This window comes from Emys orbicularis, chromosome 3 (assembly GCF_028017835.1).
Source record: "Emys orbicularis isolate rEmyOrb1 chromosome 3, rEmyOrb1.hap1, whole genome shotgun sequence".
Lineage (NCBI taxonomy): Eukaryota > Metazoa > Chordata > Testudines > Emydidae > Emys > Emys orbicularis.
This window is the reverse complement of record NC_088685.1, coordinates 166,869,221-167,000,462: the sequence shown is the minus strand read 5'-3', so window position 1 is coordinate 167,000,462 and position 131,242 is coordinate 166,869,221. Positions and strand designations below refer to the sequence as shown.

The window sequence follows — 131,242 nt, the reverse complement described above, 5'->3', positions numbered from 1 at the left end:
AAAGTTCTATTTTCAGCATTTCTATTGATTGTAAAATTGCTAAATAGGTTTGCATCCTGCAAAAACTTACACCGGAGAGGTCTCATTCTGTAAATTGCATACATAAGTCTTTGCAGGCTTACAGCTCTAATAACTTTAAAGGAGAGGTGCACTGGTTGCATTTGATATTAAGATTCCATTTATAAATGGTTAATACATGATCAATAGATGTTATAACCATGTTACAAACATGAGTAGTGTGTGTCATAGATGGTTACAAGCACGTCAGTAGAAGGTGTTGTCGATGATTGTATACCATGGTTGTAAACATCATCTTGACCTAACCGAATCTGTAAAATGCATTAAAAACATCTGTTAACCCGTTATAAACTATCTTATAAATGTCATTTTAATATTACGTGTGACTGATGTAGTTAGTTGGGTGAGTGAGTTTATCTCCTTGTCAACTGCAATTCTGTTATCCCCATCTGAAGAAAGACAGTGCAGTTCTTAATTTGAAGGTTTCTGAAGTATTTCCTTTGCCATAATCTTGCCTGGGATGGGCAGGAGATAGTGTCATTAATTAAATTAATGTTACTGACTATTGCCTGGCATATCCGTGCCTGTAACCACATAATGAATTTTAGTTAGCATCTGTCTTATAAAGTCATTTCTTTACATGAGAGAAGTAATTCCTTTTTTTTGTATGCGATGTAGATGTTAAATACATGTAAAACATGTATATGTCACATAATCTAATAGAAAAGTGCAAACTAGGTTTTAGAACAAGGTATGAGGATCCAGGAATTCTAGCTTTTATTCACAACTCTGCCACTGATTAAGTGACCTTCCCAAACACCTCCAAGGAATTTTTAGAGACACGAGATTTCCCCATTCTGTTATCAGGACCATGTGAGCAGATCCCTGCACCTGTGCAGAGCTTTTCCATGATCAGAGCCTTAATAAATATTTCTAAAGTGCTTTTAGATTCAAGGATAAAAGACACTGTAACAGCAAGATGTTAATAACATTCAGAAAGTGTGCCTGGTATGCTTTGTATAATACATTTTTTTAAAGACAATGAAAAATTCAGTAACACCCTGTTAATCTCTGTGCTACTTTTTATTTTGCAGGCACATGACTGAATATTTCTTTATAAAACATGTGGTTTCAGAAAATTCCTTTAGGCTAGTAGCTTGCAAGTGGTGCTATTGATTAGCATCGTATCACAGTAGGACCATGCTAATGCTAGTGACTTAAGACCATAGGGTCTGATTCTTAGATACATTCAGGTCTCTTAACAGTGCCAGTACAGTGTGTCAGACCCACAGAGTGTAAGCACACACATCAAATAATATTTAAAGACAGACAACGGTGAAGTAATACATGGAAATTCAGTCTTGGAGCTTTGGGTAGCGAAGGTCTCAGTTCTTGCAAGGTACCCTTCTCTCCCATTGCAGCACCTTGCAGGATCATGTGTGAACCTGCCAACTCCACACCTGTTTGTCATCTCCACATCAGCTCAACAGAATTATAGTCTTTACTACACGGTTAGTTTTCTGTGATATTATTTAATTGCCTGGGGATTTTTTTGTTTTTGGTGCCAAAATGAAGGATTAAAAAATAAATTAAGTGAAATGTATTTAGTATGTGAAGAACATTCCTCACTGGATTGTAACAGTTTTTAAGTAGATCAAATAGGAAATTCAACCTACTGGCTGTGTCCTTTTAAATTCAAGTTCCTTTAAAGTTTGCTTTTTGTGAGGTAAAAGATGATCGGATGTCCGTATGACATACATAAGGCTAAAGGCTTGATGCTGGTAGATACACGGCACCCGGAGACTTATTGGTTTGAGTGGGTGTTGAAACATTCTGCAGGATTGGGTACAACACACATAATCTAGACTTGGTCCAGGAGACATTGTTTTCCTTTATAGGGTCACAGACTCAATTTTTGGCCTCCCATACAGTGCCATACCAAATCCAAAGGATGATTTGTATCCTTCCTACGTCATGCTAGCATATAGTACTGATAGATGGGCTCCAAGGCTTGTGGGAGGGGTGGCCAATATTATCAAGGGGGCAATTAGTCAAGGTAAATAGATAGCAAGACTGACTTTGGGAACTTCTTTGTGCCTGTATATAGCACTCTCCTTCCTGCAGGTTGAATTTTGGCAGCTGGGTGTATGATTCTGGCTAGCTACTTGAGAATAAAAACCATAGACTGGCCTCTTGAGACTTGAACACACACAACCCGTTTGAGCTGCTGATGATTCAGTAGGGCAAGCGTAGGGCCAAACCACGATACAGCCTGCAGGTGATCTACACTGGCGAATAGAGCTTTATGGGACAGATGAGCTGTGACCCGAGCTCTGGAAATGACACCCAAGGTGACACAGGCAAAGTCACTTCACCTCTCTGCCTTAATTTCCCCCAGCTGTAGCATGCAGTTAATACTTGGCCCTGTTTGTAAAGCAGTAAGGAATTACACGGATCTACAGCAGCTGAGGCCCAAAACATTTATTAAAAATTAAAATATAATGAAGAGGTTTTTTAAATTGCTGATTCCAGCTCTGTTTTAGAGTGAAGGAGGACAGGTGTCTGAAAGGGAAAGGATTTAGCTCGTGAAAGATGCTAGAGCAGAAGGTCTGTTGACGGAAGTCTGTTCATTGACACCCACAGGGCCAGAGGAGGTTTCTGCCACGCTGCCTTGCCATTTGATCTCCATGCCGCATTCAATCCTTGGCTGCTCTGCTCAGACAACTAACACGTGTGTACGTATGATAGGTAGCTCTGTGAGGTGGAGATCTGTGCACTCAGACCAGTAAGCTTATTACACCCAGGATGTTCAAACAACTATTAGCAGTTAATAATACTAGCAATACGTGTGTTGCACTTAATCCAGGTGGCTAAAAATCCATCTTAACTAGCTACCCAATATTTTCAAACATGATGAAAAAATACTTGGAAGCATACACATTGATGCAATATAAGATATCAATTCCAACTGATGTCCTCCTAATTAATCTTTTTTCATCACCGTAACAAAGTTATCCAACCTGCTGCATACATATAATTCAGTTCCATCTGTTTCTCACTTTAATACATGTTTTATAATTAAGTTTTAGACAGATTTTCCAGCAAGATAATAAAAATCTACCAGTCAGCACTAGGGGGAAAAGGAAGGAAAAAACAATTGAACAGAGTTTGGGCCAAGATTTGAATGAAATGAACAAAATTAAAAGAAAACACTCTGTGCCGCTTCAGTCTGGCAGCTGTGTACAATGTTGAATGGCCCAATAGGAAAAATGCAAAAAGGAAAGGGAAAGCTACAACGGGGAAATGTCTGTACAAGGAGGTCTGTCAGACAAATTCCTCTTAAGTCTAAACTTTCCATAAATTGGATCAGGAATGCTCAAGATAGTTAGGAGATAAGTTCCTATAATTAGATAATGGCCAAAGGGCAGATAATTTAATATTTATTAGCACAAAGAGAGGGTCCTTTTCATGGTATTCTAAGTCCTGGATCCCAGTGGTCTAGAAATCCAGGTTACACAGAACTCCTATTTGACTCCATATAATTCTTTTTTTTTTTTTTTTTTTTGCAATAGGTGCTGAGAAATGTAGGCTTCAAAGATTTGTAAAATATGCTGCAATTATTTTGGTCTTCCTTATGGATGTAAAGACCTGGGGGGTCTCTAATCCACAGCCTGGTTGGCAGGAAGAGGGGCCTGGCTGAAGCTGGAGCTCCCAAGGGCATTTTATCTGACTCGGTTTCAGTGCCCTTGGGGCAGAGTGTGTATATGCTCTGCTGTGGGAACTCCACCATCTTTTTACAGGGTGCTGTATGTACTCTCCCCCATGCTTGTTCCCCTCCACTGGGGGTGGGAGGGTGGACAGCCGAGCAAAATCGTCATGGTCTCAGGGACAGATTGTGGCTGACAGGTGTGCAAGCAGTAGTGACTTCCTAGTGCCCTGTTTTCTTCCCTCTATACCCCAATTGTGGGCACCCATGTAAGAATGGCCACCATCTTGCCCTATGAGTGCTCTTCATTTAAATTAATGGACTCCTAGGGTGCTGGACTAGGAAGTGCTCTGTGACCAGACAGCCTAATTGCTATGTAGGTCTCCTGAGCTGCCAGCTTCTGCAGGCCTCAAAAACTGGAAGAAAGCTCCATGTTATTGTCTCCACCTGCTGCAACACCAAAATAGAATATAATGAAGGACACAGAGAAGGCAAGGCGCAAGCAATAGGTGGGACGGTCCTGCTCTTATTGAAGTCAATGGGAGATGGAATAACTAGACCTTGGAGGCCCTTAAAGTTTGCATTGATGAGGAATTACCTACTTTAATGGCAATAACATTTTCTGTAACCTCTGTTCCTTGATTCTGCATTTATGATGGAATAGATTTACTGTAATAAAAGAGGCGGCACCAAATTTGCATGGGAGTGGGGCAAATGTGAGTTTAGAAACAAGGGCAGCTGAGAGTTACATCCCTGTGTGTGTGTGTGGCCTTTGCAGCTGCTAATCCATCCTACATCGAGCTTCATTTGGAATGCTATAGAATTGCCTTTATAGACCTTACAGGGTCAAGGGATTGGCTCTAAGTGAATAAATGGAACAGCTGACTGGAAGTGCTTTATAGGAAGCCTCCAAAACTGCATACTAAAGGAATCCAGTTTGAGAGAGTTTATAGAAATGCAAGCAGGATCATCTATGCATGACTGGAAAAGGCCTCCAATCTCAGAGTCTATCCCCACCCCACGCACGTGTAAGGTATAGTCCAGGTTGAGGGTACATCTGGCATTGAGATACTAGGCCTCAGCTAAAAGACCCATGGATCAATCAGCTCCAAAGCTGCTGTCTGAGACTGTTTGTGGTGGAGGTCCTACAGCCCTTACTAAATGTAGTAATACTACTGCAGATTCTGAAGGATGCATACTGGATGTGAGCAGGGAGCCTGGATGGCTCAGGAGACTAGTGATCAGAGCCCTGTACCTCTAGGTCACTAGCGCAGGTGGAGTAGTGACCAAAAGTGGCTATCTAGTAGCCGATGTGAAATCAGTTTGGACACAGACTGGTTTGTAGTGGGAATGTACAGTTCAAAGATATGAACACCAGAGTTACGGACTTACCGGTCAACCAGACACCCTGTGGAACTGGAAGTCCTCAATGAGGCAGCAGCGCAGACAAAAAAAAAAAAAAAAGCCACCAGCAAATACTGTACTGCCTCAAGGCTTTAGGCCCGAGGCTCAGGGCTTCAGCCACGATGGGTTAGGGCGGCAGCCACAGGGTAGGGGGGCTCGGAGCTTCTGATCCTCAGGAGCACTGGGGCGCAGGGCTTTAGACCGGGGGGAGCGCTGGGGCTCGGGACTTTAGCTAAGAGGGGTGTGCTGGTTTCAGCCCCAATGCTCCCCCCATAGCTAAAGCCCCGAGCCCTAATGCAACCTCCCTCCCCCTCCCCACTCCCGAAGCCAGGAGTGGAGCCCTGGGGAGCTCTGAGCCTCGGCGCCTCCCCCCCAGGGCTGAAGCCCTGAGTCCTGGTGCCCCCTGCAAGGCTGAAACTGGGAGCAGAGCCATGGGGCTGAAGCCCCAAGCTCCAGTGCTCCCCCCATGTCTAAAGCACTGAGCGCCGGTGCTTCCGTGGGACAGAAGCCCCGACTCTCCCCTCCCCCCAACCTGGATCCAGCTGCAATCCCAATGCCCCACCCCCACCCCCGAAGTTCGTAACCTCTTCTTCAGAGTTACGGAACATTTCAGAGTTACGGACAACCTCCATTCCCAAGGTGTCCGTAACTCTGAGGTGCCACTGTACCCACAGCAGAAAAATGCCAGCATGGTTGACGCTCTTGATGGCAATATCAGCTGAGAGACCAATGAAGGAGTATAGATATTGAGCTGCCCTCTGACCTGTTCTAGTCAGGGGATGAGCTGTGTTAGCAGTATCATGCTGTAGACAAATGCAGGATTCCAGCTTCCAAGGATGTCAATTCCTCTCACTGCATTGACTAAAACAATCAAACAAAACCCATACCAAAGCAAACTAGAATGACTTATGTATGAATGAAATAATCCAATGAAGCCTGGGTTATGACATGATAGACCAAGGATGCCCATTGTCACAGTGAAAGCCAGGAAAAATAGTGAGACACAAAGTTTATTACACTTTATTATGGATACATTTGCTCACCGGGGTGAAATTCACTCCTGTGCAGAGCAACCACACAAGGCTTACATAACACTTAAAAGCACTAAGGATGGCTAAATGCATAGGCTTTTTGTAGGCACTCTGTACAGTGGCAAATCTGATCCTACTTGGTCTAGGGCTGTCTCTTCAGTTTGACAAATGACTGCAGTTTCCTCATTTACATCAGCTCATTCTAAAGGGACCCAATCCTGCAAGCCCTTCTTGTGCAGAGCTCCAGTTGATTTCAGTGGTCCATGGACAGTGGACTTGAAAATGTGTTTGTTTTATAAATTTGAAGAGGATATCAATCTCTGGCCAGGGGAAAAAAACTAGAAGTTGTTCCACCTCTCTCCCCCCTTCCTACTTCCCGAAGTAGATCAGCATGGACTTTCTACTGGGACAGTCTGAAATAGTAAATTGAAATCTAACTGTCTAGAGTTTTTCTTCCCCACTGCCCTTGAAAATGAGCCACTTCGAAGATGTTACACTCTTAAGAATCCACTTTGTTTTATTTAAGGCTTTTCTTTGTGTAAGCTGCACCAACGGGCTGCCAGAGAAACAAGAACCCTACAGTCTTTGTGAACTAAAGAATAACTCTGTTCCTGTGCAGCTGCAATACATGGCTTAAGATATTACATTACTAAAGGCCCATTTTTGAGGCTGCCGCCACTTACTTAATATTGCTTTATAAACAATCCTCTTCTTAAAAAACCACCACAAGTACCGCTTGGACGCATGTTTTCACTGAAGTTGTACAATTGAATTTCCTGAATATTGTCATATAGATGTTCTGCTAGAACTACTAACAATTTCTACGATTATCATTTGTCTTATTTATTGGCGCATAACCAACACTGTCTCTATGCAATTCTAAAATAACATGCAATAACCTTTCAGGCCTTGAAATATTATGAAAGAAATACATACACACTCCATATAAAGGAGTGGTCTATGAATTTATAATAGTTTAGATTAGAGGTCCTGACCACTGTATTCCCTGACAATTTTCATAAGACTAGTGCTCCCGATTTTCTGCAGCATCCAGTCTCCACTGAGTAGTGGAGGGTTGTGCCCCAAAGGTGCTGTTGTGGCTTCCAGATTGTCAGGGTCTAATCCATGTCAGCTAGTAACGGTTCCTAAACTAGAGTATTGTGCAATCTGGCCATACCCCCATAATTCCTCCAACAGCTGGAGCTGCCGGGAGGAGTGGTCCAAGAGATAGCTATGTCAGCTCAGCACCTACTGGGGACTGCATGCTCCTCCAGTTAGGGAAATCTGTGGTTGATCTGGCCTTAGGTGTCTTAATGTTGGTATCCTGGTCATAATCCATGCTAAATTTGCACTATAGCTTCAGTTGCTTATGGTATTGTTCTTTGTTTCCTGCCTTAAATTGTTGTGTAGTGGTGTTGTGCACTGGAGAACAGTTCCCACCTTTACTCAGAGGTGCTGGCACTGTATAAGTGGAAAAAGTTATTCGGACCAAATTCTGTTGTTCTTTCTCACATGAACACTCCTAATGAAGCCAAGAGGTCTGTTTGCATGAGCTGGAACTACTCGTGAGGAAAGGTTGCAGAATCAGACCTTCACTTTATAAAGTTTGCAAAGAACTTTGGGCCTCTAAAACGAAAATCACTATGTTAACATAAGATCATTTTAATTTTATGTTAAACAGCCAGAGATACAAATTAGTCAATGTCTTTGAAACGTAAGGGCTGCAGGACAGAGTCCTGTATGAAATAAGAGACACATCCTGGTGGCCACTTGCATAATAAGTAAGCTCAGTAGGATGTGTCAAGTACACATAGGAATCACTATGCTCACTAATGAAAAGTATGATACAGAAGTGTAGAGGACTGATGCTTCCAGCTACACCAAAGGTATTAAATGGTAAAATCAAGCGTTTTATTGCTGTACAATTTTCCTCTATTTGTCATCTCATCTCACCATTATAAGGTGCCACCTCTGCTCTAGAAATTGAATGATTGTGTGTGCTTGTTTTTATAGAAAGGAGAATTCGAAAGTTTCTTGACTGGCAGACTGCATCAGAACAGCTAAGATTCAACATGAGCAGAGTAACTGCTGCAAAGTTCTGTGTATGCCACAAAGAATTAATTGTGCAATTGTCAGACGCTCGTCATCAATGTGAAGCTTATGAAATGTGCCTCTTAAATTTTAAAAGTTATTCCTTCTCCAACAATGTTCTCTACTTCATGAAATGTGGCCAACCACCTTACTTAATGACCTGGTCGTCAGCAGTTTGAGAAAGATTATTGCCATTGTATTTTGCACAGCACATTTGTGTATAACCAAAACAATCTAAAAAAGAAACCACAAATTGTAAAATCCTGACCACATAATTTTTAAGTTAACAGGAAACATGAAAGCCTTAAGTTCAGTAAGTGAAGTAACTTTCCAGGTGTCCCTGTTTTTGTAATAAACAGTTACTGTTTATTAAAAAAAATCAACATATAAAAAGACAGCATTGTACTGAATTGAAAGCGCAAGAACAGATAAGTCCTGTTCTTTCTATGTGCTTTCTTTACTCACATTTGGGTGCACAAGGAATGCAGGATGGGGTCCATTTTAAAAAAAATGTATATAGATCAAATCAAGTTTAACTGCATTTGTATTTAGTAAATGTTTTCCACAGTAGTTTTTCACTCTAATTCACTCTTTAGAATTTAATAAATACAACGGATACCTTCCCAAAATAAAATGCAAGGGGTTAATTATGATAGTTTAGCCTATTAGATATGTGCAGAGTGAAAATAAAGTTATAACTCAAAAACTGAATTACCTGTACTGAAAGGCATGTGGTTGTTTAATTCTGAAAGTATGTTTAGTTTATGGCACTTTATCCAGCAGAATTGCATTGGACCATGCACATAAAATGGCAAAAGTTACAGGGCCAAATTTTGATTGCCTTACTCAATGCAATTGCTCACGTGTCCATGATAAACAGAGGTTGGGCCATAATTTCTTTGGGGTCCAATTCTGCATTGCTTGTATATCCACAAGAACATTTGTGGGAGCAAGAGTTTTGGGTGCACATAGAAAGTAAGCTCAGGCAATGTGTCATGAGAAAGAGAATGCCATACTTCAAAATGGAAACCTGGTGCTTGTGTATTTTGGTATATATTGTAATGAACTGGCTAGTATGTATGTGTGCCATTGTCCTCTACTAAGGAGAATCAAAATGGCTGAGCTGTGTGTATCAGGCCCTATGTTACAGGTGGTAGGGACTTAGCTCAAGTGGTAGGGATTGGTCTATGCTTTTGGAACAGGAGTCTACATGCTATCCCTGCTGCTCCTGAGAGCTTCTGAATGGCAATAATTTGCACCATAGTGATACCAAGAAGCCTTAGGTAGCAACAGATTTGTTACACTGATGTCAAACTGAGAGCTGAACTATAGTGAATGCCAGACGCTTGAAGTTGAGATTTGTCAAACTAAGAAAGTGTGTAATGAACTGGTAGTGTGTATGTGTACTATTATTGGCCTCTCTACTGGACAGCATAAGAACTGCTCTGCTGTAGGTTATAAGACTTATAACGAGAGTTGATCGGAAAAGTTCCGGCACAACATTTTTCTTTTGGAATTTGCTGATTTGGCAAAATCAAAATGTTTCCTGGAGACCATTTGATTTCGCTGACATTTAGCAGAAAACCAGCCAGGTTTTGAAACCAGCCCGGTTTCCTGCCAGCTCATTTGCCTCACTCCCCAGCTCACCTGGAAGGGTCTACAGCTCTGGAGCAGCCCCCCGGACAGATTGCCTCAGAGTCCGAGACCCTAGGGATTCCAGGGTCCACAGAGAATTTTGAAATTTTTGGTTTTTATTCCTAACTGCAACAAAAGCAAGTTTCAAAATATCAAAATCCTGAAGGAGAATTACCTTTCTCTGCCCAGCTCTACTTATCACTGCCGACCGCTAGTGAAGAGTTTCTAAATGCTCACATGGTATGGGCTAGTGCTTGAGTAGGAGGATCTGAGTTCTAGCCGTGTTGTTGCTGTGAAGTTCCGGATCGGCATGAGGTACAGCCTAGTAACAATTGTAAATTCTTACGTGGCTATGGATGTATTACAGTATATTTCTTCATGGTTTCAGGTAAAGTTTTGGGAGGAAATACATTAATTTCACAAACTTATGTTCAGAAACATTCACATCTTAGGTACAACCGGTGGCAGGGCCAGATCTTTAGCTGGTCAGTGAAGTCAATGGCGTTATACCAATTTATACTAGCTGAGGAAATGGCGTTTTGTTTTTAAACAGGAATCTTGTACAACCTATCCTGGAAAATGATCCCTCATGCTCACAGACCTTGGGAGGCAGGCCAGTCCTCGCTTACAGACAACCCCCCAACCTGAAGCAAATACTCACCAGCAACTACACACCACACCACAGAAACACCAACCCAGGAACCAATCCCTGTAGCAAACCGCGTTGCCTACTCTGTCCCCATATCTAGCGACACCATCAGAAGACCCAACCACATCAGCCACACCATCAAGGGCTCAGTCACCTGCACGTCTACTAATGTTATATATGCCATCGTGTGCCAGAAATGCCCCTTTGCCATGTACATTGGCCTATTCGGACAGTCCCCACGTAAAAGAATAAATGGACACAAATTGGACATGGTAACATACCATTGGAATGGTAACATACAAAAGACAGTAGGTGAACACTTCAATCTCCCTGGACATTCTATAACAGATTTAAAAGTAACTGTTCTTGAACAAAAAAACTTCAGAAACAGACTTCAAAGAGAAACAGCAGAACTAAAATTCATTTGCAAATTTAACACCATTAATTTGGGCTTGAATAGGGACTGGGAGTAGCTGGCTCATTACAAAAGCATCTTTGCCTCTCCTGGAATTGACACCTCCTCATCTATTATTGGGAGTAGACTACATCCACCCTGATCAAATTAGCCTTGTAAACACTGGTTCTCCACTTGTGAGGTAACTCCCTTCTCTTCATGTGTCATTATATAATGCCTGCATCTGTAACTTTCACTCCATGCATCTGAGGAAGTGAGGTTTTTTACCCATGAAAGCTTATGCCCAAATAAATCTGTTAGTCTTTAAGGTGCCACCAGACTCATTGTTGTTTTCAACTATATAGTGGTGGTCCAGAGACATTTATACGGAACACATCACAGGACACCGTCAATACCGCATTGAGTAACCGAGACCGCCGACCAGGGAAATAACCCACTTCCTTCCCTGAAGGACCAAGGGACGCGCCCCACCCATGTACTTATCCACGACACCGATACTGACTTGGACTCATTCATTCCATGGGTGACGTACCCGAGCCCACTTATCCACTGACACTTTAAAAACCCTTGCACCCCAATCTGGGTCTGTGCAGGTTATGTGATATGTATGTATATTCTCATCCTTGCAAACGATACCTGTAACCCCTCATAACCCAAGCCTGACCCCAGATGTACAGTACCTTGCCTGTTAACTCATGTATATTTCATCTTAAACATTAACTTTAATAAAATTTTTAATTCTCATGTCCTTTATCCAGTAGGAAGGCTCTTCTTTGCTTGTATCCGCAGCAGTGCTGGATTAATTGGCAACACTGCTTTCCCTACAGTGGAGCCCTGCCATTGCGAACAACATGCAATAGTTCAGTACTGCTAAGCCCCTTTATCTCCCCTCCCCGGCCCCCCAATATAACTGCTTTAAGGAAGCTGTTTTCCTTGCAGACATACTGAGAAGTAAAATCTTGCTTTTAATCTAGGGGCTACCACTTTCAAGTGACTAGCAAGTCTTAGAAATCTTTTTAATACTTCCTAGAAACAGTAGATTGTACTTTTAAGGCTAGATCATCAGCTGTTGTAAATTGGTGTAACTCTTTTGACTTCAATGGTTCTGTGTTGATTTATACCATCTAAGGATCTGGGCCTATATCTTTTGGGATATTTGAGCCATCCTATCTGGCTTCCTCTGTACATTTTTTGTAATATAATTAGGAATGGTATAGCTGTGGTCCTAACCCTTTATGCCCCTTATGTCATCATGCTGCAATGAATGCTCCTATACCCCATCTTATACCATAATAGGAGGTTTAGAAACAATCTTGTCACTATGGAAGAGAGTGGGCTAGATGACTTAATAGAGGCTCCAAATGATTCTCTCTCTTAACACATCCAGTGAAAAATTATGACAACTTAATGCTTAAGGGAATTTAGGGATAGAATGGCGGGTGTTAAGGGAACAAAGGCTACTTGATCATTTCATGAAGTTCATGCTGATGTACAGATGTGATAAATGGACTGTGACAGAGAAAGAAAACACATAGGGGATGAAGTTAAGAATGAGATCTATTTGACTGTAGAATAATTTTTCAAGAGCAGGGCCAGAATGCAGTATGGGCACAATGCATTTAGGTCAAACCACTAGCAATTCCCTATGTACAAAAAAGGAATGATCATGCATTGGCACCAAGATGGACAAGGTAAACCCAATAGGTTTTTCTATATATAACATCTAGGAGACTGTGGTGGGTATAAGAAGTAACTGAGAGATCAAATTAGAGAGACAGAAATTAAAAAGCTCCTGGAGTGAGCAATTGAGTGGCCTAGTACAAATGACAATGTGCACAAAGGACACCAAAGAGGAGGCAGGAGAGAATCATCATCACAGTCCTAATGAGTATAATGATAACCAAGTAACACTTCAGAGGGAGATGACAAGGCCACAGAATGTGTATGGAAATCGAACTTAAGTACAGGGGAGTGGACTGAGCAAAGCCAGAATGCCTTCTGCTGACTATTAAAACAATGGGCCAAATTTGCTGCATAATATAATAATGAATCGTAATTATTTGCACATATTCTTCTAACAGAACTACACCTCTACCCCGATATAACGTGACCCGATATAACACGGTAAAGCAGTGCGGGGCTGTGCACTCCGGTGGATCAAAGCAAGTTCGCTATAAGGCGGTTTCACCTATAAGGTGGTAAGATTTTTTGGCTCCTGCGGACAGCATTATATCGAGGTAAAGGTGTATCTCACAGAGCTCCACAAAAGGTGGGGCAGGCATGACAGTGACCCCCTATCGCGGGTGCCAGTCAATTGCCTGCAATAGAGTTGAAAGCAGCGATGTGATTTGGCTCCATGACGGTAATAACAGGCTCAAGAAACAGTAAACCCCAAGCAAGCCTGACAAGAATCCCCCCCGTCTTCCCCTCTCCCGCTTCTCTCCCACCCCGCACGGTGCGGCACCTTGAAGCGTATGCAGTGCTAATGCGGGCTCGCGGGGCCCCCGCCTGCTGCACAGAGGGACTAAGGAGCCGGGGTGAGGGAAAAGCTGGAGGAATCCTCTTCCATGCAATCCCACCACGTCATTTTGTTGGGAGGCAAACACGTGGTGCAGGGAGACCTTATAAATCTCCCTCTCCCTGCAAGAGCGTGATGTTATCTGCTGGCAAAGTTTCCCTCTTCGCAAGGAAAGCAACGGGGCTCAGCGAGGGAGGGAGGCAGGCAGGAGGAGAAAGAGAGAGAGAGACTAACGGGGCTGCAGATAAAGTAAAGCAGGAGCTACGCGTTTCGGGCCGGGGGAAGCCCTGCGGATCGGGCCGTGCGTGGCAAGCACTGAAACCAAGCAAGAGGGGAGAGGTGCCCCCGAGGGAGAAAGGGGCAAAGCACCTTTTGAACGCCCGGGCTCGCGACCCACAGGAGGCTGCAGCAGCAGCAACAGCGCCGGCTTGTTGACTGTGGCTTGGGTTGGCTTTTTTTTTGGAGGAAGAGGAGGGCGCCGGGAAAGCTGCACCGCAAGAGAGGGGGGCTGGTCGGTGCATGCAGCCCGGTGTGCCGGCGGCAGGATCAGCACCGGAGGAAGGAGCGAAGAGCAGAGCTCACCCGCGCACCCCCTGTGCACCCAGCCCCGGGGCGTCCCGGGCTCTCCCCTCGCGCACACACACGCACGTGGGCGCCCTCTCGCCTGCGGGGCGGCTCGCTCTGCTCGCAGTTGTGTGTGTTGTTGCAGCTCCGCAGCGCGGGGCCAGCTGCTCAGCGCGCGCCGCCAGCCAGCCCGCCCCTGACATCGCCCCTCTCCCGTCCCGTCCCGTCCCGTGCGTGGCGCTGGAGGAGCCCAGAGCAGAAGCCCGGAGCTGAGCGCCCGGCTGCCACCCGCTCGCCCTCCGGCTTCAGTCGCGCTGCTCACTGGCCAGCTCCGGCTCGCTAGGGAAACTCCTTTCGTGCCTCGCGCCGCGGTGGGGGCTGGTTGAAATACCCCCTGAGTTTGTTCAGTTTGGAGGCTGATGCAGAGGTAGCGACCTGCTTTCTTTGCAGCTCGCCTGTATAACCCGGGGGCGTTTTCATTTGCACCCCCGTTGCCTTTTCCTGGCAACCCGGTTGCATTTCCAATCGCAGCTGCTTCCCCTCCTTTGCACCCCTCTCGTCCCCTTCTTTTTCAAGTCACTCTTTTTGGGACACTGGGTTTAAACCCGAAAATGCACTGCTATCTCCTGAGCGTGGTGCTCACCCTGGATCTGGCCACGGTGGCGCTCAGCCTGTCTACCTGCAGCACCCTAGACATGGATCAGTTTATGCGCAAGAGGATCGAGGCGATCCGAGGGCAGATCCTGAGCAAGCTGAAGCTCACCAGCCCTCCCGAAGAGTACCCCGAGCCCGAGGAGGTACCTCCGGAGGTCATCTCCATCTACAACAGCACCAGGGACCTGCTGCAGGAGAAAGCCAACCACAGAGCCGCCACTTGCGAAAGGGAGAGGAGCGATGAGGAGTATTATGCCAAAGAGGTTTACAAAATAGACATGCTGCCTGTTTTCCCCGAAAGTAAGTCCTGTGTGTGTGTGTGTGTGATTTCACCCCCAAGCCTTGGCAGTGCCCAGTGCCTTGAAATACCTGCCCCATGTATCGTAACCCCCCCCCCCCTTATCTGTTAATTTAACTCCTTCTTAGTTCGTTTTTCATACTTGTTGGAGGGGGGAAAGGGGTCGGTTGCTTGCAGATCTGCTGTGTTTGATCTCCTCTCACCCTCTCCCTCAAACTCATCACAGAAGTCACCGTGTGTCCCCCTGGGATCTGGGCGACACACTCTCTCTCTCTCTCTCAAACGACCCTATCTCTTTCCACGGCTGTTCTTTCCCTCGACTTGCCTCAGTCTATCCCTGCTAAAAAAGGTATAAAAAAGAATCACAGGCTTCTCCCCCCCCCCAACTCCCCAATCTGCAGAACATCATTCTCAAGATCTCTACTTAAATTGGTACCCTAACAGAGGACAACTGCAGAGACCTCTCCCTTCTGTTTTCAGTTTAATAGCCTCTGTTCCAATGAATGGTGCCTTTAATTTTAGGTACAAAGAAGTTCTCCCTTCTGTTTAGTGTCAGGTTCCTGGAACCCCTCTCATTTTTCTGCCCTTTGCTATTTTTTTTTTTGAATGACACTGATGATACACATCTCATTCTGAACAATAAAAGGGAAAAATGTTCTGTGCTGATATCTCATCAGATCCCACCTATAATGAATACAAATCATCATAACATGCCTCTTTGTTTTGGTGGTGGCAGTTGGTGTGCAGAAAAGCATAAAACTCCTTTAAAAAAAAAGTAAAAGCTAGCTGCTCATGCCAAGGAAGGTTAAATACCAGAGAGAGAGAAAAAAAAACGTCACCATCAGGATATCCAAAACTCCAGTGCCTAATCTTTTCATTTCCCTCCCTGTTCCCCCACCCTCCACTTGATGCCCTATATATTTGCTGTCTGTTTTTGAAAAGTACATACCTCTTGCTTAAATAGATAATGTAGCCATCTTGGTAACATTATCCAAGAGTTTCTAATTGCATTTTCTTTTATTTATTTTTAGTTTAACAAGTTGTAGCTTTAGGGCTTGCTGTGTCTTGCATGTGATAGTCCCATGATGCCAGTCAAAGTGTCTGAACCCCTCTTTTTGCAGCTGCCTTTTTCTTCTTTTACTGTTAAATGACACCATCAGGTACAGGACACCCTTGCAGTCAAAGCCATTTTATTATTGTAATTACAATAACAGCTAGGATAAATATACTCCACCCTTGTTACCCTCGGTGAAGGAAGATTTTTTTTATGTATATTGGTGCCAAGTGGGTATAGGCAAAAGGTTTAATGTAATTTGTAGCAATAACATTCAGACAGAACGTAGAAATCATGGCAATTTTCCTTCAAAACACACACCCACACCCTCATTGCCACGCCACCCTTGCTGGTATTTTGGTCAGAATTTTGTTTTGAGACCCAACACCTCATGCCCTGAGCCTGGTAGCAAGTATTTATTCACAAAGGCCATAGAAAATAGTAGCAACTACTTGATATATGGGTATGAACTTGTAATAGAGGGTTTTTGAAGGCATTGATCCTGACTACAGATTTGCCTCCTTTTCCACCCAAAGAAAATCACACGAAGAGCTACTACTATAAAATCCAGCCGTATACTTGTCAGAACATTAAAATATCTGAAGTGTGTGACATCAAAGTTGACAAAAGAGGGTCTATTTTTAAAATATTGTCAAAAGCCAGAGCGGTACTAAAGTATCAGCAGGGGTTTTGGCAGCGTAAAGAAGACTTCAGGTATCTACCAACAGAGTGCATCAGAAGTTTGGGATCAGAAGGCCATTTAGCAACAGATCCAATACTACTGTGCAAGTGCCGTGGCTAACATCATAGTAAGTAGGTTAACTGTTTTTCCACTGCTCTTTAGTTATACTGGATTGAGTGAACCTTTCCAAAAAAGACAGAAAGGAAGGAATTGCTCCACCATATTTTAAACAAACAAATTGAAAGTGCAGGATTGGCTGCTATATACACTTTCTCCTAGACTTCACTGAATAATTTTCATAACTCTGCAGTTCCTGATCCCGCGGGACAGTGATGAGGAAGGAGAAGGAGATCAATATGAATGCATTGAAGGTCAAAAGCTGCTGAGATGAAGGCATGGGAAAGATCAGTGGTTGAGTTTTTAACCACAAAGTTGTTAGCGTTCAGTAACTGACTACAGCCCAAGTATTACAAATATGCTCTAATTATACTCATAGTCAGCTATATATCACTGCAGATTGCTGATAGGTCTTTGTGAGGCATTTTATACAGTTCAGACTAAATATTTTTAGCAATGAGGAGATGTAAAAGGAAAACTATAAGAGATATTGTATATACCCTAAGGCATATTTTGTCTTAAATATTATCCTTGGCCAACTGTACTATATAAATACAGTAAATATGAATAGAACTGGCGAGATGCCAATCTCCTGGGATGAATTTTAGTCAAGAAGGTATTTATGGGATATAAATAATACTGTGTCAACATTTAAAGAAGGGATCTGATTAGTTTTGAATTTATTCATATTAATCTTTTCACATGCTGTTAGTTTAAGGCTCAAAGTAAAGTTATGCTAAGGTTTACTGATAGTTTGCACTGAGGGAATAAGGGGGCATCTGGCGTCTGCTTGACAGTCCATTTGAGGTTAAAGACACTTGTAGTCAGAATATATGTGGAAATTCAGAGAGTCAAAGAATAATAGACCCATGTAGACAATAGATTGCAAAATTAGTGTCATGAAAATAATATCAAGAAGCTTTGGAAACTCAAAAAGCAGTTGAGCTTTGGTTTGTGCAGGTATCCCTATGTATCTTATTTTGGGTTAGGTAATAAAAGTCCAAACAGTCAGTAATTGAGTTGTTTTACAGAGCTTGAATGTGAAATCTAAAGACAGTAGATGATAGAATGCTTGAAAACTCTATGTCTAGAAACAATTATCTTTTGAGTTCCAAAGTCCTGGTTTTATTAAAATGGGGTCATATTAGAAGATAATTTTGTCTCTGTGATAAAATTGCTGACTAGACAGGTTCTGATATTTAAATTGAATGTTTATTTCAACTTAGTGATGGCAAACATTGCATTGTTAATCTGCAGATATGTAATATCAGTACAGTTACAGATTGCAAATAGTAATATCTGGGACATTTATTATACATACATATAATTAACAAGGCATGTTTTCAGGGACTTGGAAGGCTTATTTGTGGTAAACATATAAAGGCCCAATTCGGTATTCCTTATTCATCTAAAATTCCCATTACAGTCAGTGAGTCAGTAAAAACTGATGGATTGGGCCCTGTGAAAGTAAGTGATCACTTTGAGTATTCTATCATCTTTGGGGCTAAAAATATACAAAACCCTGAAAAATTATGATTTCTTTTCTTGATAGTTGTTTCACATTAATGTTATACTAATATTATACAGACCCCATTCCCCGCCATGAAGCCAAGCTCTTGCCTATACATCAATTTTATGGGAGTTATTGATATGTCTTATCTTTCAATGAACTCCATAGCATGAATATTGCATTACATAGACTGTCATTCTGCTGAATATTTGCCTAATGAAAAAGAAAAAACTATATAAACTGGCTGGGTACAAGGCCATGCTTCTGTTTTATGAACAAGGAGTTGATTTACCAGTGATTATATGCATGTGGACTTCTTGTCTTCAGAATAATTGAGTTACTAGTACAGCGGTGGCTACACTGTATGCCTCCCCTTCACTGATTGCATCATTACCAAATGTTAACAGCTACTGATGTGCAGCTCACGTGTGTTTCGCATTTAGCAGAGCCCAGAACGTAATCTTTCAGGATTTTCTATTTCGTTAAAAATATGGACGCATTCTCAAAAGGAGTATATTATTTTAAACCTCCCAACTGTGTTGACCCAGTGGCCTAGCTGTGGTGCTTAGCACCTCCCTGGAATTTGATTCCCCATAGTCTCTTGTAAGGAATTTGGAGTACTGGTGGAGGCTTCCAGTAGGGTAGAGGGAAGGTGGTGGGAATGATGCCATGTGGCTTACACATGAGTAGCATTCTTGAGTCCTCCTCTGCTCTTTAGAGCCAAGAAGTTGCTGATGGATTTTAAAAGGGGCACGATAATATTATGAACAATGGTATCATTTGTAATTATACATACTGAGTGGGGTAATCAAATGTCTTGCTTCACTGCATAAGCTGATCACCATAGGAGTCAGGAAGGAATCACTCCTCCCACATGTACCCTCATCATACAAATGGCAAAGTGCATTCTGGGTGTTTTTCCCTTTCTTCTGAACCATCAGGTATTGGCCACAGCCAATAGTAGAGTACCAGATTTGGGAGCTCAGTAATCTGATCTGGCATGGTAAATCCTGTTACTATGTGACTTGAGGAGAGGGAGACTAAAGAAAAGAAATATGGAAGGAACACCTTAGGCTCTTAGTGGGGTTCGGAAGACCATCCAGAACAACAACAACAACAAAAAACAACCCTAGGACCAAAATCCTGAATCCCTGTCTCAGTGCCTACTCAAACAAAACTCCCATTGACATCTGTCTTAAAGAGATACCATCATCTTGGAATCTAGTCAAGTTTTTAAAAAAGTAAATTTTCTGGTACTCCACTCAGCCCCTACTCCTCTGCCAGTTTGGTGTTTTACAGTCACAGGTGACAATTTTTAGATGTTTTTCTGTCTTCTGCTTCTGTGTGAAAGACCCACATAAATAAAGGAGGAAACTGACTGACTAAAGTGCCAACTCTGAAAATGACTGTGTAGATGGAACCCTATACCCACATGAAGTTCCTTTGGCTTCAGTCTATTATAGGATCAAGGCACAAATGGCTACAGAGGGAAGAGAGCAGAACTGAGTATTCTCAAAGTGCTGTCAAACACACAATGTAAATAAACTGAAAAAAACGAAGACAAACTATTTGCTTTCACTAACCTCTGTCAGTCCTAGTCATTTTAGGTGTCACTTGTAAGGACAATCGATAAAATATTTTCATAGGCTGATGTTATCACTTTAAATTTAGGACTCTTGCATGTATAAGAACTGAGCAAAAGCTAAACAAGGACGCTAGGATTTGTTCTTCAGTGAGGTCCCTATTCAGCAAGAAACACATGTACAGCTTTAAGGATGTGAATAGTCCTATTAACAATTAAAGCTTAAGTAGCTTGCTGAACTGGGACCTGATTTTGTGGGACATTAGCAGAGATATGAACAGAGTTTTGGAGCCATGCAGCTGAAATCCCTCACAGCGCTTAGAAAATGTATTGCTAAACATCAGGACCAGTAGCAGAGGCAAGACTTGAAAAGTCTTTTTCAGAAAAAAAAAAAAGTTCTCTGTTCATTATCTTTGTTATCCTGAAGAGTCCCTTCTCCTGTTGGACAGCATGTTTTCTTTGCTTATGCAAGTGTCTCTATGCTAGAAATGCTTCCACATTACAGATTAAGAGGAAACTCCCAGCACATCTTGACAAAACAAGTCATTAGTGAAGATGCACAAATGTTTCCATTCCCATTGTGAAACCATATGCTATACATTTAAACAGGCAGTTTTTAGCCTGGGAATTATATGTTCTCCAGGTATTATTTTAATTTAATAAGATGTTATGGATACTGAACAGATTTGTTTAGACTAAAAAGTTTGCTTCAGTCATTTGTACAGAGTATGTTTGCATCCTGCCTACAACCACAAACTGTTGTGTGTTTCTTTTTAAATCTATGATATCCACAAGTAGGTGCCTAACTGCAACATTACTATCAATTTGCTTCCTGGAATGGTCTGGCTAAAGCAGCTACGTTTCCTCTTGAAACAACTCCTCCAAAACCATCTACACCGTCCTTGCTGTTCTATAATAACTGAGGGAAAACCCAGCAGTGCAAAAATACAGCTGAATGGTGAAGAAGGGAGTAAAGGAGAGGGGGAAAGGGTTCAAAGGCCATAACTCTGCATAAGGGGTCAGGGAGCACATTCAACACCAGGCGTCATATCCCCCTTCCTCCCAATGTAAGCTGCAGGCTCTGTGTGAATGAATGAGTGAATGATGGTGCCCTCTAGTGGCTGGCAGAGAGGAAAAGGGACCTACTATTATAATTACTACAGGTTTCAGAGTAGCAGCCGTGTTAGTCTGTATCCGCAAAAATAACAGGAGTACTTGTGGCACCTTAGAGACTAACAAATTTATTAGAGCATAAGCTTTCGTGGGCTACAACCGAAGAAGTGGGTTGTAGCCCACGAAAGCTTATGCTCTAATAAATTTGTTAGTCTCTAAGGTGCCACAAGTACTCCTGTTATTTTTATAATTACTACAGGAGTTCTGCTTTAGCTCATATGACAGCGGGCTGGGCTTTTGGATCTGAACGACTAGGTGTATACCTCTAGGAGGTAATGGTTGAGTTTTTTTGTTACATACAGCAGGAGCTCTGCAAGTTGGTTCTGAAATGGAAAGCACGTTCTCTGTGCGATGGCCTCCAAACCCAGTGGAGTTCCAAGTGGAAATCTGCTTGGGCTTTCTCACTGCTTGTTGAAGTACAGTATTGACTTCCCCCAGGGGAAGAAACCTGTGGCTGTTGCGTGAGCCATATAATGTATCTGAGGAGAAGGATCTGGCAAGCAGTGCAGATGGACTCTCTCATACCCCAAGGCCCAGAGAGACACACCTGGATTTCCCTGTGGATTCCCATGCAGTGTGAAGTTTGCACCCTGAATGCCATCCTGTGGATACTATCCCATGTTCCCACCCTAGGGAAGAAAACCCTGTAGCAATCCTGTGAGTTTGAATTGGTGGGATTTTCAAAATATCTTTTCCCATCATGCACGTTTTCCTGCAGGAGGGGAAGGTATGCCCCTAGAAACAGAAATTTCCTAGGATTGTGGTTGCATGATGCACAGTGAGGTGCATTGAAACTATTCTGGATTTTCACTACAGACCTCATCTTACTCCTATTGAAGTCAATGGAAGTTTTGCCACCAGGCTGAGCTCTTTGGGGCAGGGTCTGTCTCTTTGCTCTGTGTTTGCAGAGCACTTAGCACAGTGGGTCCTGGTCCATGACTGGGCCTCCTAGTCAGTACTGCAGTACAAATAAATAACAATAATAGTTTTAATCTGGACAAGATTGCACCACATATCCAAATTCCCTAAGACCCAAAAGTCATTGAAATCAATAGGAATCGTTCCACTGACTTCAGTGAGCTTTGGATCAGGCCCAATATGTTATATTTTCCTTGTATTATAAAACTATTACTCATTTGTTTATAAATTCATTTGCTTTCCTTGCATGGAGAAGATATTGCTTTTCAGACAAAAATATAGGGCAGGCTGAGTGAAAATATTGACTAGTGCATTATATTTCAGCAAACACTGTAGCAAACAAAACAAAACGGGGGGGGGGGGAAAGGAGAGAGAAAGAAAATGTTGTGACTTTGACCTTGGCTCTGTTTGTTTGGCTCCTTCCCACCATATCTAACCCACACTACTCTGACAAATACTGCATCTGTCTTGACAGGCTAGTTCACAAATAACCATCCATTCATAACTCAGGGCTGTTGTAAGAATCCCTGTTTGTTGCTTAATCTGACGACTGTGAATTCGAACATTGGCTTTGAAAAAAGGACCCTGCAAAATGACCACAAGTCCAGTCTGACTTCGCAAAAACTAAGAGGGAGGTCTTGCTTGAAAGAGGATACTACGCTTTTTAAATATATATATATATATATTTAAGAGCATTAAAACATCTATTGTTGCCAAAGCCCAAATTGGAATGTTCTGGGAAAGATAATTTAATTTTAAACTGCTGGACTCATTTCAGTGATGGTAATTTCAACACTTCCTGGGGAAAGTCTATCAGTGATTATTATATGCACACGAAATGCAGCAGTAGATCTGTCATTCTTTCCATTTCAGTTCTTTACTCGTATAAATTCGTTATTTTTCCTCATTTGGCCGGTGTCAGTGTCTTGTGTTTTCACTGGCTGCATCTCATTCAAACCCCTGCCTTGAATTTTAAAAGGCAAGCTAAGTGCTGCTGAAGCTTCCTTTTCTTATTTGTTTTTGTTTACGTTCAGCCTTTGCAATTCAGTAGCTAGCTCAGCTAAAGCAGAGTGTTGGTTCAATCATAGAGATGATTGAGGAATCAAATATCTTTTTTTTTCCTTTAAAAAAAATTGGGAGTGAACTTTGTGAAGGTGAAAAACTGATAGCCCCGTGTCTTGTTGTTTGTTTGTACAGCTCCTGGCACAGTGGGCCCTGATCCTGCCATATGAGTGTTAAACAATAATAATGAGCCCAACATTCAGTGAGTAGATGCTGTTTTAAGCTCTCCAGCCTGCACATGTCTGCTAATGCATCCCAAACCTGACCTACAATAGCCCTTGTTATTTCAAAGCTTGGCTGCTCCTGAGCAGACACTGCCCAGTGTGCTGTACGGATTGGTGGTTTTGTGCTCTGGAAAAACAGGCACTAAGGACTAGCTGAAATTGCCAAGAGTTCTAATACGAAGAGTAATACATAGCAATTTTATAGCAGTTTAAGTCTTCAAAGTGTCATGTAAATATTAAGGCACAAATTTCCCCTCTTTAGGTACAGAGGAGTTGAAATATTGGCTAGAAGTGGCTGGCAAGCTTGGAATGGTGAGAGAAGGATCTAAGTCACCGCTGGTCATTAGAGAATATAGGAAGCTGCTTGTCCATTTTCAAACCCTACTTGCTCATAAGAATGAGGCAGACCAACAAATCTGAGAAACACTCCTGTGAGCATAGTGAACATAGCACCAGCTATTTCTCTTGGATCTTAATTGCAGACTTCCACGTTTATGAGGTTTTTCATACTGGAGTCAACTCCAGCTAACCCTGCGCAACCTCATATTTAATGAACATATAGTCAATTAAATCTTTAGCGACTAGGAGCTAGTTTCATTCCCACATGTGAAGGAGACAATTTGCACCCCTTGACCACATGTCGGCCGGAGCAGCTTCAACAGGAGGCATTCACCCTTGGGGAAAGAAAGGCAGCTATATTACTGCCATCCTTCATCAGGATGGGTACTTTTAAACTGGGGCTGCATAGGAGCTCTGCCAGTGGCTGTTGCCTAGGAGATGTGTTGGATCAGTGCATATCCTGGGTGCTCTGGTCCCACGCCCTCACCAGCTGATTCTGCCCAGTTTGTGAGCTGCTGTACTGGCTCCAGACTCCTAGCAGAGTAGAGGTATAGGTGGCTTGCACCATTGCTTCCCTTCCCTGAGCTCAAGTTCTCTGCGATGTGCTCTTTAGATACAGAGTAGCCGCATCTCAGCATTAAGATATGCAGAAAGATGCTTGCACATTTTCTTTGTCCCTCCTGTTGCATATTGATGTAATATAGAGCGACAGAATATTTCAACAAACAGCATTTAGAGCACTAGGTATGTCAGCCTGGGAATAAGTGCCACCTTTCTTGAAGAAATCCACTGATCTGGTGGTGTTACCAACCAAGAGGCTTATATTCAGGATCTACATTTTGGGTGGCTGGATATCTAAACTAGCAGTTAGATGTCTTTACAATGGACTTGTACCAAAACCCTGGGTCCGAGCTCTCTCAAAAGTTGAATCTGGATCCAAACATGGCAGGTTGGGTCCATCTTTATGTCTGGGAGTGTCAGTTGGAATTTTCACACACCCTTCCTTTCTTGTGAACAGAAGACCCTAAAAGAATGCAGAAAAAGAGATCTTTAAATAGATGGCCAAGTCACAACAAGTATCACATGTCTAAGGGAACATTACACCCTTCCAAATTGGGGTCCTGTCTTAATCCACTTTATTAGGAAAGTTCTCTTCCTCCTGGTGGTAGGGTATTTGTTATGGTAGGGCTGGAGAGAGTTCTGTCTAATCCACACTTACCACAAGACCAGCTGCACATGTGATGCAGCTAAGTCCCTGAACTTTCTGTTTCTACCTGACTGTTGAGAGTCTGTACTACTGGTTTAGGGCCTGATCCAAAGCCCACTGAAATCAGTGGGACTCTTTCCATTGACTACAAAGGGCTTTGCATCAGGTCTATGATGCTTTACCCTTGGTTTAAAAAAATGACCATATTTTCAAGGTATTTTTGGACATTTTTGTAATGTGGCTTCTTGCCTTTGATGAATTGCCATCCAAGATGTTCTTCTGTATAAGGCTTTGTAAAAAGCTTCAAAAATAAACTACATTGTAGCTTATTGGTAGCAGCATTTGATAGCAGATGTCATCTGGTAGCAGCATATGGCAACAATATGGCAAGAGCAGATGATTATAGAATACAAAGTATTAGGCATGAGTTTCTGTCCTGTACCTCTCAGATATTCCACTCCCCCCCCCTAAAAGAAATGACAATCTGACCATGAAGACCTTGCCAATAAAGATGCTGCAATACCTTACTATCATCCTCTCTAAAGCCACTTTTAGTCTAGAAGCTAAGGACTCCATATCTAAAAGTCTCTCTACAGACAACTGTAAAAATCAAACCTTAATACACATAGCAAGAAAGATTCTAAAGGCTGCAAATAAGAATCTGGTTACCCAGCAAGCAACCCAGAAAGAAAGGCCAGGGTTAAGCCAACAAGGTCCTTTTATGTTATCTGCAAAATCTTAAAGTCAGTCCTGAATAGAGCTGGAACCAGCAGAGCGACTGCTAAAAGCATAAGTTTTTGAGTCAACTAGCTGCAATGATATATGCTGAATTTACAAGCTGGAAAGCAAAGGAGTTTGGGAACAGGAACTGTGCTAATGGGATGGAAGTGAATGTGGTTTTATATAGTGCCTCTTGCTTGATGTGTCACAAAGTGATGAGTTAAATATTTGGAGGTACATTCTGATCTCAGTTACACAGATGAAACTTGGAGTAAATCCATTGAAACCAGTGAAGTTAATCCAGATTTTCACTGGAGTCGTGGAGATCGGAGTTTGTTGAGTGACTGATTCGGCAAATGGAGCAGTCAGGGTGGATGGGATTTTCAAAGGAGCCTAAGGGAATTAGCTATCTAGTTCCCATCAAATTGCAATGAGATTTGGTCCCTTAGGCCCCCTTTGTAAATAGCAGTCCCCTGTTCAGATGATAGATCGACAGAGGAACCTGCTTTACTAAGAGTTTATCCTGCTTTCTTAAAAACACAAACAAAATCAGTGAGAGCTCAGCAGCCTTCAGAGGAAAAAAGAAGGGGGCTTGGTATAACCTCTTGTCCAAAGGAAGCCCCCACTACTGCAATACTCCCCGTGCCTGATCAGGGTCAGCCTGGAGTATGTGCCCAAATACCCTGGAGTAGGAATTAAAGCCAAAGGGCCTGATTCTCATTTACTCCTTTACATTGTCAGAGTGGTGTGCAGGGGCCTTGGTGTACATGACAATCAGACCCACAATCTTCTACTTCAAAGGCTTGCTTACTAATGGAGCCATAATGCCTCCTGATTTGTGCAGGTGCCACTGAGAGGAGCAGAGACAAGAGATTCTGCTCAGAGCATACATTTCCAGATCTGGCTGCATTTTTAACTAATAACTAACTGATAACTTGACTGTGTGGTAGTTGGCGAGTGGCTGTGTGTTAACCTAGGATCCAGTAGGGTTAAATGCATTGACCTAGGTTTAGAGCCTAGCATATATCACAGTAATTATGAATTTATTGGGCTTATACTATTTTCCATGGGTAAAATATTGAAAAGTGTCCAAATGACTTAGGAGCCTAAATCCTGGTTTCAAAAGCGACTTAGGCACTTCAGAGCCTAAGTTCTGTTGGCTTATTATTAGTGGGTATCATTATGGAGGCTAATTTTGAAAATTTGGTTCATTAGCTCATCTTGCTCATCTGCCTGCCAATGTAACATTGTTCCTTACAGAACAGTTGCTAGTGCTGTGTCCAGTGTAATACTATATGGAAGGACCCAATGTTGGTATCCAAAACTGTTGTTAAAGAATAGATGTGATCAGAGACATGCTGCCCTCCAGTATATTTGCAGTACAGAATGAAAGATAAGTGTGGCAGGGTGAATCAAATTTGACTCCTGGTTATGGGCTCAGGGTGCAGTCTGGGAGCAGGGAAAACTTCCATTACCTCCAGTGGGACTTTGGTCTGTATAATGACTGCAGCATCAATTGCTACATAGTTTGAATTCTACAGGTTGGTTTCAAAATCCTGTAGTTAGGGTCTTATTCCTTTTTAATATCTATAGGTTTTCAGAGTATTGTTTATTGCTAGGATTTTCAAAGGTGCCTAAAAGAATGCCTTTAAGATCACAGGCCAGATTGGTTTCACCCCATTCACATTTATAGAACTTGCCAATGAAGGGCAGGTTTGGCCTGAGTCTCACATACTAACAGTGTAAAAAATATTTAACATTGGCTAAAAGTTGGAATTTAGTTTTGTTTCTAGTTACTACGTGTTGGTTCCTCCTCAGGTTTGACCTTAGGCCAAGTAATGCAGGTGACCACATAAGTCACATCCCTATACCTCACCCGGGCTGTACTGTGCTCATTCAGCAGCTTGCAGGCTGGCTCTGTATCTCCCAGTAGCCATTCTACCAGGGTGGAAAGAAACCCACACCCAGAATACTCTCCCCACTCACAGCTGCTTGGACATCACAAATAACCATAAGACCTGTGCTTCATGAATCCTAGCTGCATACTGGTCTGATCTGATCATTATTTGTTCATTATTTGACCTGAAGAAGAGCTCTGATGGACTCAAAAGCTTGTCTCTGTCCAATAAAACGTATTGCCTCACCTACCTTGTCTCTCTTGTATCTGGGGACCAACATGGCTACAACAACGCTACAAACATTTTTTTCACTGACAGATCAAATGGCTGCTTATTACACTAGCATTAAATAATAGACGAGTGCCTACTTGAAATTTTGTGGTTACTAAATTTGTACATGAAGGCATTAAACTTGAAAGGTCTGTTAGTCACAGCTTAGGGCCAGTTCATTCAGATACCTCACTCTGAAATTTTATAAAGAGTAATCTCACCACTCTAGGAGTTAATATCATTAGTATTACCCAGTAGTTTATTCTGAGGTTTCTTCCTGGTTGACAATGCAAAATCATTCTGTGCATTTCCAGTCCTAATTTGCAAGCATTGCTTTCACTTTAATGATTGATGTGAGACAGAAAAGACATCAGAATTCCAATTCAGTTAAAAACTTGCTATTTTTTCTGTCTCTGCCATTCATCTATTATCCATTAGCTGGAGTATCTTTATCTTAACTATTTTAAATTGTATTGGCTGAGATTAGAATCTGTGAATTTCCATTCGATTGCAATACAAATCAAAATGTCCAATTTTCTTTTTACTTTCTTTCCCCTCCCTTCTTTATTGCACTTTTTCTCTCTGTATATTTCCTGTTTTTTTTTTTTTTTTTTTTTTTGTCTCTAGAGCAAAAGGTTGGACTACCCAACCTGCTTTTCTTGAAAATGACTTGCTTTCATTTCCTTCTACAGCCAGGAAATAGTTTAGAAATTCTGTTCTCTGGGCCCCGGGCTAAGTGTCAGAAGCCAGCTTCAGGGCTTGCCAAAGGAGCAGGAGTTGTTCCTGGCAGAGGTGGGGCTAGAGGAACAGGATCTAAACCGTGAGACTCACTTTCATCTCCTCTCTACAGACCAATGCAGAAATTTGCTGACTACTACTTTTAAATCTTCCAGGCAGGATCGATGGGCCATTGGGGCCCTCTGTTTAAAGTAAAACAACCTACTCTGATAGATAGTAATTGAGTAAAAAGATACCGTCATTAGTCTGTGCGGTGGTGGGGGGTGGGGGTGGAAGGGAGGCAACTAGTGTAAGAGTGAGTTACTGCATGCTGATTGTGATTTTGAACACTTGGTAAGGGAAAATGGGCTATTCTAAGCAGCTGGAGCCATCCTCACTGTCATCTTCCATGAACTGCCTCTGTTCTCAGATACACACATGCTCAGAATTGTTCTAGGGAGAATAGGGCCTGTATTTTCCCCTCCATTTCAACATACTGTATTTAGAGGCAGGGACAAGCCCTAAAGCTCAGATTCACATCAGCTTTTTTCCAAAATCAGGGGAAATTTGGATCTGTTGTTTTGGTTTGGCCCATCACTGGTTTGCAGTGTAAAAGTATCAATGCTCAGAGTGAACCCTTCTGCTGGAAATAGTGTATTGGATAGTGATGATGTTTCAAGATTCTTATAGTCCTTTGCAAATTGCAAGCATATTATATCAGTAACAACTTTACAAATATGATATATTTACAGACAACTGATTAATGAGGTACAGAGTAATAAAAGTGTGACTTGCAGGACTGCTGGTAAGAGACAACAGAACTTTGTTTCCTAATGTCACTCACCTGACCTATGTCAGGTTTACATGGGTTAGTCCCCCTGACACAGGACAGGGTCAGTATCAGGTGTTGTGTCCCACCCACTAAACAGGTACACAGTGCAAAAAACCACTACTGTATACCTGCACTGTAGTTGGGACCATTCTGCTGCTAACATAAGTATTGAGAAGGTGGAGGCATCCAGCAGCATCTGTCTTCTGCTAGACTCCTTGATTCATCATAATCAGGTTTCAGATCAGGGCATAATACAAAAATGGCCCTGATGGAGAATCTTCTCCAGGCCTATTATCTGTCTGCTGATACTGCTAGATCTCTGTGTCTCAATAATTGCTCCCTTGCTCTTTAACTTCTTCCTGAGACCACTCAGAGAGATCTTGAGATGCCATAGACTCAGCTGTCACCCAACTCATCTGAATGTCTTCTCCAATGACTCAGCCTCTGCCATCACCAGGGACAGGTGCCCCAATGTCTATATGAAATCAGCAAAAGGATGAAGAGTCATTAGCTTAATCTCAATTTAGGAAGGACAGAACCAGTGCTGGTAGGGAGTGGGAAATACTTTTAAGGAACTAACGAGTACATTAAAATCATCAGTGATCCAGAACATCACAGATCGTCAAGGTGGTGCAAAGCCTCAGGGTCTTGCTAGAAGCCTTACTCTCCCTCGACATGCAGCTTGCCACAGTGCCGAGAAACACCTTCTTTGACCTTCACTTGACCAGTCAGCTGTGTTCACTCCTTTCGAGTGAAGACCTAGCCAAAGTGATCCAGGCTTTAAACTTGCCCAGGTTGGAATATTGCAACTCAGTCTACTTAGGTTGGACACAACTGTTTCAAAAAGGCCAAAGCTGGTAGAGCATGTCTGACTGGTAGAAATACCCAATGCAAACACATCACATTTATGCTTTGCCAATTTCACTGGCTTCCCCCATTTGCTTCAGTGTAAAGCTCAAATGCCTGGTTCTAATCTAGAAGGCACTTAATAGGCTGAAATCTGTTTGTTTTAGAGACTGCCTTACCCTCCAGGAGATCCCAAGACATCTACCCTCACTTTACAGGGACCATGTAACTGGATAGGTCCAGATTCCAACAGTCAGCCAGATAGCAAGAAAGCATTCTTGGTGGCAGGGCTTTGGCTGTAAAACTTTGTGGCAGAAGAGGTCAGACAAAGTACAAACCAGACAGTGTTTAGATCAAGGTACACTTTTTTGATAAGGAATTGCTATTCCTAATAGTGCCCCAGAGAAAATAATCCAAACCTCTACACAAGCAGTAACACTGTGCTCCAGAAAAATGGAGACAAAACCATTTATATTCTGGACTTTTATTCTTCTTAACTTTTTAAAGATACCCCAGTAATAGTGGTTATATAACCTCCCCTCCAAAAAACAAACAAACAGCAGACAGTAATATAGATAGGTGCAGCCTCCCTCTGCAGATTATTTCTATCAGCTATTGCCAGATCAGGGAGTATGTGTAACCCACACATCTCCTGGGTGTGGTGCTCTGTCCCCGCTAGTGTCACCGAGACCACTTAGAGATTAATGAGTCTGCTACAGCCTAAGTTAAGGGCCATGTGGCTTTTAGCTCATGCAGTAGAGGCTCGTGCATCTAGCTCCAGAGGTCCCAGGTTTAATCCTACCCGCCGACGAGGGTCTGTTGGTGTTAAATATGCATCCCCTCCTCCATAGTTCTTGTCACAGAGGCCCTGCAGATTCACTCTTCTTTGATGCTGTGGAGGGGCCAAAATGGGAGGAACCACTTTCCACTCCGTATTGCAGCTGCTGGCTGAGGATTTTCTGGTGCGTGGAACCACATGCCAACCAGAATTTGGCCATGTATTTACAGGGATCATTTCACTCGAAACCTAAATGCAGCCAACTCCTTGGTAGAAATATGCTGCATCCATCTGTTGCTAACAACACTATCCAAGAGAGGCTTTAGGAGGCAAAGTGATGGATACTTTAATATATGCAGTACAGAAGCCCCAACTGAGATCAGGCCTCTGTTGTGCTAGGCACTCTCATATTCATAGTAAGAAACAGTTCCTGCCCTGACAGGCTAGCAGTTTAAATTAATGAGCCAGTGGATGCTCCATGATTTAATCAGTTATGCTGAAGAAGAAACGAGCCTGCTCTAAACTGGAGACTTTCATACCAGCTCAAAGATTTCTTCGTGCTGGCAGTATTCGTCATCCTGCAGCTGTACTAGTCCAATATAATAGTACTTATCTAGAGACCAGTCCTACAGTAGAAACAGGGAATTATGTGTTAGAAATGTCACTTATCATTCAATGTTACTGCTTTTTGCAGGGCCTGCTTTTTACTATTTCTTTAATAGTGGCCAGATAGCTTCTAGTGATTGTTATTTCTTGTCAGCCGAGTGTGAGGTTTGCAAAGAGAATTTAGAATCTAGAGTGTATTTCCTCATCAGACTATAGCAGTTGCAATGTAGGTCAAACTTCTGGCTCAAACTGTTAGACTGTTTCGCTTTAGGCTTTTACTGCAGACCAGCAAAAGCAGGAAGTTCAAAATTAAGGATGAAATACCTCCAATGACTCCAAAAAACACACAGTATAATGAACTCACTAAAACTCTGCCACCCTACTTGTGTTGAGTATAACCTTATTCTATGAGTTATTCCAATGAAATCAATAGGATTACTCATGGAATAAAGTACTACTCAACCTAGTAAGGGGAGGGTGGTAAATTCTGGGTTTGAGAATGGGATGTCAGCAAGAATTTGGCACTGGGTTTCTTTTATCACAAATTTACATTATTGCAAAATAGTTTTTCTATTTTATTTATACTGGAGTTCTTTATTTCTCTGCATTAATAGAAGTTATATATAAAGATATCACATTATTCATCCAAATAACAAAACTATATATCATGGTTTCCCAGGTAAAAAAATATATATATATAGAAAGAGAGAGAGAGAGAGAGAGAGAGAGAGAGAGAGCATATTTTGTTACCAAAGCATATAGTTTTTAACCCGAGGAGCTGTTATTGTTGATTAGAGAGCTAGCTCTAGTACAGTACTAGCAAATTTTATTTTAAATGGGTTATTTATCCAGTAAACTGTGGATGCTTCAAAGAAATATTGCCATCTTTCATTTATTACCTACTTATGTGACTATTAAATAGCACATTGGTATAACCCTGTCATTCACCGTGACTGTAATGGGAGTTAGGTGTGTCTAACAACTATAGCTTCAGGCTCATCCACAGTGGCTGCATATGCTCCAAGACAGGAAGGTCTGGTTGGTGCAATTCATAGCTGCAGATTCCCTGGCTGTGCCTGCTCTCCTCTCTTTCAAAGAACAGCTGCTGTACATGGGCTCTCGGCCTGCTGTCCCTACATACAGGTGAACTCCATTGGTTCTGCTGCCTCTTGACCCATCTGTGTCTGCATGAAAGAGGAAGACAGGTATCCGGATTCCCCCTAATAGAAATATGTAGCAAACAGTGACTTGGAAGAAGACGTTGCTGAGCATGTATAGCATCTGATTTTCGAACGTGAACAGCTTGACCATCATAATTTTTGTTTTGTTTTAAATGGCTGTCTGTAGTACAACACTTAGCAGTTCTTTAGTATCTTTCATCCAAGGATCTCAAAGCACTTTACAAATGCACATGGGAAATTATGAGACAGTGGGAGCAGTATAACTCTGCTCTGACTGCCAGCCTTGTGATTTTATAATTGTTTCCTCTTCGTTAAGGGCTAAGGATCTGATAAATGTTCTCTCAAAAAACTGAAGCTATTTCGGAATGATAGGGTTGGTAAATAAGATAAAACATAAACTCAAAGAATTCCTTTTTTTTCCTGCCTCTGACCTCAAAATGAGCAAAAGAGTTTCTAAAGTAAATAATTTTCATTCATCTTCAAGAAGTCAAAGCCAAGTAGTATCATCTTCCTGACCTTATTCAATCAGTGCTGTGCAGTGCTGGCAAGGGTTGCCATACTATCAGTAGGGTTTAGCAGAAAATGCCATCTTCTCAGATTTGTTCTTTGGACAGGGACTATTTCAGTTATGTTTGTACAGTGCCTCACCCAATGGGGTGTGGATCTGGAAGCACCACCATCATTATTATGATTATTTTATTATGATTTCCAAAACACCATCTCACTAGTGCTCTACATGTGGTGCCATGAGTATATTGCTTTGCTAATGAACCTCCCTCCTTCACCTCTTCTGTGCTTCCCTTCATCTCAGCCTCCATCTCTTTGTCTCCATCTAATGCACCTGTCACTGCTGAACCTAGGCATTATCTAGCCTCCCAGACTCTTCAGGTGGACGATAGGGGAGAATGGTTCTATATATTTGGAATGGTTTAGGCAAGGGAGCATATATAGAACTGGCATTTTCCTAAGCATCTGTTGTGTATCTAATCTGTTCGTGTTAATTGATATTAACTATAAATTTATATTTTGTTTTTTAAATGAATTGCATGCAGATCCTTAGCTGGTGTAAATTGGCATGGGGCATCATATTTAATTCTGAAGCCAAATGTTTGTGACATAGTCCTAATACCTGGAGGACAGGGATTTATAAAGGAAGTGTTAACCTCTAACTTTGGGCCAAATTCTTCCTTCAGATAAGTGTGTGTAACTTTCCTTTGAATCCAAGGGCCCAATTTACTCTTATGGAATCAGCAACAGTGTTGCTTTGATACTGTTTCAAGGAGATCATGCTGAATTCAGCAGCTGTTTAAAGTGCCAGCTGTTAACTCAATAGTCTCTAACAGAATATCAGAACCGGCCTTGAACTAATCATGATCCCGTAAGTGTAGGCCTGAAATATTAACATTGCATCACCCACAGGAAGGGGCATGTGCATTCTTTTGCGTCTCTTCTCTGAGCATGTTACTACTGCCTGATTTGGGCCCTGCTATAGTTTGCCTTCACTTTTTCACCTTAATGGCGGTTTTGTTTCCTTTTTCTGTTTCTATTATTAAGATCATATCTTTCTTTACAAAGGATATATAGTTCCTCCTGGCAAATCAGGAATGCCTGTCAATAATTCTTTTAGCATTGAGTAACATGGAAGCAGGAGATGATTTGGCCACTTCTGACAAAATTTGCATTGATTTACTTGAAATGTCTGAGACGTAGGTGGCAACCAATGTTTATAGATAAATCATGAAAAGAGCCCATTTAAAGTTTTTTTGGACTGGTTTGTATAGTTTTCTTGGAATGCTTATAAACAGCAAATTGCCTTATTAGGAAAGAATTATCTAAATAAAATGTATAAGCACCTTTTATAATCCTAGACACATCAATACAAGGGCCAACTTTCCTAAGTTCCGTTGTACACTTTCTTCTGTATCTGGTTTGACTTCTCAAACTGAGAGACTGCTATAAGATATTATTTGCAGATTGTCTTCTGTTTCCTGCTGTTCATAATAGATCCTTAATCAGGACCAAGATGGGGCAGGGAAACTACAAATGTTAAATTTTTGTGAGGGCGGGAGTGTTGAGTGATGTAGGTGCAAGTTGTTCATCACTTTGCTTCCAGAAGGCACTGAATATCCCTCTTGTTTTTTAAAGCAGAGCATAGTTCAAAATATATATGTAACAGAACATATAGATCAGAGAAGTTAGGTATGGAAAAGATCTAATAGGACAGGTAGGCCATCTCCCTGCCAATGCTCGTGTGTGTTCACTTCAGTCCAGTCTGGTGGTAACTATCTGAACCGATAGGCTAACTTTTCCTGAGGGACTATGATTAAAATTTTCAAAATCAGCTTGGTGACTTAGGAACTTAAGTCCCATTTTCAAAAGTGACTTAGGCACTCATCGAAAGTTAATGGGACTTAGGCTTCTATGTCACTTAAGTGCTTTTGAAAATTGTACCTAATATCTCACTGTCTGGAGATATTAGGTTTTCCTGATATTCAACCTAACCCAACCTTAACCCAGTGCTTTTAGCTTCTCTTCCTTCTGCCTAACTGATCTGTCTGTCTATTCTGTACTTACCACCATTGTATCTGAGTGCTTAAAAACACCTGATAATGTTTTTGGCACCTTGTTAGCATTCACATGACAGTGCCAGAAATTATTCTAACAAACAAGATATGTTCCAGGGTAATGTTAATACTGTCCTAAATAAGCTCTCTTTTCTTGGTGTTTAGATGCTTCAGAGGTTTGTCAACAGTTACTGTGACCCAGTATTTAGCTCTTGTCATTTTTCCTCATGAGCCAGATCCTCCTGCCCTCTAATCATTTTGTTGCTTTTCTCTGAAGTCTCTCCAATTAGCCAGTATCTTGCTTGTAAGAGATGCCCGGAACTGAATGCAATATTCTTGATGTGGCCACACTTGATTCACATAGGGCTGGTCTACACTACCGCTTAAGTCGATGTAACTTATGTTGCTCAGGGGTGTGAAAAAGCCCCGAGCGACACAAGTTACAGCAACCTAAGCATTGTCCACGCCGGAGCTATGTCAGCGGGAGACACTCTCCCGCCGACATAGCTTCAGCCTCTCGTGGAGGTGGAATAATCATGCCGACGGGAGAGCGCTCTGCCATTGGCATAGCGCATCTTCGCCAGACGCGCTACCGTGGCGCAGTTGCATCAGTGCTGCTGTGCCAATGTAGCACTTGAGTGTAGACTTGCCCATAGAAACAGCCTCCCTGCTCTGGGATGGGATGCCTCTGGGCATGCAGTCCAAAAGCACATCTTTTTTTCTGCTGCCATGTCAGATTGGGAATTCATCTCTAATCTGCTATATCCATTGTCAATCTCTCTCTCACTACTTCCCAGGTCTCTCCCTCCAGCAGAACACCGGTATTTTGGGTTATTTCTCCCCAGACATATTAACCTTCCGTTTAAACGTCATTGTTAATTACTCTGTTTTTACTTTCTCTAGGTTTCCATAAAGCTTTTTATATGCAGGGGCACATGGGAGAACCTCTTGAAATGTTTATGCATACTGAAAAAAATCTTCTTCATGTGTTGTATTTCAAGAATCCCAGTGGCATTAGATGAGGTGTCTCAATGGCCTGTATGTAAGTGTCATTCTACAGTGTTACGTGATTCCTGTCATATGTATCAAGCTGGGTAAAGTGCATTCCGCAACCAAATGCACGTGCTGGAATTCTGCGGTACAATTCTGCAACCACCCTCAACGTAGGGAGTTTGCAGCTTACCAGAGCAACCTCCCCTTGGGCAAAGTATGGGCACCCCTGAAACACATGTAAATATGCATGATGCTTCGCAATAAAAACATTCCATGTAACTCCATTTCAGAGTTTACAAATTCAGGACGGTTTGCCCAAAGGGAGCATAGCTACTTGGTTTTCTAATTTCTGGGTCAGTTCCATGTTTCACATCCTAGTTTGCAGAAGGGTGTTCCCTATTTTCTGTAAATCCCTTGCCAATTTAAACACTATATACTGTACTTAATAGCCCTCAGTATCCTGTGTAACTTGAAACAGAATCATATGACTAAATTAAATCAGGAAGATTACTTGCAGTTATGCTTCTTTAGCTTTAATCAGTTAAATACCTGCACTATCCTACTGATAACAACTGTAATCAATAAAATATATCTATAATGTATATACGACACAAAGCCGACAACTTGTTCTGAAAGGCCCTTTTGGTTGCTCTGTTGCTTTATACTAGTGTGTTCATAATTAATCAGCTCCATAGTCTGTTCTTAGCAAGAGCAGATGCTTTGCTAGTCTGTTTTGATCTTTAAAGGTATTGTTTCTCAGAGTGCTGTACATCTGTATTTTCTGAATCATCCTATTATATGAAGCAATCTGTAGAATATAACTCAGTTCACAGTCTGGGTTAGTTTTGGATTCTTTCTGTCTGTCTGTCTCCTGTTTCCCCACCTCACCTCAACCATTTATGTTTGTCCAGGAGACCGGGAAGGGAGCTCCTACAAAAATGACGCAAGTGTTGCTTCAAGGATCATTTATTTTGGTGTTATTGTTAGGAAAAGAACAGACTAAGTAACAAAAACAAAACGGGTGAAACTTCAGGGACAATTAATGGACTAAAAGCATCAATCAAAACTTGCAGAAATAGGGCCTTTTACTTTGATCTGTTGGTGAGCTTGGACATCATTTCAGTATCTGTGGAATTCTGAGTACCCACTAATGCGGTTTGTAGCTTGCAGTCATACCCATTGCTACTGATACAGCTCCATAGCTTTCAGCATTGTAGAGTCATTCTGAAGTGCAGGTTTTCTGTCATGCTTTCAAAGTTTTTGACACCTCTTTTGGTATGTGGAAGAGCTGACTTAAAAGAAAATCTGAAACTCACCAAGAAAAAAAGAAACCAACCCCTTGACAATTTAGCAGAATGTGCTCTTTGAAACCAATACTTTGCTGATGAACATGACGCAGGTAGCTGCCATCTCTGTGACTGATGGAAAATGAGTACGTCTCAATCAAAGACATTTGTCATATCCTTCAGTTAGATCCAACTAGCTCCATTTAGCTGTTGCAGTCGCATCCAGGAAAACCAAAGCTTGCCTTGTAAAATAGGAAGCTCAGTCGATTTTGAAAACACCAGATGCAATACACACAAGTCTTATGTCTTCACTCCCGAGTTAACTCATGTGATTACCCTTGAGTTACTTCCTTATCACCAGGGAGAGCAGCCATACTGCAGAATAACAGCTGCGCTGCTGTTATGCCCTGCCTCCACACTGGCACTCTACTACCTTGTGTTTGCTGCAAAGACTTCTGGAGACACATCCCATGGTCTGTAGTGCTATAGTAATCTGTGCTGCACAGTGATTTTGTTAGGTTTTGCACTTCTTCCATTCCAGCCACTGAAGAGTTAAAATATCATAAGTGCACATTTACTGTATCAAATATTAATCCTTTTTCAGTCTGTATATGATTTTGCTCCAGGCAAGGCATCTGTCTAGATCTACAATAACCAGTATTAGAAATAAGTCCATTTTAAGGCTCAGAAGACTGTCTAGGGCACAGTAGATTATGCTAGGCTGAAATCTTTCAGAAAATGATCTATTTTTTCAAATAAAAAATAGTGACTAGCCAAGTTTTGTAATAGAAATAACAACTGTGTTGTAATTTGAAAACTTAGAATCCAAGTATTTTGGCAATATGCCCTTTTTTACTAACTTCTTCCCATTTTAAATTGTATTGGGGAAGCTCTCTGTTGTACACAAAAGACCTTCCTGGTAGCAGCTAGACGGTTGCCAACCAAATGATCTTATGTTTCAATATAAATCTCACGTTCATTGCAATCGGAGAATACATTAAAACTTTTGACCATGTCAGCGATCCATTTCTTAGATTTCTGGACACAGTCAGCCATTTCCAGATCTACTTCTGAATCTGAGGAATTGCTTAGATCAAAATATGTAAAAGATATGTTGTTTTAGTAGAAACCAAAAAATAACCGTGAATCTTTTATTTATACCAATGATTACAGCATTTCCAAGGATAGTTTGGAATACCAAGAAATCTGAAACAATAGTGCCTGAGGAACAATTGTTAGATCCTCCCCTTAGTCATGGAACTATTAAAGAAATGTAGGATTTTTCCCTTTTTTGATTCAAAGTGATTTCATTTGTTTCTATTTTGTATATTAAGTGCTGAATTCTGTGCTCACTTATACCTGGGCAACACTATTGTGGATCTACTGCTGCAGGTGAGGGTAGACTGAAGCAGAGCAATCAACTAAAGGTGTTCCCATATTTCCCTGAATTGAAGCTCTTAGTACAGGCTGACTGGCCTTGTGTTTGTTTTATACCTTTGTCAAAATCCTGGTGGGTTTTGCAGTGATAGTCTGGAAGCAGACTTGCTTATCCATCTTTTGACAGAAGCCTGTTCAGGATAGATACCATGGAAAAACCTACCAGATAGCCAGACTACTCTAGCTGTGTAGGCTAGAAATACATAGTACAATACTCCCTTCAGCTGTTTTAAAAAATTCTTCCCTATAGTACAAGGAGTACCCAGGAATCCTTTTGCACTGTTTCATACTGATGGTCACAGCAGGCCACAGCATGATTCTGGCTCAGACTTCTTGGATACATGGCAGCCCATCTGTAATTGCTTTGAGAACCTTGTGCTACATGTGACCTCTTTGGACATTCAAGCCTAATGGTGCAAAGATTCCTGTTTAGTATTCCATTAGACAGAACAATACATACAGTAAGTCTGCTTCTCACACATGCACCTCTACAGGGTGGTCTCTTCTTCCTTCAATCTTGATAAAGAAACACACCTCCTTCCCTTTTTCCGTCCCAAGTGAGCAGATGATAAGAAGAGGTGCGTTCATAATACTTTTTTTGAGGTAAGGTTAGGTTTAAGGTATGTTTAGAAAGCTCTAAAGTTTTAATATGATTAGAATTTTTTGTGGCTACCATATAATCCATTCCTGCTATAGCTGGATGTGTAAAATCTTATATTAAGATAGTTTCTTCAGTGAGTGTAGCAGTGGGGATACATTCCATTTTTGTCATCATTACCTTTCGAGTGGAAATACCAGAGACTTCTAAACTCAGGTAATAGTGTAAGCCCCTTATTTGAGTCTCCTTCTGTTCCACAAGCAAATGCTACCAGCAGGATACAGTGTTCCAGTTTTCTCCAGGTGAACCATTTAGTGGGGGAGGGGGTAGACCATAGGTGCAGTTTTGGGGGGATATCCCCCCCAATAGAGGTGAGGCACATGGGGTTACATGCCACTCTCCCGTCCCCGCCCCCATTTCTGCAAACACAGAGCTGCCCAGCTGAAGGAGGCTGTGTCTCTGCTCTGCTGACTCTGCCGCTGGACACCACCTCCTGGGTCCTAGTGCCAGTTGAGCTCCCCTTCTGTGTGCTCTGAGCCTTCCTGTTTTCTGTGCAACAGTAGTGCCCGTGGTGGGGCTGGGTAAGGGGGGTGGGTGGGGGAAATGGGGTAGGGGAAGAGGCAGTGGGGAAGGAAGGAAGAGGGTGGAATAGGGCAGGGGAGGGGAATGTGGGAATGAGGGGAGAGGGGTTGGAACATGGGGCAGTGGGGGAGGGGGATGAGATGGGAAAGAAAAGGGGATAGGGGAATTGCAGGGGGAAGCGGGAGCCTGGCATTCGGCATCCCTTCAGCAGCAGCTGGGGCTCTCCCATTAAGCAGGCCCATTAAATCCTCACCCTAACAAGTCCTACCCCTACACCTGGACCCCCCTAATGAGCCCCCCACACCAAGACCACACCCCACTGAGCCTCAACCAGCTGCACCTGCTACCCCATCCCATCAAGTCCCACTCCCCCAGCACCGGGACCCCCCACTAAGCCTCCCACACCAGACCCCCTGCCAAGCCCCATCTCACCACACCCAGCCCCCCCGCTGAGCCCCAACCATCTTCACCTGGATCCTCTGCAGAGTCCCATTGCCCCTGCACCTGGAACCCCCCAACGAGCCCCTGTTCATCCACCTCTCCCACTCAGCTGTCCGCACCCAGACTGGCCCACACAGAGATCGCTCACCCCACACCTGGAACCCCCACCCTAAGCCCCTCCACACTTGGATCCTGCTGGGCTGAGCCTGCCCACCCACATCTGGTGTGCCTGGCGCAGAAGGGCAAAGCCTCGGGGTGTTTCTGGGGCAGGCCCGACCCTTGCCCTGTGTCTGGGTCGGGTGCAGCCTCACTGCCAAGTCCCTGTACCAGGGGAGATGGGGGCTTCAGGGTGATCTCCCACCTCAATGCAGCCAGTGGCCTGTGCTCCCCACTGCCATGCTGGAGCTACATTTATTTATTGACAAATAAAATTTGCAGAGTTTTGCAGAATTTTAAAACATTGTTTGCATAATTTTTATTTTTTTTGGCGCAAAATTTTAAATTTTTTTGGCGTAGAATTCCCTCAGGAGTATTTAGTGGGGAGGTTCTATAAGTCATAATAAAAGGATAATCCTCTTATAGTTAGGTTAGTGTACCGTACCAGTAAGAAAGTCCTGAGACTGTTGACTGATATGGCAGATTAAGAAAGGATGGTATATTTCTTACCTGTTGTTTGAGTTCTGTCCAATTCTAGATTTCTCCTCACCCCATCTAAAATATTTCTTCAACCTTTCAGTATTTTAGGAGCATGCGGAATACGTCCAACTAAAGCATTCCGGGATGTGCTATGAGCTGGAAATCCTATCTGTTTTCTATTTCTGTGTGTTGAATGTAAGGAATCTTAACCCAAGCATGAGGACTAGAAAGTGAAAATGCTAAGAATTGAAAGGCCAAATTTCAGAGCGGTTCTGAACACTTTTGAAGCACCTGCAATTCCAGCTGAAGCCCATGGGAGCTGCATTTGCTTAGTACCTCTCAAGACTTGGCCCTAAATTAGCAGATAAGAAATGTGCTTTTTGACAGCACATTTGACAGCATACTTTGTGATACAGAAGGTAGTTGCCATGATATTTATTTTTGCCACTCAGTAATGCTTGCTTATAAAGAGAAGAAATTTGAATCTGCCTACTGCACTGTGATTATATTTTTACCCTTTAGCATCAACATTGTCTCCTAGGCAGCAGGCAGAGGCCTGTTTAATGCATCCAAATAGGCATTTTCAGCTACTGGGAGATACTGTAAGCAAATGTCTCCAACCTGGCTCTCCTAAATCATTAAGTACCACACTTTGCAGACATCTATGACTAATTCTATACTAGCAGAATGGTGGTCAAATGATTTTAAAATCCTGCATGCAGGAAAAGCTTTTACTTGGTTTAAAATACTGCCCCTGAGCTTTGTTGTAAAATGCCAGGAACTCCTGCACTTGCTGATGACCATGGCTATGTGTGATGATGTGGGGAAAGATTCTATGGGAGGTGAAGAGCATAACAAATCGGCCCTGATCTTCCTTCCATTGTTCTATATTTATGAAGATCATACCAAAAAATGTAAACATTTTGTTCCTCTATCCAAAGTTGAAAGGTTTATTCAAGACCCGGCAGTCTTTAAGGTTTCTAACTAAAAAGGCAAGTAGCACTTGTCTGTTTCCCTTAGGAAGGCATTTCTTTTAACTGTCACTTTGATTGGTAAACAGTCTGACTGTTTATATATCCCAAGATTTTAATACCTTTATTTGAATTGCATAAAGCCAGTTGAATGCAGTTTGGCACTAGGCAACAAAGCATATACATTTAGGTGCCAAGGAGAGACTCTGCTGTGCTTGAGATGCTTTACATTCCAAACCAGTTACCTTGTAAGTGTAATATTTACCAGATTTCAGTTCAGCTGGAGATGAAGAGCAGGCCTGTGGAGGAGGGGGAGCTAGGGAGAATTTGAGCTTGAGAAGGAAAAGCTTGAATGAATTGGTACAGCTTGCTAAATTCTTATTGGGTAATTGACTTAGGTGAAGACATTGTAAAGAACAGAGTCACTCACTGGGCAGTTTATTCAGGCTAAAATCACTGTGCAAGAAAGGGAAGGGGAAAATTGAAAGAACCACTCTAGCTGTGGATGTAAAGCTCTCTAGGCTTTGTTGGAGGTGGCTAACCTCTTAGCAAGCTTTGAGTTTTATTGCATTTGCACATGTGGACTGGTTATTACGATGACACAATAGCAGTTTTAAGACTTTCATCCCTACATAGCTTTACTTTTGTGCCAAGCCAGAATTTGTCTAGCCACGAGACTCCACTCAGTCAGAGGGGATTTCGGGCAATTTCTCAATCAATGCTGGAAAACTTCTTGTTTATAAACAGAGCTAGTCAATGAGATAAAGCTAAATGGTTGCAGGGACAGGGTCCCATAAACATTTTTCTGCTGAGCAAATAATAAAATCCAGAGTCTGAGAAGAAACAAGATTGATTTGCAAAATCACCTACATAATTTGTGTCCCAATAATCCCCTCTACATGCCAGTGAAGAATGATTTCAAATGTTGTCTAGTAAACTGAAATATTAAAAAGAAGCTGGATCCAATTGGACTTCATTCTATTGGTTTTTTTCATGCCTCTCCAGATTGAAAAAAAATGCTCCAATTCCTAATACAATGTGTTACAATTGTGCAAAATCCTTAATCCTATTTTCCATTCATTTTATGTAGTAATTAAAACCACAGCACTGGGAACTGCTTTCATCGGCAACTTTCAATTGCAGAACCTACTTAACTTCACATGTCTTACAATTATGCATTTAATTTGACTGCCTTTCAATTCCAAAAGATGCTGAAACTTGACAATCTTACCTTAATTATCAATATATGCATCTGTTCTCCTTCTGACATGTACAGAATTGTACTGTACAGAACATGACAGCACAATTAGGCCTTTTTTAAAAAAAAACAATGTTGTCTTTCATGGAGGGCATTGCAAAATGCTTCACTGAAAGAATAATTTATGAGCTTAAAGAGAAAGGAAAGTTTTAAGGGAATAATTAAAGATGGGAAATGACTCAGTGGCTTGAAGGAAGAAAATTATGGGAGAGTTCCAACTGAGATGCGGCAGCAAGAGTGATGGAACCACCACCAACTGTGGAGAGTCATGTTTGGGAGGCACTCAGCATCTCTCGTGGTGGAGCCATACAAGTAGACTGAGAGATGGAGGGATAGTTTGGAAGGGACAACACCGAAGGATCATGATTCATTCAGATGGCAGCAATTCAACACTAAATCACTAATGAGTGCAGTGCCCACTTTTAATGGGATCTCTATGGAGAGAATTGTCCATATAAGCTAGCTCTCTTGACAATTAAAACAACACTTGCTTGTTGAGTTTTAAAAGCCAAACTTCATATTTCAAAGTTAGATGCTTTTGTGGGACTGGATGGCTCTGTCTAGACTGACATCCAGTCCAGGTGAATCTCACTCCAGTATGTAAATGTCTGCTTCACAGATTCCCCATCCACGGTTGACACTAATTGTCAGCCCTGATTGGGAGCCTCAGACGGGAGGGCAAGAATGGAATGGTCATGAAGATTGAACTACACTCTTAGAGGTGGTCTTTTCAAGACAGGAATCAAGTACATTGGCAGAGCACTAGGGGGAACTCACATTGCCACCATCATAGATAAATAGAGGGATTCAATCATTAGGGCTATCCATCCAACACAAAATTCACACCATTTGCTCTTACGGTTACAGACTGTAACTCAGGAGAGCTCTTAAGCACATGCTTAAATCGATGCCTGTTCAGGAAAGCTCTTAAACTGACTTGAGTGGGACATAAGTTTAAAGTTAAGCACAGGCTTAAGTGCTTTCCTTAATCAGAGCCAAAGACCTTTTATACCACTGCACTATAGAAGATTCAAACTGATTTTATCATTTTTCCCACACATATTCTTTTCCAATTGGTTGAAACTCTCTGCAGATTAATAAAGGGAAAAGAAAATATTTTACATGAAAACAACAATGCTGTGAAACAAGAGCAGAATGATTACAGTTGGATTCCCCCACTGTAAGGTACAGACACATAAACACAACAGTCTGAACAGCTCAAATTGAATTGTGAAATAGCCTGAGAATGTATTTTCACTGCCATTTCCTTGATTTCAACACCACTAAGTTTGTCATGTATGACGGCTTTGTGGTTGTTGTGACACTGTTGTAGAAAATTGGATTTAGGGAAAGCTTACTTAGTAGTTCTTTAAGTAATTCAGAATGTTTCCAATACCCCCTCTCCTTGCCCCCCCCCCCCCCCCCCAGCACAGCTTGCTTCAGCAGTGGCATGTTTATGTATTGTATGAATAGTCTGTTAGCACTGAGTCATGGTGTCAGTGTATAACCGGGAGGTAACCTTGGGGGTTCCAACCATTGTACTGGGTTGTACAACAACACTTGCAGTTACAAGTCCTTTCCCACAGACGATTAAAATGCAGATGTGTGTTCAGAGAAGTAAAACATTGTCCTGGTAATTTAGCATTGAAAAGCTTAACTCAGCTGCTAAGAGAATTTGTGATGGCTGTGTGTATTGTGGAAGTTGTAAGGTTTACAGAACCGGTGTTTTGGGCCCGGTCTGATTTTAGGGACATAGAAATATCAAGGCCAGTTTAGTTTACATTAAAAGAAGAGTAAATATGTGCAGGGGATAGTCTTGAAAGTGTACTAAACCAGTTTTTGGTGTTGAAAGTTTGTGCCTGTGCTTTACTCCAAAGATAATGGGCTAATCACAATCTGTTTTACAGTCACCCAGGACTGGCCTCTGGTACCCCAAAAAACACACAGCCATGAATCCTCCAAATCAAGGGGACTGCAAACCAATTTGTGGCTGAGGGGGCTAGTGCCTCATGGGCTGCTGCTGCTGACAAGGCAGCAACAGGCCTCCTCTCAGCCTGCTGGCTGGCTCCCTGAGTACCCAGCATGGAAGGCTATATTATTAAATGGACTTAGCCTGGGACTAAGACCTGAGGCTTCCTACATTCTAATCTGTCAGGCAGTGAATTCTTTCTGGGGGCTAGTCAAATCACTTAGCCACTCTTTGTTTCTGTGTATCCATATGTAAGATGGAGGCAATAATACATATCTCCATACCTACTTAACATATGTAGTGTTGCCAGTTTTGGTTGGACGTATTCCTGGAGGTTTCATCACATGACATAATCTTTAATTAAAGATTAATCTTTAATTCCTGGAGACTTCAGGACAATCCTGGAGATTTGGCAACCCTAGGGTGATAAGAACGGCCATACTGGGTCAAACCAAAGGTCCATCTAGCCCAGTCTCCTGTCTTCCGACAGTGGCCAATGCCAGGTGCCTCAGAGGGAATGAACAGAACAGGTAATCATCAAGTGATCCATCCCCTGTCGCCCAGTCCCAGTGTCTGGGATTAAATAGTGAATTGATGTTTGTAGAGCACTGTTATGCATGTGCTAGAACTCTCCAGATTGCACACGCTCGTCCTCACAGGGACTGAGGCCTAGACCCCCAGACTCCAGTCTCATTTGGAGAATGTCCCCTTGAAATTAAACATTTCTAAATATTACAACCCTAGCCTCCACTTCTGCAGTGGAAGAGAGCATAAAATTTTGCTCCAGAACCTTTTTACATAAAATGAACCTGTTAAGTTTGGGATTCCCCACAGAACCACCATTTTAACCCACCCTAAACTCCTCAGCCTGGCCCTGAGAATGGTGCTGTGATCACAGCGGAGAGGAGTTATTTATATTTGGTAGGGGGTAGGGAAAGAGGATAGAAAAGTGGCCCCATAGACCCTAAAAATATTCAGGCCATTTCTGAAAGTGTCAAATACTAAGGAGTCCATTGGAGTCATTGAGAAATATCACCAGCTGTCCAGTATGCCCACTCAGGGCTTTAAACATAGCTGAAATAAGGTTACTTTCTTTTTCTAACTTATATGTATAGTATGTTTAGTTTATTAACAAACAATGATGACAAATCTTTTTGCACTTGGCGCAGTGTATTGAAAACTGCATTCTTGCTGCCTCAGAGCTGGCCTGAGCAGCCATATTGGCATCAGACCCCTGTCTCCGAGTGCAGGTGCATCCTGTCCATCTGCGGCAGGTTCCCCTTGAAGTTGTTAAGATTCCACAATTCCCATGTGCCTCTCTCTGACCTTATGCCTCGGTTCCAATACCTTGAGAAATCTTAGAGCCGTGAAAAGAGGGATATGCACAGCAGGTGCAGCGACGTAGCTATGCCAAGAGTCTCATATGCTGAAGAGAAGAATAGATTTGTAACAGAAGTAACGTTTGCAATAAGTCTGATGGATTCAGTAAAACTATGTCTGGACAATATTTTTTTAAAAAAATATGGCTCATTAGTAAATTGGCACTGAGATAACATCCCAAAGCCAGGTTTAATTCTGCTGTCAGTATACATGAAATTTATGAGGCAGGTGCCAAAAAGAGGACAGATTTAATAATAATAAATGCACACGCAAACCCAGCCCAATACTTAATCTCCTGTTGATAAGAGAATGAAAAACACTGTCTTTCATAAAAAAACATTCTTGGGTTTTTTTTTATTATAATTATTATTTTATTTTTACTACCACCCTCAAGAAGTCTGCGTATAAAGCAGTATAGTTACAAGTAATGTAGCCAGGCTTTTCATTGTATCTGCATGTTCACTCTGCCAATGGGGATGTCTCTTGTTACAGATCCCTTCTGAAAACTTCATTTAAGTAGTCTGCAACCAAGAAAAGAGGTGGGGGAAAGAAAGGAAGAAAAGGTCTTTGTTATGAAGTAGCCTGTGGTCAATCTTGCAAACATTGAAGGAGTTGAATCTGATACGTTTTAGGCATCAGCATGCTCAGCTTACCCAATACAACAAATTCAGAGGGCCTCAACTTTACCAGTTAAGAGGGTCAGCTTGTGTTCCCTGATCAGTTTCTTAAATGGAGATGGGAGCTAGCGCCTGTGATTCTTGCTTATAAATCCTAGCTGAAAAAGGAGCGGCACTCCATGGAAAGAGATGAAAGACACTTTGGGTATTTTTCTTACATTCCAGTATAAGCAGAATAGCAAAGTGCATACCTGAGAATTTTCCAAACACAACACACATCTCTTTACATATTTGATTTCAGTGGTGATACATGATAACCTGGGATTTCATTCAAAGGATACCGATGGCGATTTGGAAGGGTTCTCCTTCCTCAGACGTTCAGAAAATAGCTGGCGAAAGCTGAAGGACCGTTTGTTGGCAACCTTAATCAGGAGAAAACATGAGGCAGAGAGCGTGAAGACTGTCATCTTGTGCCGAAAAAACCCTCTTCCATTGTTACACTAAACTGCTGTGCATGCAGGGTGAAATCCTGGCCCTATTGAAATCAATGGGATTGACTTCAGTAGGGCCAGAATTTTACCCCAGAGCTTTAAAGCGAGGCTGCCGGCCCTGGTGGAAAGACTTGCGGTAGTGGAAAGGGTCGAGCTAGCATGCTAAAGATAGCAGTGTTGGTTTTCTGGCTCGGTTCTGCCAAATCTCACCAGGAGTAGAAAATCATGAGACCATGTGACTGCAGTAATGATATGAGATTCTAGGGTAGAGCAAGCAAAGCGTCACTGTACATTTAGCTATAGAATTATATTGGTCTTTTTGCCTTTGTGTCATAATTGTAGAACATTCTGATGTGTAGCCACCATTAAGCCTTGAGCCGTGTGTGTCAATTACTAATTTAAAAAAATAGTTAAAGGGCCCGATTCACATTTACATTCCTTTAAAGGCCCCTTTACACTAGCAGAGTGGTGTAAAGGGGCCTTAGTGTAAATGAGGGTCAGTTTCATAGCTTTTAATCATTTTAGTTTGTGTATGTCTTAAAGATGATCCAGAATGGAAAGCCAACTGGTACCACCAAAGTACTCTTGGGGAACTTGGTTCCCCTTTTAAGTAGTCCAAGATAATTGTTGAGCAGCCCAAAATATGACCTGAAAATAGCTCTCTTGATGTGCACCAAGTGTTATCATCAGTGCTCAGTCCCTGTGTTTCAGCATGGGAGAGGAAAAGCAACACAGCAGCACCAAAAGATATAAATAAAGCAGAGGGAAGGAACGAGACGAGTGAATGTGTGCCGTGGAATTTCTTTTCAATTGATTCATTTCCGAGCAATCCTAGAGGCAGCATCAGAATGCATATAGTAAAGCAGAACACATCTGTGAAAAACTTGCAGGTGTTTACATGCAGGTTGCTGGCTGGCCTGATTTTCTGACTTTCTGATCTTCCAGAGAGAGAGAGAGAGAGAGAGAGAGAGAGAGGGAATAATTACTAGTCTTTCCCACTCCAGTGCTGCTTGTTCTGCTTCATCCTGCGAAGTGTAATTTAGAGGGGCAGATTCATAATCTGGGAAGGGTTCCATATTCATTTCTAAGAAAGTGAAGCATTCAACACTGGTCACACTAAGTCTTTCTTTGGTCTGTCACTGTGCCATCAGCAGTGATTGCTTTGTCCCATCTGGATTCTCTGTGCTCTGGGCAGGAATATATAACTTCATTTATCATTTTATAATCCTAGAGATGTAATGTTACACAGCACTCACGCAGCAAATATAATAGTCTAGCACAGCCGTGAGGAAAGATGAGCTCTGAGTGCACATTGGAAAAAAGAGAAAGAAAGTTTTTCTAGGGAAGTCCACAGACCTTCTTTCTCTAGTCAGAGGTTTCAACCATTTGAATATAGCTTTCAAACACCTCTGTAGTTCAGAGATATTTGGATCAGGATTTTGATTCAGGGCTTTGTGCTTAGTCCTACCACACTAAAATGTTTCCCCCGATACTAGTAATGTTTCTTCTATAGTGGAACTGCACTTCTATACAGTCCTGGCCCTTTACAATTCCACGTCTCTTGTGGCGGGGAGAAGTGTCATGTTTACAGGAACTCAGACTTATTCAGTGGAATGCACTCTCAAGACAGGAGGATTTTTAAAGGGCCAGGATCATGTCTTGTGTTTGACTGAATAGCAGTGCCTGACTATGAAGTACTAATAACAAAAGGTCCTCACAGTCCATATGATAATTTACTCTAACATATATTTAAACATGTAAGTCTGACTGCACCGTATCTAGTCTTCGTTCTCCTGTCTCTGCCACTAGATTTCCATAGTCATTTCCTTTTCAATCTAAGCAGATGTTAGATGCACACATACAACTCCCTTTCCAATCAGTGGGATTTTTGTGCGTGGAAAGACTTTGTGATGGTGTGTATGTATTTTAAGGTTTTACTCTCACTTTCCTCCTAGCCCTGAGTCGCAATCGGATCCCCCATTCTGTTTTGCAAATGGGTGACCCTGCAATACTTCGTTTAGGCTAAATTCAACAAGGTCTCTCTGTCTCCAAAAATAAGTGTGTTCTAATTTGTTCTGTGGCCTGTTTCTCTTTATGGGAGCCTCTTAGATCCCACATAATGTCATTGGCATGTGTTGTGCAATGCAGGAAGAATGGGTTAGTAAGAGCACACTGACATACAGGTAACTGTTTTACAGCAGGCCTTCTTTTGAAAGGGAATAGTAGCTGTTGAAAAAAACCAGCTTTTGTTATCCACTGACATTAAATATGGTCACCCTTCTCTATAAAGGCCTTTTCCTCTCACCTCACCCACCAGCCATCCAGACTCTTTCACTATCGCTTTCTATTTTGGTAAAATTCTCCTGCAGCGGGTGGCAGTGTGTGTGGGCTGGAATGAAGCAGGCATGCGTAGTATCTCTTTCTCCAAACTATTTAGCTCTTGCTGTCTCTACTTTGACAGCACTTAGCGTTTGGTCTTGTTTTTTTCATAGTTCATTCATCTGCAGGAAAGGAAGAAGGAATGGGTGCCCGTGATGCTGTACAGCATCCAGTGACATATTAATGTTGGGTTTGTTAATGGCAAATAGGCAATATCAAGAGAAAGAGAGAGGTAAAGAGAGGATACACAGATGTTTTTTTCATAACATTTTTGCCTTTTCATTTAGGCCATGCCCAGTGTGTTACTTTATAGCCCACTGTGTGGCTTTTTGATCACGCAGACACTTGTGTTCAACAATTGTTTGCGTGTTTTTGTAGTTGGTCTGTTTATCACACGTTTGACACCATTATCCTAGGCAACTAGCAGGGACTGGGAGAAAGTTTTTTGCTTTATGCCTTTTGGAGAAGGGAACCAGGGATTGGCGAAGATTTAGGTCAGATTTTCAGTAGGTCTCACCACCCACAATTGGGGCCAGGTATTCAGGAGCACTCTGTTCCCATTTCAGCACCAGAATACATGCCAGATTTTCAAAAGAGCATAGCATCTGCTGAGTGCTTTTGAAAATCAGGCCACAAGTGTCACAGTAGCAACTACTGGTTGCTATGGTCTTTGGAAAATCTGACCCTTATTTAGGTATCTCTGTGGGAGCTGAGCAACTTTGAAAACCTATCCCGAATTATGGGTGCTGAGCATCCAGAAAATCTGGTCTTTCTTGTCTTGGCTTAAAGCACCGGAAGAGGTGTCTGTCAAAAATACGTTAGCATTAGTTTCACAGTTTGCAAGTGGACCCTGGGTCTCTTTGCACCAGGGTGGGTTCCAAGCCTGAATTAACTCAGTTTCCTTGCAGCTACAGTCTATCAGAAAGCAGTGGCTGTATGTGCCTGATAAAGGGATGATAATGTTGACTATGGCCTTTGGCCATCACCAGACACAGGTCATCTTTTCAGATAAACCAGCAGTGCACCCACATGTCCCTGTAACTTTGTTAAGTTTCACCATCCTCCCCCACATTTTGAGGGAGTGAAGTAGCTGATATCCTTTCTCCTGGCCTCCTCAGCTGCAGGGACTGGATGTGTTTTGGCAGCGTGGCTAGCTGTTACTGCCATGTAGCACAGAAGATGGACATGCATTCACTCTTGCTGTCTTGCACAGCAGCCCTTCTCCACCGGTAGCACACAGTAAATGAGAGAGGGAGAAGGAAGAGCCAGAACTGACTATGTTCAGTAGGGTAACCAGTTTGTAGCCTGTATTGGTGGTATGGGGTGGCATTGCACAGAATAGCAGCAGTAAGCTGTTGAGTCATGCTCTGCTAGCTCAGATTTGGGTAAAGAACTTGCAGGGCCTGCACAGCAGCAGGTGAGAGTGCTGCGTAGGTGGAGTGGGTGTATAGCCATTTACTGCCTTGTTTGTTTGTTTTCCAGATTGAATTATGTTTTAAGTTGAGACTGCAAAGATTAGTAGCTTCATGGGAATGGGAGTGGAAGGGAGACCAAGAGAACATGCACAGTCAGAGGCAACATGTGGCGGGGCAGGGACACAGAGTCATGTGACCCCCCTAGATTTCTGCCAGGCCTGCTGCAGGGTCACCGCTGGGCAACTGTCCCAGTATTTTTTGGGTCTCGCACCGGGACCTGTGGGTGATTTAACCAGGGCAATAGGGTGGCTGATGCACAGGAGCCCCCTCCAGGGGGGGGGAGGGGATGGGTCACCTTGGAAACCACGGCTGGAAGGAAACCACCCAGCCTCCAGGGGCTCGGGGCATGGCCAGGGCTGCCCCACTCCCGCGCTTGGATTTCCTGTTGACTCAGAGCCTGCCTTGCTCAGTCACATGGTGCTGCCGGGTCCCAGCCCTGCGCGGCAGCTGGCGGAGCCAACCCAGGCAAGTGACCGCAGAGGCCAGGCGAGCTGCGCTGCAAGCTGCACCCTGCGGGGAGAGGCAGGAGCTACAGCTGGGTGCTGCAGGGAAGGGCTGCTGCTTTCCGGGAGGGGAGACTGAGGGCAAGGGGGAGGCCTGCCTGGGTGTGTGACCTGAGCTGTTTGGGGGCGTGGGGGAAGGAGGGCAGTCGAACCTTTAAATTGTGCCCTCCCACTATCAACAGTTATGCGTCATCTCTGTTAGAAGATTACATCTTTTTCTAACTGTGGCCAACTTTCCAAACAGATAAACATATTAATTTTCTTATTGTATTGTAGATTTTTACAGAGGAACAGCAGTTCAACAGTGGAACACTAAGCACAAAGTTGGATAATTATCATCTTGTAAATCCATGACCCCCTAGAACTGCATGGCTGTAGTTGGCTGTGCACTGCGTGGCTACATGGAGCTTCACAGGCACAGCGTGGATAGAACTCACCTCCTCCTGTTGTAATACTTGTACCATTTCAGCACAGATCATAATCTATTAGTTATCAGCAGAACAGGGCCTGTGATGTACATTGAGTCCTGATAGGCCGTTCATGAAAATATAAAGAGAAGATTACACAGATAGAGTCCCTTCTGGCTATGCATTGACCATAATGACTCTTAAAAGTTCATGAGCTAATATGGAAAGAAGTTAATTAAAGAAAGAGACCTCGTCAGTATTGATTTGTGTAAATATAACTGATTGGGGGGAAAGTCAGCATTTTGGGTAACTAGAGTAGGAGTCCTGTCTAGGGCTAAGGTTTTGGGTTTGGGTTTTTTCATAGCAAGGATTTGGACTTGACAATCCATGTTCTTAATGGTGGCATATTGGCCCTTTACCATTCTGCTGGGTTGACAGTTCTAGCAGCCAGTATCAGTGGTACAGCAACTGATTTGATTTCAGTTGTCATCAATCCTCAGTTTTCCCACGGCTTCAGAAGAGTAGACAGCAATTGGGTCCCAAACCTATTCTCTTTCTTACTGCCTTTATGTTAAGGAAATATCTCTTCCTTTCTTTCTTTCTTTCTCTCTCTGTATATCCAAATATATTATGTCCATTGTCATGATATGTAGATACCAAACACACAAATTCAAAGAAGTACCAGGGGTATGAGATTGTGAACATTGTACTCCACTTCTCTTCCCTCCCCTCTGCCCACTGTGATTAGGATTTATTACTACAGATTATTCTGTGGAATAGATCAAGCTACCTACCATTTTGCTTTGGCCCTCCAGAACAGATTTTTAAAGATATTTAGGCATTGCTGCACTCAGTGTTGCAACTTCTGACTTTGTTAGGAGCCTTAGTCTCATTTTCAAAAGGGATTTAGGCACTTAGGAACCAAAATCCCATTGAAAAATCAATGGAATTTAGGCTCCTGGGTGCCTAAATCCCTTTTGAAAATGAGACTCAGATTCCTAAATAAGTGATGGATTGCAGCGTGGAGTGCAGCAATACTTAATGCCTTTACAAATCTGGGCCTCCCTCAATAAGAGAAGCTACAAACAGATGTGTCTTGCATTATGCTCTGAAAGAGGCAAGACACAAATGTATCCTGATCTGTGAAGGAAGGGAATGCCATTGCTGGGAGCCCTCAGCTGAAAACTCCCTGCTGTACACTCCCAAGAATGTCACCCTTAGCTCCATCAACCACAGTGTCCCTGTTGGATGGTAGTGTTAGCAGGGGACTGTGGATAGAGAAGTGGTTGCTGAAGGAGTCAGGTAATAACCCATTGACAACTTTGAAGATTAAAAACTGGGATGTTAAAGCGGATCCAGACAGGGAGCCAGTGCAGAGCTGACTTTCTGACTTTGTGGCATCACTGCAGGAAGTTGAATAGATATCTGCATCAAGCTCCACACTGCAGCCACAGTATGATCCATCTAGGTCCAAGGCATTGGAATAGCAGATGGATGTCTTCAGAAGCCTTTATCACAGAGGGAAAAGCTTACCATGGGGGTGTACATCTGAGCTGTCCATTTGGGCATCTGAATACTTGAATGATGGACCCCTGAAAACATGAATGAAGCCCATAGGCATGATTTGGCTCATCTGTATATAGGCATCTGATTGCATTCTGGAGACTGCTTCCCACAGTATTCTGCAGTCACGTTGGAGTCACAAGGGGTGAGCAGAATAATTAGCCGTGAGCTTTTGGAATCCAGATGTGTTAGACAACTGTCTCATTCCTTGGAGAGGTTTTCACTGGAAGAGGGTGCCTGACAGCAAGGATAGGATCCTGCTGGAAAGATATTCAGTGATAGCTTACAAGTTGCCTTTCCCTCCACCCCCCAGTACATACAGCTTCAGTTGTCACATGCCATTGTTGTTAAAGGAGGGCTGCTCTGGACAAGAATCCATATGTAGGGCCAGGAATGAAATCTAAACAGGAGGTGGGAAGAAACAATGTCATGTTATGCAAAAGTGACTGCTGCCTATTTAAAAAAAAAAAAAAAAAAAAAAAGTAGGCTATTGCTATCAGTGAGTTGCAATCTAAACAGCCGAAATGGTTCTAATAGTCAGAGGGCTAGGGACCTCTGCCAGAGCATAGAAAGCATAACAACTGCATTTAATAACAATCAAGCTACTCTTATAAATATTTGCATATGCTTCTTCAAAGCCTAGTACATGGCCATTCATATAATTCAGTTAGGATGAATAAAAAGGAGAGACAGAGAGGGGGAAAAAAGGGACCCCATGTTTTGTAACTGTCATAATGAAGAACGGGCAGAGCACCAGAAAGAAGAGGAGAAGGAGGGGAAAATAAAAAGCAAAGAAAACCCTCCAAAGTTTAATAAACACAAAAGGGAATAAAAATAAATCTTTGAAGCATTTATTACCAGCCCTTGATGGAAGGATTAGATTGAAGCTCTCAGCCTTTCCAGTGTGGGTGGATGTGTGAAGTCAGTCCTTATGGTTTCTACCAATGAGAAAAGAAAAGTTGTTTACATTTCCTAACAACAGGAAACATATTGAATTAGTTCCACTCATTCGTGATGCTCTTTCAAAGAATGTTTAAGGCTTCTGCTCTCTAACAATGAAACTGTGCTTGGAAACTAAATGGGACGGACTCATCCCTGGTGTAAATGCATTGAAATTCTTGGGCCAGAGTCAAAGGGGAGTTGAAGGGAGTCCAACTGTGCCTAATTTGATACAATTTGTATGCTAGGGAGGGGTCAGAAGAAGATACAAATTACAGCATCTTAGAGTCACTTGGGGCCAAATCCAACTTTTTTTAAAGTCAGTCTTTCTACTGTCTTAAAGATGGCTACAATACACAGACTTAATGTTGATACAAGAGGATGGATAGATTTCTGAAGCCCCAATTTTGCAGTTATTTGTAAAGATTTTGTAAGTTAAGTAACCCGTCCTCAGTTATTTTCAAATCTTTGATATCCCCACACCTTTCGTGTAATGGAGATTGAATTCTATTTTATTTGGCAACGAAAAAATGGTAAAATAAATAGATAAAAATATTGATTTTGTTTGATCGGAAAAAATATATTGGGGAGGTGCGTCAAGGAAATTATTGGCAGATCCTTCAAAAATGCATTCATGGATTAATAATAGGCTGTATCTAAAACAAAAAACAGAAAAGGGACAAGGAAGTATAATTTCTATAAACAACATTGAGCAACCTAGAGGAGACCCTTGCTAGATCTTATTCAGTAGAAATAGAGGAAGAAATATGTGGACATACAGTAGAACTTAATTTAATTCTGACACAGAGGGATGAATGGGATCTTATGTACCTCAAATAAAAGCATATGAACAGGATGTGTGTGTTTGTGCATGCGTGTGCATTTGCCTGTGTGTACGGGAGGAGTAGCCCTTTCCTAACCTGGTTTATCCACAGGGAATAAAATCGTAGGCTGATACCTTAAATAATTGACAAGGAAGGACAATTTACAATTAATCCTAAAGACATCAATCATATATTTATGAATTATTAGCCAAAATTATATTCCTCCCATGATGTGAAATCTGAGGGTTCTATTGAAAAATTTCTTTTCCTAGTAGGACAAGATTTGAACCAGGGACAGGTAATAATCTTGGAGTTCCCTATAACAGAAAAAGAAATCAAGAAGGTTATTTCTGCTCTAAATGGGGATATACCCCCTGGTTCAGACACCTTTCTGATCGAATTTCTCAAAAGTATTGAGACTAAATTTTGTTTGGTATGTAAAGGGAAGAAGGCAATTCCCTAGTACTTTGAGAGAGGCCCACAACCATTGTATTACTCAAGATAAGGACTTCCTGTTACCAAGGCTTTATAGACCAAATTCTGAATGTAAGATTATAGCAAACATTTTAGCCAGCTGGGTGGCAAGGATGTTGCCCAGCATAGTGATCAGATGGGGGTTGTTTTAGGATGTGGTATATTTGCTAATTTGAGAAGATTTTTTAATTGATGGGACCAGTAAGAAAGACTGGTAAGTCAATGTGCTAACTGCACTAGGTGTGAGGAAGGCATTTGACCATGTTGAGTGGAACTTTATTTTGGAAATCCTTTTTTATGTGGGCTTTGGTACGTATTCTGAGAATTGGTTATCCACTATGTATAGTGAAGCCAAACTATGGTCTAGATCAGTTCTTTATCATCTGAAGTTTTCCTCTTATTAAGAATTACTTTTCAAGATTATCCATTTTCCAGGTTTTAATGAGATTTTGGGCCATATGTCTAGAGGAGATGCCCTTGTAAAGGGCATAAGGACAGTAGAAATATATGATTTCATTTTTTGCTGATGGGGCCCTTCTCTTTACTGCATTGGTACTTGCCTTGTATTTGTTCTTTACTGTATTCAAATCCAGACAGAATGTATAAAATAGATGCAATGAACAGTGACAGGTGTACTAAATGTAAAAGTGAGGCTGGTGCCTTTTTGAAAATTATCTAGAACTGCTGGGTTGTTCAAAAGTTCAGATAGCAGTGGAAAAATACCTTAAAGACATTGTAGACATGCAACATGTTCTTTGTCTGTGGGTTTCCATTATTAATGATCTGTCCCAATCATCCTCTAGTGGCTTAGAAATAGACTCAAACTTATTGGAGTTGTCTTTTCAATAGCTAGGAATTGTATAATGCCTCACAGAAGAAAGAACTCTATTCCATCAGTAGGAGAATGGATTAATGCCCTAGAGTCAGTATACTACAGGAAAAGGGATTGAGCAAGAGTCTCCTCCAGGATGTTTAAGAAAGCTCAAGAGTCACACTTGGGTTTTTAACTGTCCAGAGGCCCAATCCTATAATGTGCTGGGTGCCAACTGCTTCCACAGCATGACAAGTATTGAGCTGTGTGAAGGGTGGGGAGAATGTTGTGTTTTAAAGATGGTGGCCCAAATTTTCTGCTGGCATAACCCTGATGAAGCCCGCGGAGTTACATGGACAGAGGATTTGGCCCACTTTGTCAATTTGTAATGCTTCCCCCCCCCCCCATTATGTGTTTTTCATCTTTGTTGCTCTTCTATACAGTTTTCAATTTTAAAAAATGTAAAAGAAAAGTCAGACTTCCCCTTAGCTTTAGTGGGAGTTGTATCAGGCCCCTAGCTTCACTTAGACTCATCTCTGAATTTGGCTCACTGTACCCACTCTGCAATTGGAGGACCTCTTGCCAAACAGCAGTGTGAAGAATGTCACACATGCAGAGCATTTTCAGCAACACTATTACTCCTGCACCAAAAAATTAAAAATTCTGCACCAAAAAAATAAAAATTCTGCACACAATATTTTAAAATTCTGCAAATTTTATTTATCAAATATATGTGGAGGCTCCAGCATGGCATTGGGGAGCACAGGCCACTAGCTGCACAGAGGTGGGAGATCACACCTCTGTGCAGCTCCCCCCTGAGACATGGACTTAGCAGTGAGGCTACACCCAACCCTGACACAGCGCAAGGACTGGGCCTGCCCCAGAAACACCCCAGGGCTCTGCCCCTCCAGGCCAGGTGTGGGCAGGCAGACTCAGCAAGCCAGGATCCAACTGTGGAGGGGCTTAGTATGGGGGATCCAGGTGTGGGTTGAGAGAGTTCTGTGTGGGGCAATCTGGGTGCGGGCAGCTCAGTAGGGGATCCGAGTGCAGGGGGGATCTAGATGCACAGGGTTTTGTTGGGGGGTTCTAGGTGCAGGGGAGTCCAGGTGAAGGTGGTTGGGGATCAGCAGGGGGAGGGGTGTGGGTGTACGGGGGACTGAACTCAGCAGGGGGATCTGGGTGTGTGGGCAGCTCCCTGTACAGGGATCCCTTCCCCTGCACCTGAGGAGCAATCGGTGCAGGAAGCACAGGAGGAGAGGAGGAGTTTGCAGAGCTTCCTGCAGCTGGGGGAGAAATCTGGGGGTGGGTCTGACTTGGCTCCAGATGCGGTGCAGGGGAAGAGGAAGTCCCGTCCTCCCCAGCCCAGCCGGGACTAGCAGCTGAGCCTGGTGCAGGATAGAAGCCACTAGCCGGGTCTTCCCCAGTCCCGTCCTTTGCCCCACAGTGATTTACCTCTCTGGTGGCTGCCTTGGGCACCCGAAACATACTGCTGGGGAGGGTAGCTCACTGCTCTTGTGGCTTCCCTTTGCTTCCCTGTCAGAAAGTCATTTTTCTGCAGGGAAGCAAAGAAATCTGCAGGGGACATAAATTCTGCGCATGTGCAGTGGTGCAGAATTCCCCCAGGAGTAGCATTATGCATAGTTTGCTGCTTGTGCTCATGGACAAAATTAGGTAGAACAGCTTACGATGATCACTGAACCCATTAAGTTACGTGGAATTGGGTGTAAGTGCTTGCCATGTTAACATCAGATAAGGTTTAGGAGAGGAAGCCTTTTGGAATTTAAACTGATGATTTTTGTAATGCTGTCTTTTAAGATTTTGATTCAGCTTTTCTAAATATTAAAATAGTGCCTGTGCTTTTGTCTGATCGTCTTCAGTGCACAACAAGAGTTCATTTTAATATATATGATCAGTTATCGTTGATAGTTGGTCACTGGATATGTAGTTCTCTTTTTGTACATGCTGGTCTATTCCCTTTCCCTTTTAATTATTTTTTGCAGTTTAATACAATCAAAATATTTAAAACAGAAAACACATTGTACAGGGCTGAATATTTTTACTGTAGGCTTTGAAAAAATGAAACCTATATGGGGCAAAGTGCTTGCCATTAAATTCTGTTTTCTTGGAAAATACAATTAAGCCTATGCAAGTCTGAAGTCATTCGCCAGATATCAACTGTCATGAACATGCTCCAATTTATAAGCATCCAGGATTTTCCACTGTTACTTTCAAAGAACAGGGTTAAATGCATGCCCTGAAATAGAGTTTGAAATGGTTTGTTAATCTCTATTAATCTGCTATTCCTCTAGTCAAACACATGTGTTTATTTTTCTGGTTAAATTGTTAATGATATTAAATTGGCCATTGGAAACTGAATCATGCTGCACACATTTCCCTTACTGTTTCTTGAGGCTATCTTATGTTGCGGTCTTTGAAAGAACAATGTATTTTATCATTTTAAAAGATTACACTAACTTCTTGCAGATGCCATCCCACCAAACTATTACAGCCTTTACTACAGAATCGTAAGATTTGACGTCTCAGCGATGGAGAAAAATGCTTCCAACTTGGTGAAGGCAGAGTTTAGAGTTTTTCGTATGCAGAATTCAAGGGCACGGGTATCTGAACAACGAATAGAACTGTATCAGGTAAAGCTCTGACTATTACTGCGGATTATTGTACTAAGTCCTTATGATAACGTTCCCTGTGCCTGATTCTCTGCTGTCTTACTTTGGTTTACCCTCAAATGACTCCATTGATTTCAGTGGAGTGACTCCCAGTTTACACTTATGTAAGCGAGGAGAGAATCAGGCTTCATGTGCTCAAAATCTTAAATTGAAAAACTAATTTCAAGTGTCTTCACAGTTCAAGCTAGTAAATTAATAATAAATAATAATAATAATACTTTGCACTTCTACATCTCCTTTCATTGCAAAATCTCAAAGTGCTCTACAAATACTAATTCATTACTTAGGTCTTACAGCACCTTTCTGAAGTAAAAAAATATTATTATCCCCAATTAAACAGATGGAACAAAATGAGGAAGAAAGGGGTTAAGACCCAGTTTTCAAAAGCACCCTCTAATTTTGAGTGGCCAGCAACTTCAGTTGAAGTCAGTGGGAGCTGTAATGTGCTCAGCACCGTTGAAAATTAGACCTCAGATGTCTAAATTTGGGCATGCAACATTGGAGGGTGCTTATGAAACTTGACCCTACATGACCTGCCCCAAATAACACACTGAGTCAGTGGCAAGAGCAAGGAACAGAATCCAGGATCCTAACTCTCCATCTCTTGATCTAATCACTAGTTTACATATGAGAAATGGGACTGTTGTTCTCAGGCCTAATCCCCAGCTGAACTGGATCAGAGCCTGTTTACTATTCTTTACCAAAAATTATCATTATAGCATTTCAAAGTAAGATTACAATTTGAGGCTTTATTTGTGGTACTGTTTCTGTATGATAGCCACATAGATCAAAGGGAAAGGAGGAAGCAGAAACAGAGAGACGAAGAGTTACATGCTCTTGCCTCTCTTCCATAGGTCCGTCCTGGTGAGACTTGTTTATATTTTAATAAAATGTATTTTTGTTGGTTACTCTGAAAGTTCATTAGGCATTTCAGCTAATAACATATGGTGACTTATGAGCTCAGCTCCCGGGAGTTCTCACCAAAGGAGTATGTTGGTTGTCATATGGGTATTACAGGAACCACATGATTCTTGTGTAGCATTGCCTCTCTGCTAGGCATTCTGCCCTGGATCACACCTGTTAAACCCCAGTAAAGTCCACAGGGGAGACTCTGGGCAGTATCATTGACTTCAGTGAGACTACTTGTGGAGTAAAGTACAGCTCAGTGGAATAAGGGTATTACCATTTGCTTTAAGAGTTTGTGCTGCTTTCTTTAAATTGGAGCTCTGCTGCCATCATCCCTGAGAAGCTGCCATGAGAAGTATGCACTGCAGTCATCGTTTAGGCCAGGGATGCGTGGAATTCTGTTGCAGGTGCCCAGCTTGCAAAACAAAGGATCTCAGAATCCTCTTAGAAATCAGCAGCAGGAGTGCTAGAGTTCAGATCTGCAGCTGGTTGTAGACTGGAACCTGGCTTTATTTGATACCCACGATGGAGTGGGAGATAAGTTCAAATATATATGATATGATTTGGAAGTTTCTGTAACATTCATTAAAAGAAATAATTAAAGTGAGTCTTTGATGAAGGTGACTGAAACCCTCTATTTATAAACAAGATAGGCAGATCATAGGGGAGTGACATTGCAAGCCCACTATGCTAGCACACCAATGTGTGTCTCCCTACCTGAGCGTAGTTCAGTCTGTGTACTGACTTGGCCTCCCTACTGAGACTTCCTCTAAGGGCCCAGCTCCTCAATGGTATTTAGGCACCTGGCTCCCATCAACAGGAGTTACGATCACAGTGCTTCTGTGGTAGCTAATCAGCATCCTGAAAGGTGTGTATTTGGGGCAGCCTGAGTTAAACCCATTGAATTTCTTCATTTGGGCAGTGAGGGACATGAGGGTTAAAAAAAAAAAGTGCCTTTTCTTAACTGAGTACCTGACTGGTAATGAGGGCCAGCTGGAGCTCATTATTGAGGGTATGCGCTTGAGCAAGCTTGTGCCCTAGGTAAAGTATAGACACCTGGGGAAAAGGCAGGTACTTTGACCTTATATATACAGTTATTGGTGAGAGCTGCCTACTTTTTTTGTGTTGGGTAGGGGGTAATGAGAGAAGGTTTTATATCAGTAATAAATCTAGACTAGAGTGAAATCAAATCAGACTTCCCCAAAGAAACGAAGGCTAAAGCCAGCTAGCTGGGTGTATTCTTGTATAAGAAGAATGGGTTATGCTTATTATTTTGCTCTTACTTACTGATTAAAGACACCAAGCCTGGGACTATAATACAGTCTTAGGTCCCCAGTGTGATAAACTGAATTTGTTTGCAACATTTCCTCTGCAGCACACCTATTGGAGTGATGGGTTTGTGTGGCCACCTGTTCACTGGGTACTGAAGTGAGACACTCTGATTCATTTCTTAAAGGCTCCTGAAACTCTGGGACATTCTTATGGCTAGTTCCCTCTCGTGGTTTTTATTTTCCTTTTCACTGAGGCCTCGTTATCAATCTTAAATCCTTATATACAGCTCTCAATAAAAGGGTTGACCCCAATCATTCAGCTAGCTCTGTAATGGTGAATCTGTGCTATAAGGTACCTTCACTAGTGGTTCTGCCTACATGAGCACCACCATCTCTAAGTACTGCTAAATTCTCTTTCTGACCACCCCAAGACCTGCAGGCCGAATAGGAGGCAGCAAAAGAAGGGGAACTTGGTGGGGTCTTCAGAAGACCATTCTTTGAAGTGCCTCAGTTGGCTCAAAGATGAATTGTTGTCCAACATGAAGAGTTGGAGCTGGGGAGGAAGAGAAAATCAAGGAGGGTGGGTGGGAGAGAGGGGATTAAAAAAGACCAGATGTCTTGGGAATGGAGGAGAGCTTGAATAGAAGCATGGGGCTAGGATGAGATTGAAACTAGAGCTAGAAGCTTCAGAAGTGGAGAGGAGAACCTGCCTATGGGAGGTAAAGCAAGGAGTGTTGAGGCAGGTTCTTAAGTCCACTGGGTTGGTAGAGGCAGGAAGGAGAGAGGAATAATAAAAGAAAGTTACTATCTGCAGAGACGTTCACAGCCAGCCCGTCACTGCTTCTAGTACACAATCCCATGCACGGACAGCGAGTCTCACACAAGAGCAGCAGGGCTGCTAGTAGGGTCGGCCTGCACATTCCATATTCGCCTTCCATGCATAAATACAACCCTAACTTCCTGCTTCTCTGTGGGATATGTGGAGGGACTGCTTGTGCTAGGCTTGCTAGTACTAGTGAGCCTGGAAGGGACAATGTGGCTTTGCAGCCCACATGGGGAATATATAATTTGATTGTTAGCTTCCCACTCCCTCTGAGTTCAGGGGTGGGTATTTGCATTATGTGTCAGTGTTGCACTTCATTAATGAGATCCTATTCATTAGTTTTAAAAGGACTTCCACACCCACCAGTTTCAAGGAATGAGTGTGCATGTGAGTCCTCTACCTACCTCTTTGGAGCTGAATTCAGGGGGTTGGGAGGGGCAGGAGCCACTTCAAGGGGAAGGAGGTGTTCTCCAATATGGTATGTGCAAGGATGATATGAGAGGTGAGGGCTCCATGGAAACAAAGAGACCTGGTTAACTTTTGCCCTGTAGCAGATTTCACCTCATAGTCAGAGAGGCTATGATTTGAGTGTGTGCACCGGGGCTGGGACCAGTTGGTGTTCTTCCTAACCTGGTTAGATAGAAGTGAATGGAGCATACATGGAAGGACTGAGTCCTAGTATTTGGAGTTAGTGTCATAGTCTTATCTTGGGAACAATTGCAGTCAAAAATATAAAGGTGGGAAAGAGAAAAACTAGGAAATTAGCACGTGACAGCTATCACAATGATAAACATTCCTTGCATTCTCCTTCTAGTTCTCCAGGTACCTGGGTCCCTCACCTTACAGAACCATCCCTTCAGGCTGAAAAAGATAGAAGGCAGCATCTTTGCTTCTCTAAGATCTTCTATTGACAGTACTCACCCATTCCTTTGAGGCCTCATCAGAAAATGGGTGCACTGCTTTTTGCTAAGGCCCAATAAAGGCACTTACTTCAAGACTCTATTAAGACAATCAAGGGCCTAGATGCACCAGAACACAAATCACCCAGGTCTCCAGCCCCCCATTTGGTGCGATGGTGCCAATGTCTTCTTTCCCAGAGAGGTGGGGTAGTGGCATGGAGCCCCATTCTTACTCCAGGAGCAGTAACAAGGGCCTTCCTCCCCTTAGGGGTGGCAGAAGGGTCCCCTCTCCCCACCCCCAGAGAGGCAGGGTTGGCAGCAAGGAGGCCTCCTTATTTTTACCCCAGTAGTCAGAGTGTAGCTGTTTGAGAGGTTGGCCCAGGCCTTCTAACACTCCTCTCCTCCTGTCACCAGAGCCAACGAGATGGGGGGGAAGCTGGTACAAATTACTGGCGGTCCGGAAGGGGGCCTGGGGCCCAGCTTCCCCCCCACCCTCGTCGGCCCTGTTTAGCTGGTCTGCCCTTGCTGGGGGGCCTGAAAAAATTCCGGGCCCGGCTTCCCCCCCCCCCCTTCGTTGGCCCTATTTAGCTGGTCCACCCTTGCTGGGGGGCCCAAAAAATTTTTTTCACCGGGGCCCGAACCCGCTCTCGGCGGCCCTGCCTGTCACATAATAGATCTCAGAGTTAACACCCCATTGAGATGCACAAGGAATTTACACTTCTCAGAGCTATTGTTTCTGTTTCCCTGTGGACTCAGGCAGACATGACTGCATTGGTTACATCAGGGGCATATATTCAAGATTTTCTTTACAGCCACGATGGCTAAAAACTTAAAATGAAAGCTTATTTCTGAGGTAATGACATGACTCCACAAGCTGGTCTCAGACATGCACTTATTGTACCTATGCCTTAATCTGGCTCTGATTGACTCTATTCTGTCATAGAATATCAGGGTTGGAAGGGACCTCAGGAGGTCATCTAGTCCAACCCCCTGCTCAAAGCAGGGCCAATCCCCAGACAGATTTTTGCCCCAGATCCCTAAACAGCCCCCTCAAGGATTGAACTCACAACGCTGGCTTTAGCAGGCCAATGCTCAAACCACTTAGCTATCTGTCAATGATATTCCCCCTTCTGCACATTGTGGGGCCACTGTAGGTACCAGCTGATTTGTTCTAGTTCTGGCTCTTCCACTGACTTGCTATGTGACCATGAGCAAGTCACTTGGTGTCCTTTGTACCAGATTCTGGTGTCTTTTACATCAGTGTAAATTTGGTGTACTTCCACTGAAATCAATGCCTGAGTAGTGTAACTGAGATCTGAACAAGACCCCGTGTGCCTTTGTTTCCCCATCTGTCAAAGAGGCATAATAACACTTACTTACCGCACGGTGGCATTCTCAGGATCAGTGAAAAGCCCTATGCAGATATGAAGTGCTATATAGGTGCTAACTATTTCATCCTTATCATCAAAGGAAGGCTCTCAGGAGCAGGAACCAAGTTTCTTCTGTATTACACAGATGCTACTATCTTTCCAAGACTGTAACAGGTGGACGGACCCACAGAGATTTAAACTTGTCAAAAGAGCTATAATTTCTGTCCCTTATCCTCCCTGAATCCTCCCTTTAATCAGTTCACGGTGGCTGCTGAACATCAGCACTCTGGAGAGTGGGAAGCTGGAAAGAAATAAAACAGCACAGCGACAAACACCAGAGAATGATCTTTCCTGCTCCCCTCCCAGCTATCAGCTCGAGAGCATTCACGTGATGCACTTTTGAATGTACATGAAGACTTTAGAGACTATTAGGAGGCTAAAGTACTTTTGGAGGAGGAATAAGATTAAATAAACAAGTCCTAGCATCCTCCAGTGGCCCTTGCTATGTTTTTAAAGATTTATGCCAAATGCCGGCTTTATTAGAAGTTGCTCAGATAAAGCTCGGATGTTATGGGAATATCTTTGTTCATCAGTGCTTTGAAGACTTCAGCACATCTTTCTTTTATTAAGGTGCTTCTGTATTTATGAATAAAGCCTCTGCACTCTTCTGAAAAGGCCCGACTTTTATGAATAAGCATTCCAAAAATAAATAGGCACCTTAGCAAAGCTGGAGAAGTGAAAAGCGCAGCAGGGCAGACTCCTATCCACTCTAGTTCTGAGAGGTATTGTTTTTAAGGTAGCTTTATTAGGTACAGACTGTCAAACAATAACATGTTAAAATGACTTCCCGTGGAACCGGCGCCATGTTTTGGTAACACATCATAAAGCATCGTGAAGCATGCAGTTGAAACGCTGGTCTTACTGTGGCTGCTATCTGAGGCTGCTATATATATGGGTACCTGATAGGCTGGTAGAAGAGAGGAATGCACCACATGAAACATTAGAGGAAGAAATAGTCAAGCTGAAATAAGCACGCAGCACCAGGGTAGAGCCCAAGGGGGACATCAGATTACAATGAAGAATTTGAAGAAACTGGGAGCAGAATTTTAGCCTGTGTGTCTCAGGGCCCAATCCAAGACTTCAGTGGCATTGGATAAGCCCCTAAGAGCTGAACAGTAGAGTACACTTCAGACAAAGTTACCTCAAAAATTTTAAGGGCCCCCTTTTGAGGTGTAGAATGACGATGCCATGGAATATATCACCCCATTATAAATCAGATTTAAATGTAAGCCACAGCCAGTGTTCCAAATACCACACTTACAATTCAGACAGCCTTTTGTCTTGTTTTCACTTAGGGAGTACAGTTAGAACGAGATACTAAAAACTTGGGCCAAGTTACACTCGTGTAAATTTGAAGTAATTACATTGACTTCAGTGGAGCAACCCCAGATTAACCTTACTGTAATTGAGAACAGAACGGGGAGGCCTCATTTCTCTTTTGAACGAGAATTCCAATTGATTCAATGGGCTTGCTAAATAATGCTTTTTTCATGCTATGGGAAATACTGGTCAGAGAAACTGGATTTGGGAATCTGAACCAGGACAATCTATCTGTATTATAAACCTCACCTGAGACATTTGACTTCACTTGGCTGGTTTTGTGATGGACTACATATAAAGCAGCTTATTTTGATAGTTATCACAATTTATATGATATTTTCCAGAAATTATACTCCTGCAATCTGAAATTTAGCCTTCACTATGGCAAATACACTGTATGCTGTGAAACTATAAACTTTGTAGGATATGTGGGCATAACAGTTTTCTTCCTTGCAAAAGGAAAAAATGAATTGGTGAGGTGTGGTGGGTCAGTATGAAGTGTATGTCCGGGTATGTGGGGTATATTTCTGCCTAACTGTTTTCTATTTGTACTATAATTCCCTTTTGTCCAAATACTACTTGTCCTGCGAAGTCTAGCACACACCAGACCTTATATAGAGTACCTCTGGCATATCAGTTGATAATGCATATCAGTTGATTAGAAAGAGTCTCATTTTTTAAAAACTTTATATATAACTATATATTGTGCTTTTGGAAACTCACCTCACCTACTGAAGTGCAGCTATCTCCTGGCTGGAATGCAGCAACTGTTGGAGACAGGGTCTGGGAACCAATCCATATCCTATTAGAAATTCACACAGGTGAATACATATTCACAGCTATACATCATTGCACATAGAAATATAGACCATTGACTGACAGAGATTATTTACAGTTAGTGGCAAGTATACCTTATTAAAGCAAAAGAGTGTCAGAGCAACTGAATGCAGAGGTGCAGTATAGTATTTGGCTACATCCTAGGGCCTAGTAGTTAATACCCTGTAGGATAGAGGGTTGGGCTGGGTTCCTACCCCCAAACAAGCAGGAGTTGGGAGTGTTATGGAGGGAAAAGCTTTAGCCTCCATTTTGGGCAGAATTTCAGGAGTGATAAAGAACCTTGAGCTGTTGAAAGTCATCCTTTTGGCTGATGAAAGAAGAGAGATGACGAGTTAGAAAGAGAGTTTAATAAATCCTGGGTCAGAAGAATGACCACCATGGTATTACAGTGCCTTTTGGGCACTGACAAGAGCATGGGGGTTCCTTGGCAAAAGGAGCTGATACTTTGCTCTGATGATTATTCATACAGGACTCCTTTGCCACTCTAAAGAGAAAGGGCTTCTGCCACACAGCTCCGCCTTGGGAGCTAGAATAATTTGTAAAAAGGGACCCAGGCATGAGCAAAAATAAGGGAAGAGTGAAGCAGAGCACAGGGACCCCTTCTCTGCTAAAAGAAGAGAGAAAGGTACCCCCTTCTTTCGCTGTCGTGCAGGAACACAGATCCCCTTCTCCCAGGAAATAAGAACTCCCTTGGCAGGGAAATCTGAAGAAGTTGCAGTGGAAAGAGCAGGTGCCTGGTGGGAAGAGTTTGGTGGAGTTCTAGTCTTCCTACCTGTAGATGGAGCAGCATCAGTGCTTGACAGAGAAGAAGAGATGACCCCATGAATATAAGACTCCTCCCTCCCCTTCATAAAATAAAAAGGATTGAAGAGGAGATGGTCTGTTAATGAGCTTCCCCTCCCATCTTGGAATAGAAGATCCCAGGGCAACAACATGGCTCTGTTGCCCCTTAGGTTCCGCATTACTGCTAGCACTCCATTGTGTATGCACAGGGAAGCAGTAATCAGTAAAGGGGGCAGATAAGTGAGTAGAAAAGATTTGAGTGTGGAGGACAGTGGAGAGAAAAGGTTGAAAGAAAATTGGTGTGGGACAGAGTAAATATTTGGATGGGAGGGAAGTTAATCATAAGGGAAAACTGGAGTTTAAGGAAAACAAGGCAAACTGAGAGATGGAAAGGAACAAAGAGGAATGACTTATGGAGCCGGACAGGATCTTGGGAGATGTAGTAAGTCAAAACATTTTAAATTGGATAGTAAGTACGGTGCTAAAGTATTGCAATAAAATGCACATGAATGTGAGTTGTAGATGTCAGGGGACATGACTGTAGGAGGAGCAGGAGAGACCTAATTTTAGATGGGAGATGAGCTCATGATCGCAAAGGACTCTGAGGGTAGGGATAGGAGAGTGGAAAACCCATTCTCTCTTTGTTGGCTTTGGCTCCTAGTTGTTGGTACTTTAATAAAACATAACTTGCCTCTGGCAAGTTACTGTTAAATGGCTAGATAAATGTACAGGATTTTTTTTTGTTTTGATTCATTTTGATCTTGCTTCTGAGCTATCTTAAAATCTTCTAAACTGCAGGAAATTGCATTGAGTATTTCAGAATCTTCCGGGAGAAGGATTCCTGGTCATCCTTTCCGGTTTGTTGCTTACACAATGCAGAGTCTTCCCTTCTGGTGAAGTGTAAAACATGCATTTGTAGAAAAGAGGCTGAGGAAAACCAGGGATGTCTCCCCAGCGCCACACATTGTACCCACCCAGGCATAACCTTCATTTGGCTGGCTAGGGCCTTCCTTGGAGGATAGGGATGCCTTCTGCATGGCTCGTCCCATCACCACAAGATGATGCAGTGCTGTATCATCACATTTAGAGACCTGTCCACGATGACCACCTGAACTGCTGGTCAGCTTCCTTTTTGATCTGCTTTAACCACTCCCCCATCCCTCCTCCATACCTTCAAAGCAACTAGCAGGCCGATGCAGCTAGGACGGCAGTTATTGTGCTCAGCGCAGCTGCATTGCACCTAGATATAAAGTGGATTTGGGTCTGTGTGCAATATGTTCTCTTTATTTGGAAGCTTGCATGAAGAACGTGTCTGGCAAGTTCCAAGCAAATGTATCACAGTGCTATAGATTTTCAAAACATTTTGGCAAGTACTTTGTACTTTTGTATTTTGGCAAGAACTCTGCACCTCGTTTGTTAGTTTCTAAGGCCCAGATTCTGCCCTCAGTTAGAGCCTATCCAAAGCCCACTAAGTCAGTGGAAAGATCCTCATTGACTTCAAGTGAGGTTTTGGATCAGGGCCATAGACCCTCGTAGGTCTATAATATTGCATAGGGTTGTATGGATCAGAGCAGACTCTGATTCTGAATGTTTTGCAAAACCTGTTCTAGAAAAATCTTGAAAATTGATGCAGCAAATCTTATAGCAAATAAATGGTTGATCTCTTGCGCCGATGGTGAGAACCACTAAACAAGCAAATAGATTTAGATCAGTTTTATCAGATAGTCGGTATCTTGTGAAATGTGCTGCAGAAGCTTTTCACAGCTAATTTACCACATGAACTTTCACGCAGAATCATTAAAGAAGAGAAGAAGAGCAATCAAGAGATGAAAGTGGTTTACAACAAACATATAGGTTTGTTTCTTGCTAGAGTGCAAGATTTTGATCCCAGTTCCTGAATTCGGCAGTAGAGTGAGGAGAAATAGAGGACGAACGTGAAAGTTGATTTCTCACCGTTACTCCTTAGAAAGGGTGGGGTGAAGTCAAAGAGGACTGTCTGAGAATATCAGTGAAATCTGGGATCTGACAGGGAATGAGTCTCTTACTCACTAGAGCAAGTGGCACACACTTCAGCGGAACCAAAAGCTGCATATGTCAGAACTTGGAAACCTTTTCATGTATATTGTACAGGAGGAGATAGCATCTGGTGACTCTTGGCATCTTACCTGAGGTCACAGTGTGAACTGTAAAAGCTGTTATCCTGACCATTTACAGCCATGGTGTTGTGCATAGTGATCTTATCTCTCATGCTCTTCCCTTGACCAATATCAGTACATAATTGGTCATTGTTTAGGGCTGTTCAGTACAAGGGATAAAAAGTTGAAAGAAGGTGTAAAAGGTTCGTGCCGGGGCTCGACCCTCCTGGGCAGGAGGGGAGCCACACCGACTCCCTACTGACGGGACAAACAACCAGTTAGCTCAGGACTCAGGCCCCCTGGTGCAGGGCTGAGCAAACGACAGTTAAAGAGCCCAGGCCCTCTGGTGCAGGGGCCGGGCAAACAAACAGTTCAGGAGCCCAGGCCCTCTGGTGCAGGGGCTGGGCAGGCAAACAGTTCAGGAGCCCAGGCCCTCTGGTGCAGGGGCCGGGCAAACAAACAGTTCAGGTCGGGAAGGCCCGGGCCCTGGATCAGGGCGGGGCCCAAACAGTCACAGCTCAGGCCCTGGGATGCAGGGGCTGAGCAGATACACAGTTAGGGAGCTCAGGCCCCCTTGCACAGGGGTTGAGCAACACTCACTTGGGGTAAGCCCTGGCTCCGACACCAGAGCGGTGGGTGAGGGGGAAGCCTGCCACCCGTGAGCGGGGGTGGCAGGGGGGAACGCAGGCCCACCCACTCCACTGCGTTCCAGCCCGGGGCCCTAGCAGCGGTTACTGCTGCTGCCGGTCAGTGGGGTATCCTGACCGAAACACACTGACATTGGCTCACATGCGTCTGCAGCCTGACCGGGGTCGGCTACCCCCGGGCTACTTCCAGGATCCCCCTCAGGGCCTACCTCGTCCGTGGCACCGGGCCCGGTCCAGTCCACCAGCATGGGCTCCTCTCGGCCGGGGCTTGGTGGCAAGTCCGGCAGCTCCGTAGGGAAATCCGGCCAATTGCACTCGGGCGGCTCCTCCGGGTAACAGCAGGGGCGAAGGGGTTCTGGTGCGGCCTCGCCTTCGGGGTTGGTGTGGGGGAGTTCCAAGGGCTCCTCCCAACGATGGGAGCGGACGGGCTCCGGCGGCTCCTCCTCGTAGTGAGCTCGGGGCAGCTCCGGCCAGTTAGGGCAACGGCCTCGGGCCTCAGAGGTATCCCAGCCGGGAGCTCCCGGCCGCACGTCTGCTCCCTGCGGTGGCCGGGCTCTGACTGAGCTCTGGCGGCCAGCCTTTATACTTCCTGTCCCGCCCCGTGACTTCCGGGGGGCGGGGATAGGCGGCGGTGGCTCCGCCCACTCGGGTGCCTGCAAGGGTGCTCCCTCTTCTGGGCAGGAGGGGAGCCACACCGGCTCACTACAGAATACTGGGTCCAGTGGTCCCTCCCGCTAGGCTGGGGGAGGGGCCTTTAGTAGTGGGCGGGTGAGCCCGCCCGCTTCCCGGTTTGCCAATACCGACTCACTACAGAAGGTTATTTGCATTATTGATAAAGGACCATGAAGTAAAGGACACTGACTGATGAGTAAGGGAAGAATTAGTGAGTCTGCCGAGATGCTGTAATAGAAAACAGTCTGAGAGGTCCGAAGCAGCAGAGGAGAGGACAGAAGGAAGGAAGTTATAAGTGAGCCAACAGTATCTGGAAGGAGGACATCAGGAGGGGGGAAAACAGATTATTGACAGGTTTTTACAAGAGAATACCCTCATTACTATTTCAAAAAAAAGAGCTAAAACCCACCGTAATTGATTATAATTGCAGCCCTATAGCAGACAAGATAGTTATTTTAAGGTTGCCATTTGATTTTTGTGTTTTGAAAATTATTCAGCAATTTTTTTAAAGGAAGGGTAAATTGCCTTATAGTGACTATAATACTCAGCCTCAGATATCAGATACCCACATTATTGTTAAAGCTTGGCCTTTGATGTGTGAGCAGAGTTTTCTAGGCTTTAATTGATGTAAAAAAGCACAGTATCAGCCTGCATTTGTATATAGTCATTGCTAAACTGCAGTTGGGATTTTGTTTGTTTTTTAAGGAGGTGATGGATTTATTAGCCAAAATTACCTAGTAATAAATTACAAGGTTCCTGGAACACGTGTTTATAGTTTTTCTGTTCTTTCATTTTTTTAATGTAGTGGCTGAATACCAGCAGCTGTTGGCCAACCCACCGTACCTGGATTACACTATAGTCCTGATCCTGGAAGCCCTTATGCCTCTGGATAACTGTGCAGTTGAATAGTCCAACTGAATTTAATAGGACTATCTATGTATGAGCAGTTATTCAGATCAGTGAGTGTTTGCAGGATCAGGGTCTAATTTGCAGCTTAACTATATTTACTCTAAGAAAGTTGCTTTTGGAGTTCTAGTTATTTGAAGAGAGTTTCTAATTATTTGAAGAGACGTTCCATCTGTCTCTGTGTGGGATTCTTACCTTTTTCTGTGTGGGGGGAAGGGAATATGCTGTTTTAGATGGTTATTGTTTTCGAAGTCATTCATTCATCCCCTATTTTCGCCACTTGTTATGTGAAAAGGCCAATGAAAAGGTTAAAACAGAGCATTTCTGTATTTGCACATTCAGATCCTCAGCTGGTGGAAATCAGCATAACTCCATTGAAGTGAAACAGAGCCACACTGCTTTACACCACCTTAAGATCTGGTCTATCTTGAAAAAAGAGCTGAGTTTCTACTAGTTTCAAAAACTCTCCATTATTGTTTATTATCATATAAATAGCAGTGTAAGTGTACACAGTGCTTTACAAAACACAGAATAAGACAATCCTTGTCTTCAATTTTTACATTGGCAGCTGATATGTTTTGCCTAGTTATTTACTGAAAAATGCAGTACTTTCTTGGGAGTGAGTACTCATACACACACTAAGCAGGTTTATCTTCCAAGATTTTAATGATTTCAGCTAATTGTCTTGTTCTCCTAGTTTTTTTTTTTAAAAGTCTTTTTAAAAGCTAATGCACTGTAGTGTCTATTAAAAATAAAGCGGAACGAGTGGCAACAGCAATTGAGAATACAGCCTATACTAGAAATGCATTTGTAGTTTCCTCTAACTTCTATCTGTGATGGAATCTGAACCTTCTTCACCATCGAATATAGTGACCCTACTCTTCGTAATTCCAGAGTCTCAGAAAAGTCTACTGTCTTCACAATGGATGGGGAAATGCATACATATATCCCTCCTTGCTGAGCAGTGAATGCACCCCTTTGAGCTTCAGGGTTACTTCATAACTGTTCAAACTTTATAGTGAGTCCCTTTAAAGAATTAGTAAAGAGCAGCATGTTTGGTGGGAACGAGAACAGAATGGGGAATGGCAGAGAGAGGTGGTTTTTTTTGGTCCTTATGCTACCACCAGGAGAAAATTTCAGCATAAGATATAATACTTTGGGGTCTTGTAGGCAATAAGCAGCAAAAATGTGAATGCCCCGTTTGTTTACAGTGCCTTGGGTGTATTCTGCAAAGATGCCCTAATGTAATCTGCAAAGGACTAGACTGTGGAACCCTTACTTGCATCCATGAGGATTTATTCCTGTGAGTAGCCCCTTTGAAATCCCTGCGACTAGTCCTGCGAGTGCTCATCAGCATGAGTTAGGGTTCATTAAACATGTGCAGGTAGATGAGGTCTTATGCATGTTTCTGTCTACGCTGCTTCATCAGCCTCTCCAAATGAACTACAGTGTGTGTGTGTTTCTTTCACAGGGTTCTGATAGTACATGATCATACCCGATGTAAAGCATAGGCAACGGGGCAAGAGACCACCTGTGAGTTTTGTTAAGGTGCCTTCAATTCATGAGTTTGTAAAAAGAAACTTGGTCCAGAATATTTTTTTTTTTAGCAGTGCTATCGAAAACGAGCCCTTGAAGGCATGGCCCAAGTTTGGGAAACTCTGGTCTAGAATAATCCCATCCCTTAAGGATAAATACATTAAAGATTATAAGGCGCTCAGATACAACAGTAATGGGGATCTTGAAGAGATTAATAAAGACATTTCTCCCAGCCATTGCCTTTACAGAGGGGTACCGTACACAAAAGGAGAGCAGGGAAAAAACAAGAAATTGCTCTCAGACGTCAAAGCAATACTACCAAATAAAACTGATACTGTGTGTAATTGTCCAGAACTTTACTGGATACAGTCCTCTTACCTGGGTAATCTTTCCATCATGTGACCACATGCACTTGCATACCATGCTACTGTGCAGTAACCCTTTTTAAAATCACGATTGTGCGAGCCCACATGAAAGCTAGACCAAAAAAGCACTTTATACACACACAAGATCATTCACACACATATCTTTATAAGCTGCAGGTATTTCACAGAACTTTCACTCTCCTTTTGCATAGCTTGGGCCTGATTTTCAAAGGTGGCCTTCACTCATACACCGATAAAGCTGTGTATGCACAGACCTGTGCATGGATCCTTTTGAGCATTATCACCTACCCATGTGTGCATGTGAGCAAATGTATCACTGGTACATGTGGCTGATGGGGTTTTGTACATGTAAATTCTGTCTCCTAAGCCTGCACATGATTGAATCTGTCACCTTCAGACGCAGGTGATAATGGACAAAAAAAGGTTGGGATCCAAATGAAAATCAGACTCTTTGTAGCTGTTCAAAGGGAGGGATTAGAGGAGATGCTAGAGCAGGGGTAGGCAACCTATGGCACGTGTGCCGAAGGCGGCACGCAAGCTGATTTTCAGTGGCACTCACACTGCCCGGGTCCTGGCCACCGGTCAGGGGGGCTCTGCATTTTAATTTAATTTTAAATGAAGCTTCTTAAACATTTTAAAAACCTTATTTACTTTACATACAACAATAGTTTAGTTATATATTATAGACTTATAGAACGAGACCTTCTAAAAAATGTTAAAATGTATTACTGGCACGCGAAACCTTAAATTAGAGTGAATAAATGAAGACTCGGCACACCACTTCTGTAAGGTTGCCAACCCCTGTGCTAGAGGGACATCTGAAGTGATTGCTTTGTGAAGTGGGGTTTTACCTCAATGCCCCTCTCTGCACCCCTGGAGTCATTTATGTCTTTCCTTTCTCACTCCACTTATTTTCTTCTATTCTCCATTAGTATGTGGAACTACATGGTGCTTTGCAGATAATTTAAACAAGCAGGGTCCCTGCCCCAAAGACTCATCATCTAACTCATTCAAATGCAAGTCACAAGACAATATTTCAGGTCAGAGAAGGTGCTGAGACGTTGTCAGAGGGGAGAGCAGCATAGAAAGAAAAGCTTCCCAAAAGGAATGGGCTTTAAAGAGTATGTGACAGAGATGGCAGGTCCTAGTGCACGGGAAGTGGAGAGGTTGTTGCCAGTACGGAGTATGACCAGAAATAAAGTGCACAGCAAAAAGTATGAGAGAAGGACAACAGGGGAAGATAGGAGAGAGGATGTGGAGTGTTATCATCTCTATTCAGTTATAGAACACCTTTTTCCTGTAAGGATTCCAAAGCACTATCTAGAAAGGGGAGTCACTTTGTCTCCTACTGGGTGGCTGTGTCAGAGTGCACAACCATACTGTGCTGCAGTGTAGGAAAGGAAGTGAAGAATACTTTATCTAATTGGAAGTGCAGGAGGAATTTTGATCAGTAGATTGTAACGATCCATACTGGTATTTGGCCTGCACAGTGGGGCTAGTATGCCCTTACCTCTCGGGGAAGAAAATGCCATGGGGTCTTTCTTGATCACCAGCAGTCAGGGCACTGATTTTATGTATCTTCCTAACACCATATGGGGGTGCTGATTCAACCTAGAGGGAAGAGAGGAACACTCCTGCTGATTCACCAATATCACTCAATGCAGCACCTATAGTGCTTGGAGGCCTTCCATCCAGGAGCGCCGCCAGCTTTTCTGCTGCCCTAGGCGGCAGAAGGTCCCGCCCCAAAATGCTGCCCCCCACAGAGGCGGCAGAAGGTCCCGCCCCCGAAATACCGCCGTGGTCGCCGCCCCCCAAATTGTAGCGCCCTAGGCAACTGCCTAGGTCGCCTAATGGGTTGCGCCGGCCCTGCTCCCATCCAAGTACTGCTCAAGCCTGACTGATTAACCAGTGATACTGATAACATAGGTTAGCTGAGCACTGCTTAGCTTGCGAATTAATAACCTGGCCTGAGGTGCCATAGCTTTCTGTTCTTCCTGCAGATGCTGTGAATGGAATGCGGAGATAAGTCTCCTGATCAAATAATGTAATAATAGTCATGTAACCTTCACACTGAATTATCCCCATTCTAGTGTTTCTACACTTTTCTCATAACACTTTCAGTTCTGAGAGCAAGATTGGCTTTCAATGCACCACCGTGTAAGCAGGGTGAGTGAAATACGCTCTGTCTCTTATGCCTGGTGAATACTGATAGTCTCTGACACATGCCTTTCACAGTGTTCCTCTTGCCAGCAGGTTGTCATGGGGGAGGGGGAAGGAAAGGGGTAGGAAGACATGCTCTTTGGGGACTGGTTCTCTCCTTTAGCCAGTCCCCTCTACTCTCTCAGGGCCCACCGGAAGATCCTTAACTTGTCTCAGGGCAACCATATCAAATCTATTTGCATTAGCAAATGGCTTTTTGCATGTTTCGTACTTTAGAGACATATGATGATATGAAGAGTCAAACCTGCTGTGAGGTGTGACTGCACAGAAGGGCGGAGATGAGGAGAAGTGCTGGGTCCTCTTCAGCTCTCTTTTGAGAAGCATCCATCAATCCATGCAGCGTGACAGCTGTGTTTTCTTCTTAGGAACACTGGAAGTGACCCAGTAAAATTCCAAGGGAACCCAAAGTTATATCTGTGCCACCATTGGATTTTCGCAGCTGTAAATACTGATTCACTCAGCCCTCGGGCACAGCTGAGGAATGGGAACCTCTTTGCTGCCTTCCTTCTCTTGCTGTAGAGTTTTGTGAATGCTTAGTTTGAAGAATGCATTGTGAAAAAATAGGCCCCAGTTCTGAGAGGTGCCGAATGCCCTCAGTGCCCATTGAAGGAGTTCACCCATTTCTGGGAGGTCCAAATACAATTCTCTGATCCATACAGAGGCTCCAATGAAGTCAGTGGAGAAATACTGTATCTGGGGCAGTATCAGACCCTTAGAGAGTAGACAAATTCCCATTGTTTCACGATGAAGAACCTACTTCAATCACATGGCCTATTTTCGTGCCTGTTGTCCATGAATTTTTCAGGTGAATTTTACCATCTCATTTGCTGATTATGTACCAACAAAGTACTGACTTGGGGTTGAGAACACAGGATGGAAAAATGAATATGTCTGTCACTCATTCATTTTAGAGATGGACTCAGACTGTGGCAAAAAAATCCATGAAGTCATGGAGCTGGCATACCAATGGGTGCAAACTGATGTTATCATTAGTTCTTGATTAAAATGTACTTAACATGGCATGACATTCCAGCTCCCTGAATCAAAAAAATCACCAGTGTAGTAATGCCGGGGAACTGGGCAGTTCACAGACAGCCATAAGCCCAAGTTTTCCTTCCTCAATATGGAGGGAATCTGTGATTATATGCAATGCGGTGATTGCTCAGTTGTTTGGAAATAAGGGGAAGAATTTGTTGCACTTGAGAATCTGGAAATGTGCTGCAACATCGCATATAGGTAGAAAAAGGGGTTTTCTAATGAGGTGTGTGCTCAGTACCAGGTTGTGATAAACCTGTTGGCATAAAATACAAACTAAGTTGGAATGAAAATTTGGGTTAAAAAAAGCATCCTAAACAGTACAAATAAAAGGTGATATTCAACTAGGATTTACACTGCTTTATATTGCTGCATCCTCTACAAACAGCTGCATAAGCTACATCTTCTTGCAGTTGTCTGTAATACAATGAGCATTCCTGTGGCCAGTAACCCTGAGTCAGAACATTAGTAGCTCTAACAAGGTAATTTTTATGTACAGATGAACTGCTCTTGAAGAATATAACAGTATCATCAATGTACAAAGCACCAACAGGCTTTCTTTTAGCCTGAGGTGTGCATGTGTTAATTTACCCAACATATGTTGTGACATTGTGCAGTCTATATGGTTTTATAAAAATATGATAATAAGTGAATATAATGTAACTGGGATAGTTTTATAAAAACATGATAATAAGTGACTATAATGCAACTGGAATATGCTTCATGCAAAAGGTCTCTTGTAAGGTATCATTACAAAGCTTATAATCTACTGAGTGTGATCATCCTATTTGTATAAATGTACCACTCTTGTATCTGAAACTAGAAATATTAAATATAACTCTGAGGGCCTATTGTAATTATGCAAAGTGTGGGCCATTAATGGTGGTTTGGGAATCTTGATGACTCCCATTGTCTGCAGATGGCTGTTTACCTGTGAGTCTTCCTGTATATGTGTGTGCTGGCAAGTGGGTAATGAAGTCTTGCAGGTGACATGTGAGCATGTCACCTGACCTGGAATCCATCTTTAACCTGGTGCTTTTCCAGTGAGGGGGGGGTGGAAACCTAGAGGGACAAAGGGTTCCCTCCTTATGCAAAAGATATATAAAGGGGTGGAAGAGAACAGAGGGGGAGAGGAGCCATCATGAAGAATCCCCTAGCTATCACCTGAGCTGGAACAAGAGCTGTACCAGGGGAAAGAATTGTGCCCAGGCCTGGAAGGTTTCCAGTCTGAGAAAAAACTTATTGAAGCATTTCTGAGGGTGAGATTATCTGTATTCAGTTTGATTAGACATAGATTTGCGCATTTTATTTTATTTTGCTTGGTGACTTACTTTGTTCTGTCTGTTACTACTTGGAACCACTTAAATCCTACTTTCTGTATTTAATAAAATCACTTTTTTTCCTTATTAATTAACTCAGAGTATGTATTAATACCTGGGGGAGCAAACAACTGTGCATATCTCCCTATCAGTGTTATAGAGGGCGATCAATTTATGAGTTTACCCTGTATAAGCTTTATACAGGGTAAAACGGATTTACTTGGGTTTAGACCCCATTGGGAGTTGGGCATCTGAGTGCTAAAGACAAGCACACTTCTGTGAGCTGTTTTCAGGTAAACCTGCAGCTTTGGGGCAAGTAATTCAGACCCTGGGTCTGTGCTGGAGCAGACGGGAGTGTCTGGCTCAGCAAGACAGGGTGCTGGAGTCCTGAGCTGGCAGGGAAAATAGGAGCAGGGGTAGTCTTGGCATATCAGTTGGCAGCTCCCAGGGGAGTCTCTGTGATCCAACCCGTCACAGTAAGAATATAACAGTATCATCAATGTACAAAGCACCAACAGGCTTTCTTTTAGCCTGAGGTGTGGCATGTGTTAATTTACCCAACATATGTATTATGGCCAATGGTGGACTGTCCTCGCTAACTTGAATGTTGGAGTTTATTCCCATTGCTCCACCACTTCTGCAGTATTGTAGTGCAGAGCAGGATTTTGTTGCTGTCATTTCTCTAGATTTCCCTTGGAGAACTATGTGGAAGGCAGTGCTTTTGTTTCTGGATATAAGCTGATTACTTAAGTGGTTTCCCCAAGTCTACCCAGGAAAATACTTTGTAAGTCTAGGTGCAAATATGGGGTTCCTCACCCTTTTTTGAAGCATCAAGTATATTAGAGGTAAGATATATTGCATTAGGGATAGATATGAACTGCAGCTTGGCAACTCCCGTGTCCCTATGACTAAACAGAACTATAGAGTAACTGGTGGTGGACCATATGCACTACTGGTTCTGGAACAGAATAATAGAAATCGAGATGAAAAGACCTCATTTGCCAGTATCTTTCATGTCACTTTTACCACAATGTGCAGATGACTTAGTCCCTGCTCTTGGGTTCTCTGAAGTCAACAGCAAGCCTCCCATTGATAGAGCCTTCTCCTGCACCACTACTTAGCATACATTTTTGTGTCAAAATGCCTGAATGTCTGTCTACCCTGTGTATGTGTAGATTGCTGTTATGTTATTTATTAGCATACCACTGTGTTATGTTAAGCTCTTATAGAGTGTCCATTTTGATAAGTCTTCAAAACTGTAATCTATAGAGTCTTGACATGTTCACTGTTTCTTTCAGGTTGTTAAATCCAAAGAACTACCTTCGCCAGGACAGCGCTACATTGATAGCAAGGTAGTTAAAACAAGAGCTGAAGGAGAATGGCTGTCTTTTGATGTCACTGAAGCTGTACACGAATGGCTCCATCACAAAGGTGATGAGAAATTCTCTTCTCTCTTGCCTTCCCACCCCAACTCTTCCTCCATTATCTGAATTATTTCAGGATCACTCCAGATGTAAAAATGATCCCCCTCACTTTCATGTTTTGCAGAGAGGAACTTTGGATTTAAGATAAGTTTACATTGTCCATGCTGCACCTTCGTGCCTTCAAATAATTTTATCATCCCAAATAAAAGTGAAGAGCTAGAAGCAAGATTTGCAGGTAACAAAACAACAACAAAAAACGGGGGAGGGAAGGGAGGGTACAAAGGGCAGTCATGTTTGCAGATGAAAAGATAGAAATAAGGAACTTTTTATGGTCTCTGTAAAATATAAAATACAACTGATTTGGGGGCCTGAGGATGATGAACTAGAGAGCTTTGACTCTTTGTTGGGGGGAATGGGATGATTGAGGACACATGGGTAAAGCCATGTCAACACTATAAAATATAACTGTTCCACAACTGAATCAAGGAGATTGCACTGCCATAAGCACAAATGGTTCAGTGCATCCATGCTAGCCTGTTCCAAACCATTTTACCTTCAATGCCCTATTGGTATCTATCTCACAATCTATCGCACAGATCCCAAAAGAGTGGATTTTGGGAGATCTTGAAATCACCAGTGCACTATGGGACATAACTAAGCTGACAGTATTGACTGAACTATTTCAGTCTGAACTATTTTATTGCTGTCCACACTGGCACTAAAATGGTGCAGGCTACAATAGTGCAGACTAAACCATTGATTAGCCCTGGTGTAGGCAGGTCTAATCCAGACAGTGTTTAGAGCACATGCAAACTGTTTGCAGCACTTTTGTCTGTGAACATGATGTGTTTTACAAGTGTGCAAGAGGGACTAAGCAGTTCTGAGCATGGTAAATTTCTCTAGTATACGCAAGGCAGTAGTCAGGTGTTTGTTTCCATTTCCCCAAACAAATGAGTAATGTCATCTTGAATTTGGAGGACAGAAGAGCCATTCACATAACGTGAAGAATGTCCTGGTGCCAAACACTGTTTGGCTGATCACAAGATACCATTTTTGGAAGGATAATTATTTTGCCGCTGACGTAAAACCATATCAGGCCCTGCTGTTTGTGAGTACCTGCAAATGGACTCCCGAATCTTCGCGGGATTCTAACAGCGCCTCTTGCTCCTAGGTTTTTTCACTTGGTTATATCTCTAATGTAATGTTTCAATATGCATTAACTCTAACTGTAGCATAGGTCATTTGGGGAAAAACTATACAATATGTGCCAAAGTTGTATAAATGACCTACAATGTTGTATTCGCCAAAGTTCTGTTGTATCTATTGAAGTCCTTTGTCCTACTGAATAAGACTAGTAGTGATCTAAGACCATTGTCAATGGCTTCCAAAAAAATTTAATTAATCCCAATATCAGTGATCTCTAGTTCCAGTAAAATTATTTTGAAGTCCCCATTGCCAGATATGTACCAGATTATGAGGCTGGAAGGATTGATTTATGAAGGAAGATTAGCAGAACAAAATAATATGTATTGGTTAGTACTATGGAAGACTATGGAAGATAGGAGAAGAGTGTACAAGCATTTGAAAGATGTAAAAATGAAGAACGAAGAGGAATTGCTCCCATGGCACAGTGGGGTAAAATAGGAATAATGGAATGAAATTAAGCAAAGAGAAGTGTAGGTGAAATGTCAAGAGATGATCTAATGGTGCCTTCTGGCCTTAAAAGCTATGAATCTGCAAAGAAAGAGAGTCCATTGGATTGGACTCCCACATAAAGTGGCAAAAGCATCATCATGCAGGTCATTTAAAACTAGCTTAGACAAAGTGGACTTTCCCACATGGGTAAGTGATCCAATAAGTCTTTTCCATCACTGATTTTGATAGATCCATTAATTGCTTTCAAAAAGCCATTTATATAGACTAAAATTGGGGGAAGGCCAATATGTCAAACATGAGGGTACATGACGCTATATATACCTTAATGCAGAGATCTCAGGTTGTGATTCCCTGCCCCCATGACACACCCAGCTGATGTCCTCACCACCAGTTTTCTAAGAAAGAGATTTTTTTAAAGAGATGGTTTATATAATTTGTGAAGAAAAAGCAACACAATGTTTATCACCAAAATGTATTTTTTGAAGGTATTGATGGCTCCTCCAGTGATGAGAAAGCTTTCAGGTCCAATAGGAAAAAATACAGTGGGAAGACCCCACATCTTCTGCTAATGTTATTACCCTCCTACAGACTTGAGTCGCAACAGCCCAGTCGGCGGAAGAAGCGTGCTTTAGATGCTGCCTATTGTTTTAGGTAAATATACGTATAAAGTCAACTTACTTATATTTACTCCTACATGCCTAAAGGTGTAACTTGGGTTGTTTCTAACATGATTTGATAAATTTATTTTCACTAAGTGTTAACACAAAACTCTGCCCCGTGTTCTCAGACAGGTTAGGTCAATCTATAGTAAAACTGACATGTCCATGTGGAATCTGAACCTAATAGGAGATGATTACCCTCAATTCCCATTGAAGTTAATGAGAGTTGAGAGCACTCATGACCTTTAGAAAACAGGAAATCAAGATCCACCAGTACTAGTCCCCAGTCACACCAGTCATGTAATCACAGGAAATAGTTCATGTGAGGATGCTAACCTCCTCAGAGGAAGTTCACCTTGGCAGAGTCTGTACCTGTATGACCTTCCTAATGTTAAGTCTGGCAAACAGTTGTATATGCGAGCAAAAATAATTGTGGCTAAGCATTGGATTTCAGTATACTCTGAGCTACTATTGGTTTCCAAGTAATTGTTTCTTTTTCTTCTTGAATCCCATGAGTGTAGATTCTGCCAGTAGCTCATGGTTTAAAGAATTACAGCTGAGTCACATAATTCTATAGGGGTTGGTCAGTTGCCCTGCACATTTCCCCATTGCAGAGCCACAAAATCTTAAGTCTCCCAGGCACTGTTGTTTCCACACAGGAGACAACTATAGATTAGTTTCTCAAATATATGCCTCTGATTCAACACTGGTAGACTAGTGACTGATTAGTGCTTCCCCTGTACATGGGATAACCTGTCAAATCGTAGCTTACCATCAGTAGTGAGGCATCTATGGGTCTAATTTCAGTGAGACCAGGATTTGGTCCTTTGTACTTGGAATTGAAATCATTGCTTGGGCACTGTATGGAATCTTACAGTTTGAATTAATATGAGAGTCAGGGTTGAGCTCACCTGTAAAGCATTATGAAGGAAGCAATTAAATGGATTCTCCCTCACACTCTACCTTCCCCCTGCCCCCCGCACACACACACACATTGTGGTTCTGACCAATGCATTTGTCTGTATTTTTATTTCCAGAAATGTGCAGGATAATTGCTGCCTGCGTCAACTTTATATTGACTTCAAGAGGGATCTTGGCTGGAAATGGATTCATGAACCTAAAGGGTATCATGCTAATTTTTGTGCAGGAGCCTGTCCATATTTATGGAGCTCAGATACTCAGCACAGCAGAGTAAGTCCTGCCTTTTGAGAACTTCAATTCATGTGACTTGTATTAGAACATCTATGTTAAAACCTTGGGTGGAATTGTATTATCATTGCCACCAAATGCCAAAAACTTTAACAGTGCAAACATGTATTATTTTAATGACTTTCTTAGGGTGAAATTCAGCCTTGTAGAGGGGACCAGTGAAGGCCTCCATTTAGAGATTAAGTGGGATTTATGTGACCTTGTGCTGGCCCTCTGCATGGGAGTGAATTTCATCTTAATAGTGAGCCCATCGCTGTGACATATGGATGCATCACGTATGTCATAAACATCAAGGAGAGAGTGCCTTATCTTCACCACTGGCCCATTTGACAAACTGGGCCTTGCCTCGCTGTCTCTGGAGGTTAACATGTTCTAGTTTTGCTAGGCTACCCAAGAAAATGGAGCTTCCGCTAAGGATTCTCTTTCTTCCACCTACAAAGTTGCAAAAGCATGGTATCTGCGTGGGGAAGCTTTCGCTGCCACTGCCTGGACCTTACCTATTGTTTGGATAAATGGAGGGATTTGGTTTCCACTGTTGATCTTCCACCTTTCACAAATTTCATGAAAACTGAATAGATGTGATTTATTCCCTATTTTTCGTTCTGCTTTTAAGATTCAGTAAATGTGAAAAGTTAAACTTGTCTCCTTATTGTGCCATGGAATCTGCAGCTGGATTCAAACCAAGAATGATGGCTCCCATTCCTCAAGCCTTCTTTAAAATATCAGATTAGCATTAGCAAGCAATTGGATTACAGCACATTGAACAGTAATCTTGCTTTCTCTAGTATGAGAAAATCTTATAGTCCAGGCCTGTGTTGATCTTGAATATAAACAATTCAGTGTATATGCACTGCATATGTGTGGGTGGCTGGCTGGCTGCATCAGTGTAGTCCGGCGTTGTCAACAGGCTCAGATACAAGAGAGTATAAATTCCCTCTGATACACAAGAAGTAGTATGCAAAGTTTGGAGCAGCACTTGTTTTTTAAGGAAGAAGGAAGAATAACTGTCATGGTCACAAATATGTGGTTTGGACAGTTACCCAACAAGTTAGAGGTTGTTTAATAAAGTAGTTAGTGTTGCTGCACTGAACAGGACTTCTGTCTCAGCTGCGAACGCTGTGCTGAAACTCTGGGAAAAGGTCACTTAGTGTTTAACTAACACATTAATGGCATCCTTGGAAATACCTGTGTATCATCAGTGGGTAACCTACATACTTCCCTTAGAGAAAACCGTTCTGCATGTGAATCTAATGTGGCATGAAAGCTGCTAACTTGGCCGTAGTTGGTTCCAGGCAAGAGTTTTGCTATCAAAGTCACAATTAATCCATAGCAACAATAATGGACATAGCAGCATGGGAGAAAAACAAAGCAATGCCTAACTCAGTGAATGGTTCGCTTCTCCCTTTGATGCACTTGCAAAACCAACATCAGTTAACAGTCAACTAAAATCTGAAAGCATAAATATGGCTCTTTCAGTGTCCACCACATTAACAGAATGTAACATACAGAATGTACATCTAATACATGTAGATTTAAAGGGCTGAATTTCCAAGGTAGTCTCCATGGATGTCCCTAGAGAAATACCCGTAAGTCCATTGTTCCCTCAAACCCCCATATCTGTGCACAAATCAGGTCAATGTATGTGCAAATAAAAGAGTTTAAAAATAATTTCCTCTTTTACTCATCTGCCAAGACCTGAGTTTAGTGTTGTGCCTTCTCCTCCAGCAATTGATTACTGCATATCACTGACACTTTAAAGCATTGTAGAAAGTGAACTTAACTCAGTTCTTGGCAGATAAAAAACCTTTCCGTTCAACTCTGACTATGCTTATTTACCATTAATGGAAGTTTTGCACACACATTGTTATTTACTTATATCATTTTATTGCATGGTGTTTTGCAGCCATGTAAGAGGACAAGGCCTCTGTCCCAAGAAGCTAACAATCTAAATAAAGGGGACAGCACCTCAAGGGTATAAGAGATCCCCAAAGCAAAAGAATGCTGAGCATCAGCACCAAATGTGTTATTCGTTATAATTTGTGAAGCCTGCAGTCACACACAGTGTTGTACAGTGAATTATCTGTGCCAGTGGCCGTACCCCTGACGGTTTACAAGCTGGCACAACACAATACAAAACCGAACAGAGTTTGGAATGATATTTCTAGATGGACAGTAGTATGGAGCAGTTTTTAGAAGTCTGTTGAAGCAGGAAAGGATATCTTGGTGTATGTTGGCATCTATTGATGATGGGCACAGGGTGAGTGAGGTAGAAGGCACGAAGTTGTATTTGGCAAGGGAGACAAATGGGATGAGATGTATTGTTAAAGTGTAAAGTGTGACCAGGGCTACAGGCCTGATCCAAAGAGTATAGAAGTCAATGGGAGCCTTTCCACTGACTTCACTGGACTTTGGCTCAAACCCTATAGGAGCAAGTGATGCCAGAGACAGAGATAGGCATTGATTTGTGGACACAATGATAAATGTTTTCATCACAGTTTTTTTTCTTTCTTCTTCTAGGTACTCAGTTTGTATAACACCATAAATCCAGAAGCATCTGCCTCTCCATGCTGCGTGTCCCAGGATTTAGAACCCCTCACCATCCTGTACTACATTGGCAAAACACCCAAAATTGAACAACTTTCCAACATGGTCGTAAAATCTTGCAAATGCAGCTAAAAGATGTCCCTGAAACAGCAATAAACAAATGCATAAAAATAACCAAGGAAGAAAGAAAAAGAGATTAAGAAAGAAAAAAGAAAACCTAAGTTCATCAGTGTTAAAAAAATAAAAAATAAAATAAAAAAAAAAACTAAAAAGAAGAAGAAGAAAAGCGGTACTAGTCCGAACTGTTTGAAAGTTTGTTTGTTTTGTTTGTTTAAAACTGGCATCTGAAACAAAACATTGAAGGCCTTTATCCTACATTTCACCTACTCAGTTAGTGAGATAGACAAGAAGCAAACAAAAACCAAAAACAACAACAACAAAAAGAACCACACCTTTTAAAAAATAAACACTGGAAGAATGTGTTAGTGTTACTATGTGAAAGGAAAAAACAGGAAAATCCCATTAAGTGGAGTTGCTGTATCTGTCCCATGCCTTACTTGATCTCTCTGCATTGTTATGCGATAGACATCCTACCCATTCTTTTTAGTTTTAGTGTTAACAGTGCATTATTTATTTGTATGTAAAAACTATCACATGAACATTTCTTCACCATTGGAAAAAAAGAAACAAATGTGGACAAAGTGGAGACCAAATAAACTGCCAGAAATATGTTTAATGCTTAGGGGAACTCAAGCTCAAAGGATCCTGAAAATAATGGTTAGTTTAGTTCAATTAAAACAGAAGTCAGTTAATACACTATTGAGAAAATCTGCCTTAAAAATGCCTTATTTTATATGCCAGCGGCCTAGGGAGGCTTCTTGTAAGGTCTCAAACCCTTGTTTTAAATACTGAAAAACTTACTAATAAAGGACACTCTGTTTCAGTCTCAAAGACAAGTCTATAAGATTTTTTTTTTTACTGTAAATGATTAAAATGTCAGTTTAGTAAACCAGTGAAATATTTAACATGTACTGGTCTAATCTTCAGACCTTAATATGTTGCTGTATAGCTATGCTATGGGATGTTTTGTTCTTTTGGTATATGTAACCATACCTATAGTATTACAATAGGTGGGTAGTAAAAGCCAGCTTAATTGGAAACATATCTGTAGATCTCTATTGTAAACTATTAAAAAAATTAAGTACTTTATGTGTAATGTGTAAATTTTCACCATATTTTTGTATTCTGTAATATTGTCAACTCTCACTAATTTGAATTTGGGGCTCTTTTTGATCACTCAGTCATGTGTTTCCCTCTAGCTGGCCAGTATGAGTAGAGTCCCTATATTTTGACTTGCACTACAAATACATGTTTAATAATAATTTGCTATACATGTGCTTTGTATATTGTTCATCATTATGACATAAGCTACCTGACTCCATTTGTTTTTTGTTTTACAAAAAGGATGGATTAAAATAGTCTCCTCTTCCCCTCCCCCACATCCTAGTTCATCCACATTTGTAGCAGTGAATCGCAATGCGACTCAGAGTTTTAAACCCAGTTTTGTTTTGTTTTATTTTCTCGGCTAAAGTCAGTCAAACAGATGGATAAAGGAGCAAGATTTTCAAGAAAAGATTTCACAGCCTAAGTGATACGAGGCTAGGGCCCCGCCCTACAAACCCTTACACACAGGGAAATTCTCTACTGTGCAGAGGGCCAGGACAAAGCACCTGCGTCACTGAAGCCCTAAAAACAAGGCTTGAGTGGGACTTAATCAGTTTAGAGGCCTTGCGTTGGCCTTTTGCACAGCAGTAATTTTTCACCTGAAGTTAGTCTCTGGGAGTGATCCTTCTCCCACAAAGGTCAGCAGAAGTTTTGCCATTGACTTCTGTGGCATCAGATGAGGCCTAGTGAGAGTGTTGGCATGTGGAAGGATTTGGAGGATCGGGCTCTGTGTCTTTGTTTAATCTTTTTTTTTCCCCTTCAGATAACACCTTTTCTTTCCCCTCTTTCTAAAAAAAAAAGGAACATAAGTCTCCTAGGAAATTCCTTTGGGCCCTAACAATCTTCAGAGTATTCCAGAGGGAGTAAAACGAGATCTACATCGTACCCGGTGTTTAAAAATAAATGAATAGCAACAGATCCCTAAGCTAGACAAAGATGTGTAAAACCATGAAAAGGAACAGTTCAATTGATTTCACATTATAAATTGTTCTGAATGGCAAAGCTTGAAGATTGTGCAAGGAAACATGACAATTGGATGTAAAGGGCACATTCCCTCAAATACAATACAGGAACAGGACCTAGGGTGAGATCCTGGCTCCATTTAAATTGATGGGAGTTTTGCCATTGACTGAAATGGGGCCAGGATTTCACCCCTGAAGCTTTAAAGCAAAACATTAGTGGCCTGATCCTCCACTGTGTTAACTTGAATTTAGGATAGTGTAACTCCCTTGACTTTAGTGGAGCAACATTGCTGTAAAACTGAAGTAACATAGTGGAGAATCAAGCTCAAGGTCTGGATTCTACCCCTTTGATTTGCACAGACAGTTCCCATTAACTTCATTGGGAGCCTGTGCTCATTGCTGAGATCATAATGTAGCCCTGCCCATAATGAATAATCTGACCCTGCCCATTGTCTCAGTGCAGAGGAGGTATATGAGGGTTTGTGTGTGTGTGTGTGGTTCTTCTAGTATTATTATTTAGCAAATTGAAATTAACAAATGAAGGGTCCAATCCTCCAAACACTTGCAGGAGCCATGTTTACTATCCTGAAGAGACCAATGGAAATAAACGAAACTCTTTGAGGTAGAAAGCACTGTGATTGCTGGCGTTTGCAGCATTTAGCCTTAATCTGTTTTATTAGCTTCAATATCAGAATTCTATATGTGGGGAGGAGGAGACAAGGGTTGGGCAATTTAAAAAAAAACCCAACTTGCCATTATCAATTTAAATGTGGCAAAAACCTGGTATTGAAGCTTGATGATTTGAAATAGCAGGATCTGAGATGCCATTAGTGTCAACTACACTCACTGTGTGCTGGACGCAGCCAGAAGTTTGGGCCTGGGAGGTGGGTATGTTTTTAAAAAATCTGTGTATAATGCCTTATAATTGCGTTAGGCCATTTTCCCCAAATTGGATGAAGTTTTGTTTTCTATTTTTTCCTCAGAAATGCACTGATAGTATTTGAAATGTTCTATTTTACAGCTCCTAAATCTTTCATTTTTTGGTTTATTTTTAGACATATATTTCCTGTTAGTGAATAAAAAGGACATTGGGCCTGATCCTACAAAGTGCAGACAGAGCTCCTTTGGGGTGAAACTCACCCCTGTGGAGAGGGGCAGCGCGAGGGAGGTCCTGGCGCTATTTAAGTTCAGCGCAAAGCCTCAGAATGAGGTGTAAGTGGAAATAAAGAGGCACAGAGGGGCATACTATGGCGCCCCTCTGTGAGGTGCTGATTTCCTCCGCTTGCAATGAAGACAGTGGGAATTAAGGATACTCAGCACTGGGCAGGAGATACTCAGTACCTCACAGGATCAGCCTCAAAGGGAAGGGGTGGGGCTGAGGGACAAATCTTAGCACTCAGCTGGTTGGGTTAGGATAGCATTTTTTGTGTGTTTAGCAGCAATACAGTTGTATGGACGGCATGGTTTTTAAAAAAAAGGAACATAAAAACAGCTGTGTTGTATTTTGATGACCGATTACCTTGTATTTTAACACAGTGTATGTCTGTTTTTGTGGTGCTCTAGTGGTAAATAAATTATTTCAATTATATGCTTATGTCGCATTCATATGGCAGTCTTCTTCTGACATAAGAAATCCCTCAGTTCAGTACTATATGTCTCAGCCTAATGTGGGAAGTAATTTTTGCATACTTGCTCTTCAAATTGTATTCTGTGGCCTGAATCTAACAAAAACTGTTCTCTGTATGGATGGATCGCTTCTTTGCTGTGTTTTAGTGCAAAGATTACATAATCCATGCAGTGCTTTTTTCCTTTCATTGCAGTATAAATACAGGCATATTGATTGACAGAAAATTGTTCCAGGTAAATGTAGTGCCAGCAAAAGGTGTTTTGGATTGACAGTCCTGGAGAGTAAAGTCTTCTGTATTCATAGTTACAACATAGGCAGTGGGATTGCAAACCTCTGTTACACCTCCTCATCGCTGGGGCCAGACCCTGATCTGTGCCACACACAATCAGCCTAGAACCTCTCTACAGAGACTGCCATCAGTCTCTTACCAATTGTGTGGGGGGCTTTCCCTGCTAGGTCACGGGTTTGAATCCAGACCAGGTCAACCTGGCAGTGACAAAATAATTTCTACTTCTGTCTGTTCAGTTGTGCTAGGTGAAATGAGTGGGTGATCTGAGTCCAGTTCTTGATCCACATGACAAAGGCTCTCGGCCAGCTCAGACCTCTAGATAGAACTCATTGAAATTGTACAGTATTCACATTGATGAGCTACATAGTCATTGTGAGCTCTTGTCTTGTGCTGTTTCCCACACAGTCTCATAAGAGGTCACAATTCTGCCTGCCCTTAGTTCTGTCATGTGTTGGCTAAGTGTGTGCGTTATACTCTACTTGCAAACCACTGTGTTTATAGTGGTTTGTTCATAGCAGAGAAATAGTTACATGGTTCTATTTCTCTTGACAAGTAATTTGATTCTACTGTTTGTTATGAGAAGAGTCTTTCCCACCCCATTCTGCAATTTACAATCACGTCATCTGAGCAATTAAGAATCAAGGGGCCCAATACCACAACTTTTACTTCCTGGACCATCAGTAGCCTTAGTCACATGAGTAAACGTAACTCAAGTGAGGGATGGTCACAGGACTAGACCACAATGTTTTAAGATGAATTTATGAATACTGTATATTAAAAAGTGTTTTCAAACATAGAAGCTGATGGCAAGAAGTGCAAAGCAAGTGCAATTCCTGTTGATTTCAGTGGGAGTTAAGGGACTATCCAAGAAATACTATGCACATTTTGGTGCTGAAGAAAAAACCCATCTGTTTGTACCTGGTTATTTAGCATATTTTGCTAATAATAACAAATGGACCCCGAGGACTGTAAATATCTTCTTAAACAATTAGGTTTGGGATGAACATTAAAATAATCTTAGGACTCAGTTCACCAGGGTTAGTCTAGTTTTACACTGGTTGATCTTCATTAATTTCAGTGGTGTTACACTGGCATAAAACTGCAGTAATGTAAAATTATTAGGCCTTTAATTTCCATTTATATGAAGTTCTGCTGAAAGATGCTGCTTTTGATGTAAAATTGCCAATGATAGGACTTTCCAATCACATTCTACCAAAAGTGATCCATACACATTCTTACAGAGCACCTGTTTGTCAAAACACTTTGAAGTCCTGGTTTCTCTATTTCTACAAGTGAAGAATGTTTCATGGGGGGTTGATGGGGATTTTTAGTTAGAAAAATAATTACGGTGCGTATAATTAGAAAGAAACAAAGTAGAGAGAACAGAATGTCCTGAGAAAAGATTTTATGATGTGGGGCTGAAAAATGAGAACTGCCCCTTCATAAAGAGATGTAATCAAACAGCTATGCATAATTAAAGGTAGACTATTGGTGCAGAATATTTCTGTGTGTTGGGCTTGTCTTTTCCCTTTACTAATACAGCTTACCCAGACTTGATCAGAGACACTCGTGCTACAGTGCTTGAATCAAAATGTGGTTAATAAATATAGAATATTCAATATAGGAATAAAACCCCAAACTCTGTAACTGTCTTGAAAACCAGTTTTTAGGCCAAAATCTGCCTCTTAGATCAGACGGAATAGATTCTATGACGAGCCATGAGTTCTGGGAGAAAATAAACCAAGAGGTTATGTAATTATATGTGGTTATAAAGTAGATGTGAAGTAATGTAGTTGGCTTGTCAGTGGGCATGGGTGTAACAGTAATTTCTTCATCTGTTTAAAAATAAAATTAAATGGAACAGAGAGCTGATGAGAACTCCCAATCAAATTTGATATGCTCGTTTAATGAAGTAACCTGTTGGAATCTAATACTGAGCCCCATGGGCATAAAGCCTTCTTAAAACATATTGTGGTGGTCCAAGAAACTAACATTGCCTTTTTTGTTGTTTTAATCCAAACCAAAATGTTGGCAGGAGTGGGGAAGGGGTCAGTGATCATTGGGTTTCTGTAATGTTTGCACATGCTATAGGCTGAGCCCAATAAAACTTTTTAGGTGTGAGTTGCATGGATTGTTTAGTCATAAGAAAGGGAACTAGATGCAAGTGGCAAATAGGACTTAAAGTGCTTTTTATGCTTTGAAACACACTGTGGGATTCAGAAGATTGTTCTTATACATCATTTTCATGCAGCTAATTAGAGGTGGGTGCAGGCTAAAATAAGGTCCAATTTTTTTCAGATTCTGAGGTCAGGGACCTAGAGCCAAGCTATAATGTTCAAATCTGGATCCACACTTTACCAAAGTTTGGGGGATTTGGTTCTGAGGCTGATCTATAATGAGAGTTTTTATGGCCAAATTCACTGCTGGAGTATGCAAAGACAGCTCCATTGACTTTAGTTGAACCCACTTACACTAGCAGGGTGAAATTTGCCCCTGTGCAGAGGGCTCATGCTCACCCAAGGCCTATGCACTCAAAAGTGAGTGACTAGAGTGAATTTAGCCTCTAGACTCTTTGGCCATGGTGCCATGAGCTCTTATGCTTGCATAACTGCCAGCACTCCAGCTCCAAATCTCATGTAGGGATCTAATCATCTGAATTGCCATTTGCTAAAATAGTAGTTACAGGACTGTATCTCTACAAATCAAGACGACCCTCAGGGAAGTCTCTGTCACCTAGTGACCGAAATTCCAGCAGTATGGTACTGATCTGACAACGTTGTTGCCAGCTGATGGAACCTGTGTGAATGAATTGGTGGCCTCAGTCCAATTCGTAGTGGAAACTTGTTGGCAATCTCAGCAGAGAGTCCAAGGATATACAGATTTATCTCATCCAGCAAAAGCAGAAAGTGTCTTTATCTGGAAGAAAATGGCTCCCCCACCCCCCACTTGGAAAAATGTAAATATGAAGTACAAAATATGCAGCAGTTCACGGTCAAGTTATGCATTCCATTGCAGTGTGTAACCTGCTATCTTAGAGGTGGTCTGGATCAATTTAAGAAGATTTGGGAGCAGCATCTGTGTTCAGAGATGTAATAAAATATGTTGCTTCCATCGGTTTGGTGAGAAAAGTTAAATAAGTTTTCAAAATATAATAAATGAGCATTTTTTAACAAACCCAAACTACTATATGTGCAATGTAGGAGATTAATCATTGCAGGTGTCTGGTCTGAACTAAAGCCAATTCACGTATGAGGAGACAGGTGCACATAAATCAGGAGCACTGAATGTGTGCAAGGAGTATGTGGATAGAGGATGGATTGTGTGAACATAAAGCACTGTAAGCTGAACAGAGACACGAGTAAATTGTATTTGTTTTTGCTTTGGTCTTCGTTATAGTATTTATCAAACTTGCAACTGGTTCCTACTGTTCCTAAATTCCTACTCCTTTGTCTTGGCATAGAGAAATCTTTTAGCAGGTCGGAATTTACCTAGCAATATCTGCAATCATAGATATAGTCCAGCATCTTTATCAGCCACTTAGTGCATGGACAGAATCCTAGGGTAATTAAAAGGAACAATTAACAAGACTCACATGTGGTTAATTAACCATAGCAAGTATACCCTATATACTAAGCACAAAATCCCAGACAAGTAACAAAGAAGCTTCGCCAGCAACTAAATTGCTCTTCCAGCCTCAGTCTCTTAGTCCCAGATTAGGAGGACCTCCTTCTCTTTTGGGTAGTAGATGATGGTTATATGGTGCTGCTAGCTTAGCAAACACACTGGGAATTAGCCTGTGGACCTTCAGACCTAAAAGCATGAGTTACTACAGCTTGAGCAGGTCAGCCAGGGCTCTCTAAGTGGTGCTGTAGCAGACTCATATCCTCTGCAGACTGGGCACAGAGTGGGACTTGTAACACACACTCATGAGTGGGTTACACTTGCATTTGGCACAAGTATGCAGTGGCCAGGTCCTGGTCTCCACACCATCTTCAGGGGCCTATCCTTTTAATCCACATACTGGTCAGAGCTTCCTCCTGGAAGCTGGATATCTCAGCCTGATTGGCTGAACTAGGTGTTATGCCATTGTCTTTGGCTCCAGCTTCACACACAGGCTTCCCTTGCCTGCAGTCACCCCATCCCCGCTGGCTGCACTGCATTAGCCCTGCAGCTGTGCTGGCTGCCAGCTAACTGTGCTCATCCCCTCTGGGCTTAGGGTGACCATACGTCCCGTTTTGGCTGGGACGGTCCCTTTTTTAAGCCCTATCTTGGCCGTCCCGACGTTTTTGGCCAAAGTGGGCACTTGTCCCATTTGCTCTTGCCAACTTGATCAGTTGGGAAGAGCAAATGGGACAAATGTCCATTTTTGTCAAAAAGTAGGGTGTGGTGGAACGTGTGGTGGAGGGGGAGCAGTGATGCCAGCCCCGTGCAGCGCGGGAGGCAGGGCTTGGGTGAATAGCTTAGGCCCAGGGCCGGCTCTAGGCACCAGCAAAGCAAGCAGGTGCTTGGGGCGGCAAATTTGCAGGGGCGCAAGAATCCAGCGTGAGAGCTGAGAACCAACAGGGAGCCCTGGGAGCTGTAGTTCCTTGGTTAGCTCCCTGCCTATAGAGCCAGCCCTGGAGCAGGGAAAGAACTACATTTTCCAGCATTCCCTCGGCCGCAATTAACAGGAAAGGGAGGGGGAAGGAGTGTAGAACTGAAACCTCATGCTGCAGCTTGCTGTAAATGGTAGGGACAGAGCCAGCTCTAGGTTTTTTGCCGCCCCCCACCTCAGCCCTGGGCTCCCCCCGCACCCCTGTGTTGCCCCAGCCCTGGACTCTCCCCCGCCCACACCCCCTGCTGCCCCAGCTCTGGCCCCCACCTGCACCCCCCTGCCACCCCAGCCCTGGGCTCTTCCCCCCACACCCCACCCGCATCTCCTGCCACCCCAGCCCTGGGCTCTTCCCCCCACACCCCACCCGCATCTCCTGCCACCCCAGCCCTGGGCTCTTCTCCCCTCCCCTGCACCCACACCCCCTGCCACCCCAGCTCTGGCCCCCACCCGCACCTCCTGCCTCCCCAGCCCTGGGCTCTCCCCCCACCCGCATCTCCTGCCACCCCAGCCCTGGGCTCTTCTCCCCCCCCTGCACCTGCACTCCCTGCTGCCCCAGCTCTGGCCCCCACCTGCACCTCCTGCCGCCCCAGCCCTGGGCTCTCCCCCAAAGAAAGAATTGGGTGGACTAAATGGACATTGCACCTCTCTATCTGAAGCCTAGCAAGGCAGGTACGTGGATCCCACTAGAATTTAAAATGAAAAGTAAGGGCGGGGGGAGGCTCTACTAGACTGGGCAGCTTTAGATACAGTACCAGGCACGTAGGAGGATTTACACTTCTGAGCCATGGAAGCAGAAATTGACTTTTCCAGATTTAGCTAATATTCAGAAAGGGAATCCAGCACCTGCCTTCCAGATTTGAACACCCTCAAAATTCAGGAGTGCTCAAGCTCAATTTGGGCAGCTGTTACTTCATTTCTCCCAAATCAAATATACTGATCCACTGTAACTTGCTGTAGGAAAAAGTAGAATAAATTGAGCAAGAAATGCTTCCCAGTGGTTATTAGGACTGGAATTGCTATTTTCAACAGCCATTGCTTTTATTAATTATTATTATTAAGTTTTAGTTTTATTTGTTTAAAAGGAAGACAGTGATATTGCATTGGCAAATTCCCCATAGAAAGAAAGAGTGGAAGAAAAGAATAATAAAGGCACCTCAACTTTTCCTCATTTATGTAGGACAGTCTTATAATATGCATCCAGATAGCCTTCAATCACACAAGCTGAAAATTGTTCCACTTTACTGCAGTTCTGTAACCATATGGGAACCAATCCTGTCTGTGTTCTGTGCACATCCAAAATTCCTGCTGAATGACCCGCCCTGGGAGCGAGTTACCAGTGACCCAGGGCTGGGGCGGCAGGAGGGTGCAGTGGGGGCGGGCAGCCAAAATTTTTTTTGCTTGGGGCAGCAAAAAACCTAGAGCTGGCCCTGCTTAGGCCAACCCTGCGTGGGGTGGGGGGGGGTGGAGGAGGAGGGCTCGAGTTAGTTCCCCTTTGGGAAATATGGTCACCCTAGGGCTAGGAAGAGCAAATGGGACAAATGTCCATTTTTGTCAAAAAGTAGGGTGTGGTGGAACGTGTGGTGGAGGGGGAGCAGTGATTCCAGCCCCGTGCGGCGCGGGAGGCAGGGCTCGGGTGAATAGCTTAGGCCAACCCTGCGCGGGGGGGGGAGGAGGAGGGCTCGAGTTAGTTCCCCTTTGGGAAATATGGTCACCCTCCAGCTCCTTCAGTGTCAGGCCAGATTATAGTACTTTCTCCTAATTACCCTGACCTTTGGGATCCATTTGTTCATAGGCAGCCAGACCTACTGAGGTGGGCCTGGTGTAGGCTGTTCTCTGGGCTTAACTCTGCCATGAGCTCAGACTGTCACAGCAGCCACGTATTCCACTGCCTGCAAGCCATACTGTGCAGTCTCCTCCCAGCCCTGCCCTGCAGGCCCCTTCTCAGCAGCATCTGGCCCAGAGCTGATCAGGTGGCCAGTGCTCTCTTTTGCAGGGCTGAGCTCCTCCTCTGCAGCGGCATCCCCATCACCCAACAGCAGATGAGCTGACAACTGATCAGGGCTCTGGGATGCACAGAAGCCAGCTCCTCCCCTCTATCTTCCCCACAAACCAAACAGGGCTCAGGGGATAGGGCCAGCCTCTTTACCGCACTGCAGCTGCCACATGGGGTGGGGACTCCCCCAACCAGCCTGGACCCCAGACTCAAACTTTGGGGAAGTGAATTTAGTAGTTGATCCATAACTCCTTGATGGGCAAACTCAGACTCCAGATGGGAGCACCCCCGAACTCTAGGGAAACGGTCTGGCTCAGGCTCAGCTCTCACGTGTAGATGATCACCTTTTACTTAATAATGGGTGTGACAAAGTTCCTCCTCTATCTTGGTGGGTCCTGCGCTTATTGGCAGATTTTCTTGCCTCAGAGATTCACCATGTGGGTTGGGGAACAGCCCAGAGCCCTTCCCCTCTGGAAGGGCCCACAGTCCAGGTCAATTGGGAGGTTTGGGGGGAACCCAGGCCCACCCTCTACTCCGGGTTCCAGCCCAGGGCCTTGTGGACTGCAGCTGTCTATAGTGCCTCCTGTAACAGCTGCATGACTGCTACAACTCCCTGGGCTACTTCCCCATGGCCTCCTCCAAACACCTTCCTTATTCTCACCACAGGACCTTCCTCCTGGTGTCTGATAACGCTTGTGCGCCTCAGTCCTCCAGCAGCAACACACCCTCTCACTCTCAGCTTCTTGCTCCTCACACTCACACCACAAACTGAAGTGAGCTCCTTTTTAAAACCCAGGTGCCCTGATTAGCCTGCCTTAATTGATTCTAGCAGCTTCTTCTTAATTGGCTCCAGGTGTCCTAATTAGCCTGCCTGCCTTAACTGGTTCTAGCAGGTTCCTGATTACTCTAGTGCAGCCCCTGCTCTGGTCACTCAGGGAACAGAAAACTACTCATCCAGTGACCAGTATATTTACCCTCTACCAGACTCCTGTACCCCACTGGTCTGGGTCTGTCACATGGGTTTTAGTCGTTAAGCTTTGCGGGAGTAGAGTGACATAGATTTCCTTAGCGCATTTCATTTGTGTGCCTAGCTCCGAGAAGCTGCCGTGTGATCAGAAAGCTCTTGGGGCACAGAGATAATAATTGCTGCTAGCTGAGTCACAACAGGAAGCATAATCCTCTCATCCGTCAGGCGCATCCAGGACATCTACCCTGACCTGCATCCTAGACATCTCCATTGGCATGTTTTATTCACTGGCTGTATTCGTCTGTGGGGGTTGGGATGTGTTAATGTTTTATCTGCATGTGATTTAAAAAAAAAAAATTAACAGTGGACATTGGCTTCTGCCTGTGACAGGAGCAAGCACTTTAACTCTGAGCCATGTCACGTGAGTGAGGCCAGGAAATAAGGCCCAGTGTTTTACAACACTCCTGCACCAGATCGAAACCTCAGAATCAAACACATCTTGAACTTTAGGAAAGTTTGGATCTAAATCTGGACCCAACCTTTGTGGCTTGGGCCCATCTCTCTGACCACTCCTAATAACAATACGTAGCTCTTATGGAGCCTTTTTTTTTAACTCTAGCTCTCAAAGGGCTTCACGAAGGTCATTACTGTCCCCCTTTTACAGATGGGGTAACTGAGACACAGAGAAAAGTCGCTTCCACACAGTAGGTGAGTGGCAGAGCTAGGAATAGAACCAAGCTCTCTTGAATCCCAAATCAGGGGCCAGATTGTTGTTAATGAAATTAGTTTCATTATAAAGATTGCCAAGGAAAAAAATGCTGTGTTTTAAGAACAGCATCTTTGTAGAGAAATGTAGAACAAGACATATTTTTGTCAAGGCGGTAAAGGATGACAAGACCTGTTTCTGCTAGGATAACCTGGCCGTGAATTGTGGAGAAATAGTTTAATTGCATAGTCCGGGTAAAACTGCAGTATGAATTTGGGTTACTCTCCTCTGTTACAATGCACTCCTGTCCCTTCGTCTTGATATATTCCTTTGAAACTCTGCCAGAGATAATCTCTCACAGTACCTGCTTGTACACTGAGATGAAAAACAGCTAATGTCTAAATAAAAACGAAAGGTCAGCCAACCTCTTTAGCAGCCTTTCTGTATGAATCACTAGCACATCTGTATTTCCTGCTGGAATCATTAGTGAATGAATCTGGGAGACAGTGATTCTACTGCTTGTACCCAATTATGTTATAATACACTCATCAGACACTGGAGGTTCATGTATCACACACAGTGGCAATTCCCCATCTGTACGAATTAATCTGGCCCTTTATCACTTCCCTTCTCTCCCCCACAGACACTTCACAGCAAAGGAATACACAACAAGGATAACATTTCAAAGGGGACACTGTGCTCTGTGCTCAACAGTGGAGAATTCCCTGGGTCCCACATACTGCTGGTGGGGTCCAATGGCTAGCTGTGCTTTACTTTTTACATATGAAAAATGTAGTGAGGGTGAAAGGAAAAAAGCCAACAGTCTTTGAAACAGATGTCACTCTTTTATCCATGTGGTCAGCAGCGTAGCCACCTCCCATACGCAACACTTTGTCAATTCGGTTGAACCCTCTTCACGGAGAAACACTTCCAGAGGCTAAGAGGGTAACCAGTCCTTATGTCTAGTCAATCGATGGCCGCTATGCTGAGATTGTCCACAAGCTTACCAGCTGTAACGATGGGAATTTTGTGTTTGATGTGGATGTTTGTCCACAAGGAATTGGACTGAGACCACCACTTCTTCACACAGACCAACTAATAGCCATGAGATACAATGACTGACTTTGAGTGGAGTGGATTGGATTCAAATCAGTGGCCTAGAAGTGAAAGGCCCATTACCAATCTCCTGAGCAAGACTTTGGAATTCAAGTTTTTCAAAAAAATTTCTGGATTTACATTCACGACACCCCTTCAGAAATCTGCCCATAGAACACCAAACAGACTCCCGAAGGCGTCTTTAACGACGGAAACTAAGTGGGAAGGTCAGAAAGCCCTTAGAACATTTTATAGGCCTGGCAGCCTCTATATACTCATAACTAAACAATATGCAATGGTCAAATAGAACAAAGCTACCATTGTCCTGAATGGCAAATAACACATCTCTGAAGTCATAATACAAAAGATATTTGTGGAAAGGGGAGCTAAAATGCTATTCCAAAACATAGTAAAACATGGAGTCGGTTAGGGATGCTGAACACCCATCAAATTTCCACCATTCAGCTTTACATCTTATTTGTCTGATAATAAATATTTTTGTAATTTAAAACCTGGTGTATTATTGTCACTCAGTCTTCAAACTCAGTGTCAGTGCCCCGCTTAAAAGACAACTTTTCTGCTTTAATCTCACTAGCTTATACAGCAAGAGAGCAGAGATCAAAGTACCTTGAGAACTACATCTAATTATTATTGCCTCTGCAAATACTAGAGCAAAATGTGACTCTTTCATAACAGAAAACACTGTAAAACAATATTATGCAGTTTACAAATTCCATCAAACCACTGTACAAATAAACAATGCTACTGAATCACACAACAAATCATCTTACAATTAGGCCACACAAGATCATCTGGTTTACAAACCAGCCTACGAGCCAAAGAGGAAAACTTTGAAGATAAATAGTGCCATATGTGGAAGGCCAGGGAAAAAATTACTAGCATGGAGCATCATTCTGAAATGTCATTCTTTGTGGGAGTCAAAGATTTCATATTGAGACTGATGTGTTTTTGCAAGAAACCTCAGAAAACGGAGGGGTCTGGAATCACAGATAGGACTGGTGACCATAAAGGAATAAGATAACTGGCAGAATTGTTGGACTCTGTTTCTTAGTTTGTTTTCTAGTCGAGTGCATTTGTGGATAATTCTGATTATTCACAAGCCAACTTGAGAGCTTTAACATTTTTCCCATCTAGGAATGTATATTTGTATGCAAAAAATTTCCTGCTCTTTCTCATTCAAAATGACATCGATAGCAGTAGCATATTTATTCAGTCTATACAAGCATTTTAAAGGCTAAAGCTCAGTTGGTGATGCTGCTTTATACTAACTCAATATCTAGAGGTTCCCAGCATACCTTTCAGAGTGTCTAGCAATACCTGAAGACCTAAAGCTAAGATTTCCAAAACTGACTCACGATTCTGGGGCACGCAACTTGAAACACTTTCAAAAAGCTTGATTTTTCAGAGAGAGAATGGTTGACATTTTTTGAAAATCAGGTGCCTTTGAAATCGCAGAAACTTAATGCCCAAAACTGAGGCACCCGAAATCACTGGTCACCTTTGAAAATCTTGGTCCATGGGTATGCTCCTACTAATGTGGGTGGTAAGACTCCTGTTGACTCCAATGGTACAGGATCAGGCCCTAAAGTAATAATTTCATGGCCCTAAACCTGGATGAATCAAGTCAGAAAGATAGCTTAGCAAAAATAAACAAGAACACGATCAATTGCTCCCTCCATCCCAAAGGCTCTTGACTGAAATATCACATGAACATATAAGATAAAAAAGTGCTTGATGTACTGGTGATATATACAATGTGGGAGCAGTGCTGTGAGTCCGGTCATACTTTGTCTTGCCATAGCCTGGAAGATTGCGAGACAGTTGGGGGCGGTTGTAAATTTTATTTTATTTATTTATTTTGCTGAGAAACAATACAAATGTGCCAGGGAAATATTATATTTCAGAACTTATGTACAGAATTTCAGAGCATTCCCTCCCCCCACCCCCTGGTTTTTAAATATAAAATATTTGCTTAGAAGCTTGAAATTGAATTTTGTTTAACTCAGTGGGTTTTTTTTCATTCTGTCACTGGTGGTTTGTCATCAGGTTGCTCGTGGGTTCTCAGGCTCTGCACAATGGCGGGTTTGTTGTAGAGTGACTCATGAGCGTTGAGCTCGGGCACAGTGTGTTGTTATTGTAGGGCTGATAAGAAGTGCTGGGCTCCTGCCGTTCAGGTGGTTCTTGTGTTCTGAAGAGTGTTTAGGAAAAATCATCAGTGAAACTTTATGTGGGTTTTTTTTATGTCATACCAATGAATTATGTGGCTGTTCCAAAGATATAAGACAAAAGAAGGTCAAAATCTGGGCCTAACATTGGTAGCATCCCTATAGGTAAACACAATTGAACTTCTTGGAAGCTGTTGCATCCAATGCCTAATCCTTTAAAGTTGAAAAATAAAAGTTTGGGTATCAGTGACTTAAAGCAAAAGCTCAAAAAGTAAAGAACTTTCAAAATGGACAAAATATGTCAAATGTTTTGTGGACTATGATTTGGGTCTGATTCTCCAGCAGTTACACCAGTGTAACTCCAGTGATGTCAATGGAATAACTCTTGATTTGCACCATCCCCACAATGAATGCTGATTTAGGCCTTACTGAGCCAGCACAAGAAATAAGAATGACCTTAGCTTAGCCTCAGGCCATATTAACTTCTGGGTCAATAATCTTGTTCTTGTATTTCAGCATAAATTTAGTAGCTGATAAATATCACAGGAAAACAGTGTAACGTTCTGCATATCTTGCTGCCTCCTGGGCCCATTTAAATCTTCTTAAAGATTGTCTTAACTCAGAGGGTGGAAATAGTATGTCCCTCTACAATCTAGCCCAGTGGTGGGCAACCTGCGGCCCGTCAAGGTAATCCGCTGACGGGCCGCGAGACAGTTTGCTTACATTGACCATCTGCAGGCTCCCATTGGCCAGGAACGGTGAACTGCAGCCACTGGGAGCTGCGGGCGGCTATGCCTGCAGACGGTCAATGTAAACAAACTGTCTTGCGGCCTGCCAGCGGATTACCCTGATGGGCTGTGTGCGGTCCGCGGGCTGCAGGTTGCCCACCAGTGAACTAGCCTATTCTTTTTCCACATTCACTCACTGATTTACTGTTTTCTTTAAGGCCCACATCTTGCACCTAGCATCTGGCCTGAGTAGCTGGGAAGTGAGAGTAGCGAGGTATTGGGTAGTGAGAGAAATCTCTCCCCAGTGTTACAGAGCAGCTGTGTTTGTCTCTGTGTATGTATATATAACATTTTCAGACTGATGCTAACATTGTTAGATGCACATCTACAATAGAGTTGATTAAAGTGGCCAGCAAGTAGGTTAGACAGGATTTCAACTCCATGACCTTCTAAATATCAGCCCATGAGGCACACCAAGGCTATTAGTTATTTATTATTTGCTAAGCATTGACAAAGTACTTTGCACTGTACAAAGCACAGAGGAAGATAGGCGCCTCGCCTTAAGAAGTTTTCACTTCAAAATAGATGGACAGAATAAACTGCATGAGGAAACCGAGAGCAAGGTTCTAACTTGGGACTGGGTAGATACTCAACTAGTGCAAACTGTCCACTGACTTCAGGAATGAAATCGCCTTGGAGTATTGAAACTTCAATGGAGCTATGACAATTTACACCAATTGCAGATCTGCCTATATACATTCATTTTCTCTCTTCACAACATGGTTGGGTGCCAGCATTTTTGCTGAGGCGGGCTAATGGTTTGGGACTGCATGAAGAAATGAGTTTGGAGGAGCAGGAATTTGAAGGAGGAGCATCTAGGCAACTAGCACTCTAGGATGAAGGGCAGTTTCAGATACCAAGGACTGAGCGGAAGAATGTGCTAAGGTGAGAGACCTCTGATTGTGATGAAATGCTGCTTTCTCACAGCTGCTGGCCTCATTCTGATGTTTCCATCATGCACACCAGACTTCAAAGCAGCCATGGCAGCCCTTAGACCAACAAACAACAGTTCTCTTTTAACATCAGATTCTGGGTAAGATGTGAATGGAGGAAGAAGCCTCTATGGTCTCTGCAGAGGCTTGTCTATATTGAGCTATATTATCTCCCTTGTTGCAACACAGTGGAATATGTCATTGACCTCCTGAGACCAACGAGTCCCTTGTCTGGCATTCAGTAACTTGTTCTTTTTTATTTTTATTATTTACCTCTCTTTTGTCTGGGAGACTTTCTCTGCTTCTCTTCACAAATCCAGGTCTTCTCTCCAGCTCCTGCCAAATGTCAAAGCACTGTTCCAGTAGAAAACACTGGTTTGATTAGGTGAGGAGCTGGTTCCTGTCTTTTAGCTGAAAGAAGCTGGCCAGACAACTGGCCAGATACCATGGGTGTGCCTGCTAGAGGTGGCAAGTGCTGAGCCTAACATGCAGAAGTGTTCCTTGCTGAGAGTGGGGAGAGGTTTAATGGTGTAGCTTCTAGGCAGCTCATAAAGCTTCCTAGTCAAAGCTTTCCACCCACTGTTGGCCCTGGATTCTGTTCCCCAAAAGGACCCTGCTCTCTGGAGGTGGTGGGGAATGTATCACAGAAGGAAACGAAAGGACAGTTTTGTGGGACTTTGAGACGCATTGCCAGAATTCAGGGTGACCCCAAAAGTGCACTGCATGTTGGCTCTAATTATAAACAATGCCTTTTATAGCTATAGCTGCACCGGTTTACTTAGATGTGTGTAATATTGGTGACGCAGATCTAGATAGGCCCAGGTTCTCTGCTACCATTAATCAGTGCAGAGCTATTAAAGTGAATGGAGGTATGCTGAATTACACCAGCTGGCCCTATCTGTATCATCTATAGCTACACCTATGTACTTATAACTCTCTGTCTATCACCCACATCTAGAGCTGCCATCCGACATGTACACATAGAGACAGACTGAGGATGTGTAAGGTGTTGGGGTGCTGCAAGGAGCAGACGCTGCACCCATTTAAAGGATGGCTCAGCTACAGGGGGCTCCTCAGCACCCTTGGGGCAGGCTGTGCCGTAGAGGCATAGTCTAGCCTCGTGAAAGAGAGTAGGACATAATCACATTTTTTCAGGGTCTAAAGCACCTTATATCATTGTTGTATATGATATGATCCCACCATTAAAAAAGGGAGAATGAAATGTTCACCATCCATTTCAAACAGTGTCCAGAAAGCCTGTCCACATCCTGTTGGAATCCCTCCAGGCAGGTATTCATTACATAGATTTGACTTTTTAAATACGATAGAAATGAGAACTGCAAACTTAATATGTTTTTCTTCTTATGCGGTGAGGGGGCAGAAGGAGGGGAATAACATTTACCTCATAATTTCCCTTTCTTTTCCCCCCTCTGTGTAAGACACATTATTCTCTCTGCAAAGGTACTTGCTAAAATTTTCCCTCACGCTTGAAATTTACTTACCCTGGGTAACAGGAAATGTGGAGCCTTGTGATGTAGATTGTTATACCAGATGGTAATCTTAGCACATGCTATTTGTGTAGATCAGTGGTGCAAGTGAGTCATCATTTGTAGCTGGCCTTAGCTGCTGTGAAAATGGTCCTTTCAATAATAATAAATAATAATAATAATAACAAAGTCTCAGCATTGTTTAGGCCAGCACTTACCTCAAGGCTATTTTACATTTTCGGCTGCTGAAGATGGGTTCTTTCTTCTCCAGGGAGCTCAGTTACAAGTCATCAAGGACCAGATCCAAAACTCACTGGGAGTCTTTCCATCAGCTTCAGTGGGCTATGGATCTGGTCCCAGTTTGTATTGCATCACACTTCTGTACAGCAACCCTCATCCCATCTCTCCACATTCCAAAGGGTACAGAATGGTTGCCCACCTTCTTTGACATATAAAGAAGTGCATCTGCATTAAACCCCCAACCTCAGATGATAGTATTGTGCTTTGTTCACCTTGAGAACTGGTTCTAAATTCTCCACATTGGGCTAAATTCAGAAAAAGTGCCAGAGGGTGGGGTAAATTACATCTTTGTTCACTAAGTGAAACCCCCTACGCCCTAGGAGAGGGATTCACCCTGATGTTGGCAGATGGTGTCGACCACTGCCACTCTCCTTTGGGGCTTTAACTTTTGCTGAGAGCAGCAGTTCTCAAACTGTGGGTCAGGACTCCAAAGTGGATCGTGATCCTCTTTGAATGGGGTTGCCAGGGCTGGCTTAGACTTTCTGGGGCCCGGGGCTGAAGCCCGAGCCCCACTGCCAAGGGCCGAAACCAAAGCCTGAGGGCTTCCGCCCTGGGTGGCAGGGCTCAGGTGGCAGGCCCCTTGACTGGGGCTGAAGCCCTTGAGCTTCTGTTTTAGCCCCCCTGCCCAGAGCAGTGGGGCTCTGGCTTTGGCCCCTCCCACCCAGGGCAGTGGGGCTTGGGCGGGCTCAAGCTTCGGTCTCCCCTCCTGAGGGTGAAGTAATTTTTTTTGTCAAAAGGGGGTCGCGGTGCAATGAAGTTTGAGAACCCCTAGCTGAGAGCATTAACACAATATCTTTATTATATTTCTCTAGCACCATGTGCATGATGCTTTACAGATAATTATAAATACATGTTCCTGTCCCAAGGAATTTGTAATCTAAAACTCTGATGCTGCAAAAACTTGGGCTTAATTTTACACAGGTTTTGGGCCTAAATTGTAATTACAGTTGTTACTGCTGCTCACAAGGTTATCCATCCCTGTGATGAGGTGTCCACCCCTACACAAAGCCTTAGTAGGTAGAAAGGGCCAATTAACCCCATGACAGGCTACACCTGGAGGAGAATGAGGGCTGATGAGCTCTAATTGATGATGAAGCCCAGCTGGGCAGGGGCAGGCTGAGCTGGTATAAAACCATAAAGTGTTGCGAAGAAAGGGCTACAGGGAGGAACTCTACAGTCACTTCCTAGAGGGGTGGGACAAAGATGTGTTGGGGAGAGGGGAAGTAAATTCTGGGATGCTACCTGGGAATAACAAGAAGCTGAGAAAGAGTAAAGTAGCCACAGGGAACAGAGGAGGTTCCAGGGCTGGGCCAGAAGATGGAGAAAGGAGGGTAGGAAAGAATGTAGGAAAACAGTGGTAGGGTAGACTAGTTGCTGAGGTATAGGGTCCCTGGGCTGGAACCTGGAGTAGAAGGTGGGCCTGGGTTCCCCTATCTTCCACTGGGGAAACAGCACAGTCTGGGAAGTGGATCAGAAGGCTTCCTGAAAGAGTTCATCCAGTGGGACTTTGATTCTCTAGAAGGGGAAAACTATAGTGACCTGGCTGGAGGACTAAGCCTTGGAGAGGGAGCAATCAAGCCCAAAGGGAGAGAGACAGGGCAAGCAACTGAAGGAGGGGACATCAGACTGGTTGAGAGCTAATACCCAGATACAGCTCCTAGATTTTGCAATCTGTTCAAAAGCATCTGGTGGTCTGGCTTTGACCCCCGGTCTGCCTAATGACTACCCTTGAGCTAGGCCCTATCCAAAGCCCATTGAAGTCAGTGGTATGACTCCCACTGACCTCAGTAGGCTTTGAATCAGACTCCTAGTGACTGGTTTTATTAATCTGCTAAACCACTGTCATAACTAAAGTTCTGTTTTCCAAAGCTGAAAAGTAACTATCCCTGACAAAAGGGAGCACAAGTGGCCTTTATGCTCATCTTAAAGCTACTCTGTAATTTTCAACAGCTTTGATGGTGGCTATTAGAAGACAAGCTATTATGAGGTGTGGACTTTTTTACTCAGATCAAATAGGTTTTGGAGGGAGATGTGGCTTTATATTCTTCCTGATTAATCCGTATATTCTGAGAGAACTTTAAACATGTTAGCTTCCTGCTGATAGCTGCAGTAAAATGTCTTTAAAGCTGAACGCTGTGTTCTTGCTCTGATGTCCAGTGTGTGCAACCCTTATAAAAGGCAGAAAAAATCCTGATGTTTGAAGAAGTTGTTTTAATATCTTTTGGTGCCAAAACAGACACAATATGTCTATGCTCCTTTGGAAATCTGAGGGGAATAAAGCTGTTTCTAAGAGGATAAACGTCTCTCTCATTTCCTATTCTGTTTCGTTGGTTACTGTAGCTTTCAAACATTCCTAGCATTTTGCAGGAAATAAAAAGGGCAAACCTCCCTCTTCATTTCGACAGAAGGCTTTCAAACCAAACCTGCTTGTGTAACTGAGGTGCAAAGAGTAGTCAGTCCTAAGCCAAGGTGTAGCAACCTATCCTGGATGGAGCCACAGCTATTTTGCTTACCGCGCCAAAACTACTCTGAAAGTAAGGAGAGGTGAAGTGGGGGTGGGGGGGGAAGAAAGGTGAAAACTGCGTAGGCCAGATTCACATTAAACAGTAGCTGACTGAGAATAAAGGCTAGTCAGAGGTGCTACTCTGAGAATAAGGTATTATTCAGCATGAGCTAGGGAGGCAGAATCGGGTCTTGAGTAAATGCCGGTGCTTGAAAAGCACATTTGTAAGAGCCCAGTTCTGTTCCAATTTGCTTTGTGACAAAACTCCCATTGAGTTCAGGGGGAGCAGGAATATTCAGTGCTTTTTCTTCCCCCTGCAGTTTGTCCCTTCTGTAAGTGTTATATCTGAGTTCCATCACAGGGCAAGATTGAGCCCTGAGGCACAGCCCTCAGCAAAAGGTGGTGCATAAGCATTGCTGCCCCAGGCAGCTCCTGTGCCTCACAGTCACTCTTCTGAGGCTCAGTTCTCCAGGAGATTCCCTCTTGCTCTGGAGAGGGTGGGCATAAACATCTACAGCTATTTAAAGGGCACACCATGCCCCCTCTACCTTGCAGCCAGCCAGTACCATCTACTCCCATCCCTTCCTGCAAAATTGCTCCCCAGAAGGATCACCTAGTCAGGTGACCCTTCCCCTTCCCTCCCCCCCACCCCAACCTGGTGCTGTGTTCCTGACAGGTCTAGCATGTCTATCCAAGGAGTTTGTTGGGGAAAGGGAGGGAGGTCCTTGTTCCCTTCTTCCTCTCCCCCCCCCCGCCCATGAGGGTGCATTATAGCCGAGCACTGTGTAGCCAACACAACACATTGGGTAAAATTCTAGCCCTATTGAAGCCAATGGTAGTTTTGCCCTTGGATTTTATAAGGCCAGGATTTCACTCATTATTTTAAAAACCTGATGGTTACATATTTGGTATTCTCTCTGGCTCTGCATGGTACAATTTGTTCATCTAAATAATTTACCTATAAAGTCATGGGTTGAAATGTTTCTACAAGAGTTTGTTACTGACTTGTAGCTGCTGCATCATTTGAGTATCTATGGTAATGAGGATGGCCATGACTCCGCCATGATACCACCAGTGGAGTTTAGAACACAGGGAGATTGAGCAGTTTGTACAGAAAGAAAGAAAACATAAATTGCAGTATAAAGACCCAAAGTCCTATCTGCAGGAAAGCAATAATCCTCCTATTGCATTTCTCTGCAGAAAAAGTCATAAAATGGCAGCTGTCATCCCATAGTTTTTAGGGTGAACTCTGAAAGTGGACAATGAAATGCAAAGCCAAGTGGAATATCAGCATATAACACAAGCTGTCTTTTTTACAGAGATTTAAATGTACTCTAATTGCACTAAGGCACACCAGGGTGTGGTCCTAGCTCTTGGCACGGTTAGTATTGTTTTGCATATGGCTCCTCACAGATTCTTTCCAGTGATTCCTTTTGATCTTTCTGAACAGGCTGGCATCTGCCTCTTCACAGACAGGTCAGTGCAGTGTGAGCCTTCAGTGGGCGTTTGTTGAAAAAAATTTCTTTATAGTGTTAATGAGTCACTCTAGTCCTGCATATTGTGGACAGACTGTACGGTATTTCATTTACTTATGTATCGTAAGAGCTCTTAGTCAATGCAACTCACTAGTGTCACTGTAATAATTTCTTAATTTACAAGCATATTTTATTTCTACCTTGCATCATGTTACTTTGCATCTTTTCAACATAGCTTTTTTTTTTGGTACTTCAAATTACCATGCAATTCATTATTTATTTCCCTCCTAATATTTACATAGGAAGCAAAATAATTTATATATTTCATCTGTGGCTGAAATATCTACAACCACCACAGCCTCTAACGCTCTGTCTGTCGCTAGTAGCAGCCTATGGTAATCCCTGGCTAAAACATTTTTCAAATACACCGTTTTTCTTGTGACTTATTTATTCAGCATAGCTCAATTCAGAGGCAATATCTGGTTTTCAATGGAATCCAGTCTTACAGCTGGACTGATTGAGGCACAAAAAAGTCAAGTGACTTGCCTGAGGTGATCATTTGAACACAGGACCTTCCTGCTTCCCAGGCATTGTGCTGTAACAGGCCCACGTTCCTCAAATCCACATCTCCCATGATGAGATTTTCTCAGGTCCTGATTATTCTCTTTATTGCACTCATCGTCTGGCTCATTTTACTTCTTTATCAGTTGCATCAGTTTGGCCAGACCATATTAAGAAACCACTGTTCGACATTCAAGTTTGGCTCTGGATTTCCTTCTGAATCATACACTAGGGCAAAACTTTGAAAATCTCATCCAAGACATAGATAAATTATACACATGGCTTTAAAATGTCTTTCAACAAAAAAAAGTAAAAATCCAATAGCTTTTTGTTCCCTACATATATCTGAGACAAACAGAAGTTGTGTTGTCTTTGTTTGTTTTGTGAAATCATGTTCTGATATGAAGCTATTCAGACCATGTAGAATCTACTCAAAATACCCCATCCCCCTCTAAAGAACATGAAAAAACTAACTATTGTCCTGTACCATTATTTGTGCTAATTAAAAATCTCTGAACAGCCAGTTTCAAAATCATGTAAACTCTCTAATAAATTTGTAATGAAGGAAATATTCAAAGATTTAGTGATTAATGAGCAGATGTTAACAGGCAATGCAAACTTATGGGAAACTATTTCTAATAGTGATGTCAACAGAGAACAATTCACAGACATAATTACTAAAAAATTATCAGAGACTTCCTTGTCAAGTATTTTGTATGTTTATAAAGGTGTTGGTGACTCATTTTTAAGCAGTCTGGGAGACTTATTTGATTTGGAATCAGGGTTTTATTATAGCTTAGCTGTTATGTAATAGTTTACTCAGACTAATGGTCAGCTATTCTTCCTTGTCAACATATTCCTTATGTGTGCAGTGAGATTTCTTGTAATTCTTTCTGCAAATCGTATCTAAATGCGTTTCCACACTTTCAGCTTTGGAATATAGTCACCATTTAAAGCTGAGTGGAAGAATAGGTCTTTGCTTAATTATTCATGGGATTGCCTGCTAACCTCTGTAAAATTCAAGTGCCAGAGTACTAATAACCAACTTAACAGTGCAGGTTGTGTCATGTGGAGCAAGTATCTCGAACATGCAAATAGACTAATGTAATTTTTGCCTACATTTACTTTAGAGATCATTTTATTGCATACAGAACATTGTTTTTCATGCAGGGCAAGTGTGTTCACTGATTGGTTAGGCTATGGTATGAATGCTAATTGGTGTTGCTGGCTTTTCCAATGTCATTAATGTTGAAAGCAAAATAATCTGGGTATAGTTTAAATATTGGCACTCAGACTATTTTAGCAATTCCGTTAGTTGCTTTTTCCAAAATATGCCTGTATAATCAGATATGTTTTACCTATCTTTTTAGATTTGCCCAGCATTTGAGAGTTGCCACCCTTGTGTACAGGGTACAGGAGTATTTCTGAGTATATTTTTGTGTCGTGTCCCACACTACAATGTCAGATCATGTTCGGCTTAACAAGATCCTGCATGCATTTCAACTGTGATTAGATTATTGGATGTGATCAGTCCTTCCATGGACAAAAGGTTTGGAGCTTTGCGCAAGCATCACACCTTCCTGGGCAGCCATCTGTTTACACAAACTTGAAAGCATGTCAATGTAAATATGCTTTCCAATCTATCCTTAGATTGGCAAGTCTTTGGGACAGGGATTGTTTGTTTGTTTGTTTGTTTGTTTGTTTGTTTGTTACATGTATATACAGCACCTAGCACAGTAGAGCCCCGATCCCTGACTGGGGCCTCTGTGTGCTATCACTGTGCTGCTAATAACAGTCAACAATGAGCAGCTTAGCTCCACCAAACTATTCTCAAAGGCCGTCTCCAGTGTCAAGTCCAGATAAACTGGCTATGGGTCTCCGGGGAAGGAGGGAATGGAATCCTCCTCCAGGCCATAGAGCAACCCCACGGCCACCGCTACACATTTAGAACTGTAGTGACCCCTTTGGCTGCTGCATACATTCTTCTCCCCTTCCACAGGGGAAATGTCCAGTGGATCCATGTAGCCATTGCCTCCCAAACCTCCCTGCTGCACTCTGAGCTGCAGGAAGTCCTTAAAGAACAGTGCTTTGTGACATGGATGGGCTGCACACTCCCTGTGTGACCTTCCCAAATCCTGCTGCTCCGCATGCATGCTAAAACGACTGCATACAGGACATTCATCAGCCCTTTCTAGGGCTTCAGGAATTTGACCCATAGGAAAATGTCCTATTGACTAGAGCTGGTTGGGAATCTTCCAGTGAAAGAGAGTTTTGACAGAAAAGATTTGTCAAACCTGAAATTTTTGTGGGAATATCTTGGCTTTGATGAACTGTCATCACACCCCAGGCAGGGTCATAGTAAACCAGCAAACCCTTGGTCGTGTAGACTGAGCTGTAGCAAAGCTAAGGAGAAAAAAATCTCATAGATGCACCCTCACCTCAACAAGATTTTTTAAAAAGCATTTTAGTCACATGAGCTACCAAAAAGGGATTTCTGAGAAGTGGTGTTTGCACAACATGTGAGCACCACAGCACATAGGAAACAGTGTAACCTAGCAATGGTAGCATGGCTCCAAGCAACAGTCTGGGCATTTATTTCATTTCCATACAACTTGTTGAACTGCACCACAATGTCTGAACATGTTCTTCTAGGCTGGGATTTCAAAGGTGCCTAAGGGCTTCCAGCAACCATTGGAAGGTAATAGGATTTGGATGCCTTAGGCTCATTTCAAAATCCCAGCCTCATTCTGTTACAGGGTAGACACAGGGCTTTTGGGGTCTGACCTTGTAAGGTGCTGTTTACCGTCAGGGCCCAAGTGCCTACCACACCTTCTGAAGTCCATGGGCCAACTTCTGCTCTCAATTACACAGGTAAATCTGGACTAACTCCCCTGAAATCAATGCATCTGCTCCTGGACTACACTCCAGTTGCTTTGTGCCTTGGCACCAGGCCACAGTGGCCCTAAATCAGGTGCATCTGGCCCTGACTGGATCTCCCTTGTACAGGAAGAGTGTTGGATACCAAGCTGCCACAGTAAGGGCTTCCCCTACACCGCACTGATTGCCAACTGTTGTAACCTGTGCCCAGGAATGAGGCTAATGCAGAGAGGCCCTGGGATTGGGGAGTGCAAAGGGCACCTTCATGCCTCAGCTATGCCAAATGTTCCTCAGCCACAGCCAATGGTCTTGCCCAATGTAGTTACCCTTGGTTTACTCCAGTGTAAGTTAGAGAACACTTTTGTCTAGTGTGAATGGAGGGCACTCAGTTCCTCCTAGGGGCAGGTCCTTATATTGACAATCCAGTCCCAGAGTGAAAAATATACCTCCTATGAGTCTCCATCTAGGAGTCTACCCCTGTCCCACCGAACATTTAATTCAATGGGGGCATTTCCACATAGGTTTAGAGGAGGAGGGGGGAAAAACAAAAAAAAAACCAATATTGATGAGCTCTGAATACAGTCTCTTCCTGGTCGCTTTGTCACATTTCATGTGAAAAATAAACCCTTTGTAGAAGCTGTTGACTGTACACTATGTGGTGATGGATGGATTTTCCCCATTCACATGTCCCTTTATGATGGATTTATCCATTTAAAAACATTGCAAAGAATATTGGAGGCAGCAGAGGAAGTGACCCTTGACCCTCAAAGCCTGCACGCTATACCCAATTGTCTGAACTCTAGCCAGATCCCATGTGTTGAGAACCGGGCTTTCTCCCCACACCATGTTCAGCTAAGCTCTCACTGGCTCCCGCTTGTCTGGCGACAGCTTGTTCCAGCCGAGCAGTGTGATTGGTAGTGTTTTGGTCTTGCTCTTAAGCTGTAGTGTTATACCTTTATAAATACATCAGAGCCATGATATGGATGATGAGAATAGACATACTACAGTCCGCTCTCCGTGCTGCTGCTGCTTGTATCCTCCCCAGTGTCACTGGGGAACTGTCGTTCATCTAAAGAACAACTATCCTGGAAAACAGGATAGGTCAGTGCTGGCTGTCAACCTGGAAAAAACTATTCTAGTTCTGAGCTGTTAGGGCTGCCTTTCTGTTCTCACGAAGGCTGGAGATTTTCAAAGTCATTGTGAGGGGGTCTAGCAATGATTGTGCTCATTGACACAGTGTTTTGATCTTCCGAAATGCTAATCAATATAAACAATAGAACGTACCCTATCTTATCATTCATCGAGTGCCTTTTGCCTTTCTCAGATATTGAGCTCTGTTTCCTGGGACTCAGACAACATCAGAGTGGAATTTGCGCTTTGAAACACTGTATTGGCAAAGCGGAAGCTCTCCCTGGGTGAAATTCATTCCTGTGCAAAAGGCCAGCATGGGACTGGTGCATTACTTAAGTCCCACATAAACTGTCAAAACTAGGGCTCAGCAGGGTCTTCAGTGGTGCATAGTTCTTATACGCAGGGTGACTTTCACCCAGTGAGGGGTGCACCATTTGGCTTGGGAGCAACTGAAACAAATATTTCTAAAGCTTGGAAAGTTATTTTCGGTGGATGCAGTGTTTTCTTTTAATGTAACTATCTAAGGTATCCTGATTTATGGCTCAGCCCACCAAAGCACTTATGCACATGCCTAACTTTAAGCATGCAAGTAGTCTAATCAACTTCAGTGAGACTACTTACATCCTTAAAGCTGAGTAAATGCTTAAATGCTCTGCTGAACTGATGCTTGTGTACATACTCTTGAAAGGCCTGTACATTGAACTCAATGTGAGTTATGCCACTGACTTGAATAAGAGCAGGATCAGGGGTGGAACACTTGCGTGTACTAGAAATAATCATTCCAGTTTGCCTTTTAATTCTTAATGAGTCCTCTTGTCTGTGGAGAAGGCAAGAGAAAATAATAATTCAGTGTCAAAGGGGATAATGGAAGGGAGAGATGGGAAAAGTGGAGAGAGAGTTGCTCTCTGATATAGCTAAATCTAGTGCTGTATATTTGAGACTCCTTGACTTGATAGTGGCTAGAGTTTGAAATGTGGCAGTTGTTTCCCTTTCAAAGGGATTTTTAAACGATCCCTATTTTATTTTTCTTGCAATATATTCGCAATTTTATTTAGTAGAAATGTTTATGGAAAACACGATCAAGACCACTTGCAAAGTGATTATCAACATTTTTCACTTGTGGAAAAAGTGGGTTTCCAGTAAATATTTTGCTGAAAAATGATTTTGGTAATCAAACAAACAAACAAAAAAGAGAAGAGGTGGTGATGATGATGTTTTCAATAAACATTTTGATAAATAAAGTTGCCAACAAATTTATGAAAAATGACATACTTTGAAAAAGGCAAGTTTTTGTTTTGTTTTGTTTTTCTTCCAAAAAAAAGGGGGGGGGCAAGTTTTGGACAAAAATGGCCATTTTTTCAAAGAAAAGGTTTCTCTTTAAAAAATGATGATCAGCTCTAATAGTGTGGGAGGTGGGGAGAACTCACTGCAGAGCAGCTTTGTAAAATGCCACACAACTGTAACAGCAGTTCCTTTCAGGCAGTGTCCTTCTTGCTATTCATAGGATAGGGATGCCAGGGAAAAGAACGACAGATCCAGCAAATAAACTGTGTGTTGGTCTATCAATACTTGTCTGGAGAACAAAGGTAGGAGAATGGAGGTGCTGTGATTAAGAACAGCATGGGCCTTTTAAAACAGAGAAGGAAAAGAGAGGCTTTGGGGTCATCCTGCTGCACCGAAAGGGGGTGTGTGTGTGTACTGAATGTGTCTGTATATTTATGTGCTGTGTGTGGGTGAGAGATAGGATCCTGGAAGCAAAGAATGAATGAGAGACATGGTCCTGGAAAGAGAAAGCTAGAGAGAGGCCAAAGAGCATCGCTGAGCTGGATCCAACCCTGGGACATCACTCTAGCCAAGGAAACTGTAAGTTAGAGAAGGTTTTTTTTTCATGTACATTTTTATGACATTTTGAGTAATTTCCCACAACATTCCACATTTCTAAACCCTTTTCAGAAGGGGAAGGAGAGGGAGGGTTGAGAAACATCCATTTTTTGAGAAATTCCAGAACTCTTGAGAGTTCTCTTGTCCCTAGTTCTAAAAACTAGCAATGACAAAATAGACTTAAAAAAAAAAAACCCAAACCAAACCAAACCAAACCAAAAAACCCAGCAGCAGCTACTCAGTGAGAAGAACTTCAGCTGGTGTCAACTGTCCAAATCAATGGAGTTAGGACTATTTACAACAGTTACGGAACGGCCCCCTGGTCAATAATAATGGTATATTTCAATAGTACTTTTCATCCATTATTGTAATTGGGGTAGCGTGGGCAGAGGATTAGTGTCTATTTTCCAGGATAAGGAAGCAGGGATGATGTAGAGGGGTTAATTGAGTACTTAAGGTCACATAGTAGCAAGCTAGGAATAGAATTTAGGCTTCCAGCCTCTTGTTATAATGACTAGATGACACCCCACCCCACCCCACCTTTCTGCCAGCTTGCCAGCTAAATTCAGTTTCAATGTGTAACTGGCTGAAACCTTGTAATAAGGTGCCATTATAAGTCATGACTTATGCTCAGTTAGGTAAAGAAAGGTGCAAGGTCATGTGATCCTAAAGATTACCTTGGAAAGATACTACAAAATAGCCATTCACACAGAAATTTTCATGGGCTTTGCTGCTATTGGTCTGTCTTTTCTTCAATTTACCTTTACCATTATCATGTCTCAAAGTGGTGTAGGCCAGCTGACTGTGAGCTAATTGCAGATGAAGGTATATAACTCACTAACTAATCTCTGAATACTGTGGGAGATACATACATCATAACATTTTTATGGCAAATTTACTGCTCAGCTCATCTGGAATAAGCTGTGAGAGCTGCACTACAGGAAGCTGTCAGGGTTATTGACGATTTTTTATTCTCTTTGGAGAATAAGAAAACACAGGCTTCTGTCCTCAGTGGATAGTGTGATTTGTGAAGCTCTGAAAGAGATCAGATTACTGCAGAAAAGGAGTATCCAATGGGTGAGTATTTGTGCCAATTCCAGTTCAAACATAAGCTTTCTTATACAAATAGTTCATGGCAGAGCAAGAGGTCTTAAAAGGGATGTGAGCTGTAATCAGAGCAGAGGGAAATGCTAACATTTTGTTCCGATCAGGAAGAATTTTTATAACCAGTCTTTAGAATGAGAATCTAGAAGTTCTGGAATAATGTTATATTTTATTTTTGTTATGTTTTGAAACTCCATCCTAGTAGAAGAGCTCTGTCTTCCTTCCCATGCAGGAAAACGGTTCCCTTTTCCAGATGGACGAGGCTAGGCTAGGCATTTTATACACTGCTCTGTGTTGGGGGCATAGCAGATCCATTCCATCCCAGGAAGAGGACCAGCAGGCATTCTGCCACTGAGGCACCCTTCAGAGGCACAGTGCCTACTGGGGGAAAGTTTGGGGAGGAATTTACTACTTCCTTTTAAGTAGTGTTCTCCTCTGCTGCATGGAGCCCAGGATGGGGTAGAGCCAGAGCCCTGCCTACTCTCAGCTCCTGCTGTCTCCCCTCTGAAGAGCTGCCCCTGTGCTCCTTTAAGCAAAGAGACCGTGATTCTTTCTGCCTTTATATTGGTTTGCAGGGCAGGGGAAAGTCATTGCTTCCTCCTCTCACACTGCACAGTCAAGTTAGGTCAGGGCATAATCTTGCCCAATATTTGTAATATGGTTGCTTAGATCTGTTTCCCATTGAACAAAATAAGACACCGAAGTAGGCAATAAACATTCAGATGCTGGCAAACTGAGCAGCTTTGGTGATACAGGATATGTATACTGTAACCATCCATTAAATAGGGAAGTGGTTAAGGCACAAAACTGGACGCAAGAGATTTGAGTTCTATTCTTGACACTGCCACAAATTTCCTGTGTGACCTTGGGTAAGGCACATAATAGCTATATTTACTATTACCGTTGTTGTTTTAATAGCTAGTTCTCATGTAGCACCTTTCATCTGCAGATCTCAAAGTGCTTTACAAGGGAAATCAGTGCTATTATCCCCCATCTTACAAATAATTACCCAGTTGTAAAAGAGGAATAAGAAGAAGATGTTTCTAGTATCTAGGGGCATTTTGAGGCTTCACTGTTAAGAACTTGCAGGTTTCATTTTTTAACATTTATTCCCAATGAATGGTTGATCTACAAGGCTGCACTGGATGCATTTCTGACTTGCTTTCAGTCTGTAATATTGATATTCTTTTTCAAAACTCTCCATTTAAACAAATTGTATTTGAAGTTTTTAATGTTTGGCACACTGTCACTTTATTTCCATGTTATAACAGTTGTGTGTGTGTGTGTGTGTGTTGTTGAATGCCTTGAGGAGTTGGATTGCATATCTGCTGGTATGCTGCTGTAGCACTGTAGCAGACTGAACTAAGCTTCCAATAATAAACAGTGACATTAACATAAATATTTGTGGTTTATGCTTTCCATTTTTTCCTTATAGGAACCAAGTTAAAATTTTGAAATACTTTGGGGATGTGATCAGTGGACAGTAGTGGGAAAGAATTTCTCCAAAACTTGACTTGTAATCAAAATAAGGAAGGAAGAACTGAAAGACCAGAGAATATTTTTGTTAATCAGGATATGGTGCTTTCCAACATCTGGATGTCAAAACAAGTGTTTTGAATTCAATACTATTAACATGTGTCACTTTAATGAATTTTTTCCTTTCGAGCCTATTGGGTGGTTACATTTTTTTGGCAACAGTTTTGTCGTCTGCTGCTTACATTACCTGACCCATGGTCTATTTTTCTTATGATGGCTGTGGGAAAAAAAACTGAAAATAACTCAGAACCTGGAAACAGCTCTAGGGCTGAGTCTCATCCTCTAAGTGAACCATTTCAAATGGAGGGGAACCTCGTGGGATTTGTATTGCTTTTTGCCTATGACATCATGTAAAGCCAAATGAAGAAGTATTCAGTTCCCCTGCATATCAAAGAGCCGTGATTAAAGGAAATACATTGGGATGGGGCTTGATAGAAAATCAAAATAAGAGGTCAGCAAAAGGTCAAGCATCAACATTCACTTCCAGCAAACCTGATAAAACTAACAAGGGGTGACTCAGCTTCCCGTGATCAAAAAGCTCCTTTCTCTGGAGTAAAAATAATAAGCCACTATGTATTCTTTAAAATCCCAGACTGGAACATCAGCCCACGCTGGAAAATAAAATACCCCCACATGCCATCTCCTTTCTGGCCACAGCCTTGTCACTGATATTTAAATGGATTCATTCTGTAACAGAGAGACCCTGGCTCACCACACAACAGGTGCTGATATGGGGGCGGGGGGGGGGGGGTAGACCATGTGTGTGGACTGTGACCCAGGGAGACTGAAAAAAAGATTTTGTTTCAAATCAGCTTTTAATCCATTTCAGAAACTCCTTTGAATGACCAGCATCACAAACCAGGAAAAAGGTAGCCAAATGTGGTATTGGAAGGAGAAAACAAATGAACCTAATTAAAACCCCTTCCAAACTAGAATACATTGTCTAATTTTTTTTGCTGAATAACTTGTATCGAAGAGTAAGAGGCTGGTGCTCTTGCCGGTCCCTGCAGCTATATTTTATAGCTACAATGAACAAGCATGCATGGGTGTGAATGCTCTAATTGTCTTTTACATCAGATTCCCACTGCCCAAACTGGAAAGCTGCTAAATGCTTTAATTAGCACCCCTGAAAGCTATGAAAATGTTTAACATTTCGGTGCATTGAGAAAGGACGGGCAAACAAAGCCTGCAAACTAGATGCTCACAAATGATGTTTAAAGTGAACCAATTATATTTGTTTTGGGCTTCAAATTGAAGGTACGCTTGAGTGCATGTGCTGGGTGCTGATTCCGCAATGCTTATACACGACACATCATCTCGGCCCTCAGTATATTCAGTGTACTTTGGATTCACATTGGCTTCAAAGAGACTAGCTCTCATGAGAGTAAGTATTATTCAACATGAGTTAGGGCTGCAGAGAGACACTGTAATAGCCGCTGCCTGTTCCTACTTGATGGTTACTCCACCTAGTAATTGTCGCCCAATATTTCATGTCAACATTTTCACAAATCCCCTAAGAGGCTGTTAAAAAGAAAAGTGAGATGTTTAAACAAATGAAAAGTATTTCTCTTTATATCAGTTTGAAAAATATTTTGTGTGTGAACTTAGAGCTGCCAAAAGGTACTGGCTCTAGAGCTCTCTCTCCTCTCTTTTTTCTATCAAACACACACAGCAAACTACCTTACGCTGACCTACCAATGTGCTGAAAGCTGAGCCCACACCTCAGGGATCAGAGAATTGTTCACTTCAAGGCCTGTTCATTGCTTAGCTGCTGTACTGCCATAGTTGCAAAGTTTTGGTTTTTCTGATGTGGACACTTGTCTACTGCGATCTGAACTGAGACCAGTAAGATACCATTGGGGCTGAGTATGCTGCCTTTGTAGTACTCATAGACCTGTAATAACCTGGATCCTGAACTTAAGATGTGCTGCTGAGGGCCCCCAGCTCCTGTTTAGTCCCTTATAGCAGTGGCTCTCAACCTTTCCAGACTACTGTACCTCTTTCAGGAATCTGATTTATCTTGCAGACCCCAAGTTTCACCTCACGTAAAAACTACTTTCTTACAAAATCAGACATAAAAATACAAAAGTGTCACAGAACACTATTAGTGAAACATTGCTAACTTTCTCATTTTTACTGTGTAATTATAAAATAAATCAATTGGAATTTAATATTGTACTTATATTTAAGTGTATCGTATATAGAGCAGTATAAACACGGTCTGTATGAAATTTTAGTTTGTACTGACTTCACTAGTGCTTTTTATGTAGCCTGTTGTAAAACTAGGCAAATATCTAGATGAGCTGATGTGCCCCCTGGAAGACCTCTGCATACCCCCAGTTCACATATCCCTGGTTGAGAACAACTGCCTTATAGGATTGGGCCCCTGGTGAGTAAAGAAGCCCCTCTGATCCAGAGCTTGGATCCCTAACATGACTGACATACTGTCCTTTTCCTTTGCAACCGGGCCAGCCCTGGAAGTTATTCTTGACTTTGTTTTGAATGATACACTGAAAAAATATTTGCGCTATAAAAAGGCACCTCATTAATAAGGATCAGCACTCAGGTCTGAAATGAGATGGCAAACGAGATGGAAAAATAAGTTTCTAAAATTTTACATCAAATTTTGGTTGAAATTGAACTAAATTAAAAAAAAAGGAAAAGGAAAAGGACTATATAGACTAGAGACACAAGTGTTTAAATTTGTTTATGTTCATAAGTTCATATGTTCATGAGACCAGAACTAAAAAAAGTGACTGGAGGAGGAGGTATAAAATATCAGGCACTAAAGATGGCTAGAAAGATGACAGACTGAAATGTGAAAAACAGCCCAAGGTAGGGAATTGCAAGCACAAGAAGTACTGATATAAAATGAGACACTTCCCAAGGGCATAAGGATTAAGTTTTCAGTCAAGGAGACAGCAAGTGTGAAAGTCACAGCTGAGGTGATTCAGTGAGAGGACATTCTGCACTTGGATATGTGGTGGGTTGTAAAAATTGGTTCTTGTTTGAGGCAAGTGGACTGCAAGACAGACAAATCCTGTGAACTGCCCTGAAATGTTAGTTAATGTTGTTTTATTTGCTAGTGGAAATACTAGAAATTTCTTATTATCGAAATAATTTTGTTCAAACTGTGTTTGTTCAATGCCTGTTGCAGGGTGGGGTCCCAGAACATGCCACCCCATGGAATGGAACTGTAGACACTTCTACTCCATTCCCAAATCTGTTCATACTTCATGGGAGTTTTGAAATAACATTTCCTCTCTTGTGATCTAATTTATTAAGTTATCACAAAACAAATACAGTTCATCAGGCCTTTCCAGGATCAAACCCTTCTTTCCTCAGTGCTTCCAATTAATCCTTGTTTCAGAGCTTTGGGTTCCATTTCTCTCTCAGCTACCCCAGTTTCTTCTGTGTAGGGGAGCTCTGCTGGTCTCACTCCAGTCTCTCTGATGAGGCCTGGTCTCTTCCTAGCCTAGTCCCTGGGCTCAAATTCCTTCTTCCCTTGGGGCAGGGTCTCCACAGCCCTGTTTTTTGGGGTTGTGCTCCAATCCTGGCAGACTGCCTCAGCTCACCATTATCCTTGTTCTGCCCCACGAGTCCCACCCTGCAGGTCTCTCCTGATTCAAGGCTCCCCCTTGACTGAGCTGACAGAACTCCTTTATAATCCTCAGCAGGTAGTCACAGGGCTCAGGTAACTGACTCCTCCCCCCATCCCATCTTGACCCGTTTATCCTTCCAAGAAGGAATGATGCAGGTTTGACTGACTCTGGGGTCTCACTGCCCTTAAGGGGGACACATCACCCTGTTGCAATGTCACTTACTAATGTTGCAGTAGTCACCCTTCAAAAGTCAACAGGTACCATACAGTTACCATAGCTGTTTTCTATTCCAAGTACAGGGAATCAGTGTTTGCATATAAGATACCACTGTGTTCCAACTGTTGATAAATGGTGACTTTATGATGGTGACCACTGTAGGTCTGCTATCCAAGTCTTTTGGCTCTAACAACTGGTCTGGAGATCTCATCCTTACAAGGTATTTCTTGTAGTATTTCTGGCACCATGCAACTCTGATTATCCAAAGGTCTTGGTGCAGGACATTTGAAACCTTGCTAAAATTCAGACAAGTTAAAATGCAGATAACCCGAGCTCCTTGTGTCATTCATTGCAGGAGATGAACTTAAATGACACTGGTGTGCTCCTCTATTCCAGCTTGCCATGGTGGTGATGGTCCACTGTGAGTATGAAGAACCTGGAGCACAGTGAAGCAGATACCTTGCTAGCTGGCTTCCTTACAGTCCAGCCAGCTGTGGCTGCACTTTGGCAAACCTTGGTTGCACTGAAGAGGATCCAGTGTAATCCCCAGTGAATGTAACCAATCTTCAGATAGCCAGGACTATTGCTCACCCAGGGTTTGGTTAATACAGACTGTACTGTCTGTCTCCTTCTATCAGTGCTGGAAATACTATGAGAACAAACTTTCTTGCAGTATTTTGGTGCCTCTGTTTCCAGACCAGTCTGGAACCAGGAATTGCAAAGGCAAATGAAAAGGACTCTAACTAGTTTAGATTTAAAACAAATGTTTATTTTCAAATCTCAACTGAAGCTCCGTTCAAATTTTGCTTGAAGGCTCAGGTCAATTCTAGAGCTTATTTAAATTTTTGAGCTCAAAACCCCAAGTGAGGGTAAGTTGTTTTTGTGTGTGTGTGTGTGTGTGCTTGCTTGCTTGCTAGCTAGATTGGGGGTTTCATTAGAAACCCCAAACCCACCTTGGGAATCACTGAGTTTTTGTGAACCTCTCTCCCCAACTGCACTGAGTTTTAAGGAACAATGGACAGATGGATACTACAGAGGTTTGGGCTGCATTTCACCTTGCGTTATCTGAAATACAAAGCAAAGGTCGAGCGCAAAATTGGGTCAACGGTTTGCAAGAGGCCTCATTAACAGAATTCACAAGATTTGCACAGCTCCTAGTTTTTTTGCTTATGGGAGATAGTTGGTCTATTCCTACAATGACAGAGGAATGTCATGGTTATTGATAGCATTCTAGGCTAAAATACATGGTGCAAAAGTATGATGTCAAATGTTGTTTTCAGTTTAGTTAGAATACTGAGGGCTCCTTTACAACTCAAGGAGCCATGTTAAGAAGGGACGTGTAGGGACGCCATCTGCATGGTGGCTTGCAGCATTATGCCTACCAAGAAGCAAGTATACTACCTACAACTAGAGTGGCTAGAACCATTACCACACCTCCACCAGTGCTGTACTCCAGGGGTAGCTGCTCCCAGCCTGTCCAGACACATGCTTTTGGGGTGTTCAGAAGCGATCCCCCTTCTTTTCCCCGACTCCCTAAAAGGGCAAACAGCCAAGATATAGCTGCCTTCTGCACAGGAGCACTGGAGAGGAGGGCCTGCATGTGCTCTAATCTGTCCTAATTTGTCTGTTCACAGAAGCCATAAAAGTGGGTTTATTTTGTTTGTGGGTTGGTGTGGTGGGCTGTTTTTTTTGTTTGGTTGGTTTTTTTAAAATCTTTTATAGCAAAACTACCAGGGCTAAAAAAGGTGGAGATGGCATATGGGGAATAAGGGAATGAAATTGCTCCCCTAAGAAATTTAACACAGGGACAGCATTGTTGTGAGACACAGCTGTTTAACAATAAATGCTCGAAGACTGAATCATAACAAAAAAAAAAAAAGAGCGAGTGGCTAGATATCAAAGTGTGAAAGAGTCAGAGATGGAACAAAGGATAACAAAATGAAAACAGACACCACGTTAAAAACTGGTTTCCTTTTGGAGTTTCGACTCCTATCTGGGGGCCAGCAATGAGGATACCACATCAGAGACCCTTTTCACCTTGCCTGGAGTGATGAGCTCATGTTTGCAGATTGTCTAACACTTTGTTTGCAAGCCAGCAGTATCAGATTTACACTCCTGTAACAAATTGTTACAATGTGGGAAGAGGTTATGGACGAAGTACAGATCTGTGGGACACTTAAACCATCTTCAGTTGTGTCATAGTTAGATCACGGAATAGAAAATAGCTGATTACAAGAGCTGTAGCTCCTACTAGGGGTAAGATGGAAAAATGTGGCGTCTTTCTTTCTATGATATTTCAAGGCATGTTTGTTAATATGGTATAGCTAGGCATACATTTAAAAATGCCTTGGGCATATCTTAAAGACACAAGATGGGGGAGGTAATATCTTTTATTGGACCAACTTCCTGTGCAAGCTCAAAAGTTTGTCTTCCACCACCACAAGTTTGTCCAATAAAAGATATTACCTTACCCATCTTGTCTCTAATACCTTGGGACCAACATGCCTACAACCACACTGCAACCATTGGGCATATCTTGACTGAAAGAGATACTGACAATGCTAATAGGTCCTCACTTTTACCTGAAGATGACAGTGTTTTGAATCTCATTGATTTTGGGGAGGGTGGGGGTGAAATCTGGCAGCTTTCTTCCCAAAATGCAGCTTTGCTCCTTAGCTGGGTGAACTGCTGAAAACAAACCCCAGTCAACCAGGCTTCTGGAGTTGCTTGCAGTCATGAGCACATGAACACAACAGATGGATGCATATGTGCTCATTTTATCCATCCCTTTGATCTGCCTGTTTCATCCTGTGGATTTCAATCTGACTCTTCCCAAAATGAGGAGAGGATTAAGTAATATAAAAGGGGGACTTGGGCTCAGACAACACACTTGTTTGTTCAAGATATAACAACTTATAGTGGTCCCCATTTAAAAACTCAATATTTACTAACTCCATGTACCTGGAGAATCACCTCAGAACATTATTATGCATCATTTGTATTGCCATCATGCCTTGCAGCCTAGTCATGGACCAGGACCCCACTGTGCCAGGTGCTGTACAAACAAAGAACAAAAGTACAGTCCCTGCCTCAAACAGCTTACAATCTAAGTAGATACCATGGTAGCACAGTCACTGTGGAGGGGCAAAACAGTGGTGGGCAACCTGCGGTCCATCAGGGTAATCTATTGCGGGCCCTGAGACATTTTGCTGATATTGACCGTCCGCAGGCATGGCCCCCCGCAGCTCCCAGTGGCCGCAGTTTGCCATTCCCGGTCAATGGGAGCTGCGGGAAGTGATGGGCCAGATGAAAAGCACTGCATAAGTGTTATATATCATGTTATGCAAACTTGAATGCAGCCTTTAGATTCCTGTCAAGCTGCCGGTATATCTCAACTGAATCTCAAAGTGTGAGCACATTCGTACAGATGCTCAAACTATGTTAATCAGCTGCTTCCCGCAGCTCCCATTGGCTGGGAACAGCAAACCACGGCCACTGGGAGCTGCGGGGGGCCGTGCCTGGGGACGGTCAACATCAGCAAAATGTCTCGCGGCCCACAATCAGATACCCTGATGGGCCACATGCGGGCCACAGGTTGCCCACTACTAGGCAAAAGGCTAGGCTTCCATTTTTAAAAGTGTCCACTCAATAGGCCTGGACTTTTAATGACACCTCCCCCGCCCCCCGGCAACATCTTCTTCACCCCAGATGTCATCACAAGCATTTTGGACAGCAAGTCTGAGGAAGTGGCTACCGTAGTGATTTAGCGTTTGATTCTGCAAACATTTATTGCCATTCCTATCCATTCACTTGTGTGTATTGAGGTTTTTCCTTTCTAATCTTTCCCTTTAAAAAAAAAAACAATTGAAGATAATCATGGCAGAGATCCATTCTTGGACTCCCGTCGTTCATTTTATGGTTAGAAAAATCCATCTCTGGCCCTGGCTGAGAGAGATGTAAAAATCATTCTGCTGCTGTTTGGGGTCAGGATTTGGGCCACATTAACGCTTTTTTCCTACTCTAATGTCCTATTAAACAGAAAAAAGAACTGGCTAAAATGCCATGCTTGAAGGGAGCTCTCCAACGTCAAGTCCTTCCAAAAGGCCAGGGATACAAATCCTCTTGCCACACCTTCTTCCTGTTTTCATTCCTCGGGGGTCTCTGTAGGCAAAGATAAAAGCACCCTGGATCTCCAACAAAGTGTCTGTGCCTGATTTTACTGAGAGGGAGAACATGAGACAAATTGACTCCACTGTGGCTGCCATTTAGATTAGCTATAAAAAAAGTGTGATGACAGTCTTTGCTAATTTATAAATCATTATTACAATTTTAATATATTTCTATTCCCACGCCATTGAAAAACTCAGAAAATCTTTTAGCGTACTGTACAAGCCAAATTATGCTGCTTTACTGTAAGTCATTCACCAGATGCTTTCCTTCTGTTAACAATATTCTTCAGGAGACAATTTAAAGTCTCAGAGGAAAAAATATATATTTCTACTGTCCTGCAATAAAAGACAGAATTTGGGAAAATTTCCTGAATTTAGACTAGTTGCTGCAGCTTCAGGAGGCCTTTTCATTTCTCAGCTGAACTGGCTCTGTGACCATTGCTAATAGTTTTAAGAGAAAAGTAACAATGATTATTATTTGTTTCTGACAGTACCCAGTGTGCTAGGTACTGTACGAACATTAAAAAGAGCTAAACCCAGCCCCAAATAGCTACTTTAAGGACTGCTCAGAAAAACGAGATACCTCATACTGTCATTGAGTAGCACTTTAAATCGCAAAATATCCATCCTGTTCCTAGACCTCTGACTCTCCTGTTATGCTCCATGCCCTCTCTCCAGCCACACCCCCATTCTTGCTGAGTCAGCAATGTCTGAGACTTTGTGGTAATATGGGATTTGTAAAGTTAAGCAAGTTTATAGGGTTGTCACACACCTCCTAAGGTTCCATTCCCTTTGGAGACCTTGGCTACAAATAGCCACTCAGTGGGACAAATTATCTGCTGGTGTAAATGGGCACAACTCAACTGGCTTCAATGAAAGATTTGCCCATTCTGGTGTGGAACCAGAAAGTGTCAGTTTAGTCACCGTAAATGACAGCTGCTGCCTCTACCCTGGAGGTGGTATCATCTCAGTAGTGGGGGATGTGATTCCTCTGTGTGAACATCTGTCTGCACATATTAAGTGATTACCCAAGTGACTAGCGAAACCTGGTTACCCAATAGACATAGTCTCGGTTCCAGGTTGAACATAACTGCATTGGCTATCATATGGTTACTTCAAAGCAGTTGAGGGATAGAAGTTACATTCTGGGGGCCAAATGCTGTAAAGCATATGGGTAAGTGCTTTACTGAGCTGGGGCCTTAAGATGTCCCTTAGTGTTGACTATGAGAGAGGTAGAGAGTGACGTGCAGGCTGGGGACCTATTCTTCTCTCTTGTTCTTTGGCGTATATTAGGAATTAATTTACTGAGGGCAATGGAGTTAGTATTGTAAAACTGGTGTGCAGAATCAGGCCCAGAGTTTCCAAAACGTGTGGAGGAATCTTTCAGCATGAAAAGCCCCATGTAAGTACAGCATATTATTATTTATATGACTACAATGGCAGTAGGTGTTCCCAACACTGCAGCTTTCTGGGATAACAGGGCATTACACAGTGATGGTAAATTGTACTTTCAAGCACAAAACATCCTCCCTAACCTGGGGGCCTCTCTGCCTTCACTCTCCACTGCCTCACTCATTCAGAAAGACCTGAATCCTTGAGAAAGAACTGGCTTGGCTCATCTTTAGCTGAATTCCCTAAAACATATCTGGCTAATAAATCTACCACCCTTAAGATATTTTTCCAAATAAACTTTCCCGGGATGACATAAAAGTCCTGCAGCTTAATGGCAAAATAACTGGAATATTCTAACCGAGAAGAAAAAGAAGAAATTTAATCCAGAAGGATAAATAACTTATTTTAAAGGACATTTCAAATAGAGATTCCTATGATATGTGAAGCAAATTAAACTACCATGTTGTTTCAGGGGAAAATAACCCCAGTATCATAAAGCCACAGGAAATAATGTCCACACAAAGAAATTATTCCCATTTTGTTCCATCAGTAATAAAATAGCATCACATGAATTATAATCAGTCTGTAACTTTATCCACATGATGCCTCAGCCTTTGTTCTTGTTTCATGGACTCTGGCTGGATAGCCTTCACTGTTCCTTTGGGAGAAGAGACAAAAAACACAAGCTTTGTACTTTTTCAGCTGTTAAAAAATATGTCTACACTGGTTTCCCTCCTTCCCCCTAACAGGCTTAGCTGGTCCCTGTTCTTAACCCCAAAAGAGAACCCCAGTGATAGCTGCTCTTTCATCTTTTACATGGAAAAATCACTATCTTAATTTTCAAGGATTTCAGCTGTAAGGAGTTCAGTGATTTGATTATGATTTCATAAGAAGGTAACTTTAGCAGTAGAACCCTCCCCATCCTACAGTGATGTATATGGTTTTTTAACAAATAATATAGCATAGGTTTCTTTACCGAGATGTAAACTTAAGATCTTCTGTCTCCAAGAACGAGCACTGCAGATTGACATTTAAATCCAGGGGTTCACAAAAGGATTATAAAAGTACCCCAGATGGAAAATGTTATGGGCACAGGAGCAAATGTGTCAGTGAAATATCAATGTCATAAAATAACAGGAAATATGGTAACTTGTGTGCCGGAAAAAATGGTCAATTTCAGAATTGCCATGAAGTTAGCAGAGTTGCACCCATTTACTCCAGGGCTAAACTTGACCACAGAGCCTTTAAAGTGTATGAAAAGAGATTAAATATAATCCAGAGTAGTAGATACAAAGAGGGAATTCAAGTAATGTCAAAAAGAGCTTTACAAGGTTGGGAGTGCATCTAACCAGTAGCTAATTCTCTAATGTAAAATGGTTTAGACTACACTGTATCAATTAAATTCTATTCTGCAAGACGAGTAGGTAAGTCCTCAATTCAGGAAACCATCTTGTAACAGAGCAGGCTGCTCTCCTGTCCTGAGGTCCCACATAAATGGTCTTGGATGCTTTTTGTTAGCACCTTTGTGAGTTTTATTTGTCACCTCCCCCAGACCACCATCACAATGCCATGCAGCATTGCGATCCCATCCCTAGTCCTAAGCCTTTTCTCCAGGAAGACATCTCACCACCCTGAGCTCTTACTTCCTCTAGCCTGCTAGCCTTCCCCCTTGCACTTCCTTCCAGTGCTTTTTAGTTACACTCTCAGCAAATGGGATAATTTGGGCAGGTCTATACATTCTCCCATCGATATAGTGCTGTCTACACCAGGGGTTAGGTCGGAATAACTCCATTGCTCAGGGATGTGGATTTTGTACACCCCTGAATGATGTAGTTATACCAATATATGTCTGTGTAGACCTGGCCTTAGCTCCTTAGCTCATCAGCTCCCCTGCCCTAGTCTGATTAGGTAATCAAGTACCCCACTTCTCCATCAGGCCTTTTCTGGGAGAACGAATTAATGCTTATGTGATCAGAGTGCTGGGTCAGCTACATCTCTATTTAGAAAGAGTGCTTAAGTATGAGCCTCATTAAAATCAATTAGCATTAAGCATATGCTTAAGTCCAAGCACATGCATTTGTGCTTTCCTGAATCTCACCCTGTCAGTGGCTTACTTTGCACTTTTATAGTTCCTTCCACATGATGGTCTGAAAACACATCACAGATATTAATGAATTACCACCCCTGAGAGATGGGTATTGTTATTTCTATCTAACAAAGGAGCAAAATTTGGAAACAAAGGGGCAGCAGGGCTGGAATTGCCTTTCTGAGACACAGTTCTTTCCGGGGACTCTTCCAGTAGCAGTTCAGCTACGCACAGCTCATTCCAAAGGACGCCGAGCAAAGGTGCGATGTAGCCCTAGATGATCATGCAGTGGTCAGTATTGTTCATATTTATGACATCGGTGTAGCTGAGATACCTCAGCTATTTTTTATTCTAAGTAGAGTGGGAAGCTGTGATTACTCTCATACCACTGTATAATTATTGCTGGCAAATAATGACATTTAATGCCGACCAGCGTAAATATGGAAATGATGCCTGTCATTGGAAACCTTTTGTTATGAGAAGGTTATTCCGACTTACTAACTTTCACAGTAGCTTTAGGGCCTGTTAGAGACTGAGCATTTGTGTAATTTTAGCATCTGCATTTTGACAAATACAATCCTATATTTCTGGCTAACCCCTAGAGTACGTCAAACAGAGCAGTGAGAGTCCAGGCAGGAGAAAGCACCATTATTTCAGAAGAACAAGCAGACCTTTTTTAAACAATGCAGTGCAAATTGTTTTATTACCATTATTTTTGTATGAATCAGGCATTTCTTTTCCAAGGGAAGAGAGGAAGAGGGAGATCACTTAGTTAAATCCTCTGTCACAGTTTTGTGCTGAATATTGACTTCTAGCAATAAACCATATGATTCTAGGCTTCTTGGGTATTATGCTTGCAGAGATTAGCTGTTTTGTACTGTGCTGGCATGTTATCTCACCCCAATTATAGAATTCCAATGGAACTGGTAAAGCAATTGGCATGAAAGGAGAAGAAAAT

The 131,242-nt window shown here is 42.6% G+C and overlaps 1 protein-coding gene across 1 annotated transcript; it reads left to right on the top strand.

Moving 5' to 3' along the window:
• Nucleotides 1-14,402: 14,402 nt before the first annotated feature.
• TGFB2 (transforming growth factor beta 2) lies at nucleotides 14,403-86,814 on the top strand. Its single transcript, XM_065400991.1, has 7 exons — nucleotides 14,403-14,985; nucleotides 59,782-59,945; nucleotides 80,408-80,540; nucleotides 80,658-80,768; nucleotides 82,675-82,840; nucleotides 83,886-84,039; nucleotides 86,575-86,814. The coding sequence occupies exons 1-7, from the start codon at nucleotides 14,643-14,645 to the stop codon at nucleotides 86,731-86,733; spliced, it is 1,230 nt and encodes a 409-aa protein (XP_065257063.1). The 5' UTR covers nucleotides 14,403-14,642; the 3' UTR covers nucleotides 86,734-86,814.
• Nucleotides 86,815-131,242: the final 44,428 nt, after the last annotated feature.

Coding starts and splice junctions, on each gene's coding strand:
- TGFB2 (XM_065400991.1), top strand. CDS start 14,643: ATGCACTGCTATCTCCTGAGCGTGGTGCTCACCCTGGATCTGGCCACG. Junction 59,946..80,407: donor AACGAATAGAACTGTATCAG/GTAAAGCTCTGA, acceptor TGTTTCTTTCAG/GTTGTTAAATCCAAAGAACT. Junction 84,040..86,574: donor CAGATACTCAGCACAGCAGA/GTAAGTCCTGCC, acceptor TTCTTCTTCTAG/GTACTCAGTTTGTATAACAC.